This window comes from Aplidium turbinatum, chromosome 17 (assembly GCF_918807975.1).
Source record: "Aplidium turbinatum chromosome 17, kaAplTurb1.1, whole genome shotgun sequence".
In the NCBI taxonomy this organism is placed as follows: Eukaryota; Metazoa; Chordata; class Ascidiacea; order Aplousobranchia; family Polyclinidae; genus Aplidium; species Aplidium turbinatum.
The window spans coordinates 10261220-10405398 of record NC_137488.1 but is presented as its reverse complement, the minus strand read 5'-3'; the positions used below and the strand labels follow the sequence as shown (position 1 = coordinate 10405398).

General features: G+C 38.1%; 9 protein-coding genes and 2 pseudogenes across 11 annotated transcripts in view; 8 read left to right on the top strand and 3 right to left on the bottom strand.

The window, feature by feature from the left end:
- LOC145786074 (dihydroxyacetone phosphate acyltransferase-like) overlaps positions 1–4717 on the top strand; it is a 5590-nt gene extending 873 nt beyond the window's left edge. The window contains exons 1-3 of the mRNA XM_082597717.1: positions 1–960; positions 2028–2150; positions 2276–4717. The exon at positions 1–960 is cut by the window's left edge and continues 873 nt beyond it. Coding sequence (XP_082453843.1) covers positions 1–960; positions 2028–2150; positions 2276–2416 — 1224 coding nt within the window. The 3' untranslated portion in view covers positions 2417–4717. The remainder of the gene's footprint in view (positions 961–2027; positions 2151–2275) is intronic.
- Positions 4718–4771: 54 nt separating this feature from the next.
- On the top strand, positions 4772–9795 carry LOC145786076 (palmitoyltransferase ZDHHC16-like). The gene is made up of 7 exons (XM_082597720.1): positions 4772–4946; positions 5778–5972; positions 6426–6543; positions 6634–6825; positions 7974–8073; positions 9069–9263; positions 9658–9795. The coding sequence occupies exons 1-7, from the start codon at positions 4773–4775 to the stop codon at positions 9752–9754; spliced, it is 1071 nt and encodes a 356-aa protein (XP_082453846.1). The 5' UTR covers position 4772; the 3' UTR covers positions 9755–9795.
- A 1860-nt stretch (positions 9796–11655) lies between these two features.
- Positions 11656–14350, top strand: LOC145786075 (N-sulfoglucosamine sulfohydrolase-like). Its single transcript, XM_082597718.1, has 2 exons — positions 11656–12091; positions 12646–14350. The coding sequence occupies exons 1-2, from the start codon at positions 11656–11658 to the stop codon at positions 13893–13895; spliced, it is 1686 nt and encodes a 561-aa protein (XP_082453844.1). The 3' UTR covers positions 13896–14350.
- A 6402-nt stretch (positions 14351–20752) lies between these two features.
- On the top strand, positions 20753–24208 carry LOC145786167 (N-sulfoglucosamine sulfohydrolase pseudogene; annotated as a pseudogene). The gene is made up of 2 exons (XR_014291279.1): positions 20753–21023; positions 21566–24208. The product of XR_014291279.1 is annotated as an N-sulfoglucosamine sulfohydrolase pseudogene (transcript).
- Positions 24163–26224, top strand: LOC145786166 (N-sulfoglucosamine sulfohydrolase-like; annotated as a pseudogene).
- A 385-nt stretch (positions 26225–26609) lies between these two features.
- On the bottom strand, positions 26610–46042 carry LOC145786563 (RNA-binding protein spenito-like). Its single transcript, XM_082598241.1, has 3 exons — positions 45911–46042; positions 33367–33515; positions 26610–32191 (listed from the first exon to the last, which is right to left on the bottom strand). Exons 2-3 carry the CDS (start codon positions 33456–33458, stop codon positions 29866–29868), a joined length of 2418 nt encoding a protein of 805 aa, XP_082454367.1. The 5' UTR covers positions 33459–33515; positions 45911–46042; the 3' UTR covers positions 26610–29865.
- Positions 46043–64052: 18010 nt separating this feature from the next.
- LOC145786801 (uncharacterized) lies at positions 64053–68681 on the top strand. The gene is made up of 7 exons (XM_082598543.1): positions 64053–64925; positions 65532–65684; positions 66026–66219; positions 66522–66698; positions 67170–67337; positions 67658–67963; positions 68188–68681. Exons 1-7 carry the CDS (start codon positions 64204–64206, stop codon positions 68442–68444), a joined length of 1977 nt encoding a protein of 658 aa, XP_082454669.1. The 5' UTR covers positions 64053–64203; the 3' UTR covers positions 68445–68681.
- A 1216-nt stretch (positions 68682–69897) lies between these two features.
- LOC145786554 (glutamate--cysteine ligase catalytic subunit-like) lies at positions 69898–88432 on the bottom strand. Its single transcript, XM_082598229.1, has 16 exons — positions 88280–88432; positions 86842–86954; positions 86486–86602; positions 86177–86242; positions 85742–85858; positions 84948–85006; positions 84379–84584; positions 83296–83426; positions 82920–83038; positions 76064–76176; positions 74257–74454; positions 73675–73810; positions 72676–72743; positions 72146–72266; positions 71533–71738; positions 69898–70362 (listed from the first exon to the last, which is right to left on the bottom strand). Exons 1-15 carry the CDS (start codon positions 88430–88432, stop codon positions 71557–71559), a joined length of 1899 nt encoding a protein of 632 aa, XP_082454355.1. The 3' UTR covers positions 69898–70362; positions 71533–71556.
- A 6503-nt stretch (positions 88433–94935) lies between these two features.
- Positions 94936–95985, top strand: LOC145786165 (uncharacterized). Its single transcript, XM_082597814.1, has 2 exons — positions 94936–94961; positions 95250–95985. Exons 1-2 carry the CDS (start codon positions 94936–94938, stop codon positions 95983–95985), a joined length of 762 nt encoding a protein of 253 aa, XP_082453940.1.
- Positions 95986–115135: 19150 nt separating this feature from the next.
- LOC145786823 (docking protein 1-like) lies at positions 115136–129798 on the top strand. Of its 2 annotated transcripts, XM_082598565.1 has the most exons (11): positions 115136–115306; positions 119228–119332; positions 119591–119707; positions 119976–120075; positions 120416–120566; positions 123407–123468; positions 123892–123981; positions 124394–124621; positions 124738–125011; positions 126443–126540; positions 129776–129798. In XM_082598565.1, the coding sequence occupies exons 1-10, from the start codon at positions 115223–115225 to the stop codon at positions 126495–126497; spliced, it is 1266 nt and encodes a 421-aa protein (XP_082454691.1). In that variant the 5' UTR covers positions 115136–115222; the 3' UTR covers positions 126498–126540; positions 129776–129798. The 2 variants fall into 2 exon arrangements, with proteins under 2 accessions (XP_082454691.1, XP_082454689.1); XM_082598563.1 differs by lacking the exon at positions 129776–129798 and having other exon boundaries at positions 126443–128951.
- On the bottom strand, positions 128836–140864 carry LOC145786824 (nuclear receptor-binding factor 2-like). Its single transcript, XM_082598566.1, has 7 exons — positions 140596–140864; positions 140001–140126; positions 135845–135914; positions 134315–134514; positions 130071–130231; positions 129844–129914; positions 128836–129356 (listed from the first exon to the last, which is right to left on the bottom strand). The coding sequence occupies exons 1-7, from the start codon at positions 140626–140628 to the stop codon at positions 129061–129063; spliced, it is 957 nt and encodes a 318-aa protein (XP_082454692.1). The 5' UTR covers positions 140629–140864; the 3' UTR covers positions 128836–129060.
- Positions 140865–144179: the final 3315 nt, after the last annotated feature.

Sequence of the window (144179 nt, the reverse complement as noted above, 5' to 3'; positions counted from 1 at the left end):
AGCACTTCTGGAGTCTTTAGAGCTGCTTCCATTCTAAAAGATGATTATGGAAGTGTTCATGTGCATTTTGGTGAAGCTATGTCAATGAGACAATATTTTGGTTCACATCTTGATCGATCGGTACATGCATGTTACCCCCGTTACATGCTGAACTTATCAGAAGATGAGCAGAAGTCAATGAAAACTTTGGCTTATAAAGTGTTGCTAAAACAGCAAGAGAATATGGTGTGCTCTCCTTTCTGCCTCATTGCTGCAATTTTATGTATGAATCCCAATGGCATGAGCTTACCTGAATTGACTGAGCAGCTGGTTTGGCTGAAAGCTGTGCTTAACCATTGTAGAGTGCGATTGCTGTGGCCTGCTGGAAGCACGAAGGATATTGTAGCAAATTATTTGTATCGTTACCGTCACATTGTTAATGTAACAAATGCAAATGGTCAGTCTAATCTTTCCAGCGATCAATGGGTTTCAATTCCAGAAAGCAAAACCAGGTTAACCAGCCAGAAAAACATTAGTGCAATTGATGAAAAAGTACGAGATGATGCTGCTAATCATATCATGTTGGCAAACTATCGAAATCAGTTGCTTTGCTATCTTGTGCGGCCTGCAATGGTTACTTTTTGTCTTCAAAAATTAAGCTTACAACAGAAAGATGAAAACTTGTTTTCATCAGAAACTTGTTTGAAAGATTTTGTGTTTCTTCGCCAGTTGCTCCAAAAAGAATTCATTTTTGAACCTGATAGAGTGCAAGAAGATCTAATGCAAGGAATCAGTACTCTAATCAAGTGTGGAGTTGTTACTATGAAAGGAGTTGATTGTTATCAAGTTGAAAATCATGCTGGTCGCTTATTTACCTTTCTTCGATCAACTTTCTCTCGGTTTCTTGTCTCGTATTGGCTTACCTGTCAGTATCTGCTGAGTTCTGGTGGGACATTTAATCATGACAAAATCAATGGTCAGGTAATGATGCTACAGTGTTTTTTTGCTGTTTATGCATGTTTGTTTTTAGCTCTGCTCGGTGTCTCTGAATTTATATTCAAACGTAGATCAATCATCAATCATTTTATTTTTCGTCATTAACGCGTCCGGGACGAAAAAGATACTAACTACAAAAATCAATATAAACCTACCAGCACGTTAACGAACGGGAAAAGGTGGCAAAACCTTGTAAGGTGTTTAGCAGCCAATCATTATGGATGCAACCTAGTTCGTACCATGAACAGTTCGGACCGTCAGTTCGTACCTTGAAAAGATCGAGAAAAAAAAATTAACAAAAGCCGAAGTCGCTGATCGCAGTTTCCGCAATCATTTTAAAATTTTCCCCCTGAAAAGATCGAGAGAAAAAATAGCTCAAAACCGAAGTCCGCTGATTGCAGTTTCCGTAAACATTTTTCCGCAGTTTCCGCTAACTCTAACCATAGAGTAATCTATGCTCTAACCCTCGCTGATCGCAGTTTCCGCAAAATTTTTTCCGCAGTTTTCGTTAACCTTTACCCTAATTCTAACTATAGAGTAATCTATGCTCAAACCCTAACCCTTGCTGATCGCAGTTTCCGCAAACATTTTTCCGCAGTTTCCGCTAACCTTTACCCTAACCATAGAGTAATCTATGCTCTAACCCTCGCTGATCGCAGTTTCCGCAAACATTTTTCAGCAGTTTCCGCTAACCGCAATGTCTGCTTACCCTAACTCTAACCATGTAATCTATGCTCTAACCCTCGCTGATCGCAGTTTCCGCAAACATTTTTTCCGCAGTTTCCGCTAACCCTAACCCTCGAGTTTGTTTCGAATTGTTTGGGGAAACTCCGATCAGCTACTTCGGCTTTGTGCTATTAAACTGCGATCAGCAATTTCGGCTTTTTTTAATTTTTTTTCTCGATCTTTTCAGGGTACGAACTGACTGTACAAATGGTTCAAGGTACGAACTAGGTTGCACCCAATCATCATCAGCAGGAGCAAATCAAAATTGCAGCAAACCAGCCGGAGATTTTTATCCCTCAAATCATTACTTTTGTCTTGCATTTCAGATACAACAATGGATTGTTGGCTATTTGAACGACAATAGTGTTCAGCATGAAATGCTGTCCTTAAACCTTGTCTCAAATTCTGTTCATTCGTTGATTAACATGGGAGCAATTTTCACCCACAAGGTTTGACTTGTTAAGTAATTGATATCACTATTTGTGTAACTCTAAGGTTACGTTTTTGCTGTACCACAGTTGTGAAAATATACATTGTATTTATAATACAATATTGCAATGTTTTTCTGTTGCAGACGAAAGGCCAAAAACTTTTAAATCCACTGCACAGCAAGTTGCTTTACATTTCACTGCAGATAGCACCATTTATCAAGCTTCCAGCAATCAATGGAAGTTCTTCTTTGTCAGCATTACATTTAAGTGGATCAAAGCTATAGAGCATTGTTTCATTAGTTCTTCAAACAACTTTTATAAAATTTTATGTTTGCAATATTAACAACTACCTTGCATGTGGAAATTTCTGTATACACTATGCAGATGACACTCCATTATTAGTTTCCGATTCATAAGGTTCTGTTTAAATATCATATGATAGTTTTATATGTACTGTAATTTATTAACATGTTTAAAATAATTAGCAGTTTTATATACAAAAAGGTTGTCAGATGCCTACAACAAGCATTTTGAAATGGTATCTGAAAATTTGTCATAATAGCAATTCGATGATCAGGTCATGGGTTATGTAACTCAGAAAGTGATACAAAGCTATAACTTTTGGAAACTTGCAATAGGGAGTTCTGCCGTCGGTCTTTTCAAAGACCATCTTTTCCTCTCGTGTTTATTCAAAAAAGGTGTGCCAGTTCTTTTATGAAAGTTACATGTTGTGATTTCAAATTATTTCTGATGCTCATCGCTTTTTCATGGTTTTTTCTTATGTTTATCTACAAACTTATTCTGAAGCTCAATTAATTCTCATTGCCAAAAGCAGTGGTATTGCTTTTGTCCTAACTCGTTTTTTAATTTTTGGTTGTGTTGAGTAATTGCAACTTGTTGGTCATGTTTTTGTTTTGTGAAGCAACTTGGAACTTGCGCACTTTTGAATCGCCCATATTTCATTGTGCCATATCACATTTCAAACTCATCTTCAAGAAATTAATGTAACATTATTTGCTGTAATACTTAGGGATGAGTTTTTCGCGATCTTTTATCAAACGTAACCCTGACGTAGTTGTGTTTAACCGTAGTTTTGCTGCATCACTTGTAAACAGCAATGGTCTCAAACTCAAATTGCTCTAAGGGCCAAATGAACACTTGTGAACTAATCCGAGGGCCGCAATACACAATAAGAAGTCAGTAAAAAAAATTTAAGAACATAGGCCAAGAACATTAGATCGCAAAAAAAAGTAGTAAGAACAAAAAGATGGAAAAACGAACAAAGGACCGACCTGGAGAGTAAAAATCTTGCAATCAACTTTCAAAAAGAGCGGAAAAAACTAAACCCTTGAAGAACTGACTTTAGCAAATACCAAGGTTATTATTGCGATAGTGACACAATAAGTGAATAGGCAATGTGATTGTGATGTAACAATACGAGTTTCTCGCACGCAATAAAATGACGCGACAGCAGTGCAAAAAGTCGTGTGAAGTTTGATGGGCGTTTTCAGATTGTTTGAGCAATTTAGAGTGCGTTTTATCTTTCTAAATCTATAAAAGAAACATAATATTTGTTATAGAGTGCGTTTTATCTTTCTAAATCTATAAAAGAAACATAATATTTGTTAATCATTTTAAAGTTTAAAAATGCATTGTGGGCCGCACCAAAAGCTTTCGCTGGCCGCATGTTTAACACCCTTGACTTACATTATTTTTTATTTTGGCTTAGTACAGAGCTTTTTGAATAAGTTGTTCCAAGTTCCGTAAAACATGTTCTTCTGGAGAAGGATTGCTAGAATCTATTTTTGCATTTTATGTGGCATCGGCCGTCTACTACTGTATCAGAAACCTTTTTTCTTAGTAAATCAAGCATAGTGGCTGCTGGAATGGTTTGCTAAACACATTATTTGCAAATTTAATCTTTTGTTGTAGTTATTTTTGTTAAGCATGTAATAATGATAAGGTCCATATACCCATGTGACGCTACGAATACTCATCACAAATCTTTGCATTATGATTGTCAAAACGTGAGCAGAAACGTACAGGGGTGATTTTCCTGGCAATCTTTGGTCTGTGGGTTGGACTCTCCCCATCCGGTTTTTGGTCAATTTATTTTCTTCAGCTTTCAAGCTTCTTCTGCCTACAAACCACTAACCAAGAACGGAATGTATTTCACAACTGGCAATTTTTTCATGCGCAATCACGTTCACTTGTACGTTTGTTAATTTTTGTTTATGCAGTTGACTGTACCTACACATCATATTTTGTCATAACCAGACTTTTAAGACGTCATATTTCGGGCCTTTGCAATAATTTGTTTGGAAGGTTTTAGTCCTTGACAATGAAGTGTTCAGTGTGTCTATCATCAAGCTTGGGCTTTTTAAACGGCGATTTTGTGTTACATGCTTGACCGTTGTCACATTTATAAAAGAAATTTATTTTACCTCTAATTTCAGTCAAATCTTTTGATTCACCACACATTTATGCATTGTTTAAACCGCTTCTTTGCAAAGTAGAATTAGACCCACTGGGTGAATTGGCTACATTTCATGAGCCGTGTTTTAAATTACTGAAATGTGTTCATAGCATTAGAATAGAATTAACTGATGTATAAAAATTATTATAACCGATAGGGACAAAATGGGAATTTATACTCTGCGATGCCCTATAAGTTGTTTCTGGTTGAAGCAAAGATTTCGATACATGATATTATGCTGCAAATCGTTAACATACAACACCCATGACTCCCTGGCAGAAACTTTGTTTGAACCAATCATTTTCATTGTAAATTTTGGTATACGATGGCTGGGAAAGGTGAGTGCAATTTTTGATAGGCCTAAGTCTGCTTTTGTGCTGTGTTATGAATTAGGGGAAAAAATTATTGTCTACGATTAAAACATACTTTTGGGAGCCTTAATCCTGGAATTTTATAAGTGCTTTGCAACATTGACCTGCTCACTTTGGTTGGTAGTTTGAAATTTCTTCTGATAGTGTTGTTGTCTGGTGTAAACTGGTATATCTACGATGTGTTCGTGAATGACATGTGTTTTAAAAGTTCCCTTTTCGACTTGTCCGGAGTCGCACCAGCGTTGCTGTCGTGTAATTTATTGACAAAGCTGAGTGATTTGCGATTGAACTCCGAGACAAATATTGTAACATGTAACCATTAAGGTGGTGGTGTCCAATCCAACGTTAGACTTACTTGCACAAAAGCAACCCAAGATTTTCTGAACATTCTTTTGAAAGTAAATGAAGACCGCAAAATGTTTGAAGCAGCATGTCTGCTATTCAGAATTTCTTGCATAAATGTTGTGAGGATTTGTAGATTGCTCAGTATTTAGTTTAGAACTTGCGTGTTTCAGCACGATGCGCTGCATTGTTGCGTGTCTGATGTTCGATCGCCTGGACAACTATCGCGCAGGTTGCACGAGCGCGACAGTTGTCCAGCCTTATGTTTTGTAATTTGTTAATTTACGTTTCATTTGATCTATTTAAGTGTTTGATAAGTTAGGTTAATATTGTGCACTCATTCACATGGAATGATTTAAATCGCAACCTTTGGACTGTAATCTTTGGCTTGTTTGAATAAGGTTTAAGTTTCGTGGGGTAGGTGGAAAATTGACATATAGCCAAACATTGTTACAGGTATTCGTCGTTGCTGTCGTCTGTTTGGTTACTTCGGTGGTTCTGATTTTTTACTTATACATCCTTCCGATTGTGCTGGAAGTGAATTCTTCATTGTATGCTTATCTTCATCTTTCATATGGTCATTACTTGCTCATAATGATTTCCTTCCATTACTATAAAGCTGTCACAATATGTCCGGGAAAACCACCCTCGGTAAGCCAGAGTGAAGTATTTGAATGATTCTGCATGTAATTTACCGCTAATATCATAAGTTAATCTTAACAATATTGCAAGCTTTGTTGTGCGTATATCCTAAAATTATGTAATTATCTGTATTTCCAACACATATAATAGGCAGCTGTTAGAAATGGCGTGTAACAACATGCGGCCCGGCAGACACATGGGCTCTCAAACTCTTTGTGTGATTTTTTGAAGAAAATGATCTATGAAACGATTTGGTACAAACAATTGTTACTGTTTAATGTTCTATTCAATTTGTTACTATTTGTCACTTTCCGGACTCTCTCCAGGGAAGATTTCTTTTACCACAAACATTGCCGTAAAACTTTCCAATTTTCCTGAAAACCAACAAATTTTTTTAGTTGACTAGAATCATGTTTTTACAACACTTTAGCTTGTAAATTATGCTTGAAAATTTCTCTATAGGCAATCCATGGCTCTCCAGTTACTTCTGTATGCAAAAAGTGTCTTCTTCCAAAACCACCTCGAACTCACCATTGCAATGTTTGCAATCTTTGTCGATTAAAAATGGATCACCACTGCCGTGAGTAAAGAGTTAGTCAGTCGCGATACCTCTGTGACAATGCCAATGCTATTCGATTCAGTGACATGCTTCAAAACTTGTCTTTTTCAGCTTGGGTAAACAACTGCATCGGACATTTCAATCAACGATACTTCATTTCGTTTTGTGTATTTATGTGTCTTGGAACAATTTATGTATCATGCAGTTCGTACAGCGTTTTTAAAGACTGTTTTCTTTTGATCGAGAAGCTTGAATTTGCCAAGGAAAGTGTACTGAACTTTCTTGGACAAGGCACTGTGTCGGGTAAGCTGAGAAAAAAAGTTGTTATTTTTACCGTTGTTTTATGTTTACATAAATCAAACAAAAACTAAGCGAACATTAATAATTAATTTGTCTTTTTATTCAACCTAACTTACTTCTTGAGTCAGGGTTGTTGGTATTTTACCCGACCCAAAAAAACCCGGGTGGGTTTTTTTAATAAAACCCACTTAAAAAAACCCAAAAAAAACCATAAAAAAACCCAGAGCATCATATTTGTCCAGTTTTTATTGGAAAATTAATAAAAATTACAAAAACACTACAAGGCACTTACAACAAACTTTAAATTAGGACTTAAGGATGTGATTGTGAAGTAATTTCCAAGAATAAACTGAAAACGCAGTGGATATTGCACAGTACACAAAAATCAAGTAATGTCACTTTGTGTATACTACACTAAAACTCATTTATGCGAGAAGGCCTTATAGTTAAATTGGTGAAAGTACTACTCTACTGTAGTCTGTATATATGATGTGAAATGCAATTTAGGAGGCTATTTACCAATTACAGATTCTGGATTCTAACGCATGGCTGTTTCAGAGCATTTGCCTAATTGGCCACGCAATCGCTCAATTGCTCATCCATTACTATATATAATATATATATAAATGATAAAAAATATTTAAACATGATGGCATAAATGCTCCTTGCCTTCAAATCTAAACAAATGATGCAATAATGTGATTTCTACCACAGTAGCATCAACTTGGTATAAAAATCAGTGTATGATGCAACATCCAACTTGATCTTGAAACTAATGGATGATGCAACATTCAAGCAGCAACAGCCCTAGTGCATTATTTTATTGAGTTATACAAGCATGTACTGTGAGTGAAAGGCACTTCACTCGTAAAAAGTAGTTTTGAGGTGAAATAAGCATGAATCTACCTTTTTTTGCATCTTTTTTAAAAAAACCCAATAAAACCCCGGCGGGTTGGGCTTTTTTAAAAAAACCCGGGTTTTTCTCAACCCTGTCTTGAGTAGCTACTTGTCATGTTGCATTGGAAAGTCTTATACGGAATATGATTTTTGTTAAACTGGTATATACATCTGATTTACTTGTTTGAAGCAATTTGTCAAGATAATTTGAAAATAACGGTTTGAAAATTCACTGTAATTCTCACAATTTTCAGAGAAAATTATTAAAACTGCGCGTTTCTTCCCCAATGATCTATGTTTTGGAAAAAGCCGATCTTTCAGCAACAGTGTGGTCTACTTATGGATATTGTGCAGGTTTGTTATGTCATAGAAATCGTAGCAACCTGTATTTGGTAAAAACAGTCACAAACTTTAAGTAAGTACACTAACCACTCTCACACCCACTGTCGAGTCCCCGATTCCTGTTCAGACAATCGTTTTCATGTATAAATAATACTCTGGTATGATAAACGAAAACCTGTTATAGTAACGTGTACTTAATGCTGTGATATCATAAGTAGATTACTCCACGAAAACATTCACCCTCAAATCTACCTTGTTGCCCACCTTCACCTTATTTTCACCTCTAACAGTTGTTTACTTGCATTTTAGAGGAAAACCAATCACTACCCCGCGTATTACATCCAACATCGTGGAGGTGATCGCATTACCCCAGTTTTACTGTGTTGTTTTCTGCTGCTGTAACTGATGCCTGACCTTTTTCCTTATTGACACCATCAGTCCATCACCTACCAATTCTCGCACACTCTCCCAGAATGGCTGAAACGTAATGGTCATGTACAATTTAGAATGTTGACTACAAGGCCGTTAAACAAGCTTAACTTCTTGCGTCGTGTATTACCTCACCCTAATGATTCTGTGTCCACGCATCCGTTGGGAACAGGCATCGCACCCCATAGTTGTGCCTCACCCCTGTGTTAGATGGTCTAATATTTGAATCAATTATAGAATGGAAGTTTCTGAGACAATTCGGGTTTGTGAAAGCCAAAAGTGGTTGCGAAATAGTTGAGGTAAAGTAGCGAAAATGTAGCTGGCAATTGAAATAAAGATGCAAAGTATGGTATTGTTAGAACGAACGCTAAAAACAATGCGATAATTATGAATGAGTACTTGAGTAGTATCGTTCAATGTCCCAGTTTTTGTCAAGCCAATTAAAAAAAATCAAGGTTCTACCTTTTCATTATTCTTGAAGATTCGTTATCTTTTCATCATCACCCATTTTGCTTCAAAGATGACGAATCTCCAAGAATAATTTCATTTGTCAAAAACTAACCACCCATTGTTTACAGCTCGGTCACTTTTGCGTTGGGTTATTTGACAATCTGGCATATCCTTCTAATCTCAAGAGGAGAAACAAGCATAGAAAGATTGATATATGAAAAGGAAAGGAGAAGAATGAGAAAGTTGAAGAAAAGGTTTTCCAACCCACACAACTTTGGTGTTCTTGAAAACTGGAAATTGTTGCTGGGATGTTATACTGCTAGGTAGGTTGGAATATATTTTGTTTGCTCTGATAGCTCATTCGGTTAAGCTACCGAAGAATCAATAAGATGACGGTCCAGCTCTCTGTGTGTGCATTTGAGCAACGCGATTCAAGAACAGCCTTCCATCTCCAGCGGCATTTAGTGGATGGAACAGTTTAGAAAAGAACACTTCAACAAGCAGAAACTCCACTCTGTCAACCTTGACAACTGGGCCTGCGTCAGTGGTTCAAAGCTTCTACGATTATGCGAAACTCGGGATTACGTTTGCAAAGAACCTTTTTCATTCTGAAGATAAAGATTCCAACCAACGTAGTATAAGTTATGCAGCTATACTAGCAATTGTTTGGAAATTTGATTTATTGACATTTCTTATCAGTGTTTCGATGCATTTCAGGTCCATATTCTTCAAATTGATTTTACCATCCTCGCATCTACCAGCAGGCGATGGAGTAACGTGGAACACTTACGACAGAAATGGCTTTGTTGCCTGATTTGTTTTGATTGAGACATTCGATCTTTTACACATAAAATCATCTCGTTTGTGTCACTGTGGATCTGGCTTTGAACGTCGTTTGGTGTTTGGAAGTCATGTTCTATATAGGAATTGATATTTTTTTGATACGTTCCATCTATAACAGGGTGACATGGTTTTCTTAGGCATCTCGCCGCATGCTTGTCATGCCAATTTTAAAACTCCCATGCAGAGATTTGGTTAGGAAATAAATCTAAATGGCAGTGGTTAAATTGGATATATCTTCGTGTCATGGAATCAGTCGATTCAATTTGTTGGCTGAGTGGTCGTGCCTTGGCAAGATGCTCAATGGCGTGCTTGAAGGAGGCACGAGAACTGACTTCCTTGCCTTATCATTCACTTAATCCAAAATTCTCAACCGTCATGCTTCAACCTAGATATGACGGATGATTAATATTATTATACAGTACTACAAGCTGTAGCCGCAGTAAATATTCTCGTTTTGTTTGTCCGAACCTTGTGCAAAGTAGTACCGCTCCGTGCCTCCAGTGAGATGTCTACGGTCACTCAGTCGCCACTCCATTCTATTCACTTTCTGTTTATAGCCAAGTATTCCAAGATGCCACGCCATGCATACACAATCGCCATGGCACTTTATAAAATTCCCTGTCTTTCGTTTCATTTGCCAATATTTTCAAACTTTGTCGCGTCGAAAGGCGGGCTACTGAGTGATGGTACTTGTACGTTATCGCACCTACCTAGCATACTCAAACTCATTGCAGTGAGTTTGCTTTATCGTATGAATGCTTTTCTGTTCTGATCATGCCCAGTGATATATTGCAATTTACTTATTAGAGATTTAACTCTCATCTATTAGTAGTTCTTTCAAAGTTTTTCCCAATAAAATTCCTTAAAGGTTTGACTTTTGATTTATTCTGTTTTAGTTTACATGTTAGAATTTCATAGGATCTAAACTATATTCTTTGTTGAACCATGAAGCCGATTGACTTGCACCATTTTATTTTGTGTTATTTGTTTGATTTGTCATAACGCAAATTTACCATCTAAAAGATATGTAGACTAAATACTGTACTGTATTGCCAAAACCTGTGTGTAGAATCTTTGTTGTTTTCAGAATTGCATATTGAAATGAACTTCAGTGGCAAGTTTCATATGACCAGTTTGGGTATCGAACTCACGTTTGACTATCTTGTTTAAAGGCATGCTGCTACTTTTTCTCTTCACAACTTATTTTTGAATGTTTTATCATCAAATACGTACAGTTCTAGCACATGTTCGTGCCATTTACACAGTCACATGTCATTTCACGTTAGTAGGCCTACACTCTTTTGCAAAATGTGCTGATTTTTCTAATAGCAAGCGGAAATTTCACGACCTAGAGGATTTTTGCTAGCGAGATTCCATACTTAATTTGCTATCTTGAGAAAATATTCGCCAATACAGCGCTGTGAAAGCTTAGAAACTTCACGACCTAGAGGATTTTTGCTTACGAGATTCCATGCTTAATTTGCTATCTTGAGAAAATATTCGCCAATACAGCGCTGTGAAAGCTATCGTCAATGCCTTCTCTGATTCTTTCGGGTAAATGTTTTTATTAAGGGTGATCATTTTTTGTTTTGTTAATTATTCTAAAGTTGTTACGACGTCTATAAAGCCTAATATTTTTGTTGCATACCTCTTGCAGAGCTAAGGTTGTGAATTAGTAATTGGTTGCTAGTGATATGTTTAAACGATTGACTAGTATGGAAATGTAAATCGTGTTTATTTTTATGGAAAGGTTTTTAAATTATGCCCAAAACTGGTGGGAGTTTCTGTTGAATTGCTCTGAACCAATTGCTCTGAACCAATTGCTCGAAGAAACTGCCGGGACCACTCTAGTGTTGTGGTTTGTTTTTTTAGATGCACTGTGCACAAAAAAATAATAGGCACAGGTTTATAGAATTTTTAACATTAAAAGTTTGTCAGATAATGCGCATGGATTGGTGGATTGCGTGTGATACTGCCAATCTGACATTTTTTTTTTCACTGATGACAGGAGTTATTTGCAAGCGACTTGTTAAGAAAATGATCTTCCTTTGGTTAGCAATTCTACTGTGTGGAAAAATAAATGTACAAGTTGCATATGGCCTGAAATCAACGAACCGAAATGTTCTCGTCCTTGTTGCTGACGATCTTGGATTGGAGTTGAATGCTTACAATAATCATGTGATCAAAACACCACATATTTCTTCTTTGGCAGCACGCGGTTTGACGTACACAAACGCTCATACTTCTGTCAGCAGCTGTTCTCCTAGCCGGTCAGCCATTCTTACCGGCTTACCCCAACATCAAAATGGTAGCGTATGTTTAAAATTTAGATATGATTTCGGGCTGTTTAAATATCATGACGCTTATAGATGTGGAGAATAATTTATGTTGGGTTATACAATTTAACGACAGAGCTCATCATGTTGAAGCCATAACCTATAGGATGGTGAATAGAGAGGCAAGAATTTTCTGTCATGTAATATTTCATTTTCAACAACCTTTTTGTTGTGACTAATTTCTAAATGTGATGGACTATGAAGTACCGTATGGTACCGGTTCTACAAAGTATAGCTTTTAAATTGTTTTGAAATAGAACAAAAAAGAAGCCTCAGCTCGTATCAGAAACAGATAGCACGTTTTTTTTTGCTTGAAGATGCATATTTAGCTGTTACTCTCTAAAATTAACTGTTATGTGCTTCACAGAGCAGTGAAAATACGGCACTCAGGAAATTCAATACATAGCACCATTTTGGTGACCGAAACTGGAATCATTTGTTGTAGACTACTCTAGCTTCAATATAATGCTTCGCAAGGTAGTTTTTCAGTGATATCCTCTGCAGCTAAATAAATATTTGTGTTTAGGAATGTATGGATTGCATAACGGATATCATCACTTCAATTCCTTTGATGAAGTTCGAAGTCTACCGCTTATATTAAAAGGTGCTGGAATACGCACAGGCATTATCGGAAAAAAGCATGTTGCTCCAGAAAGCGTGTACCCATTTGACTTTGCTGAAACAGAAGAAAATAACTCAATCTTGCAGGTTGGCCGCAATATCACTCGAATGAAAGAATTAGCCAAAAGCTTTTTTAAAACGCAGCCAAATGATCAACCTTTCTTACTGTACATTGGATTTCACGACCCTCATAGGTGCGGTCACACTCACCCCCAGTATGGAATGTTTTGCGAAAAATTCGGCAACGGTCAGCCAGGGATGGGAATTATACCGGATTGGGTTCCAAACTACTATAATTCTAGTAGCGTTATTGTACCTGCATTTGTGCAAGACACAGCTGCCGCAAGAGAAGACATATCCGCTCAATACACCACTATATCTCGCTTAGATCAAGGGGTGGGGATTATGTTGAATGAGCTTAAGAATGCTGGGTATCTGGATAATACGTTGATTTTGTTCACATCCGACAATGGAATCCCTTTTCCCAACGGACGCACTAATCTATATCATTCTGGAACGATCGAACCATTTATCATGTCTTCTCCATTTGACAAAGACGTTTGGGGTCAGAGATCAGATATGTTCGTTTCTCTTCTTGATATTACACCGACAGTGCTAGACTGGTTTAGTTTGGATTATCCGCAGTATAAAATTTTCCATCGACTCGTTACTCTGTCTGGGAAATCTCTTCTGAAAGCCACAAGCTGTGACGTTGTGTTTGCAAGCCACAGTCTGCACGAAGTTACAATGTATTACCCCATGAGGTCTGTGACAAAAGGAAATATGACGTTGATTGAGAATTTGAATTATCAAACGCCTTTTCCAATTGATCAAGACTTTTACTTGGCTCCTACTTTTCAAGACATTCTCAATAGAACGCGGCTTGGTTTGCCGACCCACTGGTTTAAAACCCTGAAACAATACTATTACCGGCCTCGGCTGGAATTGTATAATTCAACCAGTGATTCTCTGCAAAACCATAACTTGGCTTATGACAAGCAATATTCGGGAATGTTGCAGTCTTTGCAAAACATGTTGAAGTCCTGGCAGGATTTAACGTGGGATCCATGGCGATGTTACCCTGGTGCCGTTTTAGAAGATGCAGGAGCTTACAAAGAAAAGCCAGTTTGTATGGCTTTGAACAACGGCTTGTAAAGTCGGTATACGACTCGAGAGTTGCAGCCAAGTGTCTAGGTACCGCTTATTTTCCTTTCTCACTATGTCTTCTCGTGCTGCATAGAACTATTTTGTCAACAACGTATGCAACTATGCATTGAATAACTGAAATACCGTAATGCAACTTAATAGCCTATAGAAATGCAAATTTTGCTGAAGTAGCGCCCCACGATTTTAAACAAGGCCGACATGTAAGCTGTCAACGGTGAGAAACTGACTCAGATTCGTACACTACGACTACTTCGCCAAGCTTCAATAGACCAGTCAGATCAATAGCAACAGAACTTATTTTGCCTTGTCAACAGATGGCTTGACACAAAAATCAGTCAGCTCACGATTTGGTTGAGGAATGAAAACATTTTACACGAAAACACAAGACTAGAACGGAAATGGTAGTGTATGAGCAATTGAGCATTGAGCAGCATCACGTTGGTTCGTTTTTGCTATCATTGTGCGGCGCAATTCCAAAAGTGGTAAATATACTTTGAAGCTAATTGTAGCCTACTTACAGTTTCAGCTCGTAAAACTAGACAAAACTAAGTTTTCCTACTAACTTCAAGATATGCACAAAACTAGAGCAGTTATAGTTGAGAAATATAAAACAGCCACGGTGTTGCAAGTTGCAACACGCCAAGTATAAATAGGCCTACTACAAACTACATGGCAATAAAATGCATCTCTTTGTAAGCACTAACTTATTTGATTAAAACGTTTGGTTGCAATTAATAGAGAAATTGCAGCCCCACAAAATTCTTAAAAGCAATAAGCTTACACAGAGATAGGCACGGTACAATTTAAAAGTACCGCGGTACCGGAACTTTTCAAAAAGTACCGCGGTACGGTACTTTTTTAAATACAAGTTACAAGACTTAGAATGACTATTTTTTAGCTATTGGAAGTAAAGGCCATTCAACATCAGAGGTGTAAAGTAAGGAAAGTAGTGTTACTTAAGTAGCAACAAAACAAAATAACTGGTATCCGTCTAAAATGGCTGGCTTGCAATTAGCATAAACGTAAAAGCAACTTGCAAAAAATAAAAGACAGTGACACTATAATTCCTTTTTACTTTTATGTTAAGTAGCAATGTTCAGTAACTAGTACTTTTTGAGTAGTTTTATTATTCATTAATTTCACTTGTTTAGTTTTATGCCAAAGTAACGTTACTCGAGTAATTTTATATTTTATCAAGTAGAAAGTTGTAACTTTGATAAAAATCTGTTAAAAAGGTATCATTTCTAAGATAAAAAAATATTTTAAAGAGAAATTGTTAAAAATAAAAAGTTTTGTTAAAACGAAAAGTTTATCTTCCTAAGACCTAAATGATTCATTAAAAATTAAACTATTTATCTATTATTTATTTATTTGGCTTTTGTTTCAGACATTTGGATTTTGTTTTCATTAAGTGAGATATTTTATGACTAAAAATATTGGGATTTTGAAATATTTTTTCAAAACTTGATAAAATTTGTCAAAAATGTTTGTTTTTTGACTGCAAAATTTACTAATTCTACTGGAGTAATTTTAAAGATCAGTATTTTTTTACTTCTACTTGAGTGATAATGTGCTCTGGTACTTTCTACTTGTAATTGTAACGAATTAGAATTGACCTTCAGTGACTGTAGCCTACTTTTACTTGACTATTGAAATGGATTACTTTTTACACCTCTGTTCAACTAAACAGGGGCTCATAACATTTGAAAAGCAGTAATTATGCCACATACGGAGCAAACCGCAAAACAACGAATCCTCATTGGACTCCTATTTTAACACACACAATTCAAAGCAAAGAGAGTACTAAAAATTTTTAGGAATTGCAGTACAGTCCCCGACCAGGCGCGGATCTATGGGGGGGGCCCAAGGGGCCCGGGCCCCCCCCGAAATTTTGTGAGAAATTGTTGAATGGTTTGATATGCTTCTAAACAGCTGATATTAGTCCCACAGCGGACTTACAACCCCCCCCCTTTGGAGCGCGTGTGACGTCACGATATTGAGAATGATGCTTTCAGTCTCCATGTCTCTAAAACAAAGTTTGCCTAATTTTAAGCGAAACTGCATTAAAAGAGCGAGTTTTGCCAATACCAAACATTCAAACATCTCAGCCAGGAATTAGCAACACGAAAACATAGAGACTTAGCTTTATTACCGAAAAAATGCCCAAGAAAACATGATCTTATCCTTTTGCTATGCCACCGGACAGCACCATTTTACAGGAATATTTATACCCATATTTTTGTTGAAAATGCTCTCAGAATGCACCAAATTCAAAGTAATTTTTCTGGGGGAGGCCCCCCAGACCCTCCGCCGCTGGGTGTCGCCTTTGGCGAACACGCCGTCAAAATCCCCCAAATTCCTGGCTACGCCACTGATTGTTCATATCTGTTTTATCTTTTTCTTACTTTTCAATTCATTTTCTGGCCCCCCCCAAAAAAAAACTCCTAGATCCGCGCCTGTCCCCGACACTTTACAAAAAAGAATTTGATAAGACCCTAAAGTTATAAGCCTATTACTTTATAACTAATTGGGTATTTAGTAAAAGTTTGGGGCAAGCTTGTTCTAGGCATTCGCTTTCAAAAACATTAGCATCTCAAAATGAGTGTCACTTAATTCAGCTCGTTTCGGCCTCAAAATGTCTTTAGCTGTGGAAAAAACTCTTTCAATAGCAGCACTTGAAGGGATTGCAGTGTTTGTTTTAATAAACAGTCTTTCGATCGTCGGATGCTTAAAGCATGCATCTCTGAGGACTCATCTTGAGAAATTCATCAACCAGTTTAGATGCACTTTGTCGTCGGCTTCTCGGTTGCTCAAACAAAAACTGAAAACTCGTCTTGCTGAGCAACTTCTTCTAAGTCGTCGCTGCTGCTTTCAGCTTCATTCTGACCTTCTTGCTCAAGCAAAGATTCAAGCTTGCTGATCAACTGAGTCTTGATGCTTTTCGCTATGCTTTCCGAAAGAAATGAATATCGTTCATCCATGTTCATCCATCCTGCGCATCCCAAGAATCTGGAGAAGAGCCCTAGTGGTTGCAGTCCCAAAGCCGAAGAAGCCCCCAGAGGATCCGAAGAGCTACCGCCCCATCTCTCTGCTCTGTATCCCCTTCAAGATACTCGAAAGACTTATCTACGCCCGTGTCGAACCGATAATAGACCCTCAGCTCCCGCGGGAACAAGCCGGCTTTCGCCACGGAAGATCAACTGTAGACCAGGTCACTCTGATGACCCAAGACATCGAGGACAGCTTCTCGGCAAAAAAGAAGGCTGGCGCCGTGTTTGTCGATCTCACGGCTGCCTACGACACTGTATGGCACAGCGGCCTTACCTGCAAACTACTCCGTCTCCTTCCTGACAGGCACATGGTCCATATGATTGTGGAACTTGTGCAAAACCGCAGCTTTACCCTTTCCACCGGTAGCGGCCGACGAAGTAGACTACGTCGACTCAGGAACGGCGTCCCACAGGGCTCTGTCCTGGCTCCCCTCCTCTTTAACACTTACATCTATGACCTGCCTGACACCACCTCCAGGAAGTATGCTTACGCAGACGATCTGGCTCTCCTGCATCCAGCCGGAGATTGGCAGTCAATGGAGAGGAACCTAAGCCAGGACATGTCAACTATATCAACATATCTCCAGAAATGGAAGCTACAGCTCAGCAAGGCAAAGACAGTGTCGGCGGCCTTCCACCTAAACAACAAGGGAGCAAAACGTGAGATCGACATTACCACCGATGACGAACACCTCCCCTACTGCGCCGAACCCACCTACCTCGGCGTAACCCTGGACAGGTCACTCACGTACCAACGACACCTGGAGTCACTGCGCAAAAAACTATCTGCGCGCGTTGCACTTTTGAGGCGGCTGGCGGGTTCCGGCTGAGGAGCTGATGCGAAAACCCTTCGCACAGCTACCTTGGCCCTTGTCCATTCTACCGCTGAGTACTGCGCACCAGTGTGGTGCCGCAGCTCTCACACCCGCCACATTGACACCGCCATCAATGACGCACTACGCACTGTGACTGGATGCCTGCGTCCCACTCCAACGGACTGTCTTCCCACCTTTGCAGGCATCCAACCTGCTGAGATTCGCCGTAAAGGAGCCATGATTTCCCTTGCTCGTCGCGCACTGGACCCCGACCACCTCCTCCACAGTACATCCCAGCGCCTACCTGGAGGACAGCAGCGACTGAAATCAAGACGCCCATTTGTGCCCGCCGCACGACAGCTTCTGAACAACGTTGAAGATCTTGGAATAAGTGCGGCACACTGGACGAACTACACATGGAACATGGAGTGGCAAAACAACACCTCCCGACTCCGTGATTTCCTACCCGACGTCGATCCCCACCCTCCGGGAATGTCCCTCGCAAGACTTGCGTGGGTCCGGCTTAACCGCCTACGAACCGGCGTCGGTCGCTTTCGTTCAGACATGTGCAAATGGGGCCTGGCTCCCTCACCGGGATGCGAGTGTGGCGCCACAGACCAGACAGTAGATCATGTCGTCCATGACTGCCCAATCCATCAACCACCACATGGAGCGCTTGGACTGAAGGCCCTGGATGACGAGACTGTCGAGTGGCTGATGACATCATGCCCAAACATATAGTCCAGAAGAACAGCTCATACGACGAAGACGAAAAAGATCCATGTTTGATTGTGGGATCAACGAGAGCCGAAAATATGGATGCAACGCCATGGCGAGCTGATGATCAGAGCTGTGGATTGGCCTACGTGAAGAAATCTCGTACTACGTTAATGAAATCTCGATTTTTCTTCGCGCCACTTTCGTTCATGATGATTTCTCTTCGCGCCATTTTCGTTCATGGATTAGGCTAAATCGTTACGGAGTTAAGATTGTTGAAAAAAAAGTACCGATAAAAGTACCGGGTATTTTGACCAAAAAAGTACTGGGTATTTAGGCAACCGCTACAAATTTCAAAAAGTACCGCGGTACCGGTACACAAAAAGTACCGCGGTACAATTGTACTCGGTACTGCTCACCTCTGAGCTTACATAAGTCTTGCATTGAAATCGGCGTTGCGTAAATTCAATTTTGCTGTTAAACTTATACCAAGAGAATGCTCTTTCAGCATTTTCATAGAAAAGCAAGAAGATAATCTGAAAGTGGAAGAAAAAAGCATAAAACAAACATTTCGTTTGCCGGTGCAATCATTAAATCTGGCAATTTTTTCATGCGAAATCACATTCGCTTGTACGTTTGTTAATTTTTGTTCATGCAGTTGACTGTACAAATCATATTTTGTCGTAAACAGACTTTTAAGACGTCATATTTCGGCCCAGGGGCGCCGGAACGATTTTTGACTGGGGGGGCAAGATTGCGATAAAATGGCACTTTTGTTTACTAAAAGGCCAATTTTTTTTCAAGTTTTAAGATAAGATAAAGCGACAATGCTAATCTATCAGCTCACTATGCATTGAGTAATGATAGCCTACAAGTGTCCTGTATACAAAGAAGGGCATCATGCTATGTTATAATGATGTAATCTATTGTCAAGCCTTAAAGCAGCCTGAGGCCATGGGCGCTAAGTAGTGCTTGAATGACCGCCGGTGCTACCTCCTTTCGTCCAAGTTTGGCCGCCGGTCTCTTCTAGCCAATTATTTAATTTCGCAATAGAATGATCGTGGATTAACTGTCGAAAATATGTAGTATCAAAGTGTGACGCAAAATTAGGTCAGCGCGTCATAATCGCCACTGTTGCATTGTGGGAGAACATTTGTTATTGATGGAATATATCCAACTGCGATCACCAGCGCTGTAAGTCTTTAGGCTAATGCCCTTCACATCATTGAAATACTTATTTTATTACCTTGCCGTCATCGTCAACACATGTCGTACGTTGTTTTTCGTTGCTAAAAAGGATTCTAGGGGAGTGGCGAACTTCTTTACAATCAGCCACCATGGAGACACTCGTGCGAGTGTCGTTAGATGGTCCCGCAGTAGCCTACTGGATTACAATCCCGATAAAGCAGTTATTGCGTGGTGCAACGATTCTATTGTAGGACGTCGCCCAGGCCCAGACTTCAACAACGCTAAGTGATCATTTCAGCATTGTTGCAAGTTTAATTCTATTTAGGCCTACATGTGCTATCGTTATTTGTATTTTGGCCTCCAAGCACGCAGATTTGGCCGCCGAGAAGGAGTTCCCGGTAGGCCACGATGGCTGCCGAAAAAAACACGAGTTTTAAGGCCTAATTTTGTGCCGTAAATATTATTTTGAAGCAAAAATGAAAGATTATAATTAGGCTTAAAACGAATAGCAGAAATTGTTATATTGCAAAATGTGCAGTAGCTTACATGACTTTAAAAGGGCACCATTGCCCCCCGCCCCTCCATCTGTAGAAAAAAACCCGCTTCCGGCGCCCCTGTTTCGGGCCTTTGCAATAATTTATTTTGATGGTTCCAGTCCTTGACAATGAAGTCTTCAGTGCGCCTATCATCAAGCTTGGGCTTCTTAAGCGGCGATTTTGTGTTCCATGCTTTACCGTTGTCACTTTCATAAAATAAATTTGTTTTTCCGCTGATCTTTTGATTCACCACACATTTATGCATTTTTTCAAACCACTTCTTTGCAAAGTAGAATTAGACCCACTGGCACTGGGTGAATTGGCATGAGCCGTTTCTGTTGAATTGCTCCAAGAAACTGCCAGGACCACTCTAGTATTCTGGTTTGATGTTTTTCACAGATGCACTGTGCACAAAAAATTATAGTTATAGAAGTTTTAACATCAAAAGTTTGTCAGATAATGCGCATTGATTGCATGTGATCACTGACATTGTTTTTCTCACTGATGACAGGAGTTATTTGCAAGCGACTTGTTAAGAAATGATCTTCTTTTGGTTAGCAATTCTATTGTGTGGAACAATAAATGTACAAGCTGCATATGGCCTGAAATCAACGAACCGAAATGTTCTCGTCCTTGTTGCTGACGATCTTGGATTGGAGTTGAATGCTTACAATAATCATGTGATCAAAACACCACATATTTCTTCTTTGGCAGCACGCGGTTTGACGTACACAAACGCTCATACTTCTGTCAGCAGCTGTTCTCCTAGCCGGTCAGCCATTCTTACCGGCTTACCCCAGCATCAAAATGGTAGCGTATGTTTAAAATTTAGATATGATTTCAGGCTGCTTATATATCATGACGCTTATGGGGAGAATAATTTAGGTTGGGTTATACAATTTAACGATAGAGATCATCATGTTGAAGCCATGTAGGATGGTGAATATAGAGAGGCAAGAACTTCTGTCATGTAATATTTCAACAGCCTTTTTTTGTTGTGACTAATTTATACAGTAAATATACATGCCTATGAAATATGGTACCCGTACTACAAAGTTTAGCTTTTAAATTGTTTTGAAATACTGTAGAAAAGAAGCCTCAGCTCGTATTAGAAACAGGTACCGGTAGCATTATTATTTTTTTGCTTGAAGATGCATATTTAGCTGTTACTCGCAAAAAGAAACTTTTATGTGCTTTGCAGAGCAGTGAAAATACGCACTTAGCAAATTCTGTACATCGCACCATTTTGGTGATCGAAACTGGGATTTATTGTAGACTACTCTACCTTAATATAATTCTTTGCAAGGTAGTTTTTGCATATCCTCTGCAGCTAAATAAATACATTTGTTTAGGAATGTATGGATTGAGTAAGGGATATCATCACTTCAATTCCTTTGATGAAGTTCGAAGTCTACCGCTTATATTAAAAGGTGCTGGAATACGCACAGGCATTATCGGAAAAAAGCATGTTGCTCCAGAAAGCGTGTACCCATTTGACTTTGCTGAAACAGAAGAAAATAACTCAATCTTGCAGGTTGGCCGCAATATCACTCGAATGAAAGAATTAGCCAAAATCTTTTTTAAAACGCAGCCAAATGATCAACCTTTCTTATTGTACATTGGATTTCACGACCCTCATAGGTGCGGTCGCTCTCGCCCCCAGTATGGAATGTTTTGCGAAAAATTCGGCAACGGTCAGCCAGGGATGGGAATTATGCCGGATTGGGTTCCAAGCTACTATAATTCTAGTAGCGTTGTTGTACCTGCATTTGTACAAGACACAGCTGCCGCAAGAGAAGACATATCCGCTCAATACACCACTATATCTCGCTTAGATCAAGGGGTGGGGATTATGATTAATGAGCTTAAGAATGCCGGGTATCTGGATAATACGTTGATTTTGTTTACATCCGACAATGGAATCCCTTTTCCCAACGGACGCACTAATCTATATCATTCTGGAACGATTGAACCATTTATCATGTCTTCTCCATTTGACAAAGACGTTTGGGGTCAGAGATCAGATATGTTCGTTTCTCTTCTTGATATTACACCGACAGTGCTAGACTGGTTTAGTTTGGATTATCCGCAGTATAAAATTTTCCATCGACTCGTTACTCTGTCTGGGAAATCTCTTCTGAAAGCCACAAGCTGTGACGTTGTGTTTGCTAGCCACAGTCTGCACGAAGTTACAATGTATTACCCCATGAGGTCTGTGACAAAAGGAAATATGACGTTGATTGAGAATTTGAATTATCAAACGCCTTTTCCAATTGATCAAGACTTTTACTTGGCTCCTACTTTTCAAGATATTCTCAATAGAACGCGGCTTGGTTTGCCGACCCACTGGTTTAAAACCCTGAAGAAATACTATTACCGGTCTCGGCTGGAATTGTATAATTCAACCAGTGATTCTCTGCAAAACCATAACTTGGCTTATGACAAGCAATATTCGGGAATTTTGGAGTCTTTGCAAAACATGTTAAAGACCTGGCAGGATTTAACCTGGGATCCATGGCGATGTTACCCTGGTGCCGTTTTGGAAGATGCAGGAGCATACAAAGAAAAGCCAGTATGTATGGCTTTGAACAACGGCTTGTAAAGTCGGTATACGTCTCGAGAGTTGCAGACAAGTGATACTTCTTGGCTGCAACTAGCATATTCGATAGTACTTATTTTCTTTTTCAATCCTGTGTTGCGCTTTATGATTACGTCTAGGTACCACTTGATTTATTTTCTCGCTATGTCTTCTCGTGCTGCATAGAACTATTTTATCAACAAAGTATGCATTGAATAACTGAAATACGGTAATGCAACTTAATATAGAAATGCAAATTTTGCTGAAGTAACGCCCCACCATTTTAAACAAGGCCGACAAGTAGGCTAAGCTGTCAACGGTGAGAAACTGACTCAGGTTCGTACACTACGACTACTTCGCCACGCTTCAATAGACCAGTCAGATCAATACTTCAAGTTTTCCTACTAACTTCAAGATATGCATAAAACTAGAGCAGTTATGGTTGAGAAATATAAAACAACCACGGTGTTGCAAGTTGCAACACGCCAAGTATAAATACTAGGCTACATGGCAATAAAATACATCTCTTTGTAAGCACTAACTTATTTGATTATAGAGAAATTGCAGCCCCACAAAATTCTTAAAAGTAATAAGCTTACATAAGTCTTGCTTTGAAATCGGCGTTGCGTAAATTCAATTTTGCTGTTAAACTTATACCAAGAGAATGCTCTGACAGCATTTTCATAGAAAAACAAGAACATAATCTGAAAGTGGAACAAAAAAGCCTAAAACTAACATTTCGTTTGCCGGTGTAATCATTAAAAATGGCAATTTTTTCATGCGAAACCACGTTCGCTTGTACGTTTGTTAATTTTTGTTTATGCAGTTGACTGTACAAAACATATTTTATCATAAACAGACTTTTAAGACGTCATATTTCGGGCCTTTGCAGTAATTTATTTTGATGGTTCCAGTCCTTGACAATGAAGTCAGAAGTCTTCAGTGCGCCTATCATCAAGCTTGGGCTTATTAAGCGGCGATTTTGTGTTCCATGCTTTACCGTTGTCACGTTCATATAATAAATTTGTATTTCCGCTAATTTCAGTCAAATCTTTTGATTCACCACACATTTATGCATTGTTTTTCAAACCACTTCTTTGCAAAGTAGAATTAGACCCACCGGCACTGGGTGAATTGGCATGAGCCGTTTTGAATTACTGAAATGTGTTCATAGCATCAATGGGAGTTTCTGTTGAATTGCTCCAAGAAACTGCCGGGAACTCTCTACCTCTAGTGTTCTGGTTAAAAGTTTGTCAGATAATGCGCATTGATTGCATGTGATACTGCCAATCTGACATTTAATTTTTCTCACTGATGACAGGAGTTATTTGCAAGCGACTTGTTAAGAAAATGATCTTCCTTTGGTTAGCAATGCTATTGTGTGGAGAAATAAATGTACAAGCTGCATATGGCCTGAAATCAACGAACCGAAATGTTCTCGTCCTTGTTGCTGACGATCTTGGATTGGAGTTGAATGCTTACAATAATCATGTGATCAAAACACCACATATTTCTTCTTTGGCAGCACGCGGTTTAACGTACACAAACGCTCATACTTCTGTCAGCAGCTGTTCTCCTAGCCGGTCAGCCATTCTTACCGGCTTACCCCAGCATCAAAATGGTAGCGTATGTTTAAAATTTAGATATGATTTCACGCTATTTAAATATCATGACGCTTATAGGTAGGGAGAATAATTTATGTTGCGTTAAACAATTTAACGACAGAGCTCATCATGTTGAAGCCATAACCTATAGGATGGTGAATAGAGAGGCAAGAAGTTGCTGTCATGTAATATTTCAACAGCCTTTTTTGTTGTAATTAATTTGTAAATATGCATGCCTATGAAGTGTGGTACCGGTTCTACAAAGTTTAGCTTTTAAATGTTTTGGAATAGAACAAAAAAGAAGCCTCGGCTCGCATCAGAAACAGATAGCACTAGTTTTTTTGCTTGAAGATGCATATTTAGCTGTTACTCCCTAAAATTAACTTTCATGTGCTTCACAGAGCAGTGAAAATACGGCACTTAACAAATTCAGTACAAAGCACCATTTTGGTGACCGAAACTAGAATCTTTTATTGTAGACTACTCTACCTTCAATATGATGCTTCGCAAGGTAGTTTTTCAGTGATATCCTTTCTGCAGCTAAATAAATATTTGTGTTCAGGAATGTATAGATTGCATAACGGATATCATCACTTCAATTCCTTTGATGAAGTTCGAAGTCTACCGCTTATATTAAAAGGTGCTGGGATACGCACAGGTAGCCTATTATCGGAAAAAAGCATGTTGCTCCAGAAAGCGTGTACCCATTTGACTTTGCTGAAACAGAAGAAAATAACTCAATCTTGCAGGTTGGCCGCAATATCACTCGAATGAAAGAATTAGCCAAAAGCTTTTTTGAAACGCAGCCGAATGATCAACCTTTCTTATTGTACATTGGATTTCACGACCCTCATAGGTGTGGTTACACTCACCCCCAGTACGGAGTGTTTTGCGAAAAATTCGGCAACGGTCAGCCAGGGATGGGAATTATACCGGATTGGGTTCCAAGCTACTATAATTCTAGTAGCGTTATTGTACCTGCATTTGCACAAGACACAGCTGCCGCAAGAGAAGACATATCCGCTCAATACACCACTATATCTCGCTTAGATCAAGGGGTGGGGATTATGTTGAATGAGCTTAAGAATGCTGGGTATCTGGATAATACGTTGATTTTGTTCACATCCGACAATGGAATCCCTTTTCCCAACGGACGCACTAATCTATATCATTCTGGAACGATCGAACCATTTATCATGTCTTCTCCATTTGACAAAGACGTTTGGGGTCAGAGATCAGATATGTTCGTTTCTCTTCTTGATATTACACCGACAGTGCTAGACTGGTTTAGTTTGGATTATCCGCAGTATAAAATTTTCCATCGACTCGTTACTCTGTCTGGGAAATCTCTTCTGAAAGCCACAAGCTGTGACGTTGTGTTTGCAAGCCACAGTCTGCACGAAGTTACAATGTATTACCCCATGAGGTCTGTGACAAAAGGAAATATGACGTTAATTGAAAATTTGAATTATCAAACGCCTTTTCCAATTAATCAAGACTTTTACTTGGCTCCTACTTTTCAAGATATTCTCAATAGAACGCGGCTTGGTTTGCCGACCCACTGGTTTAAAACCCTGAAGAAATACTATTACCGGCCTCGGCTGGAAATGTATAATTCAACAAGTGATTCTCTGCAAAACCATAACTTGGCTTATGACAAGCAATATTCGGGAATGTTGGAGTCTTTGCAAAACATGTTGAAGTCCTGGCAGGATTTAACGTGGGATCCATGGCGATGTTACCCTGGTGCCGTTTTGGAAGATGCAGGAGCTTACTAAGAAAAGCCAGTTTGTATGGCTTTGAACAACGGCTTGTAAAGTCGGTGTACGTCTCGAGAGTTGCAGCCAAGTGATACTTCTTGGCTGCAACTAGCATATTCGATGGTACTTTTTTTTTTTCAATCCTGTGTTGCGCTTTATGATTACGTTTTCGGTACCGCATATTTTCTTTTCTCGCTATATTTTCTATTTTGTCAACAAAGTATGCATTGAATAACTGAAATACGATAATACAACTTAATATAGAAATGCAACCTATGCTGAAGTTACGCCCACCATTTTAAACAAGGCCAACAAGTAAGCTGTCAACTGTGAGAAACTGAGTCAGATTCATACACTAGACTACTACTAAGATTACACTAAGATTCATATACACTAAAGATTCATACACTAATACACTACGACTACTTCGCCAAGCTTCAGTAGACCAGTCAGATGAATAGAAACAGAACTTTATTTGCCTTGTCAACACTTAAACCAAAAAATGGTTAAGATGGCTTGGCACAAAAATCAGTCGGCTCACGATTTGGTTGAGGAATGAAAACATTTCAAACAAAAACAAGACCAGAGCGAAAATGGTGGTATATGAGCAGCATCATGTTGGTTTGTTATTGCTATCATTGTGCAGCGCAATTCCAAAAGTGGTAAATGTACTTCGAAGCTAATTGTACGTACAGTTCTAGCTTATAAAACTGGACAAAACTAAGTTTTCCACTTCTAGCTTCAAGATATGCACAAAAACTAAAGCAGTTGTGGTTGAGAATAATAAAACATCCACGGACACGTCAAGTGTAAATACTACATGGCACAAAATCAAGACGGACTATATAGAGGCCATGACAACGTACAATGGGATTGTAAAAACTGGGGGCAGATAGTGACGTCATAGTGCCATTGTCTTCAATTGAATTTCTCTACAGATGCTTCCATTTTGCAGTGCGTTTAGTTCAGGGTAGTCAGGAATTATTTTACTTTAATGAGTACCGGTACAGTAGCCTACTTAAGCTACAACTCTAAACTTGGTAGGAATGTGATTTATCAGTGTCCTATCAGCATAAGGATGAAATAGATCGATATTTGAATTAGAAATAGCCTACTTTGATTTGTTTTGGTTTTTCAAAATATGTTTTTTAATCGTTTCAAAATCCAAGCATAGCCTAATTGAATTGCTGGTCGTTATTTGAGCTATTAGGGCGGAGGGTCTACCCTTGAGCAACCTGGTTACCTTACTAGTAATGAGTCAGGATGCACCGTAAGTACCCGTATTTCGAAATATGTTTGTTTCGAACAGCCTTGATGGATAGGCTATTTAACGTCCTAATAAGTCTATATTTGATTCAATCTAATATTTGATTTGTTTTACGTTGTGAAGCATTGTTTGTGATATATTAGTAGCCTACTCTTGTAAATGTGGTTAAGAAGTGCTGTGTCTTTAAGTGCAATGGAAATTATAGTGAAGTAAATAAAGTTGCAGTGTTTAAACTGCCTAAATGCCAACCGATGGAACGTGATAGATGGCTTGCCACTATTCCAAGGGATAATATTCCTGATTCAAAGGACACCTTCGTTTGTGAACGCCATTGGCCAGAAAACTATCCTACCACTAGGCTATCAAGTATGGGAAAGTAAGACCTTTGTATCCACCATCTGTGTTTCCCTGTGAGTTTAGTTTCTTCCTCACCATTTCTTCCTAGAAGTACTCAAAGGGCGTTAAGTGGAACTCACAATCAGCCTGTTGATGAATTACCAAGTTTTGACAAAAGTGACATTATTGTGAGCTTTGAAAATGTCCTGGCTAATGCTTTTAGTGTCCAATTTCCTTTTTTAGCAGGTGATGATGTTGTATTTCGGGCTCATCAGACGCTTGTTTTTCAATGCAAGGAATTTATGCAAGATTCCGATATACCCAAGTTTGTGTTAAGAATTGATGACAATCTGAGCTTTGAAGCATTTCATTCTGGAGTAAAATGCTCTATAACGTCTCTATCAGCAAGTAAATGTTCGGTGCACGGTCGACAGGACAATTGGTCGACAAGACAGTTGGTCGACAGGTTAGGGTTAAGTGCGTAGGGTTAGGGTTAGAGTTAGGTTAGAGTTAAGGTTAGTTAACTAACCCTAACCCTAAAATGAATCGTTCTGTCGACCTAACGTCCTGTCGACCAACTGTCTTGTCGACCAATTGTCCTGTCGACCAACTGACCGGGTACCAAATGTTCCAGATGGTCACAAATTCAAGAAGCTGTGAGATTCTTGCATTATCTCATCAACAAAGTATTCTTTTGCAACAGATGAAATCTATGAATTTTATGCAGGCTGTGAAAAAGAAATACACCGTGGAAACAATCGTTAGGTCCTTCGAATATTTTTCTTTGTCCAGAAGCTCATACAACCGACTGAGACGGGATTTCAAGTTGCCCAGTACTAGAACACTTACAATTCTCAAGCTTGGGAATTAATTATCATAGACTAGTTAACGTTAGTTTATGAGCTTTTCTGGATATTTATCAATTTTTTTTCTTGAGTGTTCTCATTAATACTACAATAAGTCGGGTTAGCATATTAGTCAAATTGTATACTAAAGATGATGCGTATCAGCCTTGTTCCGATATCGACTTGTTTATAAGGCTTAGTGAATGATACCTTACTTTTTACACGTTAACAATTAATCTTTTAACTAAGCGAGTCTTGGCTACGAGTAGCTGGTGCATTGTTTTTTTTAGATAGTTTTTGCTAGTGAAGTTACCACTTTTTTAAATATCTCAGTGTTATCATGGTTGATCCATCGCAATTTTCAATGTTGGTGTGGTACAATATCAAACGAACGATTTAATTGTATTTTTCCTTTAACAAGTTTGTAGTGGGCCCGTTTGATTCGAGATTAAAAAATATATAAATTGTTTACAAGACGAGTAGCGTACTTGGTGATTTGTATTTCAACTTTCCTTTAACAAGTTTGTAGTGGGCCCGTTTGATTCGAGATTAAAAAATATATAAATTGTTTACAAGACGAGTAGCGTACTTGGTGATTTGTGTTTCAACTTTCAGTAGGCTACCGTTCTGTAACAACATATTAATTTTTTAAAGCTGCCACACAGTGCCACAGCTTTAGTTTCAATGTTATAAATATTAGCCTAACGTACGGTTCAATTGAAGACAATGGCACTATGACGTCACTATCTGCCCCCAGTTTTAACAATCCCATTGTACGTTGTCATGGCCTCTATATAGTCCGTCTTGCACAAAATGCATCTCTTTGTAAGCATTAACTCATTTGATTAAAACGTTGGGTTGCAATTAATAGAGAAATTGCAGCCCCACAAAATTCTTAAAAGCAATAAGCTTACATCAGTCTTACATTGAAATCGGCGTTGCGTAAATTCAATTTTTGCTGTTAACTTATACCAAGAGAATGCTCTGACAGCATTTACATAGAAAAACATAATCTGAAAGTGAAACAAAAAAGCCTAAAACCAACATTTCGTTTGCCGGTGTAATCATTAAAACTTATGATCGCAGTGGTGGTAGATAATGCAGCAAGTCACTAGAAGAACATTTTGAATCGTTGGTGGTGTATACCCACCATCTTCGAGATCGCAAGAAAACACTTCTCGAATATAAAGCAAATTGCCAAACATGTTATAAAAATTGTCACTTTGTTTGGCGTGTATCATCCATAGTAGAGAAGGCATTTTTTACAACAAAGCTGACGTTGAACCTTTGACCAATACAGCGACCAGAAATTCTTCCGCAAAAAATGACGGTTGCAGCGATGGACCAATTTTCAACAGCTGTTCAGTGGCAAAAGAGCCAGGCGGAAAAGCATGGATGTAACCAGAAACTTCTTTTTCTTTGGGCTTTTCGTTAGCACCGTCTCCATCTTTCGGTTTGGGAGCAATGAGAGGAACAGATATAATCGCAGCAGCGTTTTTTTCTTTGAAGTATTTCACTAAACCACGGAGTGGCTTGTGTTGCGTGGGCAATGGGCCACTCATCGTACCACTCATGTTCAGATTTTCCGGTACCCCTGGCACTGCAACAATCAGGCAGCTCTTACGCTCGCAGTATTTCATTCTGCGACTAACTTCCTTCACTTTATCGTCGGTCAAACGCATTCTCTTTGTGACGTGAAACATGGTCTGACGGCCAGTCGGGCTGTTTGGATCCGCGGTTGTCGTGTTAAATATGCCCATGTCCCCTTCGAGCATAAAGAAAAGCACAGGGAAGGCAATTTTCTTTAATACAAATCCACCTTGCCAACATGGCGGATCGAACACCTGACACAAGTCATGCAAGCTGTAGCAAGACTTTGCGTGAAATCGCTTAAGCTGCAGTTCTGTCATTGCGGTTTCATGGATACTTGACTTCTTTGGCTTGTCTTTTTCGTATCTGCCACCAGGGCTCCTGGAATTTCGATTGCGTCTATCCCCTTTTCGATCATCTGAGAAGACGTTTCGTCCTCGATATCGAGTGCTGTTGTTTTTGTATTTGTTTGCAGAATAACGATCTCCCGACGAGCCGTAGTTTTGGCCGTGATTGTCGTAACCTTTGCTGTCATGTCTACTCCAGTGTGAATAACCTTCCTTACCTGACATTCCAGGTTCTGAAGATATGAAGTCTATCCGCAGACGGGTTTCTGCATTCGGCATCAAAAAGCCACGCATCTGATTGCATGCTGCTTGAGCAGCATCAATAGTTTCATACGAAATCGTAGCACTGTCATCCCCTCGCCGAAAGTCTATACGACGAATGGCACCAAACCTGTCGAATTCTCTTTCCAGGTCAGAGAGCGTTGTCCAATCGCCCAAGCCACCTACCCAGATCTTTGAAGAGACTATGACTTTACCATAACCTATCCGAACGTTAGTTCCAGTCAAAATTGTTTTTCCGTTTAGATTAACTTTTGCTTTGTAAGCTTGGTTTAAGTTGGTGTATCTAACGAACGCGTATGCCCCTTGGCCACCTGCCGCTCGTTTCACATCAATATCGGTAATGTCTCCATATTCTTCAAAAATACGAGCCAGATCATAACTTGAAACATCTGCTTCTAAATTGCCGACAAAAAGTGTTCTGGTTGCAAAGGGGTCGTCTTCAGGCGGTATAGACTTTTCCACAAATCCAGGTGTTGGAAAAGAGTTTGAATCAAATCCTCCAGACACATTAGGGGTGGATGAAGTATCTTTATCCTTGACACTTATGTCCGCTTTCTTATCCACTGAAGAATCGCTGCTTTTTGATCGTCCCCGATCACGTGACTGACTGCCATTGTAATCAGGTGATCGCTCTCGAGAAAAACTTCTGCTGCGCAATCGTGGCGTTTCTGTTGAAGAGCCTCTCTCCCTTGAAGAATAACGGCTGTTGCGGGGTGACTGGTCATCAGAACCCCTCTTATCTCTTCCAGATACTCTAGGCCGAGGAGAAAATCTGTCATTGTAAGGTCTGTCTCTTGATTGGTATTTTTCTTTAGGTGGTGTTCGACCTCTCGTGTATATCTGCTTAGGAGACCGACGTCGTGGAGGTGTTCGGTCTACGACGGGTGACCGTCTTCTTGGAGAATAATCTAGATCGCGATTATAAGGAGATCTGTATTTTGGCGAAAGACGCTCTTCTTGCTGGTCTTCATTTACTACCGAAATTGCCAAACGTCTATCATGCATCACCAAATGACCTTTAGCGTTTTTGCACTTCTTTGCATCCTCAGGATCACGAAAAGTCGCATAAGCTACGCGCTCTCCTTTGTAATCTCGAGTAACATTCACAGTTACTTTGCCAAATCTTTGAAATTCGTACTCCAAGCTTTCTTGTATGTCTTCTTTTAACAATTGAGAGCTGAAGTTGCGAACTAGCAACGTGTAATAAACATCTTCAGCGTCACGGTAGTTGCGTCTTGAGCGGGCTGGTTCGATGGGAGGAGGTGAATATCTTGGAGAGCGAACTGGAGATCGGTGCGAGGGATATCGATTTGGTGCGACATTTCTCCTCGCATCTCGTTGGTTGTAACGAGACTCTCGTACATTGGGGCTGAAAATAATAAACTTGTTAAAAACAAAAAAATCGTATTGCAAGCAAAAGTGAATGGCTTTGTTGAAAGAGCACGAAGTATGTTAGTAAATGTCATGTGGTGCATTAATTCCCACAAATGAACTTAAAAGAAGGTTGTGCATGTGTTATAAAAAGGTAATAAGGAGCGGGTCAAAAATAGATGCAGAGAAAGACCACGGTTCAGTTGAAGAAATGCTGTGAAGGAAAAATGTAGTAATTGGAGTGAAAAAAAGCGCTTTTAAGACGAGAAAATAAAAATTGAGAACCGTTTCATTGGGAGTTGACAAATATATTTTGTTAAGGGAACGTTCAAATATTACGTAACTCCTTCGAGGGGGAGGGGGGGTTTATGCAAAGCGTTACGTTAGCGTCACATCGGGGGGAGGGAGTTCAAGCAAAACGTTACGTAATGCTTTCGAGTACGGAATGGTAGTTTTTTGTGCTGAATTCGTAGTGAAAAAGCGTTACATGTGGGAGAGGGGTTTGAAAAAAACGTTACGTTGGCGTTACATGGGGGAGGGGGGGTCAAAAATTCAAAAAAAAAGCGTTACATAATATTTGAACGTTCCCTAACTGTAAATCTAATTGGATAGAAAAACTCAAAAGATGTAAGATTTACCGGAGAGTGGTTCAAATACAAGTGGGACAAAACTATCATGGGGGTAGTTGGCCCAGAGACTGAAGCCATGTACATTGCTTTGCTAGGAGCATTAGGAAAATACACACTGTTATTTAGCAATTGACTACTGACTAGCTTTGAAAAGTCTTTGTTTGGTTCATCTACTTACAGGGGACTGCGTGTTATGCTGAATAGACCTTAACAAAAAATTAAAAAACAGGATATACAATCTGTAAATAGCTCGTTGTTTTTAGTCTTTTTTGTACGAGGGAGGGGGCTAGTTTATTCGTCAGTGTGGTAGACTTTTATGCTGTGTAGTGTGTACCTAGCGTCTTTAACTGTACTAATTTAATATGGACACGTATCACCACTCCACAATTTCTCTTGCTGCTTTAGACTGAATGTACAGGGTTTCAGGCTCATTCTCTCTTCATTATTAGTGTGATTTGTCAACAATAACAACCACAATTATTTGCCATGACATTTGTAGCATGCTAAAAGCCTTAAGCTTATTTCTAAATTGCCTTTCACCAACCTATGATCTCGATAAGAACGGTGGTTGAATGGACTGCGAGCACGATACTTTTTGACGCGCGATGGACTTTCTCTGTCACTTTGGCGCTTCATGTTGCTTGTTGAAGATTATCCTTGAATTGATAATGCGGATGAAAGTCTTTAGTCGACCTACAATAATTTATACTGTTAGACAGACCGGAATAAGTTTACATAAATGCTGGGCAATAGAGAATGTCATAAAATTTAATCAAATCACGAAATATTTTTTACAAGTTGTTCAAATATTATGTGATGTCATTTTGCTGCTCTTCTTTATATGGTGAACAGAAAGTCTTTGGACCAACTTATTAACGATTTATCAATAGAAAATAAATAAAATTTCTTTTCTTAAAATTAATTTCATCAAAAAGGTATCACAATGAGAGCTTACAATACTAGGAATATATTTATTTATTTTCAATGTGGCCTCCCTTCACTTGGATAACTCTCTCAATTCTTTGTCAGAAGTTTTCGGCACGTTGATCATTCTGAGGTATTTTGGACCATTCCCGCAGGAGTGATTGCTTCAGAGCATCAACACTTGGGTAAGCAACGGAACAGGCCTTTGCCTCCAATAACAACCACACACAAAAGTCCACAGGATTCAAATCAGGTGATGAGAGAGGCCACATTTCCTTGTTCCAGAATCTTGAAAGTTGACGAGCACCAGCCCTGAGTCTCTTGAGGTGTGGGTAGGGATGGGCAAAATAGAAGAATAAGCTATTCTAGAATTATTCTAGAATAATTTTTCGAATTTCGAATACCTATTCTAGAATAATTTTTTTTAATGTCAGAAAATGTCAAAAAGCTTTGTTTTTATTCTGGTTTTATTGAAGACACATAATAGAAAAGTGGCAACAAAACGAAAAACAACAGTGACTGCCTAGGAGAGCATGTCTTTGTGGCAGTGAAGAATGTTTAACGCTTTAAATTGCTCACCAGTCGGCCACAATCGCAGTTTTGATGTTGTTAATCCAGCAATCGAGAAGGATCTTTCTGAGGATGCAGAAGTGGCTAAATACTTCCTTGCAAGATCAAACAACAGCGGCAACTTTTTTTTATTTTTGTTCTACCATTCAATTGCATCGCTGTTTGGCACTTTTGTGGTACGATCGGTTTTCTTCGACAGCTGAAAGCTGTTCGTTGTCGTTACTTGATGCTGAAGTATTTGTCGCTTCAACACCGGAGCTCAATAGATCATCCATTTCATTGGATTGCTGCATTGTTGCGGAACTTATGACACTAGGTGTAGCGGTAGCCTCACCCAGAGTTGCATTGTGTTCCATGTTTCGTACGATGAAAACCCACAGCACAACGGTCTTCCGACATCTACAAACCGCACTGGTAGAGAGCTGGCTAGCCGTTCCGAATAGCTATCGCTGAGCCGAATGTAATTGATCGGCAAAAAATCGATAAAAAATGTTGGTAGTTGCAAAAGCAGATATTTTTATTTCGGTTTGGAAAATTCGATTCGAAATGTCATTCCAATTCGAATAATTAGATATTCGGATTGCAACTATTCGAAATTCTATATTGCCCATCCCTAGGTGTGGGGTGGCACACCATCTTGTTGGAAGGTGAAGGCCTGATCAAAGATCAGTGTTCGTTCATCTCTTCACGGGCTGGAACCAAAATATCATTGATGTAGCAATCTGAATTCATTTTAACCCCTTGTTCCACGGAAATCAAAACATACTTCCAAGCTTTGGAGATGGCGGTCCACACCACAACAGAAGACGTTTTAATGGAATAAACTGTTCTCACAGAATCTTCAATATCTGCTGATGACTTTGCATAAATTCTATCATTCTGATTATTGTACTGAGCTTCAATTGTAAAGAGTTTTTCGTCTGAAAAAATGATCTCTTGCCTTGCCATGCCTGCCTTCAGTTCTCTGAGAAGAATCTGTGCTCTATCAAGTCTCCTAATTGCTTTTGGAGAGGTGTAAGGAACTGCTGTTTTCTCATCTTCAGATGCACCAAGTTCCTTAAATCTATTCACAACATGGTAAACGGTGGATTTGTCAACTGTATAGAGCTTAATAATCTCGGAGTTGGTTTTCCTCACGCGATGGAGCTGAATGATGGCTTCTCCTTAGCTTATTTTAGACCTTACAATGAGACTTAAATTTTAGAGTTTAGCAAGATATTTAGCATTTAAAAGGCATCTAAGTGACATTCAATAATATGTATTATGTTTAAACATAAAATGAAAAATAGTCCAAGGACTTTCTGTTCACCCTGTAATCCCATTTCAAGTGACATCAAATGGGCGATGATGCATGTCATTAACCCATCAACATCATGCGATGGTTATGATAACTCCAAGAGCATCATATAATATTTCAATACTAGCAGTAAACCATTCATGTACGGTATCGGGGGTCAGTATTTGGGGTCTGCTACTATTCGGCGAGTCCGATTCGGCGAGTCCGATTCGACTAGTCCGATTCGGCGAGTTCCCTATTCGGCGAGAGCCTTTTTCGGCGAGTGCCCTATTCGGCGAGTTTTTGAAATTTTTGAAAGGAAATTATCGGGTACCGTAGCCTAATTATAATTGCCGTTTTTACATAGTTGCTAAACGTTGAAATCGTGCAGAAAGGAATAAAAATAAAATGTTTGAACTATTAAATTAAAATTCGTCATGTCAGTTCAGTTGTTTTTATTTTTGACCATCATATGAAAAACAATACACGTCAACATAGCAAAGGTAGAAGCGACAAAACGCGAACGTTAAAACGTGCTTGTGACCGAAGTAAGTTATTGAGTTGAAAGAAACATACGCGCCGACTTCAGGGGGGGCCGGCGCCCCCCGTAAATTTATGGTTGAGGGGCAACAAAAATGGTGATGACAAGTGGTGTTTCAAATATAAAACACTTCGCGAAGGAGATTTAGATAATTTAAACGGACTTAAAGAATGCCGAAAGCAAGAAAAGCCTACGTTGCTCTTGCCCGCAAAACAGCAGCTGATCGCATGGCTATCTCATACGGTATGGAAATTTCAAAGTAGATGGTAGAGTACTGCTGGAATAGTCACGTAACTATTCACTGCAATATTAAGTAAACCAGCTAAATTAGACGCGCTATTTTCAACGAGGTCTTCCCGCTGTGAGATCAATTGTGATTCAACAGAACGCATTGTTTTTGCAATGTGTGAGAATTAAATTGAAAACCGAAAAAAGAAAAGGTGTTTAATGGTCTTGGTCGCAGATATTGCCTGCATTAACGACGTCTCTTACCGCTATTTATCACCTAGCCAACCTGACATCATTGTTTTATGCGACCGCTAAGGTTTGACATCGACTTTAACGATCATGGAATGTTACGTAATAATAAGAACGATTATATCCTACACGCAAAAATAAAAAAATGATCTCCTCTTTCTGTTTTGTCTCGTGAGCTTTGCATATTGCTCAACAAGTGCATAAAGTTTAGAATTGACAAGAAATCATTGAATTTGAAAATTAAGTTTGAATCACTGCAAATAAACGTATTCAAAACTTTCACTTAAGCCGACGCGATTTCACAATCCGTAATCTACGTCGACAATAATTTTTAGTGCGTTCATTTTGAAAATTGCTGAGCTGGAGACAACAGCTTGTCCCGTGTTAGTTGAACTTGTCTTTTTGAGGTGAAAATCACTTGCGAACATCTCGACCTTTACTCGAGTATAGCCTACTGTATTCAATAAAAGACTATAAAGACTTTCGATAAAAAACAGAAGAGAAAACACTTCGCCGTTGTCAACGCTTTGAAAGTAAGTAATTAGCGAAACGAGGTTAATAAAACTGATACCGGGTTTTCACTCTGCTTGAGATCATGATTTTTTGCGTTTTATTTCGATAACTTCACTGTCTTGATCGTTGTTGTTCACTCGCACGAAAAGAAAATGAATCGGCTTGTTTTCCAACAGTTCCAATTATGAGCTAACAATATCAAAATTTTTAGGACTAGGCGTACTGCATGCGTAAAACTAATCCTTTCAAGCAGCGCTTCTAATAAATTCGGTTTGCGACCTATTTGTTAATATAAACACGACACTAAGCTTAATCAAAGACTATTTTAATTGAGTAAATAACGCTATGGTTATGACGTTATCACCTTTCTCGCCCCCCAAGGTTTTTTGAAAAGTCGGCGCCTATGGAAAGAAATTTGGCACGGTCGCAACACCTTCAGAAAAATTTAAGATATGAAGGGAAAATAAAACAAAGAAAATGTTACAAAAAAAAATAAAATAAATCATGTTTATGTCTGTAAGTTAGCACTTTTGAATAGTTAAAATGATTAGTTTGGATCAACAAATGTGTGGCCTACAGCTTGGATTTAAAAAAAATTATCGGGTACCGTAGCCCAGTTATCCCAACCAGCAAAAATTTCCGTTTTAACATCGTTTTAACGTCGCTAAATGTTGAAATCGTGTAGAAAAGAGAACTTTGCTGACTAGGATACGTTGAAGCTGAGAAACATTCACAGAAGCCCTTCGAATTGTTCCAAGAACCCATTTAGCATAACATTTCATTTGTACATTGATTCAACGTCTGAATACATTATCTTAAAAATGCAACGTATCGTAGGGCTTCTGTGAATGTTTTTCAGTTTCAACGTATCCTAGTCAGCAAAGTTCTCTTTTCTACAGGATTTCAACGTTTAGCGACGTTAAAACGATAGGCCACACATTTGGTTAGCCTTTTCATTCTGTTACTACAATGGGTTCTCATTTGTTGATCCAAACTAATCATTTTAACTATTCAAAAGTACTAACTTATACACATAAGCATGATTTTTTTTGTAACATTTTCTTTGTTTTATTTTCCCTTCATATCTTAAATTTTTCTGAAGGTGTTGCGACCGTACCAAATTTCTTTCAACTCAATAACTTACTTCGGTCACAAGCACGTTTTAACGTTCGCGTTTTGTCGCTTCTACCTTTTTCTACACCTTTGCTATGTCGACGTGTATTGTTTTTGATATGATGGTCAAAAATAAAAACAACTGAACTGACATGACGAATTTTAATTTAATAGTTCAAACATTTTATTTTTATTCCTTTCTGCACGATTTCAACGTTTAGCGATGTTAAAACTATGTAAAAACGGCAATTGTAATTAGGCTACGGTACCCGATAATTTCCTTTTAAAAATTTCAAAAACTCGCCGAATAGGGCACTCGCCGAAAAAGGCTCTCGCCGAATAGGGAACTCGCCGAATCGGACTAGTCGAATCGGACTCGTCGAATCGGACTCGCCGAAACGGGCCATTCCGCAGTATTTGTCAGCACATTTCAAAAATCAAATTTAATTTTATCCACAAGCATTCCATACATATACAGTAAAAACAAGGAACAATTCTGCGCTACCTACAGTTTCATGTTAGGCAACTGTCAGACACAAATTGAAAAATGCATATATAAAAATCAAACGGGTAAAGTAGAATATTGACCATTTGTTGCTGGCAAACAATTATGGACTTTTTGACATTTCACGTTTTCAACCAATTGCTTTCCATTAGCTGGTATCAATTCTACTTTTTTCCAGTTTGCACCCAACAATTGTCTGACATGAAAGTTTAGGTAGCACAAAACGTTTTCTTCTTGTTATTTGCTGGAAATGTTTTGGCTCTGCTTACTGCATAAACCACTGTAGTTGTAATAGCTGGATATTTTTATATAGTAACAGCAAAACCAGACAAGAAAAAGTTATGTATCACATTAAGTTTCATGTAAAACAATCATAAGGCCAAACTTTTTAGCTTGATTGTTTTACAAGAAACCTGAGCAAGCGGCTACATAAAACTTTTTCTTCAGTTTTTGCTGTTGATGTTTGGCTCTGCTTGCTACATCAAGCAGTCAGTATTTAACTGCTACATCTTAAGTGAAACGATACGCCACTGGATATAGTTATACATATAGCCTATATATAGTGGCAATTTTCCTCTTTCTTTTGAACAGTCATCAGCACTAATTCATGCACCATAGTCTACTATTACAACCTGAAAGTAAGCTCAGGCAAGCAATTCTGTTTTCCATTGTCCAAGTAAGCATGGTTCCAAAAAAAAAGTTTTTCCACTACTTAGCATTAAACCTTTAAAACCGAATAGATTTCCACACAAGTATGAAAAGTATTGTATGACCATTGACCAGATACTAAGCCTATAGAAGAATAGTTCCTGGTACACTGTATCACGGAAGAATAGTTAAATAATTGCAAAGTATGACTAAAAAATCCAAGTTTTGTAATTTATCCATACAACAGCCAATGTATGAATAAAACGTTTTGAATGAGCAAAACTGTTTTGAACAAAATAAAAAGAAAGAATAGCAGCTTAGAATAAAACTCTTCATCAATACAACAAACACAATTTGAAACTTTAGACAAAAGAGTTAAAAAGGTCGCTGTTTCAAACAGCCCCAATAAGTGCATTAGGGCTGCATATTGTAAGCACAAGCTCTTGCCAAAAATCTCAACTCAACATGGTGTATAAAATTTTGCTTTGCTATTCCACATTAGGCCTATGATAGTTACATTGTTATGTTATGGTAGGGATTCATAGTACTACTGTACTTTTGCTACTGTAGTGTATATAGCATGGCACAATCTTTTATAAAGTAAAAAAAACTTTTAGTGGTTTTAACTAAACAAACATATCACTGCAGTTTCACTTCAATTTTGATTCATTAGTTTTTAACCATGATTAGGCATAATCAAGAAATATCATTACCACAGAAATGCTGGTGTTTGCATGCTATTGGTCTGTTTATCTTATTTAAATTCTTTTCCAGCACAATGACAGCAACTTTCCCTTACAACAAATGAAGATCCTTCCATATGTCTTTGTAAGCAAGAAAGGCTTATCTGTAACTTTTCAATTCTCCATACTTTTGACATGTAAAAGTGTCAGATTCAAAAATCTTACGTTTTTCTCAGTTTCAACAATATTTGTAGTTCTGTACATTGTGTGTGCTTGCATAAATCCCAAAAAACAGCTGTTTTCAAAAGGATTTTGTGTAGATACCAACATGTTAGCAATTAAACTGATTTCTCAAATGAATTCATGGTAATCCATTCTGAAATTGTTATCTCACATTTTTTTTCCGTTTTCAACAATACATTGAATTTACTTGCATCAATTCAAAAACCGCTAAGATACCATACAAATAAGTTTGCAAGTCACCAGAAAATTACTTGCAGTACTCATTGCACTGCTTCCATATCTCAATGAAGCTTTTCACATGATTACTAATCACAGTGCTCTTGAAATTGCAACAAATCAAAAACTTGTATCCAATACAAAATTCAGCTGATTGAAAGCACAAAAACAGATCTCAGTTTCATGTTAAGATCATGTATCTTGAAGACTTAAGTCACATTTGAATTTCATTCCTAAAAAAATTTATAAACCAATTACAGCCACTATTACACTACTTGTAAGGGTAAGCAAACTGAAAGCTCATTTGACAAAGCTGTCACAATTCTCCATCTTGATAGAACTTCAGCAGATACAATGCGTTTTTATAACAAAAATGAAATCTTCCTGCATTGTCCAACAGTTTCAGTGTATATGGAAGTCAAGTCATGTATCTGCACACAATTCCTATTCAACCTCAAATATCACAAATTGCAAAACTGGTTTGAAGAGTCTAAAAAGTACAAATAATTATACAACATCTTAATTATATGTACCTGTTTTTTTGTTGAATTTTTTTATGAAGTAATCACTACAAAATCCAACAGCCCCTTTATATATCTGCACTAGTGTTAACAGTTTTTAACCACTTTAACAGTATTATATATATTATTTTGTAATATTGTTTTGTCTTAACAATAGCATTAATATACAACTTCAAAGCAAATAACTTATTCAAAAGATTGCTTTTCATTATATCATGAGGTTGAACTCATTTGAAAGAGTGATATTTCTGAAATTTAATTGTATCCTAATCAACAACACTACATTCCCAGCACATTTATATTATAGCTATTTTACATTATACTAAAACCAATGATGTATTGCAGAGAATAATATATATAGCATTGTAAAGCTGTTGCAAAAAATATTTCAAATTTTTATATAACAACACAATGTTTTGCAATTGAAATTAAGTCACATCACAAAGTTTAAGGTTTCTTTGTCTAACCATGTGATCACCGACCAATAGGAGACAAAGCACTTTGATTGATCCATATAAGATCAAAATTATGAAATGGCATCCACTTAGGCTCTTGCTTTCAGCAAGTTTTTTTTCACACGGCATTAATAGTACAGTGATCACACAACCACAATATACCATGGAAGGATATATTGCAGAAATATCAGTGGCACATGATTAAAATATCTAAGTCAAATTTATAAAACAAAACATGGTGCCAGTGTTTCAATATTTGCTGCACAAACATACACTATAAACAAAGGTTTTGTGATGCCTTTGCTACTGCTAATAACCAGGGCTGCAATTGTTGCCTTTTTTGACGGCAATGTCGCTCTACGCGCCGTCACTATTCAACAAACGCCGTGCTTTACGAAAAAAAAAACTGAGAGAGGATGTCAAGTCAGGTCGAGGAACAATCGGGGGGGACATCATGTGATGCAATCATAAGAGTGCTGACTTACGTTAATTTTCTTGCGCCAGGTACTTCAAGGCAAGGCCTAAAAGCGACGCTTCACTCGAGAAATTCCCAAGGCGTCCCTGTCGCCATTCTGAACACTGCGGGAAAATACTTTTCAAGATCGAAGTTCTAATGCCTGGCATCAAACATATCGCCATGCACGTTTTGCGCTATTCGACACAACGAGTTTCTTTTATAGATGAAATAACCTCTGAGGCTACTTTTAGTTATCAACAGTCAACATCTATGCCAGTTTGTATTTGCCGTATGAGCCAATTAACAATATTGCTCTGTTAAAATGACTCTGTTGGATACGTGTTAGGAAAGTTTTTTGCATCTAGAAAACAGCCTAGTTTCTGACCAGATGTTCTGAAATACAGATAAAAAAGCTGCTATTTTTATGGAAAGGAGTTCTCTTTCAGAAGAACATTTTGAACACTGCAGGAAAATGCTTAGATTGAAGTTCTAACGCCTGGCATCAAACATTTCGCCGTACACGTTCCATGCTACTTGACACAACGGGTATCTCTTGTAGATAAAATAACCGAAGTAGGCCACTTTTAGTTGTCAACGTCGTCTATGCCAGTTTGTATGAGCCAATTAACAATTTGACTCTGTGGGATAATTATTATGCAAGTTTTTTACATCTAGAAAATACCCTATTTCCCAAATGGTTGGCATTTCTATCTTCAAAAAAAAGTATTGGAAATCTCTGGTCTAAAGTCATACAGAGGCAGCAAAATCAAGATCTAGCAGCAAGCATGCCCTGGAATTAATGTTTATCTTGTTACTAATGTTTGTTCCTTTCACTGTTATTAATTAATTCGTTCTTGTGTTACTTTACATGATTTCATCTACTTGGTGCGATGTTGTATGAAGAGGCTTGTTTGCCATCTTGGCACACCTAAAACACTGTAGCATAACGCCGTTGTTTTGTATTATTGTAGTATTGTTCCGTTTTCTTTTATCTGTGCCAGTTCATTTTCACTTTATCTTAGAACTGTGTTTCTTGGTAACTTGCATATTTTGCTCCTAACTGTATTTGCGTGAGGGTATGTGCATAACCATTTATGTACCATACTAAGCGAGACTAAAGAAATGCAAAAGGAAAAAATCTCTATCACGCAGTAGGTTACGCTAGCTGTTTGGCCTAAGGGCTTTTTCGTTTGTGATCTTCAGTTTCACGTTTACAACAGTTCTCTTCCTGGAGCAAAACAAATAATATACATGTCTGGTAGGTACCGTACACAACTTAGCGCTTGATACTCTTTTGCAATCACTCAACCACCATGCTATTGAAAACTTAAGTAATTGACTCTGACGTACATCGACACAACTTATGCGGTAATTCGTGGCCAAACGCTTATCTGACTCAAGCTTGTGACAATGTGACATCATATTACTATTTGACAATAGGGATGCACAATACAGAATACCTGGCTATTCTAGAATACCGGTACTTAATTTCGAATCCAGAATTTCGAATCTATTCTTAAATTACACTGCAATTTTTTCCAAATAATATCGAACAAAAAGCAAAAATATTTGTACATTATTTTGAATTGTATTAGTATCACATATCAAACAGAGTATAACATATGATAAATCAAGCATCATCAAGCATCATTATACGGTCACACGAAAATGCACTGCATGTCTGCACTCTGCAGTTCTGATAACTGCGCAAACCCTATGAAGGAAGAAAAAAGTCGCTTGGAACAAACAGTCCATGAAGAAAAAAGTCGGCGCGCAACACGGAAAATATCAACTTTACATTTGTTTAACGTCGCACACTGTTCATTTAACAGATTTATTTTGGAATCCTGATATCCGAAAAGAAACTGCAAATGCGATTCGAATACATTGAGATTTGAATCTTTAAGATTCGATATTCTGTATTGTGCATCCCTATTCCACAAACGCAGAATACTTGATTGTTCGACAAGAAAAATTTGCAGCCCAGTTCATAACACATGCAATTACTTGAGCACAAGTAAGATTATACTTCACTAAATAGACGAAGTACTGTACAGATAGCCTCAAATGTGAAGCAAGTTTTTCTAAAAAAAAAGTGAGTTAAAGCTGTGTAGAATCAAGGACCAAGGTCCTATGAAACTTCACACACATTACTGACAAGCCACTTAACGCGACAAAGAGGGGTGCAACCTAATTTGTACCATGGACAATTTGCACCCTCAGTTTGTACCTTGAAAAGATCGAGAGAAAATATTTAAAAAAGCCGAAGTCACTGATCGCAGATTTCGCAAACATTTTAAAAGGGTTAGGGTATCGCATTCGAAGAATTGCTTAGGTATTCTTTTCCTTTTGGTGTCCGTTTTCTTTTGTTGGTTTTATTCCCGTAAACTGTTGGTAACTTTATCATTGCTGTTGTTTTCCGACAAAGAAAAATAAATTGAATTGTATCGGTATCCGCAAACAAACAAACTGAAAAGAATGAGAGAAAAAAAAAAGAACATTGCTGATCGCAGTTATCGTTTCTCCACAGTTTCCGTTTTTCCGCAAACATTTTATAATTTCCATTAATGATCCTAAGAGTTTGTCGATGTCGCTGATTGCAGTTTCCGTAAACATTTTAAAAGGAGGGTTGGGGTTGATCGGAGTTTCCGCAAACATTTTAAAAGGGTTAGGGTGTTTCCGCAAACAAACAAACTGAAAAGATCGAGAAAAAAAATAGAACAAAGCCGAAGTCGCTGATCGCAGTTTCTGTTTTTCAGCAGTTTCCGCAACATTTTAAAATTTCCGGTCAAGATCCTAAGAGTTTGCTGAAGTCGCTGATTGCAGTTTCCGCAAACATTTTAAAAGGGTTAAGGTTAATCGGAGTTTCCGCAAACATTTTAAAAGGGTTAGGGTTGATCGGAGTTTCCGCAAACATTTTAAAAATTCTGGTAATGATTCTAAGAGTTTTTGTTTGTTTGCAGAAAATTTTAAAATGTTTGCAGAAACTGCAATCAACAAAAATTGAGATAAAAAAAGGCAGTGGCTATTTGACCGGCTCCGGTCTTTTAATCTGAAACACTATTTGACCGGTCATGACGTATCCTTTTTTCTCTTTCAAAGCAAAAGATGAGAAAAGAAAAAAGTGCCTAAAATAGCCACGGCCATAAAAAATGAAGCAGTGCCAAAGTCAGTGATCAAAACTTCTGCAAATATTTTTCAATCTTGTCAGAGAGAGTTGGGCTAAGACTTCTAGGTTTTAAGCATAATAATTGTCCAGGAGTTACTGCAGTTGGTAAGTTACCGCAAATTCTCCTCTCTTTCTAACAGCTCTGGAGGTTCTTTAAATCGGGACAAAAATTCTTATTCTAGCCACACTGCCCAAGAATAACTATTTTTTAATGTTAATATTGACGTCAAAGTAGAACACAGTGGTTATTGTTGCAATTATTTGCATGACTGCACATATGTGCAATAAAAGCGGAATAAATATAAAGTTAGAAGTGACTACCGTAAACTTACAGTACTGTGCCATACATAAATAAAGCCACTTTCAATAACAAAATTTGTATAAAACAGCAATAGCCTACATATCTATAGTGTCGTAGATATAACCACCTTCAAACAGAAAATCCATGATATTTTTGGATATGAGCATTGTTATGAGGTCTAAAATATACTGTACTGTTGCAACAACCAAACGCACAATATAATACGGTAAGTTACCGGTACACTTCACTCGGAATGGCACTTAAATCTATTGGTGCCACAGTTTAGGTGCCTAAATGTCATATTCTAAAACACCCTTTTCTGCAAAAAAACCCAATTACATGTACTGTATCTAATAGGTGAGGATAGCAATACTATCACTAAAAATTCAAACCAGAAACTTTTAAAATGGGAATATCCTGCTAAGTACAAAAACAGAAATAAAATTATTCCTTTCTCTGTGTCAAATATACTATACCTGATTAAATCCTTGCAATATCCCAGTGAGCAACTTCGATAGAAATACTTCAAAATATATACTAGCCTTAAACTATTTGCAAAATTCAAACAAATTTGTAAAATTCCTCTGATGCAGGTAAAACACTTGCTACACGAACACCACCCAGCAATCCAGCATTCACACGAGTTATCAAAAAATGAAATTGATAAATCACGTGATGAAATAGCAAATACCATGGAGCAAAGGAAGTTTTTAAGGAAAAAGTAAGGGCAAGATAAAAGTGTCAAGTTAGTTTATTTGTTTGGATGGCGCCATGCCGTATAATCAGAGCCACTAGTGGCTCTGGTATAATTCAATACTTTTTTTTCTGTTGGCGCAAACATACCAATATGATTACGTGTTGCTTGCAATGATTACGTGACGTGACTCTCGGGGTGTGCGCTTGAGCAACGCACGTTGAGGACTGCTCTCCATTCAGCGGCATCTAATGGATGGAATAGTTCCCCGGCAACAAGACTTCAACAATCGGAAACTTCACTCTGTCAATCTCGGTGACCGGGCCTGCGTCAGTGATTTAAAGCCTTTACAAGTATGCGAAACTGCCAGGATTAAGCTCTGCAAGAAGCTTTCCCAGTCCGAGGATAAAGATTCAATCAATCAATCAATGATTCATTCAGAAGATTGCACAATTTGCCTTGTTATGTCAGTGCCCGTGAATATCAAGTAATGAATGATTTAACAACGTTTGATGCTGTGAAGAAAGAGGCGTTCTTTTCGGCTATCAGCACAAGGCTGAGCACTCACTAGAACAGCGAGCAGTTGCGATTCGCTAACCATAACGGTGTAGCTTTCACGCTAGCCATTCAGACCGTCCAATCAACAATATGTTTCTCGGCAGCCGATTTGTAGCAAGAATTGACAGCGATAGACACCATGGGCAAAACACGGTGTCTATTGCTGTCAATTCTTGCTACAAATCGGCTGCCTAGAAACATATTGTTGATTGGATGGTCTGAATGGCTAGCGTGGAAGCTACACCGTTATGGTTAGCGCAGGGCCGGATTCATCTGATGGGGGGCCGGGGCACTTTTAGATCGGGGGGCCCCCGTGCAAAAAAATTTTTCAAGCCTACGGGGCGAAAAACCATCCCTACGTCTACAGTAGCATTAATCCAGCACTGCACTGCACAGCTTTTTGCACAAACTTCAAAGGCTGAAAAAAAAAATTATAACACAAAACCACATTTTTTCCACGTCGGGGGACCCGGGCACCTGCACCTTTTGCCCCCTTAAATCCGGGCCTGGGTTAGCGAATTGCAACTGCTCGCTGTATTAGTGAGTGCTCAGCCTTGTGCTGATAGCCGGGAAGAACGACCCTTTCTTCACAATGTCCTCTGCCCTGGAGCCTGCTGGTTTTGTTAGCTCTTTTCTTTCCACCAAAATTTCCATCCCAATTTTATACTTTTTCCTGGTAATGTAGCCTATCAGTGCCTCTAGTTTCGATCGCTAGCCTCCTCGACCCAGCTGGGCAAACCTGCCGGCGAGCTCTGACGGCCTTGGGCGTTCCTGCTCGTGGGGTAGCAGAGGTGGCTAGAAAAGTGGCTTCCCTCTCAATCGAAGGATCCTTCCGCGTCTGGAAAGCTTGGAACGCCGGGCTCACTTGTGGAGGGGCTACGTCATAGAAAAGACGACTTCAGTGATCAGAAACTTATTCCCCAATAACAGAAACGTTGCAGTAAGTAGCCTATCCTAGCGCGCAAGACAGCAAACGGTTTAGACGTCATAACCTTATATCAATTGTCTTAAAATTCATCATCTTATATCATCAACTTATGTCTATAAACCAGTTTCTCGGCAGCCGATTTGTAGCAAGAATTGACAGCGATAGACACCGTGTTTCGCCCATGAGGCTGGGCTCGTCAGTATCGCACCACTAGTGTTGAACTGTTTTATTCGCATCAGTAGCTCACGGTACAAAAGATTGACACGGTGAGAGAGCACAAACAAACATAGCCAGGTCGAAGACTTCAGGAAACCGGCCTGCCACACCCCGCGGCGGCGGGGAGCGGCGTGATTTATGGGGTGACAATGCACCCGGAGGGGTAAGTCCACCAGCTTAGGTCGCGAGGGCCAGGCTGGGGAGTCTAGGTACCTGTGGAGGGAGAGTGTGGATCGAAAACGTTACATGACCCGTCCGCAAATTTAGAATGGCGGAACGGGACAGGGAGACAGGCTCTTTCTGCATTGCCCAGAAAGAAGCCCTGCGACGGACCGGGCGACCCGTCGCGTGTGGACGCTGGAACCGGCAGTAATTGACCGCCGGGCAGCGCCCACGTCTCCTTCACGCGTCCTCGCGCAGGTACTTTGACTCTTATACCCGGTCTGCCAGTAGGCAGAGCGGATAAAATTGGGGTCTCCCACGAGGAAGAGAGTCGAACCATTTAAGGATAATTTGGCTCTCGTGGCAGACGAATATTCAATAAAAATGTGGAGCAGAGGCTCGATGAATCAATAAGTTATACTGTAATACAAAAAAAAATATATATATATATATGTATATAGGTGGGAGTGTAATTAATACTCACTGGAGAAGAGTAAGCTTTCATTCGGCGAGAACGGATGTGCACTAGCCAGACGTTGAGGCAGGTTCGCCCAGCTGGGTCGGGGAGGCTAGCGATCGAAACCAGAGGCACTGATAGGCCACATTACCGGTAAAAATAGCAAATTGGGGTAGAAGTTTCGAGGCTGCATCGAGTTGATCAGGGGATCGTGTTGATCAATGCATAAACATTGGATTTTGTTGGAAAATAACATTGGAACATTGGATTTCATTGGAAAAATAACATAAACATATTCAATGCATACCTTCCGCAGAGCAGCGGAGAGAGAAAGTCATGTTTTGAACTGCTCTCCGAGGCTATGCTGGAATATGAACATCAACATGTGGTCTTACTTGGTGATTTTAACGTGATCCTTGATCCGTTGGACACTGCTAAGCCGCAATTTTTCTTCACTACACCGGATAAAACAGCACTTAGAACATTAATACATCATAACCAATTGACAGACATATTCAGACAAGAATATCCTTACAAAAGACTGTTCACGCGCCAAAACCACAACAGTAAGACCAGGATAGATAGAATATACATAAATGAACATGCACTTGAAAATTATCATAACATCAAACATGAATACTTCACATCATCAGACCACTGCACATTACCAATAATTCATCTCCAATATCAACAACACACCAAATGGGGTGAATATTCATACAAAATCAATAACAGCATATTAGAATATGCTCACGTCATAACAGAGCTCGAAACGGCTTGGGAAAATTGGACCATAAACGTACCACAAATAGAACCACCAGACGTGCTTATAAGATGGGATCATGGCAAGAAAATGTTGAAAAATCGACTGATTGAACTCTCGAATAAAAAAAAAAAAAGGAAAAAAAAAAAAAAAAAAAAAAAAAAAAAAAACGCAAAATGTCGCACTCAAGCGTAGAAAAGTTACACCGATCAAGCGAAAAATATGCTCCACACTCTGGACGCTCATCCAGACCACGTCCTGGAAGATCGTCGCCCGGAATTCTTGAACAACTTCTACGATTATAAAGCAGTCGGATCGCAAATCAGATCCAGAACTATCCCAACTAGCGATGAAGAGCCATCTAAAAGCTTCTTCAAAGCAGAGGAACAAAATTGTAAAAGTAGCTCTATCACTGAGATACACGACGCAAACAACACAACACTCACCAAGAAAGAAGACATTCTCAAAGAAGTACACAGCTTCTACCACTCCCTATGGGGTGTAAAAGACAACATAAGTTCTCAAGAACAAAACAACTACTTAAACATTCTTGGAGAGGCCAAAATTGAGGAAGACGCAGCTGAACAAGCGGAACAGCTGATCAGTCTCAAAGAAGTAAAAACCGCCATCGATTCTCTTAACAAGGATTCTGCACCTGGATCAGATGGTCTCGGCTCATTATTCTACCAAAAATGCAGGCATTTCCTGAAACACGACATTCTAGAGATGCTTACAAATTGCTACTTGAGAAAAACAATAACTCCCTCAATGAGAGAAGCAAAAGTAAAGTTAATCTTTAAAAAAGGTGAAAAAGAAAAGCTCAAAAATTGGAGACCGATCTCTCTGCTCAACACAGACTACAAGATCTTGAGCAAAATCCTCTCCAACAGACTCACACCCATGATCACAAACCTGATTTGTCCGAATCAGAAATGTGGACTGCCAAACCGCAGAATAGAGCATGTTACAATGAATATACAAGCTGCCCTGGAAGCTTCTCAAACTCAACACAGGGACTTGTACGTCATGATAACTGACTTTGAAAAAGCTTTCGATAGAGTTAGTCACTCCTTCCTCTATGGAATCTTGAAGAAACTCGGAGTAAAAACCAATAATGATGAATTACCTGTCATTAGTTTACCACAAAACAAAAAGCAAGATAGAAATCAATGGAGCTTTAACAAAACGAATAAACGTTAAAAGGGGCATACGACAGGGTTGTCCCCTCAGCATGCTCTATTTCATAATCTGTGCTGACGTTCTCACCCGACGCATAGAGAAAAACCATCTGATCAACGGTTTTCGCTTTTCCAAGCTGACAATCAAAATCCAGCAATATGCGGACGACACCACATTCATCACAAGAGACATTCCATCTCTCAAGGAAATCAACAAAGAACTAGCCATCTACCAGACGATGTCCGGCCAGAAAGTGAACCAGGGAAAGACCCAGATCCTGGCGTCCTAACCTGACCTGGCCCAAAGAGCTCAGCAACTCTTTCCAGAAGCTGCGATCTTGAACAACGTCAAGATCCTGGGCACCTGGCTAGGCACAAACAAAACACAACTTGACAAGATGAACTGGCAGACCGCCATCAAGAAAACAAACAATCGCCAACATCCACAAACCACGAAGACTCTCCCTCTATGGAAAGATCTCCATCATCAACACTCTCTTGGTACCCGTCACTCTGCATCTGAGTAGAGTCCTGATGCCAACACAACAACACATCAAAGAACTCAACAAAATCCTTTTCAACTTCTTCTGGTATCCTTCACCATTCGAACAGCTCCAGAGAAGCAAGACGTTTCCTCCTGTCAAAGATGGAGGCATCAACATGGTGGACATCCAATCAAAATTTCAAACAAGCCGCATCGACAGAATTCGCCACCTCTTCTCACTAGAAGACGCCACCGAAATCTGGCACGAATGGGCCATGTTCAATTTGAGCTACAGAATGAGACACATCAATCCTCATCTGTTCTCCAACAGCATTCCGCATGCCCCAAATCCAAACGAAATGTATGCGGACATCTTCAAGTCCTTTTGCAAACTCAAAGGCTTGAAACACGACTGGGAAAATACTTCCAACAAAAACATCTATCTCAATCTGAAAACGCAATATGAAAAGAAAATTGACAAGATTGATCAAGACGGAAAGAAGATTCCTTGGAATGAGATCCTCTTGAAAAACAAGGGAATCAAACTCCTCCTTCCACCTTACCTATCCTCCATGTCCTTTCGGATTGCACATGGAGGATACAAATGGGGAGACTTTAATAGATCAATACATTCCGACAGAATAACAAATTGCAAATTCTGCAGAAAACCAGAAGACAATGTTGCTCACGTCCTCACCAAATGCTCTTTTGCGCTAGGAATATGGGAGCGCCTGAAATAACAATATCTTGGCCTAACCAACAAAGACATGGAAATAACAAAGGACTTGATCCTCTACAACCAAATCCCTGACGGACAGAAGAACAACCCGATTCTTTTGACCATGATGAATGTCGCCAAACACACCATCATCCAAAAGAAGAAATCTCTGGACATAGGCGACACATATATACAGGACACAAAACGGTCCACCATTCAAGCCCTGTGGGTCATCATAGAGAATTTTTTTTTTTTTTTTTTTTTTTCTTTCGCGCAACGCTCAGAGTTCAAGATGGATACCACTACATCTTGCAGGTTTACAAATTGTCCAAAGAAAGAGCCAACAAAACCAGCAGGCGCCAGGGCAGAGGACATGTGAAGAGAGGGGCGTTCTTCCCGGCTATCAGCACAAGGCTGTTGGCTCTTTCTTTGTTTCCACAAAGATAAGAGTTAAACTGACTGGTAAAGCGGTGGTCGAGTGGTCAAATAGTTATTGAGTAATTGCGCGAAAAAGAAAAAAAAAAAAAAAAAAAAATCGTTGAGTGTCATTGAGTGTCAATCGAATAGTCGATTGAGTGGTAGTGATGCAAGCCGCGCCGTGCCGCGCCGCGTGCGCGGCCGCTTATGACTTTTTCGCCGCGTGCCGCGCCGCGTGGAAAGTTGAAATGAAAAGCCGTGCCGCGCCGCTTGCCGCGTAAACTTTCAAGAAATTAAACTTTCGTGAACTTTCAACTTTTTAAGAAAATCAGTTATGAAACTTCAAATTTAAACTGGAAACACGGATCAGTTTTTTTTTCGGAAACCTTAAGCTGGAAAGCTCAAAGCTATGCAAATGGCTTGCAGTTGACAGGGTTTTTGGGTCTGGCTTGTGAGGAAGCTGTACGAGTGTTTTTGGTTAATAGCCTAGCTGATAAGCTCAGTTATCAGGCTATAGGCCTAGCGCAACTACCGCATTAGTTACTGTAACAGTTAGCCTAGTGAGTTCAGGCTATAAGTTTTACTCTTGACATCTTGTCTGTCTGTGTAGTATGTAGTTCATACAGCCACTGACATTAAAATTGCATTATTGCTTACAAAAACTGTTCAAAAGTCCTGATACTGGATCCAGGAACATTCTATTTGAAAAAGCATGATGTCTTAGAACTTAGATGCATTGCTGGTAAGAGAATATGATCTGGTTAGCCTAGTCATTATAGTGCACAACTGTACCGGTAGGTTACCGGTACCAGTTATATGCCCTGGGTGCTTTTTGCCACTATTGACTTTCTAAAAAATAACGCGTAAAACATTTTTTGAAAATTTTGTAATTTGCGGTGTGCGGTGCGGTGCAGTGTTAAAGTTCCAGATAAATTGCGGTGTGCGGTGCGGTGTGCGGATAGGTGATTCAGTTGCGGTGCGGTGTGCGGATAAAAATTTTGGGTTCGCTGCATCTCTATTGAGTGGTCGAATATCATTGTGGCAGAATTAGTGGTGCGATACTGACGAGCCCAGCCTCATGGGCGAAACACGGTGTCTATCGCTGTCAATTCTTGCTACAAATCGGCTGCCGAGAAACATATCGTTGATTGGAAAGTCTGAATGGCTTGCGTGGAAGCTACACCATTATGGTTAGCGAATCGCAGCTGCTCGCTGTACTAGCGAGTGCTCAGCCTTGTGCTGATAGCCGGGAAGAACGCCCCTCTCTTCATATAAACCAGTGTCATCTTTTTTATAATGCTCCAGTCTCATCAAACCCAAGCATTCAAAAATGAACAAAGGAAAGGAATAAAATTTCTAATGTACATTGTGAATCGAGACTGGTTTAACAGCAATTAAGTAACTTCAATCATCACTATATCTCTATGTATTAATCAATCAATTGTTTCGAATTATCTTACGCTGCCTTCGCCTTGTAACACTGTTCTTGCCCGCTCGGATCAACCTCGCTCTGCTTTCAACGCATTGATCAACACGATCCCCTGATCAACTCGATGCAGCCTCGAAATTTTCACCCCAATTTTCTACTTTTTCCTGATAATGTAGCCTATCAGTGCCTCTGGTTTCGATCGCTAGCCTCCCCGACCCAGCTGGGCGAACCTGCCTCAACGTCTGGCCAGTGCACATCCGTTCTCGCCGAATCAAAGCTTACTCTTCTCCAGTGAGTATGTATTACATTCCCACCTATATTTTTTGTTTCTATTGATTAATCGAGCCTCTGCTCCACGTTTCTATTTGAATTTCGTCTGCCACGAGAGCCAAATTATCCTTAAATAGTTGACTCTCTTCCTCGTGGGAGACCCCAATTTTATCCGCTCTGCCTACAGACCGGGTATAAGAGTCAAGTACCTGCGCCGAGGTCGCGTGAAGGAGACGTGGGCACCGCCCGGTGGTCAATTACTGCCGGTTCCAGCGTCCACACGCGACGGGTCGCCCGGCCAGTCGCAGGAAATCTTTCTGGGCAATGCAGAAAGAGCCTGTCTCCCTGGCCCGCTCCGCCATTCTAAATTTGCGGACGGGTCATGTAACGTTTTCGATTCACACTCTCTCTCCACAGGTACCTCGACTCCCTAGCCTGGCCCCCGCGACCTAAGCTGGTGGACTTACCCCTCCGGGTGCATCGTCACCCCTAAATCACGCCGCTCGCCACCGCCGCGGGGTGTGGCAGGCCGGTTTCTGAAAGTCTTCGACCTGGCTATGTTTGTTTGTGCTCTCTCACCGTGTCAATTCTTTGTACCCGTGCGCTGTTGATGCAAATAAAACAGTTTAACACACATCCGTGCTCGCCGAATCAAAGCTTACTCTTCTCCAGTGAGTATGTATTACATTCCCACCTATATTTTTTGTTTCTATTGATTAATCGAGCCTCAGCTCCACATTTTTATTTGAATTTCGTCTGCCACGAGAGCCAAATTATCCTTAAATAGTTGACTCTCTTCCTAGTGGTAGATCCCAATTTTATCCGCTCTGCCTACTGGCAGACCGGGTATAAGAGTCAAGTACCTGCGCCGAGGTCGCGTGAAGGAGACGTGGGCGCTGCCCGGCGGTCAATTACTGCCGGTTCCAGCGTCCACACGCGACGGGTCGCCCGGCCCGTCGCAGGCCATCTTTCTGGGCAATGCAGAAAGAGCCTGTCTCCCTGGCCCGCTCCGCCATTCTAAATTTGCGGACGGGTTATGTAACGTTTTCGATCCACACTCTCCCTCCACAGGTACCTCGACTCCCCAGCCTGGCCCTCGCGACCTAAGCTGGTGGAATTACCCCTCCGGGTGCATCGTCATCCCTAAATCACGCCGCTCGCCACCGCCGCGGGGTGTGGCAGGCCGGTTTCTAAAAGTCTTCGACCTGGCTATGTTTGTTTGTGCTCTCTCGCTGTGTCAATTCTTTGACCCGTGCGCTGTTGATGCGAATAAAACAGTTTAACACTTGTGGCAGAGGCAGAGGCCGGCAGAGCCCGGAACCTTTCTCCCTAGCTGGGGAGGAAATCCGAGTCATCCCCAAAGGCGAAACGTACAAATATCTTAGCTCTCGAACCGGTTACGCCTCGGATGCGTCCCTTACCCAACCTTTCATCTCCACCCTGGAGAAACACATTTCCTCTTTAATGAAATCTTTTCTCACTCCAAGCCAGAAACTTCTGGCACTTACTTCTATCATTCTTCCGTCCGCGTCATACCATCTGCGAGTGCGGCGCTTCAGACAGTATGAGCTTCTGAAGCTCGATCGACTGGTATTGCAGTGTTTGAAGGTGGCGTGGCGTCTTCCCAGGTGGGCGTGCAGCGCTTTCTTTTACTGTAAGCCTGCATTGGGGGGCTTTGGTGTGTTGAATCTGTGTCGCGAAAGCGACACGCTTTCGATAGCCCAGGCGTTCAAGATACTGATGTCTCCTGACGATCGTGTCTCTGCCATCGCTTTCGGACAGCTTAGGCGTTGTGCCAGTCTGAGGTTCGGCACTCCAGATCCTACCCCGTGCCAGCTAGCCAGTTACTTGAATAAGGACCCCCCCTGAAGGTGCCCGTTCTCCACCGTGCCCAACAGGCGAAAGCTTGTGGGGCCGCGTCCCGGCGGCTACCCGTCGTCTAAATGTACGTTGGTCCGTACGCCCGGATGGCGGTCTCGAGTTGACCGCGGGAGCTCCAAAATCACCCTTCCTCTAATTGTGGGAGAGCGTGAAGCATGTACCTGCCGAATGGCAACCCTTGCTTACCATAGATAGTACGGTTCCACAACACGTGGAAGCGGGCGGTGCTGATCTGCGCCCTCACATTGTCCTGCAACGCCCTGACGGTGTCACGGTTGTATGTGACGTCACTTGCCCGTTCGACTACGGCGCGGATTCCCTTCGAAAAGCCGTCGACAGGAAACACGACAAGTACGGCGAGTTATGTGTAAACATATTGGAAGGCAGGAAGCGCCCTTGCAGGGACGTCCTGTCACTTCCGTTCGTCGTTGGCTCCCTCGGGAGCTATGCTCCATTGAGCTCTCGGGTTTTGGCGGCCTTGGGTGTTCCTGCTCGTGGGGTAGCAGAGGTGGCTAGAAAAGTGGCCTCCTTCTCAATCGAAGGTTCCCTCCGTGTCTGGAAAGCTTGGAACGCCGGGCTCACTTGTGGAGGGGCTACGTCATAGAAAAGACGATTCTAGCGATCAGAAGCTCAATTCCCCAACAGCAGAAGCTCTGCAGTAAGCATCCGAACGCGCAAGACAGCAAACCTCAAAACCCGCCAGTAATTGTGTGACGTCATAGTATGTTAAATCCATTGTTTCATTATCAATTTATCTGTAAACAATTGCCGTTTCATCAGCATGCTGCAGCTTAATGAAGAATACAATCATCATCAATAAAATATAATAGCAATATATGAATTAAGTATATATTGCATATCGTGAATGGACTCATATCATCTATCAATGACGTAATATCATTAACAACACTGGATCTGCATTTTCATATTTCAATATTTTAGAATATCACACACTACCTTCTCCCGATATGCTGCTCTTTCCCGCTCGGATCAACCTCGCGTTGCTTTTAACACATCGATACACATGATTTCCCGATCAACTCGATGCAACCTCCAAAGTTTCATCCCACTATTCTATATTTTTCCTGGTAACGTAGCCTAGTCATATCTACGCTTCGATCGCTAGTCCCCCCGACCCATCTAGGCGAACCTGCCTCAACGTCTGGCCAGTGCACATCCGTGCTCGTTGGTTCAACGTCAACACTTTTCCAGTAAGTAAAGCATGCAATATATTTTCACATACCTTCTTTTTTTACACCAATTAATTGAGCCTTTGCTCCAGATTTTATATAATTTTCGTCTCCCACGAGTATTCAAATCGTCCTTGTAACTAAGCTTCTCGTCCTCGTGGGAGACCCCAAAGTTTATCCGCTCTGCCTACGGGCAAACCGGGTATAGGAGTCAAACGTACCTGTGTTACGGTCACGTGATGGAGACGTGGGCCCTGCCTGGCTTTATAAAACTTCTGTCGCCCGGCCTGTCGTGAGCTGACCTTTTTGCGTTTGCAGAAAGCTGGGCCCGTCTCCCTGGCCCGTTCCGCCATTCTAACTTTTGCGGACGAGTCGCACAAAATTCTCGATCCACACTTTCCTTCCACAGGTACCTAGACTCTCCAGCCTGGCCCCTGCGACCTAAGCTGGTGGACTTCCCTTCCGGGTGCATCGCCACCCAATAATCACGCCGCTCCCCGCCTCCACGGGGCGTGGCAGGCCGGTTCTTTAAAGTCTCTGACCTAGCTATGTTTATTGTGTTCTTCTCGCCGTGTCAATTATTCTGTACTCTTGCGTCGTTGATCGAAATAAAACAGTTCATCACCAAAGTTTATCCGCTCTGCCTACGGGCAGACCGGGTATAGGAGTCAAACGTACCTGTGTTACGGTCACCGGTCACGTGATGAAGACGTGGGCGCTGCCTGGCTTTATAAAACTTCTGTCGCCCGGCCTGTCGTAAGCTGACCTTTTTGCGTTTGCAGAAAGCTAAGCCCGTCTCCCTGGCCCGTTCCGCCATTCTAACTTTTGCAGACGAGTCGCACAAAATTCTCGATCCACACTTTCCTTCCACAGGTACCTAGACTCCCCAGCCTGGCCCCCGCGACCTAAGCTGGTGGACTTCCCTTCCGGGTGCATCGCCACCCCATAATCACGCCGCTCCCCGCCTCCACGGGACGCGGCAGGCCGGTTTTTTAAAGTCTCTGACCTGGCTATGTTTATTGTGTTCTTCTCGCCGTGTCAATTATTTTGTACTCGTGCGTCGTTGATCAAAATAAAACAGTTCATCATCTTCGACCTGGCTTCAAAAATAGAAAATCGACCTGGCTATGTTTGTTTGTGCTCTCTCGCCGTGTCAATCCTTTGTACCCGTGCGCTGTTGATGCGAATAAAACAGTTGAACACTAGTGGTGACTAGCCCAGTCTCATGGGCGAAACACGGTGTCGATGGCTGTCAATTCTTGCTACAAATCGGCTGCCGAGAAACATAACGTTTGATGCTTTATTGGAAAAACATGTTTTCGTTTATCAACCGTTGCACTTGCATTTATTCCTCAAATCGCTCTAAATCAGATCGGATGTCATCTGATTGTTTTTATCGTTTTGAATACCTTCAATTCTTCCAACGCTCATTGTATGTAAATTTGTAACAGTAGATATTTAGTGAGCTCTTAAACTGAAGACATCCAAAGTGGCTCTCTGTGACCTTTTTGCAGTTTGTGTATTATTTCGTTGCTATGTTTTGCATATGGACCGTTTTGTCTGACGCAAATAAATAGGCTAATAATAATAACGTAGGCTACCAACAAAAGGGAAAGATGGCAAAACCGAAAGGTTTAAAATATACACCGATAAAACAGTGTTTACCACTATCTTAAAATTGCACACCCACCAAACCTAGAAGAGAGATAGAAAAAATAAAACTTATTTTTTTTGTGAAAATACTCCAACTAACACTTGCAAGTGCAAAGACGATTTAAACTTTATTACACAAAAAAAATTTAAGACATTAGGCTACTACTTTCCTTTTACTTCACTATTTTCCAACCCCAACCTTCAGGGTTAGGTGAGGGTATCGGTTGGGGTTAAAACTATAAAGCAAAGGAAAAGTGGTCAAGACACAAAACAGCTACCGGTACTTCACCCTATATTCACTTCACCCTTCACCCAATAACAAATAAATAGAGGGAATAAAGTGAAATAGCAATTTTGTAATTTCGTGTTTTTTGCTTTTTTTTTGTTAAAAGCAAAAACTCACTTGATTTTGAAAGAACATATAATAATATTTATTTGCATCAGACAAAGCTGTCCATATCCAAAACAAAACAACGAAATAATACACAAACTGCAAATGCACAAACAACGAACAACAACAACGAAATAATACACAAACTGCAAATGCACAAAATCTCACTAATAGGCTATCAACTGTTACAAGTTTACAGACAATGGTACGGTAGTGTTACAAGTTAGAAGAACTGAAAGTATTCAGAACGATAAAAACAATCAGATGACATGGCAGCCATCAAAACTAGATAATAGCATACATAAAATTATTATAATGAAGACGGTAATTTGATATAAGATGGCAATCGGACCTCATCAAGGAGGCAACAATAGAGTTAGATGATACTTCGCATCTTCCAACAAAAGAAAAAACCTATTTCCGAAGTAATGCATCAAATGTTATAATGTTGCACAAGACTTGATGTTCACGTACGCTATAGTGTTTAGGCAAATTGTGTATAATTCTAAATGTATTATTGAAGGCAACACGCAGGCGATTAATGTCACGTTGATGATAATTTTCCCACATATGACATGCATAGCCTACATTGGAGTACAATAATATGAACGGAATAGAACATTTTTAATATCACTGGAGCACTTGTAAAATTTTGATTTTAATTTGTTGGCAGAACAGTAAATTGATCGCATTTGTCGATGTATAGGCTATCCTTGTCGTCACACATTGCGTGTCAAGAAAAACACCCAAATATTTGACACTGTCTACGAATTTGATCTCACTTCCATTGAGCCGTACAATTGGATTCAAATGTAACTTTAAGTGATTGGTTTGGAAGTAGGCTACATAGCAAATGACTTTTTGCAGTTAAAAATGACATCGTTAGAAAGCGCATAATCTTCACACGTGCTAAAGCGTTAAACAGAGAAATTATTGATTAAATAGGTAGCCTACAAGAGTTTTGTTTATCGTTAGGCTATCAGCAGACAGAAGGTTTATTCTTTATAACACGCAGGGAGAGCAATAGCCTACATCTTGGCTAAATATGTCATACGCTACCTGACCAAGAGACAATAACGAGAAGACCATATGGTCCTGACTCTGGTCGTCAGTTGCCATCCTGTAGTGTAGAATAGCAGGCTTGCTCGTAGTAATTAATTCTTACACTCTATTTAGTTGAAACTACCGCTGGTTTATGGTACAAAAATAGAGCGAATTCCAAAAGCAAGTGATTATTACCTTGCTGTTTCATATCACAAGTTCACTAAGTTACAGCTTTGGGCTAATTAGTTAGGCCCACAATGAAACAAAGTAGGCCTACAGCAGAGATGTACGTATACGCCGCAGACTTGCAGCGTAGACTTTTTGTTTACGCTAACGCTTGCCGCCACATTTTTTTGGATAGTTGTCGCTTGAGGCTACGCCGTAAAGTTTTCGTGGATTTTTAGCGCATAGCGTCAACGCAGACTTTTTAATGTATTTTTTTCGCTACAACACGCCAATATACCTTCCAGCGCTGCAGTTGAAAGAATGTTTTCAATGGGCAAAGACATATTGGAACCAAAACACAGCAAAATGTCAGATGAACACTTTTAGATGCTTGTGTTTCTTCGTGGAAATTCAAAATAAAACTTGTTTGTTTCGAGTGGTTTATACCGTGTGAATGTTTGGCACCTGGCAAACAAAATTAGTTTACGCTAGTGTATGCGCTGACGCTGACGCCGCCAACTTTTTTTACAAATTACGTTGACGCATACGGCGTATGATTTTTCGAACGTTTGCGTTTACGCTGACGGCGTCAATATTTTTTGTATGCGCGTACATCACTGGCCTACCGTAACAATAAACGTACACAGTAAAGTCAACAAGTTATAAAATTGCGCAGAAAAAATACACTGAAACTAGAGAGTCCCATATCTCTGGAGTGCCCCATCGATTAGCCTATTGCACTTTGTCCACCTTGCCAAGTAATTCCTGGAACCACATTGAATATTATACTTGCATGCACGTAGTAGCGTTGACAAGGGGGTCCAAGGGACACTTTTGGACCCCGCCCGGAATAATTTGAAAGGTCCGGAACATTTCCAAGGAGTCCGGAAATTTGAAGACACTACGGAATATTCTTCGGACATAGTGCGTTTTTCTTAGAAGTTCCTTGATTTGAGGCCTAACCTATACAGCAACACCCGTCATGTTTACATTGATTCCACGTTTGCAGACGTGGATTCAACGTAAACGTGATGGGTTTTGCTGTCTGGGGAGAATCTCATTGATATCAGGCCCAAATATCTTCTCAACGGCCGTTTTATAATTTCCATTCCCCAGCGGCTAGTGAAATATTCACGTTCTACTCCTTACATTACTGCGCAGAAAATGCAAATTCGCCTAAACCAGGGTTACTCAGCTAATGTTAATAAAGGTCCAGTGTGACAAATTGAATGCTTTTAGCGGTCCGCTAAATAAATTATTTCATACGCAACCACAAAAGTTAAAATATCAATGATAGTAACGAACCATTTTTTTAAGGTAAAATGTAACTTCTCTAGGATTTTTGACAAAGTGTTGGGGGCCCGGCCCCCAGCTGCTAGGATAATCACAGAAGAAAATGCTTTTTCCAAGTAGAAATCTGTTGGAGGACAAGAAACGTGGCAATGATGTTATTCTTCTGAAAGCCCGAGGTCCACTATCAACATTCAGAAGGTCCGGATTCGGACCGCGGTCCGGCAGTTGAGTAGTCCTGGCTAAAACGTTCAATAGTTGCTCAAAAGTGGAAAATTAAGGAAAGTCAAAATATAAATATTGGTAGCCCATTAGCTACACAGGTAAAATATATGTTTGCAAACAGTCCATTTCAAAAAATACCTTGTCCAAAGTATACGATTCTTGCAGAAAAACATCTTGAAAGTTAATGTCGCAATCGATTACAGTAGTCAGTAGGCTAGTCTATATCAGTGTCAGCCTACTGTAAATGCTTGACTGAACTATGCAAGCAGCTGTCAATCTGAATCTTGTTTTATTTGCTATCAGCTGTTCTCATATCCAGATTTCGAAAGAACCACTTTCAATACTGCAGCTTATTGCTCGTCTCACTTGGGAATAAGTTAAGGTTAAGACATTTGGAAGTTATAATTGGTCGTATGCTTGACAAGACGCCAGAAAAAACTTTCATAAGTTTCTTAGCCATAAAGAAGAAAGACAGTTGATGTGTATAATTTACATCACAATGCGTAAGCCTAATATTGGGTGTTTTGGCAATCAAAGTTGCCAATTGCCATAGACCTATATAGCTTGCTTATAAAATGGCTAAAAACAAAAAAACTTGTATAGCAATTTAGCTAGCGTACCTACTAAAATAAAACAAACAAAAAGCACTTTGTTACCATAGAATGTGCAACAAGCAATTCCGTCTAAACTTTGCTGGGTTTAAAACATATAAAAACGTTCATTGATTAAAAGAATTATGTTTGTGCATGATAAATGAAGGGACTGAATGAATTAAGTAAGAAAAAAAGGGACAGATTTCAGTTTGCCATGGATATGCAATGACAAGAATAGTTTGACAATAATTTATTGACATTGCAATTGCTATCTTTGAATCTGTAAAAGAGTACACGCAAACTTGATACGCGACAAAGAGCGAAATGTCTGCGAAATGTCACTGCCGAATGTCACTTGCGATGAACCTTTAGTACGAGCTTACGAAGAGTGTTGACCAGTTCAATACGTTATAAAGATAATATTCAACCATGTTGAAAATAGCTTATCAAGGTTTTAATCCATAACCTTATCATTCGGTTCTCGAAGAAATAAAGGTCGTTTGAAAAGAAAAAGACAAAGATATTGCCGTTGTATGTTAGCCTCTCAGTAGTTAGTGAATTCTTTCTAAAGGTAGGCCTACTACTAATCAGTTCAAAGCTTATAGCAGCAATCTGAAACGAAGCAACGATTTTATAGTAGTCCTAGTTTAAAGTTAAAATGTTAAGTTAAATATAGGCGATAATTTTAAAACAGCTAGATGTAGGCTAGTTAAGATCATGATTTTAAGTAGGCTACATTGGTTTAACAACAGCTAAAATTTGGCATTATCCGATCTTGATCTTTGTCACCTTGCATTTTACAAAGAGTTGAAAATTTTTTTTATTTTCTTTTAATTAGCAACATTTTTGTTGTTGTTTTTGTCGGTTGGTTTGTTAACCTTTAGCTCTTGATTTATAGTTTATTTATTTTTATTAACAGCTACCTCTGTTGGTTTTGTGATGTTTTTCTTCTATTCGAATGCAGTACGAATAGACTCGTAACATTTTTATTTTCAGATCAAACTTTTGCAAACTTTTAACACAGCAACTTAATAATATTGCCTGTAGCACTAGTTACAACTCGTGCTAGCAGCGATAATTATCCTGATGAACACTCAAACTTTTCAGTACCCAACGTAAAATATTCAATGGGGTTTTAAATAAAGTCTTTCGGTTTAAAAGTTTGCAAAAATATTGCACTATAAATACAAACAAAAGTGCGTGATGATATCGGAAATGTATTTATTGTGTATTTTTGTTATAACTTTGACGTCACAATTTTGTTAAACATCAAAAATACATTATTACGTAAGCTAATGTTGCGCAATTATATTAAGAGTGTATTGGAAAGGCTGCCGATAAAATATTAATACTAGATAGTATAACTTGCCTTTTGTACAATATTTTGAGTTTCCAACTATCTTCAAATCATGACAAGCTTCAAACCATGCAACAAAATTGTTTGGTTAAAATAAAGCCCAATTTTAACAAAATTAAATTATAAATTACCATAACATAACCAATAGATATAAGGTCGTTGAAAAAGTAATTTGAGCGGGTTCCAATAAAACGTCTAAATGGGATTTCAAAAACACACAGTGTATTGTCCAGTTTCTGGGCCTTTAAGAAAGATTCCGAACCCCCAATATCATCTCCCTGGGCCCAAGTCCAAAGTACTTTTTGGATCAATTGTCAAAGCTACCGAATAGACATATTACTTTTTTATTTGAACATTTCGCCTTAGTTGTATGCTATAGCTCTGCAGACAAAATAAAATTAATCTGATGCTGTGATCATCCAATGCTGTGACAAAACCTATGTAGGTTAAATATAATGTGATATAATATAATATGATACAATATAATATGATATAATTTAATAGGTTAAATATAATAAAATTTTCAGACAATTTGTAAGCTTTAAGTAGCTAGGTTACAAGTTGTTTTATGTAAAATATACTAAGTTGACATTGACCTAAAAAGCTCGGGAATTAGCTTACTGTCCGGAAAACCAATAGAAATATTTATCGCAGCAACTTTTTGTCAATCAGTGTAGACCTATTGTTTGATATTACCCGTGAAAACATGGACGCCAACGTCAAGGTGCTCGATGCAGCACCACCAAAGTCCAAGGCAGAAAGTTGCAGTTATTCAGTCGCTTATCAAGCCAAGCAAACCACGTCCACTCAAACTTTTACAACACCACCAAAAACAAGTAGGTCTGTTGAAGCAAAAAAGCTATCTTTGAATTTGAAAATCCCGAAAAATGAAAGCGCTTTTGAGAATAAAGCCTGGGAAGAAAAAAATGAAGAGGCAATGGTGCTTTTACAAACTCCTCAGCAAGAACAAACATTAAGTCAGCACGTTATAGTTCCAGACAACTCCGATAACTTGCAGGGAAACAAAGCTGAAATATCAACCTTGCCACAGCCAGCAGTTTCTTATACAGTGTCATCTTACGATAACAATACCGAATACAGCGAAGTAGATCCAAAAACTTTGACTAGACATTACGGCGATGTTACACCTTACGGAACAATCACCAAAGGCGACACCGAGCAAGAATATCAACGATATAACAGTGTTTCTCCTGATGAATTGAGGTCCGATTCAGGACTAAAATCTCCTGGGTCAAACTCATCTGATTTTCGGGATAGTTTTTCAGCGTCAATGTATTCTTCTCTGCTGCGGTCATCCCACACAGGAACTCATAAAGTGAATCTTGATGATCGCGGGTTGTCTTATATTGATTTTCTTCCTCGCAAGTCCAAGGAAGGTTTTCATAAAAAGGAATATTTAACTTTCAGGTATTGGTTTCAACGATTTGATATAGGCTATGCTTTACGTTTTAAAATGTCGAACATAATTCTGACTCGTTTTCGTAACCCGATTTTGTACTGACCACAAGCTTAGCTTAGTGCAGTGAAACTTTTTAATACAGTAGACTAGCCTATTGTGAAGTCGAAAAATGACAAATGGTTGATAGTTTTCGTTACATCAAAAAAACTAGGCAGTTTGATTTTTCAATTGAAAATTATGATTTATGCGCTTTACCTACAGTACACTCTTTGATTACTTCATACAACAGTTTAGGCTGCTCAACCGCACAATTCACCAGTTAACATTAATTTTGACATTTAGGCTTTCTAAGTAAAAAAATCATCGCTTTGTTCGGTAAGTAGATCACTTCATTGTGTGGAAACGCTGTCTGCGTATGTCTGACACTTACCAATGGGTTAAAACAAAAAAAATCAGCAACCTCTCAAGCACATGTAGCCCACACGAAGTGTGATTTTCAAAACGCATGATTTTCAAAACTTTTTTTATGATGTCGAAGAAATTTTCAAATAAAAACTTACCAATAAGTTGGTTTCTTCAGAGTGGTTCACCAGTGTTTTTGACTTTTCCGGCAGGGATTGTATGCAACAGGCGAACGAATGGCTATCAGCTAGCAAAACTGCATCCGTGATGAGGTGTGAAAGCGTTCGCCATCGGTTGGACAATGCTCACAATTTGAATCCAGAATCAACCACCAGCCATGATCGTTCTTACGTTATAGGTCTGCGGTAAGTCTTTAAGTTTTTTTTATTTCGACCAATTATTAGAATTGCATTCATGTCAAATTTAAATTCCTTTGTTTTTATTTCTGGTATAAATGCAGCTTATAGAGAGTGTAGCCTATCCTACCCACATAGCAAAATCCGTCATTTTTATTATAAAATGACTGAGTTTGCTGTCTGGGTAGAGACGGTACAAGAATAGCAACTTAAATGCAAAAAGACGGTGAAACTGAAATACTGCAAATTATAAATTTGCTTTTTTAGCACTTATCCGTTCTGGCGTTATGGCTTGGTAGGCTACGCTAAGATTGATACTTCCAAAAGTTTCACACATGGAATATATTCAGATTGTGGTATAAGATCACAAGAGAAGGCAACCACGAAAGTAAAGTGCAAACGCTGGTGCATCGAAATGTTACTCCGCAATTTCTGAATCCTGAAAAACACAAATCTACGAAACCGAGCGATCGTCCTTACTTTGAAGACTTACCCAAGACATTAGAACGATTAAATGAACAGCTGAAGAATGAGCCACTTCATGGTATTTAAAATTTAGCTTTTTTGTTTGAATGGAATTTTATTTTCAATGAAGTAGGCTATAGCCTACTTTTGTCAAATTGCACTTATTGAGCCTGAAAGCAGGCTTACATTATATTTTATAGTACAGTAGTTAGGTTACTTTAGCCACTATCGTTTTGAATGGCCTAGGTTAGGCTATTTAAAACATAAACCACTTTTTTATGTATTTAAAACATAGTAGGCCAATACATTAATTGAAATATAATATGACTAAATTTTACATTTAGCCTACTGTGCGTTATTGGTAAATGTTATATTTTTCAGGTCGCTTGGTTGATATTGAGACTGTGCCTCTGAATTACGCAGTAGTTCACAGAGCGAATGGTTTGTTCGAAACTGATGCCACTTATTGCCGATTAGACTTTCAAGGACCCTGGGAGTTTTTCATTATCCGCATGTTTTATTTTGCACATGACGAGGCAAATGAATTCCCAAGCATCGGTGAGAGAATTATTATTGTACTTGATAATCTACTGCGTTGTTAGTACCATATCGTGCAAATTAAAAATTCTAATCGGGTTGTATAGCAAAGCTTTAAATCTAAAAATCACGACGTCACTGTGAGAGTCTGCTAAACTAATTTAAGATAAACGACGTTGCTGTTAATTAGTTAATTCTTTCAATCTTTTAATGCTCTAAACACCCAACCAGCTTAACATTAAGACGTTGGACCATCTCGCAGTACGAAAAACAGAATGTTGCCAATTGCCACTAATGGTTGGGTTAAATCATATCAACATTGTAGCTTAACTCGTAAGCTCCAACAGTTGAGATATTTTGTAATCATCTTTTACAACTTGATCATGTATCGCATCTCGCACAGACATAAAAAGAGTGAGTTGAAGTTTATATAGCCTAATACCATATGGCTTCAGCAACATTTAACTTCAAGCGATGATTTTTCTTTTCCAGAATGTCACGGTTTTGCACCTTCTCCTATTACTTTGCCGCCATCGCGACCTCAGTTTCAAACTATCAGCTCTTTACTGTGCGATGCAAACGAGTGGATGAAGAATCACCCGGATAAACAAATTCTTGCGATAAACACTGTAGAGTTCCCATTCAAAATGAAGATGTTAGGTTAGTAGAGTTAGTTATTGTGCTTTTTGTGAAGGATATTTTCTTGTAACATCAATCAATCGTAATTTTTGAAAAATGCTGTTAAAACATTGTTACCTCAGGATGGTTCTGTCAAGTAACAAAGCAATAAAGATTGAGCTCTTCTTCCCATGCCCCTGGTGACATCAACATACAGAATTAAGTACGAACCAAAACAACATACCATAAGCATAACTTGCAACGCTACTTTACGGTAGCAAGTAAACGATTTAGAGTCCTGTACAATACCTTTGTTAGAAAGCGTTACTTTAATAATATATTAAACTCAAAGCATTTTATAGTCGCTTCAAAGGGACACCTCAACACTCATGTCATGAGTTATGAACCGACGAGAGATAGCGTGCGTCAACACACCTTACGAATACTGAGATTGTGGATTTGTGACAAACAATTAGTCGTTGAAGATGAGCGGAGACCAGCGTCTCCCCTGAGAACACCAAGCCCGCTTCAACGAGACGATGAGTTTGACGTTTTGACATTTGTACCACGTCAGCTAACCACAAAGGGCTGTTGTGGAGCACAAAAGGCGATGTTTGCTACATCACGCGACACAGTGGAGAGAATCAACGAATGGCTGCGACGAACGGGTAGATTTTGTAAATTAAACAAATTTTCATAAACAAAAAAACGTGTTTCCTTTTTACAAGAATTTTGTCAATTTCCGACTGTTCATGGGAGTTTTAAAAGTTGCCGCTTTTCCAAACAAAATGTTTTAAAATTGTGCAGCCTAAGTTATTACAACTTCTTTTAGGCATTAATTTTAAAATTGCAATTTTTACTGAAATAAATTTGTGCCAATATTACTTTGAAGGGGCCGAAGTCATTGACATTCAGACAGACAACGTAGAAAGATGGTCAGGAAGTTCGTTTAATCTGCACACTATTTTACCTGAACGAACTTACAATAAAGAAGACTACAGAGAAAAACTAAGCAGAAGCGCACTGGAATATCGGCTCACTATATTCCGAGTATATTACCGGCCCAAATCCCTCGGACATCACAACATAATGTCGCCAGACAAACCTGTAAAACCTTGTTGTTGTTTTGTTGGTTGCAACTTAATGTAACAACATTTTCGTCAGCTGTGTTTGCTGGTTTTCAAACAATTACTTTTTTGTTTGTATTTACGTCGTAATACTCGTACTCTTCGCATAACGTACACCCCTGCTAAAGTACTAGGTAGAACTATGTTTAGTTCACAAAAATGTAGCCTATCAAAAGTTATTTTAAACTTTGTAATGTAACTACTTGTGATATTTGTAACATAACTATGTTAGCATATTTCTATAAATACAAAAGTTTGTACAGTTTTTGTCTGTAATTTTATCGTAGTTTTAAGTTTTACCACAGTGCTTTGTCAGTTTCCTGGATTGAACAAAATCTTACATTTTTGTAAATTGCACCGGATATGGCCCTACGAATGAGTATTATCGAAAGACCTAAGTTTAGGCCCTGCTAACATTCTGCTGTTGACTATGGCACAATTGGAGTTGAGGGCAAACGTGGGTGACAAGTCACATCAGAGATTACATTTCGAAGCAAAATGCTTATATCTGAAACATAATAAGTGGGGTCCGGCTGCTAGCATTTATCCACCCTCCCGTCAGGAACTCTCTAAGTCTAAATTGTTGACCTGCTGGCTGACGTTCATCCTTAATCCTCAGTTTTTGACGTAATGGAGCTGGAGCTAATTTATGATAAAAGAGAGCGCTGGAGCTGGAGCCATTTAGCATTCACGCCTTCTCCAAAGCCCTAGTTGAAATTCATAAACCAGGTTGTTCAACTTCATTTCCTCAAGCTTTTATTAAAAAGAGATTTGATTGTAAAGTGTAGTTTAATCTTGGTTTTCCAGGCTATTTCTACTTCGTGGGGTCGCGGGTTCGGATCACGCTGGTCCACTGTTTTCTTGCTAAAGCATCCCCATTTTTTGACCCAAAAAGATAGTTGTATAAAACGCATAAAAAACGACTGCTGACTGAAACGTATTCATTACGTCAAAGATGCAAGATGAAAAAGACGCACTTATGTTTTGTTGTTTCCTTTATACGCTAAGTCTGTTTCCACAAATAAAACCATAAAAAAGACAATTATGGTGCATTAATTGTCGCTGAAAAATCGACAAGCGCAGCAGTCCATCAAAAGCATAGTTTTAAAACCTAGGCTACTTACAAGAGTCACTCGATTAGTTACTGAACTCAGGTTCGCCGAGAGACTATTTTGGGCCCAGTACAAATGACAATCGTGGGCCCCAAAAACAAAACACTAAAAAAATAATGATAACAAAAATGTATGCAACGTTTTTTTCAAATTTACAGATCCCCTAAAAAGAGGTTTTGGCCCCCTAAAATCATTCTGGGCCCAAGTCTAAAAGTACCCTCTGGACCTCATTATTAACACTATACTGACTAAACTATTAAACATGAAATTACGTAGGCTAACCTTTCCGGGGAATGTTATAGCAGTTGTTTACCCAATAACAACACAGTGTTCAAACTTCAATCAAAGATTCTTAGATTTTTATTTACAACAAAGAACACGATCCATTCCATCATACATAAAATATTCAAAGCTTTGCATTTCCTGATCAACAAAAACAATTTTCACCAATGGATTTGATCGGATTGAATGTTTGCTCTGACGAACCAATTAATTTCATTGTGGTTGTCTCAATTTCAGCATCTAAGTTTGTTTGTGTTATTGCAACAAAAAAGGACGAGCAGACTTAACATCATTTTTTTATCATAAAATATACCTCTATTATACTGTATGTGTGTTTAATTGCTTGCTTTAGTTTAATCAGCCTCAATAAACTAGCCACCCAAATACTGAATAAATATTTTATTCATATGGATATCAAATAAAGAACGATTAAAGCAAATTGTTCTGAAGACCAAACATTCAACAAATTCCTTCTCCATCATCTAAACATGATCTACGTCATCAGTGATTCACCCTTTTCTCATTTTTTTCACGTAGAATCAAGGTCTAGAATGCAAAGTAAAATATAAATTAACATAACAAGTAAGAGAAAATTACAGTTTGTCAACCGATTACAGAAATGTCACTCACGTAAAAGCGTGAGATGTTGTAAAAGTAGCTTACAGTATATTCATGTCATCGCAATCGCAACTGGAATTAAAAAAGTTTGAAGGCATGCACATTTTCTTTGCATTACCCAAGTTTTCATTGTGCAAGGTGGGTCCAGCTAATAAAGTTAGAAGGAGGCGACTTCAGTAACTCAGAACTATTTCAACATTCAAAACTTTCTTTTTTAACCCGCAAAACACTGAAGTATAAAAGGATGTCTTTCCTTTGAGAGAAAAAGTGTCTCTACAGTACATCACAATTCTGCGGTGATAGAACATTGAGCGACTAATTGACTGAAGTCGTCTCTGGAATGACTGCCAATTGCCTCAAGGGATCCACCAATACCTTAGTGCGGCGTTGACATCTTAGATGTATATAATTAAATATATAAACAATAAATAATATTAATAACACAAAAAGTGCTCAATGCCAAGCAGCGCAAATTAAATCAAATATGGTTATTACTTTCTAACACCTCTATTGCCTGTTTCACCTTAAAAGAGGGATCATCAGAAGGTCCTTACTCAAATATTATTAATATATTCTATTTGAATAAGGACTTTTTGATGATTCCCTTTTAGGGTGAAACAGGCTGTAGAGGTTTTAGAAAGGAATAAGTGTATTTGATTTAATTAAATATATTTATGCCTGCTGCTGCTAGCAAAAACGTTCACATGACGCACTTGCAGCTGAGGTGCATGGTGCCAGCCGAAAGTTGGTTCGGTTTAAACCAAATAAGTGCGGTAACCAGCTTGACCCAACTGCTTTGTCAATGCAGCAGTATTTCCCTTATTTGTTTTTCATAGCGTATGGACCAAGATGCAAGACATGTGTGGTCAACTGGTTTAACAAATATAACCAAAATCATATGATGACAATTGACAATATGTAGGTTAGTGAGAGATTAGACTAAAAACAACTGAAAGAATTGGTTAAAAATTGACTTCATAATCTTTTGCACACAACCTTAACCTTTCCTTGTTAACAACACTTTTTTTAAGAAAAGAAAATATATCCTGATAATATACAAACGATGTGACACCAATTATAGGTAAATTCAGTGCTTACTGTTATTGTAGAGAAAAGAGTAAGCTATTTGCTCTTGTGCTTTGGAAGATCAAACAGCTCATGACGATCAAGTTCTCCTTTTTCTATCTGATTGCATTTAACCAGTAAATCGTAAGCAATGGATTCTGTGACAACAGAGTCATGATTGTACTCTGGGTGGTCTCGTACAAAGTGGCGCATCCATTGTGCAGTGGTCATGTATTCGCCTGTGGAACATCAGTGCAATCACTCTGTACGCAGATGGCTATATAAATGACTTAAACTTACATAAAACCAAGCGACTAGGTTATAACTTACGCCGCTATGCACCAAACCAAGTCTAACACAGAAAGGTAGGTTATAAAATTTTATTATTATAACATATTAACTGAATATCAAGAAAAACAAGTTGCAACATTTATATCTAAACTCTGCTCCAAAAAAGTTCCAATCCACATTAAGTTATGCCTGGCGTTGGCCTAGCCCACCAATTTTAACTATAAAAAAAAACTGTTACCTTTCACATTTTTGGTCATTGATTGTGGATAAACCATACCTGAAGTTTAGATATTACATAATAAATGAAAAAAACACATATTAAAATAATAACCTACTCAGCTGAAAAATTGCTTACCAGAAGCTCGTTTGCTGATGAGATTTAGGTATTCATCAATTGTTGATTTAGTCCGTGCATTCAGCTCCATCCCATCAACCCAGTGGCGAATCAAGGGAATGAGTCCAGGAAAAACTTTTTCCTTACATGAAGAGTAAATTAATGCACCTGTATCTTCACAATATATCGCTAAAGCCTTTACAGACTTTTCAAGACGCTTTTGAGACTGTGAACTGTAATCAATCACTGTGGTGATAAAATTATGCGTAGCCTATGGCTCAACATGATTTTTAGAAAACACAACTAGTTTAAATGCAATGTCTTGTTCAACAAGGTGGTTTTAGCAGAAGATACTTATGTTGTAGGCGTATTGGTACAGCATTGAGTAGCCTACTAACTGTTACTAAGCTATTCTAGTCGACTTATAAGTTTTTCTATTTCTGAAACCATTAGGCTTACCAACAGAAAATGCTGGTAAAAAACAACTATTTTAAAAGGGGTAACTTTTACAATTTGAAATGCCACAAAATGTTTCTTTTCACAGTTTTTACCTTTCCGTTGATGATTGTATGGATAGACATTTCCGTGCACGTAGCTTTGCTGGAAGCTTGATCATTTTCTAAAAAGACAATATAGCCTAAGTAATAAAATTTGCAAAGTTACCTGGAATTTATTTTCACATCGTATACCCAGTACTGTGGCCTAATTGGTGTTACTTCACTTTCTGATGGTATCTGTACATTGTAGGCTACTTGTTTGTTTTTTTATTCACTGTTTCAATCGTTTTTGTTTACCAGTGACGGGCTATATAACTGTATATTACAGGGGCTCCCAACCTTTTTTAAACCGAGGCCCCCATTGAAAATTTTAGAAAATCAATGGCCCCCCCTTTTTTTTCAACCTTCAGAAAAAATTAAGAAGCGTCATTTTAATTAAAAAAAAAATGGTTATAATATACAATAACCGGTAGTTAGAATGATAAAATGATATAAATACAACACACAATAAACATGATAGTACGTTAATTAGCTATTACATATATATGCAGTTAATTTATAGTATTTTTATTAAATTTTAATTTAATTCTTTTGTTATATAGTGGACTTAGAGATGATAAATTAAAAAAATTATTATTTTTTAAATTTTTTTAAGGCCCCCTTGAAAAAGACTCATGGCCCACTAGGGAGCCATGGCCCCCAGGTTGGAAACCCCTGGTATATACAATGATTCTCAGTTGATAGTTTAGGAGTCCCAAGAGATATGTGAAGTATTTTAGGAGCTTGATAGAACCAGTTCAACTGAAGTATAATTTCACTTACGCATGTTTTTTGATACACCGTATTTTATCATAACTTACATGGATAAATTGGATATACAGTATAATAACAATAGACATTTTGTAAATTGCCTACTGACTAAATTAGTCCATGTTTTTGATGTCTATGATTCGCAATTGTTACAAAAGGTATCTTTCCTGTCAAAATTTTTGAGAACCACTTCAAGGTTTGTAACTTAGTAAACTGAACAAGTCACGTGATTTCTGTGTTTACCTAATTTTCTGGTGGCATTCAAGAATTTATCATATTTATATGAAGCCGTTCCGTTGTTCATGATATTTTGTCGGAAATAAAATGTATGGGAACGGACTGAATCGTTCTTCTGAGCTCTCTTTGCGTTTTCATCAACCTAGTCAACACTAGAAGGTTAGACACTCGGGAAGAAAACCTTTTCAATAAAAGTGTTTGCGTTTTTCCTACACGACTGCAAGCAACAAAACTGTTAGTGTGGTCGCAAACTATAGGATAATTGGTTTTCAATAGAAAACATGTAAACTTTTTTTTTGTATTTTTAACAAATTAAACCTTGCCAAATCCGAGAGGCGCTGTTGGTGGACATAATAATGTGTTTGGATTGAAATAAAATCTTTAAACTGATAAAAGCTACTTTCAAAAAGCTACCGTTAAATTAGTTTGATCTTGACAACTTGCTCTTACTTGCTTCAACTAAATACACATGTATATTTGATATTTATGTCACGATCTACATTTCTATCTAGGCATAGTTGGTTTTCCGTTAAAGGGGTTTTAACAAATTACAAAAAAAGTTGAAACATATCACTGGAACACACTTACGTAAGATATAGGTAGACGGAAGTCTAGTTTGTGAGAAAGAATAGCTCTTGTAAGCAAAATAACAAACACGCTAAAAGCAGAGTTTTCAAAATCCGTCAGTTGAACTTCCAACACTCGAAACTCGACTCTCCAACCAAGTGACGAGGCAGGCACTGGTGGTTTGAATTTCAATGACTGCCACACTGAAGAATTGATATTCTGAGAAATCATTAAAAAAAATATATCCGTATCATAGAATTGGAATAAACTTGATTGGAGATGATTGAGATTTTTTTAAACAAAATGTAGCCTACTGTGGTTAAACCAACTTGAAAAATAGATTGATATGTGTAGGTCATTAAACTTCTGTACAGGCAGAGATGAGCGTGATCTTGATCTTGAAGATCACAAGTGATCTTGATCTTCAAGATCACTTTTGTTTTGATGATCTTGATCTTGAACTAAGATCACTTTTTTGTGTGATCTTGATCTTGAAGAACAATAAGATCAAGATCACTTTAAAATTAAAGTTTACTTACTAGATAGAGACATTTTTTTAGAACTCGTACTGTACAAAGTAGTTAGTGGCAACTATACTAGCATTAAGCACTGTTAATATGATATGTGTCCAACAAAAAACGATTTAAAGTCTCCATTTAATCTAGTCAGTGTTGCCATTTCAAAATTGAAAAAGTTTTCTGTGTTGGTCATAATAAAGAAGTCAACTTCCGTGTATTTTATATTGACGTATAATAAAAATGATTTAACTTTGTTCACAATTTCGATGTGTGAATTTTAAAGAAATGTTTGCTTTCTTTGACCCAATTTTAGATGTTTCAAAAGTCTATCTAGAATGGCGGTGTTAAAAAATCTGGACTCTAGCCGACTTTGGTCATGTAAAGTGGTTTATTGCAGCAAATCAACCAGACCAAGACTTGTTTAGGGTCTGAGTATGGAGCGGTTTGTCTGACCGCAAACCTCTGAACTTTTTTGATAGCAGACAACAGTATCAAAGTTGCCAGATGGATAAATGGTGCAATAAATATTGACATAATACAGTGAAAGTTAAAACTAGTTAGTAACACGTATAAAGCTCCCATATGAGCCAGACAAAAATTTGGTAAAAAATGATGCAGTTCAACGTTTATTTTTATTTATTTATTATAAATAAAAAGTATAAAACTAATTCAAATTTTGCGACTTTTTCAGTACTACTGTAATTAACCTCTGCCTTGGGTGTGACGGTGCGATTCTACGCAAACTACGTTAACAATTGATAGGCATAATAGCAACAGTCACTAACTTATTACAATTTTTAGGCCAGCGATCGAGTAGTTAAAAGTAAAAGTTAGCAATATCAACTATATACCTTTACCCAGGTTGCTTATAGTAATTAGTTTTTGCAACATCATTGATCAAAAACTTCATTTTTTTTTCAAGTACCGTGCACAAAAAGTGATCTTGAAAGTGATCTTGATCTTGATCTTCAAGATCACATGGCTTGGTGATCTTGATCTTCAAGATCACCTATTCTTGGTGATCTTGATCTTCAAGATCACCAATACTGGTGTACAGGTAGGGAAGACCTATACGTTCAGCACACCTACAGTACTAAACATTGTTATAACTCAACACAGAGCATGCATGAAACGTGATGGTCTACTCTCTACACTGAAGAAGTTGTGAATGCAAGATTTAGAATTTACAATAAATAGTGTTTTTGATGATGTTGAGATAATTGTTTTGCTAATTTTTTTCGGTAATCTTTTCCGGAATACTTACTGAACATACTTTTACGAAAGGTTTATATCATATGACTAATATACACCTCAAAATGTTTAGTGGTAATTTCACTCTTCGCGTCTACTTCTTCCAAGGAAAGAAAAAGAGGATCACGTATCCACAAATGAGCAACATGCTGAGCAAGCATTTCGTCTATGCCTAAACGTAATCAAACAAATGATGTTATACTGTAGCAACTCCTCGTTCCATTGTACCATTAATACGATACCAGCGTATATTAAAAAAGTGTTTAATCTTGAATAGCAGAAACTAAAATTTGAGCAACTTATTTTTAGGATTTTTTTATTCAGCGCCACCCTGTGGATTACAGTGCATCATTTCTCCTTCATTTTGGAAACTTAACTTGTGCCATTGAGAAATAGTGACCATTCCAGGTCAGATTCAACTAAAAAAAACAAACATGGGCGTCACTGGACGCCCCTACCACCACCTCCTCACCCAGTGCCGGTCTTTGGGGTGTGCAAACCGTGCGGTCGCACAGGGCCCGCAAATTAGGGGGCCCACAATTTACTCATAAAATGCAGTAATTTTTGTCATTTCCAATGAAAAAATTCAACAAGTGAATTCAACGAAGGAATTAGCAACAAGAAAACACAGAAAAACAACCTATTTCGTCTCCTGAACATTTCGTACCCTGAAAAGATCGAGAAAAAAACAAACTTTTAGCCGAAGTCCCTGATCGGAATTGCCGCAAATATTTCAAAATTTTTCCCGATGTTTTCAGGGGACGAAATAGGTCGAAATGCGATTTTGTTGACAGCGGACAAACGTGTCCAGTCTGAGCAGCTATCTCGGCGGACAAATTAAGTCTCACGGCGGACACACGAGATTTAACTTCGATCGTCATGCTTAATCACTTTATGTTGATAATTCTTCACTCTGAAAGGCCTTCATCAGACCAGACCATTGAAGAGTCAAAGCGCCCTGTAGCTGCCCAATACACAATAATGTTATGGTTTTATTTATTGTCGCTCTACAACAGCTAAGGTCTTTTAGCGACAGGGCTCATTTTTAATTTGTATCAGGTTTACGATGTTATCACATTATTACCCGATTCATTCTCACTGCGCTATGCAGGATAGAACAAAATCGGTACCGTTTTTAAAGTCTTCAGTTTGACCCGACCTGGAATCGATCTCAGATCTACCAGTACCAGAGCCGAAGGCGAAACCACTCGGCCACTGAGCTGGTGCCCAATACACAAAATAACTGATTAACTTCCACCGAATGAGGTCGTGTGGCTTCTTACGTCACAATGCTCTGGGCAGGAGTCGGAAAACTGCTGCACTAAGGTTACTGTTTTCTGCTGTGCAAAGTTGCACTAGGCTTTTATCAGTGTTGTACGCGTCATTGAAATATATTGACGGCGTCAGCGTCAGCGCGAATTGCCTAAAAACTTGACGGCGTAAAGTACTGCGTAAGCTCTTAAAGAAATTGACGGCGTCAGCGTCAGCGCTAATTTCTAGCGCTATTTTTTGCCAGCGTCTTATAAAACGGAAATAGCTCAACCATGTTTAGGCTAACAATAGCTATGAATAAAGAGCAGGTAGGCCTATTATGTTTTGAGAATGTATTGTAATTAGCTGCTTAGCTTATTAGTAGGGCCATTTTAATTTGACTTGGCCTAAAAAAAAAATTGTTGACTTTATTTTTATCAAATTTTGACTTTATTTTGACCAAACGAAATTGCTTATTTACAGAGAGTACAGTTCTTTCTTGAATTGATACCACTTACCAAAACATAATATTTTGTCGATTTCAGACCCAAACGCAATACTTTGTCGAAAAGTCAAGGTGTTTTATGGATTATAAAAAGTTCGTTGTGTTTTATAGCGATAGGAAAATCTCCACTAATCTAACTTTTGCTGAAGACAGAAGACGATTTAGCTTGCTTAGGCATTTTTGTATTACAAAATGTCAGTAGGCTATTCCTAAAATCAAAACTGTTGATCTTCGAAAAGACCATATTTGTGAAGAGGGAGTGTTTTATAAAAATTATATAACGACGTAACAATGAATAAACAAAGGACAATTTGCGATAAAAGTTACTGCTGATCCGTGGTCATTGTGACATATTTCCTGCTTTTATGGGTTAATATGGTTTAATTGTGTCGCAGTTCCTGATTTGCAATGCTTCCACGAGGATTTTGACAAAAATTACTCTCTAGAAACACAGAATTAAGTTTGTTAAAAGCCATAATTTGACAAATTTCGACTTTATTATTAATTTTGACTTTATTTTGACCTATAAACTTCTTAGAAACAGTCCCTTAGGTGCTGAAAACAACTTTATTCTTTGATTTGTGGATAAACGAGGTCATTAAAAAATTTTGACTTTATTGACTTTTGCGGGCCCTGCTTATTAGTTATTTCCTTGCAGAAAAACAAGCATTTCAAAACGTTTGTCTGACAATCTGCTGCGTTTGGGACGCATATTGTCCTTTCCAAGTGAAAACATGCGTTCCATAGCAGCGCTGGTTGGTATTGGTGTGTTGTATTTCAAAAACAAGTTGAAAACGTTTAGGCTACTCGGAAAGGTATCACTGTTCCAAGCGTGCTGTGATAGTTTAGCATGTATAAATATTTTAACGAGGTCCACTGCACCAATATCGCTCTTTTCAGGGGCATAGAGCTCTTGAAATAAAGTATCTTCCACCTCCGCGATGCCATTCATGGATTTTTTGCTTTCTGTCTCTGATCCCTCGTTCTCAATACATGGGTGATCACCATTTGGCGAACTTCTTCCGCGTGTATTCCAGGGAGCCATTCCAACCAACGCAAAAGCCAGTAATTCGGTTGAGTCGCGTTGGCCAGAATAGCCTACATTGTGAAACTCTTATTGTGTAACAAGATTTTCCATGAAAAAAAATGACGCATAGCGCTTGACGCTTAAAATCGGCAAAATAGTTGACGGCGCTATCACTTCCGTCAACTGAAAAATAAATTGACGGCGCTAGCCTCAGCGTCAACAAAAAGTTGACGCCGTCAAATGACGACGTCAAATTGACGGCGTCAACGTACAACACTGGCTTTTATCCTTAGGTTTATTTTTGTGTGTCATGTGAGCGAAAGTGGTGGAGAGCAAGTACTGTAGGTTCATCGTATTCATTCTCACTAATAGAATTTTTTCTGGGCCTTTTCTTTCTTACTGTAATACCAAAACTTAGCCTACTCGTATAATTTAATTTTGTAACCAACCTTGCCTTATCACTATTACTCGGAGATCAAAGCCAGACATTGTGATGTAACACTTGAACTAAATTGCGTTGATTAGTGTAGAAGTAAGTACTCCCATCCATTCTTAGCGAAGAATTCACCGTTATTATGCTGATTCAATGTCATCAAACGTTGAAGCAACCTAAAAATCCAAAGTTTTTCTGCTTAAATGGCAGCTAAGGGATACAGTAGGCTATTAACATTTGGCCAGCTGTGGCCGAGTGGTTATAGCGCGTTGGGCTCGCAGTCGAGAGCCTGCATGTTCAATTCCAGCCACCCGAACTTGCTGTTGTTTCTCTGGGCAAGAAACTTTACAATAATTGCCTCTACCCAGTGATCGATTTCGAGTAATGGGCAGTGTTGTACGTTGACGGCGTCAACTTTTTGTTGAGGCTGAGGCTAGCGCCGTCAAATTATTTTTCAGTTGACGGAAGTGATAGCGCCGTCAACTATTTTGCCGATTTTAAGCGTCAAGCGCTATGCGTCATTTTTTGTTTTTATGGAAAATCTCGTTTCACAATAAGAGTTTTACAATGTATTCTGGCCAGCGCGACTCATCCGAATTACCGGCTTTTGCGTTGGTTGGAATGGCTCCCTGGAATACATGCGGAAGAACTTCGCCAAATGGTGATCATCCATGTATTGAGAACGAGGGATCAGAGACAGAAAGCAAAAAATCCATGAATGGCATCGCGGACGTTGAATATAGCCTACTTTATTTCAAGAGCTCTATGCCCCTGAAAAGAGCGATGTTGGTGCAGTGGACCTCGTTAAAAGATTTATACATGCTAAACTATCACAGCACGCTTGGAACAGTGATACCTTTCCAACTAAACGTTTTCAACTTGTTTTTGAAATACAACACATCAATACCAACCAGCGCTGCTGTGGAACGCATGTTTTCACTTGGAAAGGACAATATGCGCAGGGGCGCCGGAAGCGAGGGGGAGCAGGGGGAGCGAATGCCCCCCTGCCCTCAAATTTCTGTGGATGGGGAGGGAAGAGGGGGCAATGGTGCCCTTTTCAGGTCATGTAAGCTACTGCACACTTTGCATTATAACAATTTATGCTATTCGCTATTAGCCTAATTATAATGTTCTATTTTTGCCTCAAAATAATATTCACGACACAAAATTCTCCATCACAGTAAGTTATATTAAATCATTATAAAATAGCATTATGCCCTTCCATGCCATTGTTCTTTGTATAGCGGACACTTGTATCATTACTCGACAATGAGCTGATAGATGAGCATTATCGCTATATCTTATCTTAAAACTTACAAAACAAATTGGCCTTTCAGCAACAAAAGTGCCCTTTTTTCATAATCCTGCCCACTGCCCAAACGCAGCAGATTGTCAGACAAACGTTTTAAAATGCTTGTTTTTCTGCAAGGAAATAACTAATAGGCTGAGCAGCTAATTACAATACAGTCTCAAAACATAATACCCGCTCTTTATTTATAGCTATTGTTAGGCTGAACTTGGTTGAAATATTTCCGTTTTATGAGACGCTGGCAAAAAATAGCGCTAGAAATTAGCGCTGACGCTGACGCCGTCAATTTCTTTAAGAGCTTACGCAGTCCTTTACACCGTAAAGTTTTTAGGCAATTCGCGCTGACGCTGACGCCGTCAAATTATTTCAATGACGCGTACAACACTGGTAATGGGTAGTACCAAATTTAAGTCATAAGTAGAGTAGACAACCGGAAACAGACATTGTCGTCGGCTGCAGCGTGGGTCAGGTGTACGTCGGAAGGCGTACACCGATGCATAGCGCTCAAGTCCGCTTTCCGGCAATGCAGGATAAAGATAATAAAACAAACAAAACAAACATTTTCTACATGAGCCTTAGAATGTGCTGGAAATTATATTCTCTCAACAATTGTTCGTGCTATGCAATCACGTCAGGGTTAGAAATGTTTAAGGATTCAACCTATTTGGGACCAGGGTTAGGGTACGAAATCGGGGTGCGAATTGTTCAGGAGACGAAATAGGTTGCATCCAGACTCAACATAGAGACATAGCTTTATTTCCGAAAAATGCCAAAGAAAACATGATCTTATTCTTTTTCTATGCCACCGGACAGCACCATTTTACAGTAATATTCATACCCAATTTTTTGTTAAACATGCTCTCAGAATGCCCCAAATTCAAAGTAATTTTTCAAAATTTTCTGGGGGAGGCCCCCCAGACCCTCCGCTGCTAGGTGTCGCCTTCGGCAAACACACCGCCAGGCTTTGTCCGTCGACTGTCAAAGCACCCCCTTTCCCCTTTCAAAATATCTAGCTACGCTACTGAATTGGATCATTGTCATTGGGGCCCGCAAAGCATATTCCGCACAGGGCCCGAAATACCCTAAGACCGGCACTGCCTCACCCCTCTAAGTTTGGTTCAGTAAAATCGCTATAACTTAAAAACTTAACAAGATAACCACATAGTGTTTGGTACGAAATCGGGAATACACGAAATTTACTGCAACTACTAAATTTAGTTCAAATATGCAAAGACAATAATGTTTCAAATAATTTCTACATACTTTATAGACAAAACGTGTAAGAAAAACTATCAAAAGCAAAAATAAATAATGAAATTGAAAGTTTGCCAAACCAAAATAGTGAGCGAAGACCACCGCAAACTGTATTAACAACTAAGTACGTGAAAAAAATTTTGACTTAATTTATTGGGCATGTCACATTCGCTTTTTTGATCACCCGAAGAGTATTCTTACGTTTTTCTTTGTATAGTTTGATGATGATGGTGGTTTGTAGCCAAGTTTATTCCTCGCTAAGAACATGTACGGACGCAAGTGACAACAATTGTACATATCAAGACCGAAAAACATAGTAAAAATATATTATCTATCCACAAGGCCAGGGGCGCTGGAACGGTTTTTGACTGTGGGGGGGGGCAGGATTATGAAAAAAGGGCACTTTTGTTGCTGAAAAGCCAATTTTTTTAAAGTTTTAAAATAAGATATAGCAATAATGCTCATCCATAAGCTCATCATCGAGTAATGATGCAAGTGTCCGGTATACAAAGAACAATGGCACGGGAGGGCATCATGCTATGTTATGACGATGTAGGCTAATTACCTACTGTGATACAGAATTTTGTGTCATGAATATTATTTTGAGGCAGAAATGAAAGATTATAATTAGGCTAAAAGCTAATAGCTGAAATTGTTATATCGTATTGCAAAATGTGCAGTAGCTTACATGAAAGACTATCAAAAGCAAGGACAAATAATGAAATTGAAAGTTTGCCAAACCAAAATAGTGAGCGAAGACCACCGCAAACTGTATTAACAACTAAGTACGTGAAAAAAATTTTCAGCGCCCTTTTAATCCGGCATCTGCCCCCCTTACATCCGGCGCTCCTGCACAGGGCCGTTGAGAGGATAATTTAGGCCTGGTTCCAATGAGATCTTTGTACCTCAAACCAAACGTTAGAAAAACGTACTATTGTATATCCAAAAATACGCAGTGGTTTCTTCAATTTTTGGGCCGTAAAATCATGTCAGGCCCAGGTTCAAAAGTACTCTCTATCAACGCTACTTATCTATACAACCAACAAGTCGGGAAGACTGTGCTTCAAGATTGAGGCCATTATGAAAAAGAAGAATGTAGCCTACACAAAATAACATCAAAGCTATTGGAACTACACCTGCTTCAAGTAATTTTAATTTGGCATCTTTGTTAATTTCCAAATCAACATCGTTAAAGACACTTGAATCCTTTCCCAAGTAGCTGCGCACAAATCCGCAACGAGATTTTTGAATTGATCTTTATAAAATGAGTCAATAATTTAATATTCACTATATAATAGTAAAGGAAAACATGATGGTAGGCTATTGTAATTAAGACACAGTGATAGCCTACATTATTTCAAAGTCTTTCTTGTTCGCAACTAGCCTACTACATTTAATACTTTTTAAGTGAATTTTCCTAGGAGCTTACATCAGATACAATGTCAGTTATAAAAAGGTTATATGATGTTGTAAAATTAGCCTACAAAAGAAACAGCCTACAACTGGCTTTACTTGCTACGATTCAAGCTACAACTGTCTTCGTCTGCAGTGCGGTCGTCTGCGCCTTCCACAAAAGCTTGCCATCTTGTATCGTTATCAGAGAGGTAGCCTCTGAACATTGGACTCGCAGCGCTAAGAGCAAGCTGAAATATATGGAGTAGCCTAACTGTCAAGCAATAGGCCTACTACATGCAGCATAAGTTTGAATTAGACGTAAAAGCATTAGTTTTAGGTAGAATAAAATGCATTTTTTGTTTCAGTCAAGTTCGAGTTTGCGGCTGGTTATCAGGAAATGGGATGGGAGATGGGATCATGGGGATCTATACTAGATCGCCGTGGATGAGATATAATGGACTGGAAGATGTTCAAGATGGAATGGAAGACATGTTTGGCGATGGAAGATAAAAAATTTGAAAGATGGGATGAGAGATTTGGATGATGGGATGGAAGACAATCTTTCATCATTCCATGATTGACTTTCTAACACATTTTTTGAAACAATAAATCAATCAAGTTTATTTCAAGTATTTACAGTATAGCTTCACATAGGGGTATGGTAGCTACATGAGTTGGATAAGATTGCATATGAGTTGGATGAATACAACAGGAAGACAAGGAACTCAATTTTACTATGTAGGTCTAGCTACGTCCCGGTGTGTCATCAAGACCCAACCGCGCAGTATAGATCGGGGTCCAACCAACATCCTCTGTATAGGGTTGAAAAAAGGCGTTATCACCATTCAACTACCCTCATTCATCACTAATAAGTTTTACGTCAAAACAATATTTGGTTATTCGGTATAATGTTGTTGCGAAAAAATTTTTTTTTTGTAAAAAACGCACTTTGCTACCATATCTAACGTACTTGAAATAAAACAATAAACCATTTTTTATCAAATACTCTATAACTTACTCAATTCCATGCATATCTGCCATTTTAAATCACCACTCAATAAAAAGAGAGAAAAAACGCTTTCAGAAACACTGGATGCTGTTTATAAATACCAACAAAAACTTGCATGAAATGTTTCTTAAAATTATTTACAAGTCTACGTCTAACTAAATAGATAACATCTGGTAGAGAAATTGATTTACCATGATTGGACAAATTGGCACTAACTGATCATAAAGGCATTTCGCTTCCTTGATATCACAGGCTTGCAGTGTGATTTGCAAACAACAGTTTCCCAAAGCAAAAGACATGCTGTCCATATAAATGTGGTCTGGCTTGGCTGCAACATTGGATGCAGGATCACAAAATTCTTCAACAAAGGGGTCCGGAGTATTTTTGTCTTTAAAAACTGACAATAAAGATAAAGTTAGCCTAAGTGTAGCGTTTTTATAGTATAGCCATCAATGTCACAAGCTGGCTTTTAACAAACAAGATTACATTCTGCAACACACCAACCAGCTAACGAGTCCAACTTTACGACAAGGTAGCGAATACTTTCATTTTGGTAAATTTTTTCGGCTGGAGCTTACAGAACTAATTTCTTTATTTTAAATTTCAGATTTTCACATACATCCTTATACACAATAAAACTGATCGTTTTATGCTACTACTAAATATACGAACGTGTGCTGGGTCAGATTCAGGTTAGAAAAACAATATCAATGCAATATACAAAACCAGCCATTGAGCTACGGAAATTTTTAAAACTAACTTGGAATATTTACAACCGGTTTCTCTCCTTTTCGTTGTTTAACATTCTTTGTCAAAGATCTGAAAAAAAAAAATGTATTGAAGTACTTTTTAATTTTTTAATTTGAAACATATTTTTATTTTAATAACTTATTAAGACCAGATGATTTCGATCAGTGATTGTGATTCGGTGATTTGCAATTGTTCAAAATCAATTAAAGATTGTAGTCTAATTGTAGTAGTCTAATAGTCTAATTATAAATCAGCAAAACGAAACAGTGTATGGAAGACCGAGACCTGTAATGAAAACCCAGTCAACAGTCCGAACTTCATTGGACTGTTAAAGTTTCCAAGATTAAAAACAACTTTTTATTTTGTAGGTAAAGTAGCGAAATGTCAATGAGGTCTTTGTAAATATCATGTAAATCAGCACAAAGGTATAGACTGATAGGAGATTTTCTTCTTCGTTGATGTTAAAGCAGTGACAACGCGCAAAGCGTTACGCTGGCCTTTTTGTGTTTTTATTGTTTTGATAAAAATGGGATATTAGTCTATTTGTGTATTCAACAAAATACTGTACAATAGTTTCAATAGCTACCGGAACCAAAGAATACAGCATTACATTCGACCTGATTCGGCATGCTACATTATGATATGCTCAAGCTACATTAGCAAATAGATGCGTTACGTGAAACAGGACCCTAATCAGTCTGGCCGTTGCATTTTTGTTAAGTCTGTGATTAATCAACTACAAACTAAAACAAAACAGCAACATGTAGGCTACAGTAGTTGGCTAGTTGGCAACCAATTACTTACTGAAATCTTGGATGGTTGCTAATAGCTTGATCTGGAAAAAATAGTGAACTTGACATTGGGTTGCCTTTAGGACTTTCTATGTTATAGGAGGGATGAGTAAACTTTGCACATCCCAATCTGGTAGAAACAACTTGTTATGATATGATGCGTAGCACATAATCGTTAAAATATAGAAATGCAAAAGCAACGGTCGCAACGTTTTGTCTTCTTTGAGACCGGTGTTGAAAATTTGAAATTAAAATAGTTTTGCCAAAATAATTTTATGCTACCTGTGCACCAGATATCTCGACTCAGAGTAGAATTTTTGAAATGTAGCTTTATCCTGATCACAACTATCAACACTAACAAATAGCAATAGGAATGACTTCAGCATAGAAAATAACTTGAAGATGTCGACACATGCTTAAGTTAATCCCATCACGGACAGGGTGTAACCTTGGAAAGACAGATAAGGTCATGAGTTGCTCGTTTGGGCGAAGAAGCTCCTGGACTTCCTTTCGTCTGAAATAAAAAAATACATCAATAGTTCAAAATAACGTTTGTGGTGCCTATTTCAGTAAACTAGTTAAGCAACTGCTGGTAGCGTAATTTACCCCAAAATTAAAAGCAATATAGACCAATGTAATTATAATTTTTAAATGCAATCATTAAACGTTAATATATTCATTTGTACAACTATTAATAAATTATTATTATTTTCATTAATCTAACTAACTAGAAATAGTGGAATCATCAACTAATCACCTCATTTTCATGTTGGCTTCAACTATGTTATATTGCGACATGGCACCCAAATATGGAACTCCAGGACAACTTTCCAGCATATAACGGCCGTATTCATCTCTCCATAATGCTGTTAAACTGGAAAAAGAAACAAGAAGTTAATTTTAAAATTGCCATCTGATACGTTAGACTTGATTTCTGGCATTTTGTTCTTCATTAATAGTACAATTTCTGTCTGTGGCTCATTAATAGTAGGCTACGAAAGTTTGTATATCAATTGTTTGTAAGAAGCCTCTTTTGTTTATTCAGTAAGCCTAGTCTACTGTGAATGGTTTACACATAATAGCCTACCCGCGATTAAATTGATTCTGACATACTTTTCATCGCCGTTTTTTTCTTTTTTCTGCAAGTTGTGGCATATTTCTTCGCCTCGCAAGGAAAGACGAACTTCTTTGTTTTTGTGATCGAAATGAACAATCATGTATTCGATCTGTGGGAAGCAATTTAAGAAAATGTTTATGTTGTAAAAAAAGTCGCACATTTTTGTCACACGCAACCAGGCCAAGATTAATATTTAATGAATGGAGGTAAGGAAGCCAAACTTGTTGTTTTTTTTTTACGAATGCCATAAGCTCGCACCACTTGGCCAGTAAGGATTTTAGATCAAAGGGATGGGTAACTAGGCATCCGTTTTTGGCTAATAGTCATCACTCATCACACTAGAAAGGTAGGGACAGTACATTACGGGAAGCTCAACTCCGTTGTTCCGCCAACATTAGAAGGGTCAATTGCCGATTTTTTTAGCTTTTCTGCTGGCTTCTTTTCCACTAAAAACCTAAAATTACTATAAAACCAACTTTAATCTTCTTATATAACCCATAAAAAGTGCATTATTTTGTAAATCAGAAAAAACGTAACCCTTCTAATGTTGCGGATAAGCTAATAGCGGGTGTAGTTTCGCATCCCTATAGAAGGGTTACGTGCTTTGCTGATTTACAAAGCATGTAGCCTACTTTTATAGGTTATATAGAAGTAGGTTACTGAAGGTGGTTTTAAAATATTTAAGTTATTTTTATTGAAAGCAAGGTTGTAGCGAAGCTTAAAAAATGTCGAATCGAAAGTTGACCTTTCTTATGTGGTCGGAAAAGCCGAGCTTCGCGTCCCATAATGCACCTCCCCTATTGGTCATGCAGGTATAATCGATTTATGGTCAAAAGCCCAACAAAGTGCCAAAATTTATGCTCGATTGGGACTATTTTATCGACTTTAAATAAACGACTGTTCAGAAAGCTCTTAAATTGTAGTTGGCAATCATCGTGTCACGATAACTTATATGGTAGCCTGCACATATGGACATTATATACCTCCATGGCCATTTCAGTGTAAACACTGCACTGAGGAGACCGGAAGGTCGAAACGGTGTGCACTGTCTGCAGTTATGGACATTAGAATATGTGTTTTGTTAGTTGTCAAACTCATTCGTCTCCGCATCGGAACATATCCAGCTGGTTTGGGCGGTATAGAAGTGACTGATCGTTTATCTAATTGTCTTTACTTATAATGTTAGGTAGGTTTAATACAATAGCAGTAATCTACTAAATGCACATCCCTTTACTCATTGCTTTTTGGACCATGCACATTGCACGTCTGAAACTAGTGTGGTTTTTCCACCTTTTTCTTTGGTTTCTATATCATTGCTATGGTAACGTTTGTTAATAAAAAATAGATTAAATTAAATTACAGTTTAAAATACAACGTTTAGGCTCCATTTTCTAAGATTTTTTTTATTAAAACTCTACATGAACACCATCTTACCTCGTCACCCCATTTTAAAACGTCATAGGGTCTTTCTAGCTCACGCTTGTAGTGATCAATAAACTGAGTTAAACCACTTTGTTTCACTTTGTCAACAAATGGAATGATTTCATTCCATTCTAAGGGATTGCCTCGTAAACTCAACAAGCCCATTGCCAAGAATAAGCTTTTTAGCTGTAAGCCCAGTTGTTAGTCTATATTGAGTGGTCACAATTTTTTTAAGACTTTAAAAGCAACTGTTGTTTTATAATGAAACAATGTGAAAGTATAATCTAGTCAGTAGGCTACCAGGCTTGTAGCTGTAATTGCCTTGATGCGTTTACCTACTAGTAGCCTACCTGGCTGGGTAAACGTGTTATTCTGTATGCAGCCTACAACTCGAAAGCGAAGTTTAAAACGGTGATAGTGCATGTCTGAGATGTCCCACAGCCAATCAAGGGTCTTCCTTTTCTCTAGCTAGCCCTTCGATTTAAAAGATATATCTGATCTTTGCGGTAATCATAAAAAGATTGTCATGCTAGTATATCTTTGTTGCATAATTTCGTAGATTTTTCATTATAATAGCTATGTAATTGTAATATAACTTTATAGACTACAGGAAATAATAGATTTTTGTCGATGAGATAGGATGCATACGCTTCCTAGGCAGTTAACGGTGGAGTTTTACTGTGCAAATGGGAAGTAGCTTATTATTCTCATCGTTCACGGAGTTGGTTCGTTTTTGATTTAATGTGATAAATTTTAAAGAAATTAAAAAGATACAAATTTTTTCGCTGCCTATAGGCATCATATATGATCACCTTTTCCAGCGCTTTTCTGCTATGTCAAAAACATAGGCCTATAATAGAGTCGCAAAGTTAAACCAAGTGTATTTATTATCTTGCGTTTGTTCATAATTATATCTTATGTCGTTAAATAAAACACAGGCCCTTTTTTGTTAAATAGGCTACCTAGCCTTTGTATCATGCATACAATATCATAATAATACTTCTCTTGGTCAAGGGCGACATAAAATATTTAACCTATATAGTAAATACTTTATTTAAGGTGGAGTCAATCAAACCAATGAAATATGGTAACTTGATTTATATATTTCATAATAGGCCAATTTCAAGACATTTCAAGACTATGCTCAAAAAGTTGACCAAAAATATACAGTTGCAGAATTATACACACTACAGCGCAAAGGGCAATCACAAATTATCAGTTTAATGGTCTGCGGGAATTCAGTAACGTTTGTCAAAACTATGCCACTATTTACGTCATTACTCGGTTGGTTGGTTTTGAATCTTTATCCTCGGACTGACAAAGCCTTGATAGGTTATTCCTGGTAGTTTCGCATACTTGTAGAGGCTCTTGACGCAGGACCGGTCACCGAAATTGGCAGAGTGAAGTTTTCCGATTGTTGAAGCGTTGTTGCCAGGAAATTATTCCATTCACTAGGTGCTGCTGAATGGAGAGCAGTCCCGTGCATTGCTCAAGCGCACACCCCAAGCCGAACTTGCGCCACGTGTTCTTGATTTGAGCGCGTAACCACTGAGCTAGCGGGGCGGATATCTCATAATGTTTTATCACAATAAATTGTAAAATCATAACTGGCACCCTCCCTCTAACACCAACTACTGATCTCTATAGACTAGCCACCATAGCTCCACCTTATATCCGAAGAGAAGTCGCTATAAAAAAAATAATAATAAAACAAATATCAGACAAACGTCACCCTTTCTATGAATACAAACCTACTAAAGCTAGGTTCAAGTCACGCAAGAGCTTCGTCAAAGTTACCCCATTGGAACACACAAGCGCGGCAACTACACTAGTAGAATAATGGTCATCCGAATTTGATGACACACAACATCCTTTTATCCCAAGTCCTTCCGAAAGCCTCCGACAAGTCCATTTTATTGACAGAGTGGTGTTGCTTGAAGAGAGCCCGCTGCGGAGTCCGGAAAAATAAAGCTGAGTTTTAAGTTTTTGAAATTTGAGCTCTTAAAAATTGACTTTAATCCGGTCGTATACTCGAATGACAAGCGTATCTGTTTTAAAACGTCTGTGAGATATTTAGGAGTAATAAATTAATGACGTTTTAAATGATGATGAAGACATGAAACGACAATTACAGTTGTTGCATTGCTCAGGTATTGTGCTAAATGCAAGGTTAAGCTATATCCAAATGTTCCATTGCTGTTAAAATGTAGCCTATTGCTCCGTTGTCACTGTATGCCAATATGGACACCGACTGCATAATAAGGTGGTCTAAAAAAAATAAATTTTAATTTTTAAACTTCTTCTTTTTTAGACCTCTGCATTGTGGTCCAAAATGACACCTTGCCAAGTTTTGTTGAGATTGGTCTACATTTGACGCCCTAGCAGTGGGCCGGTACCACCCGCCGGGTCATAATCGGCCAATCTGGCTAAATCTCAGCAACCGGTAGGCCTAGAACGCTCAAACTTGGCTTTAAAGAAGTAGAATCCATGGTTTCCTATCTATAACTTCCAGAGGGTTTTGGGGTCTAAAACATTTAGCTTATGAAAAAATTGCAAAAACACCTTTTTGGCCAAATGTGGCCCCATAAACGTGTAATGTTCAACTTTTAGTGTAATATACAACACTAATAACACAAAATTTAAAATACAAGCAACTTTTATTGCTTTTGCACTTTGGTTTACCTCTTAACTCTCAAGCACTGACAACTCTAATTACCCATTAATACGATTATAGACAGTTTTTTTTCGTTTTTCATATTAGGCTAGTTTACCACCTAATATTTCTTTTAAATGATTTTGTGGTTGTGTCCAGTTTTTTAGTGGACAATGGCTTCTGGGCAGTGTTGGGCGCGATAACTCATTTTTCAGTTAAGCGATAACGATAATCGATAAACGAAAAATGCCTAAAGCGATAACGATAAACGATAAATCAAAAAAAAGTTAAGCGATAACGATAAGCGATAAATTATCGCCGATAATGTCCGATAACGATAATTTTTTTTCTTGATTAGCGCTGCCCCATTTCATGCAGCACAAACTGTTTTCATCAACATGACGAAAAATCGAACATAATATGCTGTAAAGGGACAAAACTTTTTGTAAGTTATGCATGAATACAATCACAACAGCGGCAGTAGGTATCGAATCTTCAACTTCTTGATCCAGAATCAAACCACTGAGGTAACCGCCGTGCTTATAATTATACCTACAGATACCAGTTGGATGCTTTTATCAATTGAGTTACACTGCCGCTTCACGTGCAGTAGGAAAAATAATTAAATCAAATGAAAATACCATAAAAAATTCCAAACTTTGTATTTTGCTTTCTGCTTAAAGGGCTGTTTAGTGTTTACAGCAAAGTCAGCAATAATTGAAAAAATTCCAAAAAACGCAAATTGCTTGAAAATTTATCAGTAATCTTAAGCGTTGTTAGTAGTAAAAATGTGCATACTGTGAAATCCATCAAGCTTGTCAAATTAGTCGTGTTTGTTTAAGAACGATAACATAATTATCATAATATACTGATAATTTCAGATAATTTTTTTTGTTTTCTTTGTGAACACCATCATTAAAGCAATGGCAGAACGCTGAGTTGTTGAGATAAGAATTACAATATATGCACTGTATTAGTGGGAATAAAAATATTTGATTGAGGTAGGCTAGGTCGCATAGGTAAATGAGAAAGGTTATACTGTATTTAGCATAATTCTACCACGCAACTCGATGCGCCTATTGTCATTGGTCACAGCGGTAAACCATAATCTCTTCGTGGGAAAATTGTAACATAAAGTTCCCGGATCCGTTTGTCTGCATGTAGTGACCGAAAACGAAACACTCCTTGAAACGTCTATTCAATAAGTGTATTCCTGTAAAATTAGCCCGCGGCTATCGAAATCGAGATGCAACGCCTTACACCTCTAAAAACTGTCACTACGATACAGATTACTTGGATAAAAGACGGAGAATTTGTCCAGCTAGCAAGCACCAAATAAACCAGTTAAATGTGCGACCGACTTCCAACAAACAACTTCGAGAATGAATCAGAAAAATTTGTGATAACTCAAAGGCACGCCAGCAGTTAGCGCGACGCAACATTTCATGTTTAAACAGGTTTCAACTGAAACAGGTTTAAACAGGTTTAAACAGGTTTGACACAGGTCTTACGAACGATGGTGCAATTTTGGCACATGTTTTAGGAATTTCCATGACGTAATATTCAGTAGACTTGAACGGTTTTTATATGACGTTTGATTAGGTGAACAATTGTCTGGAACAGTCATACAGAAACTACTACAAGATGCAAAAAATGTGATGTCGGTCTGCATGTCAAATGCTTCAAGCAATATCATATTCTACAATGACTTGTTTCAGTGATATTGTGTTACTTTGCTAATTTTCATCTTCATATTGTTTAAACTTTTATTTTAATAAAATGCTCGATGACAATAATGACATGACAAGACATGAACAAGACATTTCCCATTTATCACTTTGAGCGATAAGTAAAATGTAGCCTAATAACGCTTTAGCATTACGCACAAGAAACTTGTGAAATTTGATAACGGATTTGCCTAGCGTCTTATATATAGGACGGTTTTTTTCTCAAAAAGTACAAACACAATTAGGAAAAAAATAATTATGATTTTTTCTTTAGGTCATAATTATGCAATATTTAAATTTTCCGAAAATTTTTTTTTAAGTACTTTTACTTTCGGCACAAATGGGTTAACTTTTTAAGCTAAATGACACTTACGAATTTGGTTATTAGTTTTGGATTAAAGTTATACCGCCAAGCTAGAAAAAAATCGATCTTATAGTCTATAACCGATCTTGTGTTGAAATTGTGTGTGAATTTTGTCTTTTAAACTGAGTTTGTGACGTAACCGCACGTCTCAAGGCAAGTTCTTGCAATTTTAGTTAATCTACTCATCTAAAGATTTAATGCGCTTAAAACAGTAAGTTTCAGGTTTTGATGAGAGGGATTTTATTTTTTTACCACAATTACTAAAAACTAACACTTCCAACGAAAAAAGAAAACACAAGAATAAAATAGTTGATCGTGAGGTGGCGCGAAAGACCATGTTTCCGATGGAAAAGCGGCCTCGTATTGCGACACTTTCACAAACCACTTGCCAATTTCTTTCGCTTCGCTTCAAAGGAATCTGTACTGTCTGTGCGCTTACATTTTAATTGTAAAATTCACTCGCGATTGCCGATTGCAGCAAAACAACAAGAGACTTGTTGCATGCATTTCATTGCATTGCAATTTGCAACTCTAAAAATTATTGTGTTGTCAGGGCTGTCGCTGCAGGGGGGCGTGCCCCCTCCCTTGACAACGACCTGTGCACATACACTTTAGGCACTGAAGAAGAACTGGTTTTAATTTTAGTTTCATTAACTAGGTGGCTAGTAAAAATATTACTTTTCATGGTCTTTCCACGTGTGTTGATCCGAAATAAAATTTATCGGCGATTAATTATCGGCGATAATCAAATATTGCCTTTGGCGATAGCGATAACTGAAAAAATAATTGAGCGATAACGATAAGCGATAAAAATTTATCGCCGATAATTATTGCCGATAATGCCCATCACTGCTTCTGGGCCATATCTAGAAATTTAAAACAGTAATCATGAGTCACTTTAATTGCTTTGTCCAACTCTTTCTCACTTCTTGGAGCAGAAACCCTTTCCTCAACAGCAGTGACCATGCCCAAAACTCTCTCCACAACATCATTTGTAGCTGGCATGTTCTGTAGCAGAGCTTTGAATGACGAAAACTCCTCCATGTAGTGCCAAGATCTGGGACTTTTATGAGTCAAACATTCAAACTTGGGCAAAACTCTAAAGAGTTCAAAAGAATCTGGTCCGATCAATTAAGTCCGGCATGCGAGTGGAGTTTTGAAAAGAAGGCATTTGAACTAAGCCCTTTCCAATAACGGCTCTCTCGGAACTTAATCGAAATGTTTTCATCTTTTTCTACATTCGGACCTTGGTGGATATGCTCAGTGCCGGATTAAGGGGGGGGGGGCGGACTGGGCTGAAGCCCAGGGCCCCCACCTCAAAGAAAAAAATCTATTAATTTTTTTAGTTGCACAGCTGGAGATTGCTGCTTTAATTCGTATCTCAAACAAGCAAGGGCGGCTCGCCCATATGTGCTGCGGTGCTGCAGCACCCCTTCCTCGCCCCATCAGTTATTCATTTTTTTTTTTAACAAAAAACATATTTATTTGCTACTTTCATATCCGGAAATGGTAGGGATTTTTTTTGAAAAGAAAATTCAATATTGGAAACACGGCTTGCGCTGTTTTTTCTGGGTAGGCAGCTGGGTAGGCTTTATCAGATGGTCAGCTAGATATGATGCAGTCAGTGCATTAAAGAAAGGATACAGGGAGACCATTTTAGCGCTTGAAGAATTGGCCTCTGAGGATGCTCAATCTCGAGAGAGCAATGTCGAAGGATTTGTAAAAAAAATTGAAACAACTGGATGTAGAATTTTGACGCGAATTCTACGTTAAAGAATATCTTTCTCACTGGCGCCAAACAGTGGATCGGATTAGTCTATGCGTCGCTTAGTTAATACGGTTTTGAGACCTACAACAGACAGAGAAACAAGCCAAGTAGGCCTAGATTGAATCTGAACACGGTCTTGAGTTCTGTTAGTTTATTATGGCAGAAAGGTTGCAAGATCACAGGTCAGAAGATCACAAGGTCACAAGATCACAAGTTGCAGGTCGCAAGTTTACAAGTCACAGGATCACAAGTTGCAGGTCGCAAGTTCACAGGGTTGCAGGTCGCAAGTTCACAAGTCACAGGATCACAAGTTGCAGGTCGCAAGTTCGTTTAACAAGCTTAGTGCGCAGATAAAGGCTACTTCAATCCTAATAAAGCCGGTGGGACAGTTCAGTCGACTCACCAAGACAGCAGCAGGGCTTGAAGGATAAATCCGTACAAATAATAATCCAACTGATTGAATAATGCAGTCTCATAAGCTTTGTGAAAAGCGAAAGATCCAACTTTGAAACGTATGAAGAAAAAGGTAAGAAGAAATGTGGATCCAACACCTACGCAGGTTCTTTAAAACGAATTCAAACCCAACGTTATGGGCATTTTGATGAGCCCTTTACAGAGCCAACGATTTTTTCCCCAAGAGATAAATTTAGAGTTGAAGTGTATCTTGCCATAATTGACAAACAATCTGCAGAACTGGATAAGCGTTTGAAAGCATACCGTGACGTCGAAAGTAAGTTTGGATTCATTTTAAAACTGACGGATCTTAGCCCTAACGAGGTTCATCCAGCTACTGTTGCATTGATGAAGGAATATCCCATGGGTTTCGAAGCCAATTTTCCAACTGAAACAGTTCATTTTGCAGAATTTTTCAAAGTGAAAACTGCTGATGGTGGAAAAGAAGCCTCAGAAAACCCTGATAAACACAAAGTGGAAAACAGTGTTAAGCTCAACATGTTCTTACTTCTACGGGAAAACAGGTACGTTGAAACCTTTCCCACTGTCTTTGTTGCTCTGCGAATGTATTTGTGTATGATGGTCTCCAACTGCAGTGGAAAAAGATCTTTTTCAAAATTAAAGAGAATCAAAAACGAAGTTCGAAATTCTTTGCGGCAAAAGCGAGTTTCGAATCTTTCGCTTCTAAGCATTGAACACGATATTTGGGATTCATTGAATTTTGAAGAATTGATCAGCGATTTTGCCACGTGAAAAGCAAGAAAGCGTCCATTTTGAGTTGATATGAACAATTTTCTAGGGCAGCAAACAAAATGACTACCGGTACCGCTTACCAGTTTGCAGTTTCATTTTTGATTAATGGCCTATACTCCTATGAATATGATTCTGTTTTTATCGTGTGAAGCTGACAAACAATTCACAGTTCATACATAAAGTTGCGGCCAAAAACAAACGTTTATTTTTTTGTGAAACGATTAAGCTTACTTTGATCGCTCTGTATCTCAACAGTTTTGTGTTCAAGTATTCAATACCATTCACACCACGCAATAAAAGTTTATTGTCATTGCTAAATTTGCTTTTCAACCAGAAAACAAATCTTTTCCGAAAAATAGCCTACTAATGAAAATTAACCAGGTTTTTCCTCACAATTCTCTTGGGGCAAAATTGTTTGTTTTGAACTACACAAAATGAACATGTTATCGTACAGTACATCAATAATCGCCTATAAGCAATTTGTATTGAAAGTGTTGCCACTAAAAATTGTATAGAAAGGATCGAGTTCACTTTGAACAGTGATAGCCTATCTCACAAACCGATACGTTTGTTGATCTGCTCTAAAATGACTGGTTTTGCTTTCAAAAAGACAACTAAAGAACAGTGGCGTACCTAGAGAATATTGGCGAGAGTTTGCGCCCCTCTAATAAAGTCAGCATTAAATAAATTATGTCATTTTGTTGTTCTAAAAATAATGTTCCTGTTTAATCGCTTTTTTCGATCCCAATCGCAGCAAAAGCACAGTACCAACTACACAATACACACAACTGGGAGTTTGGAGGCGGAGCCCCCAGCTGCTGAGAAATGCTTTTAGCGTCATTGATCGATAACCTTTTTAGCGAAAAATGTCACTTGATAAGGTCACTTTCAGCTCAGCCCAGGGCCCCATAAACCCTTAATCCAGCCCTGGATATGCTCACACAATCACTTGCAAAATCAAACACAATTTCACATTTTTCCACATTCCACATTTGGTCAAAAATGTGTTTTTTGCATTTTTTTCATAAGTTTTAGACCCCAAAACCCTCTGGACTGGAAGTTAGATAAGAAATCATGGATTCTGCTTCTTTAAAGCCAAGTTTGAGCGTTCTAGGCCTACCGGTTGCTGAGATTTAGCCAGATTGGCCGATTATGACCCGGTGGGCGGGACGGCCCACGGCTAGGGCGTCAATTGTGGACCAATCTCAACAAAACTTGGCAAGGTGTCATTTTGGACCACAATGCAGAGGTCTAAACAAAAAGAAGTTTAAAAATTAAAATTTAGTTTTTTTTTAGACCACCCTACTGCATAACCTATTGGTGAGAGCTTTGGCTTGACGTTCGATAGGGCGCTGATTCGACACCGCTCAAGAGTGTGTGGCTGTGTCTTTAGCAAGACTTGCCGTCGATTGTAGGGTTGCACTCCTTCGACTATAGCCCACACTTTCTCTTATGATTATGAACGGTAGCCTACTACGCTGCTCCAGAGAGAAATGCCTGCGGATTTTCTTTGGGCTTGGCTATGGCCTGCTGAACTGTATGCCATTAGGCAATATGCTTGTCTGCAATGGTATAACTAGCACTCCAACTAACCCAGATCGTTTACATGTTGGATGCAACAATTGCTACAGAATGTTTTTTCATTTAAAGTGACGGTTTAGCACCACCTCTGCTTTTTGTTCATTGTAACAGTAACATCATTACTTTAAGCTCTTATTTCTAAAAATTTGTATCAGTTTGTAAGACGTTGTCAGGGGATGATCTATAAAAAAAATTACGAGAGCACTAGAATTTGACGACGCAAAAATTCCATACGAGCTCAACAATTCAAATATTAAGATTCTAAAAATAGGAACAGGTCGAGACATTGTATTATTTTCTTAGTTTTTGAGAGGCATAACAATTTACATTTCTGATATTCTGCTGCTAAAAGCACGCGATTCTTATACAGCTGACTAGGTCAATAAAATGTAATATCAGCGAGATTACACTTTTTCTTTTTTTTTGTTTTGGAGAGACACTTGACCAAGTGCTCCTCGAGCAAATTTTAACTTGAGAAAATTTGTGCATATAAAAGGTGATTGACCTGAAGCTCTTTTTTCGATAAGATTTAAACAGTTTTGACAAAAAATTGGGCTACAAATTTTAGCAGTAGCCTATGTTTAAACGTTTGCAAAAGTTTCAACAGCAACATTCGTAGCCTACTTCCAACCAAATAGGCTACTAATAGGGGAAGGCGGGGCAAGTTGAGAAGGTTCTTTTTTAAATCTATTTTTTTTTTATTTCACTAACTTTTTCGAAGACTTAAGTAGGTTATTGCATTTCAAACACATGCTAATAAGCCAAGTTTTAAGACAAAAACTGGTTGGTTTTATTTTTTATTTTACACTGTATTCGAGTTTAAGTAACGATTACACAACATGCCCCAGATTATTTTTTCCTGGGCAAGTTGTGCAGCACCAAGGGGTGAGTTGAGCAACACTAGAGGAAAATTAAGCAACATATTACGGCCAGCAAAAACACAGACAATTGTAACAAATCAGCTATTTTTACATTGATTAAACTTTTCCAGACTTTGAAACTATGTAGAAATGGCTAATAGGCTATTAGCAAAGGCGGTTTTCATGAACTTTCAGCAAAATCAAAAATAAATTTGAGGCATTCAAAAATTCACAAAAGTTCAATTCTCTGTAAAAAAAATAGGTAAAAGTAAATGCGTTGTTGTTGAAGCCGGGGCCTAGGATCACTTTCTAAATGAGGAGAGGGTGATTTTCAGTCAAGCGATGTGCCAAAAGCCAAATAAGTGGGGAGGGTAATTTTGTATTAATCACCCTCCGTTCGAATGTGTGTGTGTGTGAGGGGGGCAGTGAACACCCCATCACCCTACATCCTAGTCCTCGGTTGAAGCTTCCAGGAAGTTAAAAATTAGATCTAGGCCGAATCTGATCTGAAACCATTCGTCAACTTGAGTTCCATAAAAACAAATAATGTTGTGCTGCTTGTGCAGTTGCACAACTTGCCCCGTCATCAATTGCACAACTTGCCCCATTCACACTTTTTTCAAAGAACAAAAAATTTTAAGAAAACTAGCAAGTATACGAAAAAATTTTAACTGCGAAAATACAACTACATCCTATGTCTACTGACCCCTACTGCTAAACTTTGACTAATTCTACTATGCATTCAACAAATCAAAATTTCGTTTGTATCCGAATTTAGATCCTAAGACCTAAACACCTTATATATTGTTAATCAAGCCTAGTCTGCCCAAAAAAACTGATACCGGTAACTGCGATTTACGTGGGTAGGCACTTTAACAAGCAGATTTCTAATAAACCAAAAACCAATCAGAAGCTACGTTTTCTGTCCAATTGTGACCATTCCAGCATTCAGCCATGAATTAATTATTACTGTACTTTGAACTTTGTTTGGTAATTACTGAAGAAAAAAGAGCTATAGCAGAGGTGGGAATCAACCCCACGTCAATCGACTACCACCGTCAATCGACTACCATCGACTACCACCGCCCTAACCAGAGATGGAAGAACCATTTTAAAAGTAGGTGGGCCCAGAGGCGCAGCAGTTAAAGTCAATCCAACTTCTGGGGGGCAAAGCCTCCCATACCCCCTTAGCATTGCTACATTCCAAATACTTTATATCATATACAGTACATTCAGTTTTCATGATTGCCTTTCGTACCAACAAGCAAAAAGTTTCCATTTTTGGGCCCAGTTTGGCCGAAACATTTACAATTTTTTTAAATTGCTTTATAGTGATAAAGCTTTTGGTAGAGAATTTGCTTTGTTGAACCATAGAGAAATAAAACATAGTAACTTTAGCGGGTTCAACATACTTTATTACACACAAAAAATATAACATAATTAAAATAAACTCAAACGTTTTCGACACGTACATGTGTCCTCATCAGAAAACAACACATAGCCTACATTGGTATGTCAACCAGACATTTGTTGACAAGGGCCGGGGAGCACTTAAACCCAAACCTAACAACTAAAAAGTGCAATTAAAGAGCACATCGCCTCTTGTAAAACGTGCACTGACAATGTCTCGATCGGCCAATTTAAAATCATCTCTCGAGGCAGACTGATTTTCAGACTAAGATGATGGAAGCCTTAACCCTATTTCCTGTGGGGGGGGGGTCGGTTGGGACTTGGTACTTTTCAAAGCAATATCATTAAAGAACTACGCGATCCACAGCTTTGAAATTTCTTGACTTTTCCTAAAAATTATTCAAGTATTTATTCCGCTTTAAATGACGTTGCTATTGTCTATAGTTTTAGAGATATGGCATGATTTTCATAACATACTCTGATATTTTAGCTAGCCCTTTTGTTTTCAAATTATACGGATTAATAGGATTACTGAGCGCCGCCGTGCGTGGAACTGCGACGCAGATATCTCATGATTTGGTTTTGTTGTAAAGCATTCAACCGTAATGATTCCGCCTTTTGTTTGCAAACTCGAGTTTTGAGTTGCTTTGATTAATCTTTTAATTACATCTGAGTTGCTTTGAAATTATCAGAGAGCATCCGATAAGCTATGCTGAAAAAAATGTAATTTTACGTTGTTTTCTATGGCGAATACATTTTGTTTCTAACTTATAACAAAAAGCAGTAGGAAAGTTCTTGACAAAACTCTGTTTATCTCATAAAACAAACATACTGATGTGGTAAGTTTCTTGATTTCTTGTCGGAAAGCAAGGAGTGCGTTCTTGACCCGCCAATAAACTTTTGCATGTACCTGTACACTTATATTCACATGAATATTTATGGATGTTGTGAAAATGTTTTATGAAAACGAGAGATTGAAGGATACTGAAAAGAACTTGACACAGACTATCTAAACTGCTTGGCTTTTGTGGAAAAACACACGCAGTTAAATTATTGTGCTTTGACAAGCATTGTGCATACTGTATCATCACTGAATCTTTACCTAAATGGTAATTTTGCAGTTGCTTGAGAGATTACAAAATTATTTTTTATACGAGGATTGAAAAGTTTTGATATATCTCAGCAGAAACACTATTAGGACCAACTCAATAATTTCAAACTTTTCATTCAAATGTTGGTCTACAAAAACTTATTTTCACAAAACGGTGTAGGCCTATATCTTTTTCTCCATAAATTTGGACGTTTGTGTCATTTGGAGCAAAGTTGTTTGTTGGGTTGAAAGAATCTGAAATTAATGCCTCGTTTTTGTAACGTATCGTAACGTAATCTATCAGTCAGCGCTTTTGTGCCTTTTTGTTTTCGAATACATTTCCCTGATAAAAGATTGGCTTTTGTAATAACGCCATCAACCATAGAGTTGAATTCTCTGACTGCATCGCAAACGCAATACCATACTCAGCAATTTTTCTAAAGCCTTGTTACACAAAATGCATATCTGACAAAATAAGGAAATATGTTGAATTGAATTATATTTTATACGGATCGTTTTCCTTACCCTTGAAAAAAAGAAAGAACGATTTTTATCGTTTGGCATAAAAATATGTGTATTGAGGTTCACCTTGGTTTGCATAATGAAAATCACCTCAAAGAATTGCTTGAAGTGATTTTCGCAGCTATTTGCTCCTTCGCGATGATATCAATTATAGTTTCTATCAGATGAAACCTGTTCAAACTATTTTTTTTAAAAACTATGGTTCATTCAAGAATATAACACTTTGTAAATATAGCTTACTTCATTTTTGTGTTTTTACTTCGATTTTTTCACAAGCAAGACCTTACACAAAACAAGTTATTTGCAACGTGAGTCGATCGACCAGAGTAGCCTAAATGGACCAGAAAGCTGTAGCCAAAACTTGATTACTTTTTATCAAAATGTTTGCACATTGGAAACAGCAATCACTTTGTTTCAAATCAGCAAATCACTTTTTGTCATTGGTTCAACGTCTGCAGACGTCTAAACCACTGTCTAAACTAATATACGACGAAATTGGTTTTCTGGGTCTTCGGTTCGGAAAAACATCATTATGATGTATTGTGACGTGGTCTATCAGCCAGCAGTAGTTTATGCGTCTTTTGTTTTTGGATGTGTGTCAATTACAAAAGATGGCTTTTGCAGTAACGCCATCAACCGCAAACTGCATCTAAAATGCTATTTCAAAATTTGAAGAGAAAGAAATCTTCTCATGCGTAATAAATAACTTGACACAAAATGCATGTCCAACAAATTAGAAAAAAAATGTAGAAAACGTTATTTTGCAAATCTAGTTAACAACATGAAAAAAAAACACTTCAATCATTTTGACACAAACGTGCATTTTTAAAATATCAAGAACCTTCAATTTTGCCCAAGGAAAAAGTCAACACTTTAGTGATTTTTTGTTTTTTTACGACAATAGCACTCGGCCTGAAAAAGATTTTTTTTCAATTTTTTGTATCGTTATGTCACGACTTTGAGTTTGTTACGCAGAACGGGAGTTCCATTTGACAAACGACCTCTTCTATAACCTACCAACACGATTTGACTAAACGATTATTATCACTACATTTTGTCACAGCTGTTTGCAAAATTGTTTCATTCAAAGTGATCATTGTTGGTAAGTATTGAAACATATCACTTTGGAATGCATCGTGACATAGTTTATCAGTCAGGAGTTTTAGACGCTCTTTGTTTTTGGAGTGCATGATGGCCTACAATGGAACAAGCTCCTATCGAAGGAAGTCACTACCTTTGGATAGGTTGTTGTTCAAATACCACGTGACACCATTAGGCTACCTTACTTTTCTGTATTCAATTGCTACCCAGACAACAAATCAGACACTTTTTACATCGATTCAACCTCTTTAGACGTTGAAATAATGTTAAAAACGAATAAATAGCTTCCTGAGATGTGCTGTGAAATGCAAAGTGTTTCTTGATCATACATAACCAAATTCGACAGTGTGAATGTGAAAAAAAATTTGCTTGATTTAGTTCCAATATCAAGTAATGACAGTACGTTTGAAAAAGTGTAGACTATAAACATGTGGCTCAAAAAGAATTGAAATAGTTTTTTGCGGTGATTATGTCTCATTCTCTGCAAATGTTGAAACAAAGCAAATTTTTTTTGCAATGCCTCCGGCAAAACAACAAGCAAACGCGAGTCGGACGCCAATTACGATTTCATTGAAGCGTGGACGACGTCTCCGCGTAAGAGATTAAAATCTACACAATGGAATTAACCCGTCACACTCAATTATAAGTTAATTAAGAAGCAATTTCTCAAGTCAAATAAAAAAATATGACCAACCATCAAATTATTTGATTTTTCAAGTTGCGCTGTTGAACAAATTGCAAAAGAGTTTCGATGTTATGTTGTCAGATAAATTATCTACACCATGTGAAAATTTGATTGATCTATCTTGCGTAGTTTTTGAGTTACACGAGCTCAAAGTGATAGTGTCGAACCGACTCCCCCGTCCGCAAGTCAACTGGCCAAAATACGTCACAGGATAAAGGGTTAAGAATGAAACGTAACAATCCATCTCTCAACCGGCAGTTATTCGCCTGTGGCTCATCGTTTCTTTTGTGTGTGTTCTAATTGTTTTTTCCAATGCCTGTAGTCTACACCTCATGTGATCTGTTTCCCACCGCATAATTTACTCGTAATCATTCTCGTATCATTTGTTCAGTTTGTGCTTTTCAGTCCAGAGTGTCGTTACAGTTACAGTGCAAAATCAAATTTATCTTCCGATTTTTCATTTTAAGTATATTGCAGATTTAATTCCTGATGAGAACACATGTAGGCTACGTGTCGAAAACGTTTGAGTTTATTTTAATGATGTTATACTTTTGTGTGTGAAATAAAGTATGTTAAACCCGCTAAGGTTACTATGTTTTATTTCTCTATGCTTTATAGTGCTGTACAAAATATGGCGATGAACACACAAATAAAAAAGAAACAATACACACACAGTTATAATACCAACTGGGATAAATAATCTGCAGCATTATAGGCCTACAGTAGGCTGTGCGCATATGTAACAGCCGCAGCACCAATATGCAAATATGATAGCCTACTGGCATCAACAATGCACAGCTAATTACCACAAAGTTTCAATCTCAGGAGTAGCCTACCGGTACTGGTATAAGTAGGCTATACACAGAGATGAGCGTGATCTTGATCTTGAAGATCACAAGTGATCTTGAAGATCAAGATCGTGATCTTGATCTTGATCTTGAAGATCACTTTTTTTTTGGTGATCTTGATCTTGATCTAAGATCACTTTTTTTTGTGTGATCTTGATCTTGAAGAACAATAAGATCAAGATCACTTTAAAATTAAAGTTTACTTCCTAGATAGAGGCATTTTTTTAAAACTTGTACTGTACAAAGTAGGCCTAGTTAGTGGCGACTACTAACATTAAGCCACTGCTAATATGATATGTGTCGAACAAAAGACGATTTAAAATCTCCATCTAATCTGGTCAGTGTTGCCATTTCAAAATTGAAAAAGTTTTCTGTGTTGGTCATAATAAATAAGTCAACTTTCGTGTACTTTATGTTGACGTATAATAAAAAATGATTTAACTTTGTTCACAATTTCCATGTGTGAATTTTAAAGAAATGTTTGCTTTCTTTGACCCAATTTTACATGTTTCAAAAGTGTAGAATGGCGGTGTTAAAAAATCTGGACTCTAGCCGACTTTGGTCATGTAAAGTGGTTTATTGCAGCAAATCAACCAGACCAAGACTTGTTTAGGGTCTGAGTATGGAGCGGTTTGTTTGACCTCAAACCTCTGGAACTTTTTTGATGGCAGACAACAGTATCAAGGTTGCCAGATGGGTAAATGGTGCAATAAACATTGACATAATTCAATTTTCAATTCAATTTCAATTCAATTTATTTTTCTTTGTCTGAACGCAAAAGAAATGATATTGTAAAAAAGAAATACAGTAACAAAACCAACAAAAGGAAAAGGTGGCAAAACCTTAATGGTTTAAGACGTGCATAAAAAGATCTAATATTGCGGTATTTGCATCGATAAGTATAGTTAAGCACGGCCACCAAACCTGATACTGTAAAACAAGTAGCCTAGATGAATTAGTTAAGAATCAGTCGCCTCCTCGTTGCTGAAACAATTGAAGCGCCAATTCTTAAAGCAATGAGAACACGACTGAACCTAACAACATCACAAAAACAAACTAACACACACATATTGTAATTAGGTAATGGACTATCAAAACATGGATTATTTACAGATTTTATACAGAAATAAAGTGTTCGCAGCAACGATATTAAGTAGCCTATAGATTGCAGAACAAATACACAATATGGCAGCTCATTATCAAGATAAAATAGTTAAAAAAGCTTTGTTTTTTAAATTAATTTCTTGCACATGTAAAAGCATAAGAAGCATGATGGTATATATAGCAGCGTGTTTTTGGTGTACACACAGTGAAACACACAGGTAACACAGTGAAAGGTAAAACAACTTAGTAACACGAATAAAAACTCCAACATAAACCAGACAAAAATTTGGTAAAAAATGATGCAGTTCAAACTTTATTATTATTTATTTATTATAAATAAAAAGCATAAAACTAATTGCTTTTTCAGTAGGCTACTACAGTGATTAACCTCGGCCTTGGGGTGACGTTGCGATTCTACGCAAACTATGTCAACAATTGATAGGCCTAATAGCAACAGTCACTAACTCATTACAATTCTTAGGCCAGCGATCGAGTAGTTAAAAGTAAAAGTTAGCAATACCAACTACATACCTTTACCCGGGTTGCTTATACAGTATAGTAACTATTTTTTGCAACATCATTGATCAAAAACTTCATTTTTTTTCAAGTACACAAAAGTGATCTTGAAAGTGATCTTGATCTTCAAGATCACGATCTTGATCTTGATCTTGATCTTCAAGATCACTTAGTTTGGTGATCTTGATCTTGATCTTCAAGATCACCTATTCTTGGTGATCTTGATCTTGATCTTCAAGATCACCAATAGGCTACTGGTGATCTTGCCCATCTCTGGCTATACAGTATACACATATTTAACAGTTAGCAAAGTTATCCGGGAGTAACAGCCTGCAGTATTATGTGCATACACAACAGCTGCACCACAAATATAGCCTACAAATATAATAGGCCTACTGGTATCAAACAACAACAAGGTTCCTTCAACTGTCACTATATAGGTGACTGCTACTATATTACACTTGAAATTTTTTCCTGAAGAAGTTAATAATACGATCATTGAAAGCAATAAATTCTTGGCAAATTGAGGTGAGATCAACCTGATCGATCAAGTTTTTGTGAATGTGTTCAACTGTTCATTCTATGGTTTAAGTGCTCTTGGGTTAATCTGTTTTTTAAGTAATTTTTCACCAGTCTGTGGCACGAAAAATACCTTTTTGCAGTAGCGTTAAACATAGGGATTTCCAGGTAAAACTGTATCAGTTTTGATAGATTTATGTAGGCTAAATGTTTTATCTATTTTAATAGCTTGAGTTCGTTTTTCGAGAGAATTAACATCAATGTACCCATCTAGCCTGGTTCAAGTGCCTTCTTTTAGAGACAAAGTTGCTGCATCCTCTACACTTGCTAGCCTACAGCTAAAATTACTTTCTCAATATCACAAAAAAACTGCAGGTTATCTTGGTCAAATCTTTCGCCACCTTTTCAAAAATCTATTTGGCTTTCAAAAGTGGGTGAGACAGGCCTACCCAGAAAATAAAGTAGGTGGGCCCAGGCCCACGAGGCCCACGTGTTTCCTCCATCCCTGGCCCTAACCCAATGCGCCAAGTCAACCGATGGCAAAGCGATGATTGGCAGCCGTGTCGGCAGCCGTGGCCGAGTGGTTAGCGCGTTGGGCTTGCAGTCGAGAGCCTGCATGTTCGACTCCAGCCACCCGCACTTGCTGTTGTTTCTCTGGGCAAGAAACTTAATGATAATTGCCTCTACCTAGTGATCGATTTCGAGTAATGGGTAGTACCAAATTTAAGTCATAAGTAAAGTAGACAACCGGAAAACAGACATTGCCGTCGGCTGCAGCGTGGGTCAGGTGTACGTCGGAAGGCGTACATCGATGCATAGCGCTCAAGTCCGCTTTCCCGCAATGCAGGATAAAGATAAACAAACAAAAAAAAACAAATTTAATTTAGCTAGAATTTGCGTTTTTCCTTTATTCTTTCTAAACGCAACCTTGATGATGTCATGAACAGCGTAGCTTCTGATTGGTTCGTGGTTTATTAGAAATTTGCCTGTTAAAGTGGCTACCATTCACGTGGGTAGGCACTTTAACATGCAGATATCCAATCCAGTACGAACCAATCAGAAGCTACGCTTTTCATGACGTCATCAAGATTGCGTTTGGAAAGAATAAAGGAAAAACGCAAATTCTAGCTAAATTAAATCATCGCTATGCCATCGGTTGGCTTGGCGCATTGGGTTAGGGCGGTAGTAGTCATTACAATGACGTGGGTTTGATTCCCATCTCTGCTATAGCTCTTTTTTCTTCTGTAATTACCAAACAAAGTTCAAAGTAATTATTAATTCTCTGGCTGAATGCTGGAATGGTCACAATAGCAGATAACGTGGATAACGTACAGATAACGTAGCATCTCATTGGTTCGTGGTTGGATTGGATACGCGAGTAGATTATTAGAAATCTGCTTGTTAAAGTGCCTACCATTCACGTGCTTTAAAGGCATTATGGGTACAATATAATAATGGCGTTTAAGATTCAATACGCTTTTTAATTCCTTTCAAACGGGGACTTGCACAACTTACCCCGTTGCACAACTTGTCCCGCCTTCCCCTATAGACCGAATGAAATTTATGATCACTTCCCTGGCTTTCTCAATGCTTTTTACTGGGGCTTTGTTAAGGATTTTGTTGACTTATCGCCATCTAAAATACAGTAAGCTTACTATTAAAATATGCATTAAGCGCAGCTTACATTAAAAGTTGTAGCCTAGTTTTGAGATTAAAAGGCCTATAGGCTAAATCTATTGTGTTGAAACTTTGAAACTCTTGCCTTTCCATTCATGATGGTGTTTAGGTGTTTATCGACATCAGGATCGACATTTCTTCATATTGGTTGATGATCATTGTTATGAGGGTTGGATACAACGCGCCATTGTTCTCGACCATGAGCTGTTGGTAGCCTACTGCATTTTCATAACTTAATTTTGTCTAATTAGTGATGTTTGTTTTCCAAATCATTCTTGGTCTGCCTTTACTTCTTTTACCGTTTATCTTCCCTTCTATTAATGATCTTTGCAACGAGTTTTGCCTTAGGTCTATTGTGTGTCCGAAATTCGTGATCTTTTGTTTTCCTAAAATTTTTAGCATTTGTGTTGCCCTCTAGTTAGAGGTAGGCCCCCAATAGGGGGTTTGGAAAGCAGCAAATACGGTCTTGCATGATTTAGTTAGCTGATTTAATTAGCCAGTACTCCAGCACGTAGGCAATTGAAATCAAAAAAATGTTTCCTTGCTTCAGTTGATCCACTGGGTCAAGATGAGATCGTCGCCAATTTGCGAGTCCAACTCTAGAAAGAGGAGCTAGTAGCAGTGATGTATTCGAGGGTATACGGCGGTATACGCAGTATACTTTCTGCTTTTTTGAGCAACTATGAGTATAGGCCTACCCTCTGGTTTTCCAAAGAGAGTGCGTAGGTTATGCTATCCTTAATTCTTGACAACTACTAACTAACTACTTAACCCTTTGAGGACCATTAATAATGTGAGCTGTTTGACGTTTATTAATTGCAATGAACTACCTGTGGCTATCAATTTACCGCTAAAAAAGATGTAAGATCCTGGCTGCTAAACCACTGATCAGCTAACGATATATAGCCGAGCTGACTGCATAGCCGACTGCATTGCCGAGTGGTGAGAGCCCTGGAACGACACTCGAAAGGCGCCGGTTCGATCCCGCTTACGAGCATGCGGCTGCGTCTTTGGCAGGACATTTTAAGGCATGCTTGAAGGTGGACACGAAGATTGGCTTTCTTGTCTTCCCGTCCACTTAATTTAAATCTTCAACCACCAGGTCTAAGCCTGGATGCGACAACAACAAGCTAAGAATACTAGATCCCAAATTTGTAAAGAGGTTAAAGATATATAGCCTACTGTTTGGAATGTATTTATAAAAAAATAAGCAATTTTGTACCTCTCGTCCAATTTTGATGTTGATAATTCATGTTAAGGTAGAAATAGAATAAAGATTAGTATTTTACAAGTTGTGTATTATTTACCATTTTGGTAAATCTGACAGTATACCCTGTGCTTTTTTTACGAATACAGCACTGGCTAGTAGCCGGGCTGACACCGGTCAGTATGGAGCTTTCTCTCACAAAAAGCTTTTCTCCCGGAAACTGTAAACTTTGGAAGTATTGGCAATGCCTCAACCGCTTAATTAGGAATTAGTATTGGAAGATGTAAGACGTTGAATGGACACTGGAGATGTTCTTTGGAAAGCACAAATTGTAGCCTAAATGTATACAGGAGCAAACGATACAACATCTCTTCGAATGCCCTGTCTTTAAAGCAAGATGCTCTGCATAGGATTTAGCCAAGTTCAACGATAGAGCAAGAGCTTGCGTGATGCTCTGGGCTACGGTCGTGTGCCAAACGATGAAGAATAATTAGCTATTGAATATATCAAGCTTGTGTAGTAAACTATATTTTTATTTTTCAAAGAGCCAAAAAACATTAGACAGACTAAAATTATTGAAACACTAATCAGCCACCCAGGGCGGTTAACATGGCCCTGGTATAAACTTTGCTGGGCGGGTACCGCATAGACAAAAATTTGAAAATAAAACGAAACTGCAATTATTTTTTATTTTATTTACATTTCTTCATATTGGTTGAAAAAACAATATTTACAGTACATTTGGTGATCTGGCAACACTATTGTTTTTATCATTTTTATGTGTGGTATATGGCAACACCAAATTTTTTTTAACCAAGGTGACAACTGACAACTGACAACTTTAACAATTGGATTTTGAAAAGTGCTGAGTAGGCTACCGTAACTGAGTAGCCTATGACGAGTACGATATATGTTCAATACAATACCTGTTTCACATTATTTCATTTAAAGGCAATCGAAGCTTTCATTAATTAAAGTTTTTGGGGTATGGTAGGTTAGTGGCAAAAATAAACAGGTCACTTGTAAATAAGAAGGATTTTGGTTTGGTAATTTTTTTGATCAAAGCAATTTAAGTGTGGTTGGTTTGGTTTAGAATCTTTATCCTCGGACTGACAAGGCCCTGATAGGTTATACCTGGTAGTTTCGCATGCTTTTGACACAGGGCCGGTTACAGAGATTGACAGAATGAAGTTTTCGATTGTTAAAGTGTTGTTGCCGAGGAATTATTCCATTCACTAGGTGCCGCTGAATGGAGAGTAGTCCTGAAATGTATTTCTCAAGTGCACACTATGTGAGCCGAATCAGTGCCATGTGATCTTGAGTTGTGCGCGTAATTACTGATGTGATAATGTAAAATGTGGTGGTTTATGAGGTGTTCAATGATAGAAAGGATTTCATGCACATATATGCAGAAAAAAGGAGATACAGAAAAACATTTCTATCGAAAGCACCCATCAAAGATTTATAATGTAACGTATCTGATAGATTGATGGTTTCTGGGGTGTTCAAATATAGAAAGAATTTCATGTGCTGTGCATAGGATGCAACCTAGTTCGTACCCTGAACAGTTTGTACCTTCAGTTCGTACCCTGAAAAGATCGAGAGAAAAAATTTAAAAAAAAGCGAAAGTCGCTGATCGCAGTTTTCGCAAACATTTCAAAATTTTCTCCCTGAAAAGATCGAGAGAAAGATAGCACAAAGGCAAAGTCACTGATTGCAGTTTCCGCTAACCGTAACCCTTACCCTAACGCTAACCCTCGCTCATCGCAGTTTCCGCAAACATTTTTCCGCAGTTTCCGCTAACCCTAACCATAGACTAATCTATGCTCTAACCCTAACCTTCGCTGATTGCAGTTTCCGCAAACAGTTTTCCGTAGTTTCCGCTAACCCTAACTCTAAGTCTCTAACCATAGAGTAACCTATGCTCTAACCCTCGCTGATCGCAGTTTCCGCAAACATTTTTCCGCTAACCGCAGTTTCCGCTTACCCTAACTCGGCCCTAACTCTAACAATCGAGTAATCTATGCTCTCTAACCCTCGCTGATTGCAGTTTCTGCAAACATTTTCCCGCAGTTTCCGCTAACCTTTACCGTAACCATAGAGTAATCTATGCTCTAACCCTCGCTGATCGCAGTTTCCTTAAATATTTTTCCGCAGTTTCCGCTAACCTTAACCCTCGAGTTTGTTTGCGAAACTCCGATCAGCGAGTTCGGCTTTGTGCTATTAAACTGCGATCAGCGACTTCGGCTTTTTTTAATTTTTTCTCTTGATCTTTTCAGAGTACGAACTGAGGGTACAAACTGTTCAGGGTACGAACTAGGTTGCACCCCTGTGCATATATGCAGAAAAAAGGAGAATCAGAAAACATTTTTATTGAAAGCACACAACATTCAATAAGAGGCAACTTAGATGAGCAATCAAAGATAGATGGATGCTGATGGTTCAGTTCAGCAGGCCATAGCCTTAAGAATGGCCGTAGACATTTCTCAGTAGAGAAGCTTGCTGCTTATAATGATGAGAGAAATCAAGGGCTATAGTCGAAGGGGTGCCACGCTGCAGTTGACAATATACCTTTAAGTGTTTTACCAAAAACACAGCCACATGCTGTTAAGCGGATGCAACCTAATTCGTACCATGAACAATTCGTACCGTCAGTTCGTACCCTGAAAAGAACAAGAGAAAAAATTAAAAAAGCCAAAGTCGCTGATCGCAATTTCTGCAAACATTTTAAAAATTTTCGCAAACAAACAAAAACTCTTAGGATCATTACCAGAAGTTTTAAATTGTTTGCGGAAACTCCTATCAACCCTAACCCCTAAACCTTTTAAAATGTTTGCGAGAACTCCGATCAACCCTAACCCTTTTAAAATGTTTGCGGAAACTGCGATCAACGACTTCGGTAAACTCTTAGGATCATTACCGGAGATTTTAAAATGTTTGCGGAAACTGCGGAAAAACGAAAAACTGCGATAATCAGCAACTTCGGCGTTGTTCTATTTTTTCTTTCGATCTTTTTCAGTTTGTTTGTTTGCGGAAACACCCTAGCCCTTTTAAAATGTTTGCGGAAACTCCGATCAGCCCTAACCCTATTAAAATGTTTGCAGAAACTGCCATCAGCGACTTCGGCAAACTCTTAGAATCATTACCGGAAATTTAAAAATGTTTGCGAAAAACTGCGATAATTAGCAACTTTGGCTTTGTTCTATTTTTTTTCTCTTGATCATTTCAGTTTGTTTGTTTGCAGATAGGCTACCGCTAACCGATACCCTAATCCTTTTAAAATGTTTGCGGAAACTGCGATCCTAACCCTCGAGTTTGTTTGCGAAACTCCGATCAGCGAGTTCGGCTTTGTGCTATTAAACTGCGATCAGCGACTTCGGCTTTTTTTAATTTTTTTTCTCAATCTTTCCAGGGTACGAACTGAGGGTACGAATTATTCATGGTACGAATTAGGTTGCACCCCTGTTAAGCGGTGTCAAACTGATAACTATTCGAACGTCGTACCATGGCTCTCACCACTTGGCTATGCAAACGACACTGATGGATAATTTAATAGACACTCTTATATTTGTAGAGCACTTGTGCAAGTACACTGCGACGCTTTCAAGTTTGACACTTTCCAATTTTTTGCAGTAGTGTATGTGTGGGCAGACGTTTGCAGTGTGGGCAGCAAACAGATTTTTCTTACCCATGACATCACTACTCCAGTATCTGGGGTGGTAAAAGGATAGACCCTCAGCCCCAGATGCTCACACGACGACGACGATTACTCCAGTACTCCACAGCCTTTGTTTTTTTCTCGTTTGTTGTTGTTGAAGAAAAAATGACCAGCCTACACTAATACAATTTGAAATTGGAACTTGGAATCGATAGCCTACATTGTATGCATGTCAACCTATATGCACAAGTCATACCAATGTACAAGCTTCAAATTTAACTGGAGGTTGATCTGCTACACTTGATAGTAGTCAGAATCGCGAGAATAAGTTGATAATCTGATTATTGCCATAGTTCAGTTTATTCATTGTTTCTTCTGGCAAATAAACAAAAATATATACAACACAATAAACAGTAATAATTCGCACAGCAAGGCAGCAAGGCATAGAGTAAGGGGTGCAGGGGTGCGGCGCACCCCCCCAGCTCTTATAGGTATTTTAATTTTTTTCATGTTAATTTTTATTTTCATTTTTTCATTTAATTGTATTACTCAAAATATATGTTTCAAAATCACACTCATTTAGTTTATTTCCTACGCAGCATGCTACAACAACGCCTGAGGTTAGGACCATTAATAACCGTACAGTACTGTAATTGGAAGAACGCAACAATGTCGTTAAACGCAACAATAGCTGTTACGGTACATCAAGAATTGCTGACTTGTTCATTTCCCCACTGTTTGAAGCTCACGCTTATTGATTGACTTCCATTCGCTATGATGTAACAATGCAGATGCATGTTTAATGTAAATATAATCTGGTGTAGCAGTCTTGTGGTTAACCACGTTCTTGAGCGTTATTGCGTTGAAAGGAGTTATATAGCGCCGAAAAACAACAATCTTAATAATAAGGTGGGTAGCACAACTTTACAGTTTATGTCCAGGTGCAGCTATAGACTTGCTTAAAGTAGTAAAGTAGACTAGTTAATTTGCCTTGTTGAAGTGTCTCGAAAAGTTTAGACCTGGATTCTCTGTGATTACTTGTCTATCACACGAAAACCATGAAGAGGACTTGTATAGGACAACAAGTCTGTGGATGCCACTGAAGCGGCACTCCACAAATTTCCTCCAAGTTTCCCGATATTGATACTTCACAATATTTGAGACAGGTTGGGAATCTCGGAGCTTTTTAGAAATTAAAAAATGTATCAGAAGCAACTTCTCAACAAATGTGCAGTTTATTTCGTGAAGACGACACCTTACCAATCATGTTTCTGAAGTGGCAATCCTTATACGATTGTACTTGCCTTTACCATGCATGTCTTGCTAGGCCGAATGTTTGTTTGGCACACTCAGATGGATCAAGACATCTTTAAGATCAACAATGACCCAAACCAGGCTAAACCACATGTGTGTCCTTAACGTACATAAAGAAAAAGTTGACCGTCTCAACAGAGAAAACTGATCGCAGAATTTATTACGAAAACATCAGTTTGAATAGATACGTTTTGTGGTTGAATTGTTGTATGTTAGTTTGTTTCGCTGTTTTCAGTTCTTTTGTTGGTTGTCATTTGATGTTTATGCGTATGATATTCTGATATAACTGCACCCCCGGTAATTTCTAAAACTTTACGCCTATGGGTTTGGGGCTTACAATTTTGTGCTATTGCTACAATACAAATCACTGATTTATTTTTTTTCTCACAATATCACGACAATACACTGGTGTATTACAAAGTGAAATGAGTGTGAAAGGAAGCAAAAGACCTTACAAGGTCACAGATAAACTTATTTTTGGCAATTGTGCTGGAAATCCAAAGAGAGTCTGACAATAAAAGTTTATTATTTTAATGTAAAACTAAGAGCTTTGCACTGATTTGAGATTCAGTTATCACACTTTTGCAATTTGGCTTCTTAAAAGAATGAGTTATGTAGTACATTTATCTAAGTGTTCAAAATCAAAATTACGTCAGCTCAAGTCTTGGTTATATATAATATAGTTTCACACGTTGGTAAGACCTGTGTATATATATAAGTTGCTATGGTTGTATGTTAGGTGCTTTGAAAGTTTTGCCCCAAAATAACTTTTGCAATCTGGCTTCTTAAAACAATGAGTTATGTTGTACATTTATCCAAGCGTTCAAAATCAAAATTACATCAGCTCAAGCTTGGTTATATATTCGGTGAGTTCCTAACCTCTAACCCCTAACCCCTCACCATAAAACGGCAATGATAATTAGGCTACGGTACCCGATAATTTTAAAAAAAAAATTGAAAAAATCCCCCGTTAAGGGATCGGACTCACCGAAACGGGCCATTCCGGTCAATATTAGCCTACTTTAATGAGATATTCATTCATGATTTGACAGGTTGTAAGTGTGGCCAAGAAACATCTGGCATTTATTTAGATTGTAGACGCAACATTTTGTTATTACTGAATTACATTTTTTTTGTACTCCTATATGCCTGAGTTACTACTGCGTGTTATGGAAGATGAAATTATTTCTGGTACATTGACTTACTTAAAGCCATCAACACTTGGAAAGGTAATGTACATATAGACTGGTTTTCCTTCTTAGGCAGCATTGTTTTACAACAGCAGTTGTTGATTGATTTAGTTTGTTTTAAAGGGGCTGAAAAGTTAAAAGTGTATGATGGCAGTCAAAGGCACAAGCCAGGTGCTAAAAAATTGATACACGCATCTAAATAATATAAAAAATACCTTCACTAAATAACAGTTCACCCTGATAGTATTGTGAAGAAACAGCTAATTATTCAAACAAAAAAATAAGGCCTAGCCATTAACTTATGTGATACGTGTGATTGTGTATTTGAGTAACCTTCAAGAACAAGAAGATAATAATATGCCTTTCTTCAGGTAGTTGATATAATCATTTGCAGACTACAACACTCAGCAAATGGAAACTTCAGTACCTCTTAATGTCAGTCATTGTCCTGTGGTAGGGTGTAATGTCCTCACAACTATGTAGAGCAGTGGTTCTTAACCGGGGGGGCGCGCCCCCCCAGGGGGGCGTGAAGCATCTCTCAAGGGGGGCGCAAGTTCTACAACAATTTCATTTTTTTAAATTACTTTAATGTCCTAGGACCTATTCTGTTCGTCATATTTTGTAGTTTATCTTATTTTATATTGTATTCAGTAATTCTTGCTTTATTAGGTAGACCAGAACTTTACAAAACTATTTTGCGCTGAATTCCTTCAGATTTATCAAATTTTCTCGACGCTGCTTCATTTTTACTTTTTTGTTCAAATTGCTTTTTTACCGTTTTATTTACTTAATGCTCGATCACCTTACTTAATATTACCGGTACTAATAATTGCGACGTTTTGGGCCAATTACCTTCCTGTTTACCCTGTTATCGCAACTCGGGCTCCTCGAATTCTAACAATGTTTGGATCCACGTATCTTTTGTGAAGCTGCATTTTCTGCTCTCGTTGCCATCAAAATCAAATACAGAAACAGGCTGAGAGTTGAAGGAGACTTACGTTGTTCAATCTCTGGCGTTAAACCTCGCATTAAAAATCTAGTCGCTAAGAAGCAGTGTCAAGTATCTCACTGATGTGTACAAAAGTACAAAAATGCAATTTTTTTGGTATGATACTTATTTAAAATCTAGGGGGGCGCGAGGCACATGACCATTATTGAAGGGGGGCTTGATGGAAAAAAGGTTAAGAACCACTGATGTAGAGCTTCTAGGATTAAATGTTGAAAGAGGCTGAATGCAAAGATAAAGCTTCTTTTAATGAAATTCCCTTAAAACAGCTATTTTCCATGCAAGATTAAAATACATTGAGTTTAAAATCATTGTGTTGTAAGACATTTATTTTCTTTCTGTATTGTCATCCTAGTGTTGCAGTGTGGAGTAAGCGTACATCAATACATCTGCTCAATGGGATGAACTTCAAAGGCGCCAAGTCACAAGGGCGATTGTGGCATTGCAATAGAAAGTCATGATAGTATCAAAGATCAAAAATATCATTGAGGCTATGTCATTCTGGACAGTTAGTTAAATTTATGCAGCACTGAAAAAGAGTGGGATGAGTATTGGGCAAATCCTACTCAACTTTCTGGATACAGTACCAAGTCATGATCCTCTAATGTACATAAGTAGCTTTACTATAACTAGGCCTACTCTAACAAAAAAATTTGTTTTGTACAACTGTAGCTGTAGCGGAATGGCCCGTTTTGGTGAGTCCGATTCAGTGAGTCCGATTCGGTGAGTCCGATCCCTTAACGGGGGATTTTTTCAATTTTTTTTTTAATTATCGGGTACCGTAGCCTAATTATCATTGCCGTTTTAGGGTTAGGGGGGAAGGGTTAGAGGTTAGGAACTCACCGAATCGGACTCACCGAATAGTAGCAGACCCAGCTGTAGGACATTAGGACAATGACATGTAGCAGCTTAAAATTCCTAACTTAAATACTGTTTAGAAATATTGCAGTTGAAATTTTCACTACAATATTGAGAAAATCACTTCATGCAAGCCTATATCAATGCAAACAAATATTGTTATTTTTTTATTACCACCTGCAGTTGTTATCAACTACTTTGTTTGTTTTTTTCGAGCAGTATGTATAAATTGTATAATTGTATATAATATTATAGTTATTGTCTCATGTTGACAACTAGTTTCATTTTAAAAATCGACTGAAAACACATGTTAATATTTGGGCAAACAAGCTCTCACTGTTTACACTGCTGCTTGTGTTGGGGCATTGGTGTCATTGTCCATTAGGTTAAGGTCATTGATGATTTCTGACAGTCTTTAACACTACACAAAAACTATTGACTGTTATTTTATGACTTGTGAAGTTATAATTTACTAATTATTATGACATTTTTCAATCTTGATACAGTAGTTTTATTGAAACAATAATGTTATTTTGTTTTATCTTCCTCTTCTCTCGTGTTGTCGCTATATGTCAGGGCATTCATTGGTTAGCCACTGCCTGGTGTCGTCATCGATGGAAACTAGGCCTTCCATACCATGAGGTGGTCTGTACAGCCGGCAATCCTTGATAATGTGGGCTGCCGTCTGCATTTCACCACACTCATAAGCAGCACTCTCTGCCAAGCCCTAGTGCAACATGTCTGCACCATAGTCCATAGCGTCCAACACCAGTGAGCAAACGGTTACGCCTTGATGAGGCAAGTCAAGATAGGCCATGGCCCAGCTGGTTCTCGGGTGGGAATCTGAATACTTGGCGAAGTGGGGATGTGCTGCTTGACCATTGTCCACACCATGCCGCGTGGCACCACTGTTTGCTAGGGCTTCCACCAGAGGCTGCCAGAAGGTCTTGTGCAGCGCGTACAAATGGTTTTCTTGATTTTAACCGCTGCTTTGGTGGATATCTCAGCGTGGTTGCATGTAGCAGATGGCCGGGGTTTAGGGCTTTACGGCTCAGGGAAAGAACAGCACGTTGGTGCCGTAGTGCAGCTGGTTCAATGTTTGTGAGGACAGGCAAGCAGTCAGTTGGAGTTGGACGGAGGCAACCTGTGACAGTTTGCAAGGAGTTGTTGATTGGCACATTGACAAGGTTAGTATGGGCGCTTCTGCACCAAGTAGCAGCACAGTATTCAGCAGGGGCGTAGACTAAGGCTAAACCACTTGTTCTTAGCACTGAAGGGCTAGCACCCCACCTTGTACCAGCAAGACGTTTCAAGAGAGCAGAGCGAGCTGTCACTTTTCCGCGTAAGTGTTCTAGGTGTTTGCGGTATGTAAGAGGCCGATCAAGTCGAACCCCAAGGTATATGGGTATTTTCTTTAACGAAAGCAAGTACCTCCACGTGGTCGTCCCCGCAAGTACCGACTCTGGGAAACTAAACTTGCTACAACTGTCGCTATAAAGTCCTTTTGTTTTATAATAAACTGAAATGTAAAAATTACAAAAGTAACAAACAATTTAGAATAAAGAAACCAAAACAGAATTTGTAGTTTTTAAATTTGAACCCGAATAAAAAGTACAAGTTTATTGTCTTGTACAGTGTAAGTATCAGGCAGTGTAATTAATGTGTTTCTATCTCACAAATTCTAGGATTATGCCTCTTCTGCTAAAGTTGTAATATTTTGTAAAGGTGTCTCAGAATTATCTACCGCACTGACATTGACATGCATTAGCAAAGCTAAGGAGCTTTTTTGTCATTTTACGCTTTATAAGTCCGTGGTGAGAACAAGTACAAGCATGTCAGTTCAATATCCATGAAAAGTATGGAGCTGTGTCTTAGCAAGACACGAAATAACAGGCTTCAACGAGGACTTACAGATTGACTTTCTGCTGTAGTTCATTTGAATCTTCAATCACTTTGCATCAGCCCAAACGTGACAAAAAATCACACATGCAATTATTAGTATTTTTGCTATATATTTTTTATAATGCAGTATTTATATATGTTTCTATGATATCACAGTTTTGCCACCTTTAATGTCTCATTAAATTTTGTTTTAGAAATGGAATAAAAAATGGGCGGCATTGTACAAACGTTCTGCTCATGGAACGCAACGTTTGGAACTTTATGACACAAAAGAAAGCTTTGAAAAAAAGGCAAAAAAGGTTGGCATTAGATTCTAGTGCACTATTAGGAAACTGTGTTATAGCTATGGAAGTTTTTTGTGTTTATTGTGTTACAAAAACTTTTTATCAGAAAATTATTCCGTTGTTTCTTGTGTAGAAATCCAAACGTTTTTTGGTTTTTTAGATTAAAACTACAAACAGTTGTAAGGAATTTTTAAGCAAAGTCCAATATGTGCTAGTTTTTAGTGAATTCCTGTTTATGCTGATACCCCATTACCCCCCTGCTTTGCATTTCAGCATGTTGTTGTCATCAGTTTGGAAAAATGTACCAACGTTGTTGATGATGTGATTCATGAAGGGAAAAGGAATGAAAATGTGATACGATTAAACTTTGCATCTGAAGACAAACAGCAGGTAAGTGCTATTTTATGAAAAACCAGGTTCTGATCTACAAAATTTCATTGTTCATGATTTCAGATGAATGAGACTGAAAGGAATGTTGAGAAAATAATGACATTCACCACAAAGCTGGCTGCTGCAGTACCGGTAAAATAACCTGTGATGAAATCATAGTTGTAGTCATGTAGTGGGTAGATGCCAGGTATTCGTGGGCCTTTAAAAAAGTATATAGTTTAGTTACAACATTTACTAGAACCGATAGTTATTGATATCAATTCTCCAGGTCTTTGCTTGGGACACATCCGATGAAATGGCAAAATGGTTCAAGGCAATCAGTTCCGTAGTGTTCACAAGCGATTATTCTATGGACGGCCATCAACAAAGTTAGTCATTTTTGAACCAAAATATAGACCTGGACAATGCGAATTTTGTTGAATATTCACGACTCAGTTTAATGCCATTGATGAGAAACCGAAATACCTCACAACAGCTTCAAAAACGCATGTCTTGTAGGCTTCACCAACGTTCGAAATGTTGTGCATTATATTAATTTTGTCAATGCGTTGCATCAGTAATTGAATACTGAAAAGTTTGGGTGTTCATCAGGACAATTATCGTTTCTAGCATCAGAAACGCATAGAAGCGCATCAGTAGTTAGTAGATATTACTGTATTAAGTTAACAGTTTAAAACATGCTGTTGCTTTTATATTTATTTTTAACAGTGTACGAAGTTAAGGTGAAGCAAAACGAAATCACAGTCAGATTGGATCTGGATGGTGTGTACCTTTTGTCTGTGACGCCTGAAGAAATCGATCTTATTGACCCTGTTTCAAGGAAGTCTGTCATAAAATGGCCACTGCGATTTCTACGCAAGTACGTTTTTGCAATGTCGAATGTTCAAAATGAAATTAACGAAATTGGTTACAATTTTCCTGCCCAATGTAAGTTGCGCGTTTGGTGGAATCAAGCGTTGAGAAATGTACTTGCAGTTGTGACTTGTTTACCTTTTAAATTCAAGAATCTGTTATCCGCTTTTTATATTTAATCTTTTTTGGTTTTCACAGCAACACATCCTCTGGTTTGGCATCGTTTTGATATTTATTTTTGAGGATGTCCTTCTATTTATCACAATATCTACGTCAGAAAATTGGTATATATGAAAATCTGAAATGAATGTCATTTTATGAACATGAATTCAATTCCTATAAAATCAGTTAGTAAAGCAACACCAGTACACAGCTAACTGAAAATTTCCTAAAAGTGCTTGCTAATTGTAATTTTACTCCACTACAATCAATTTGTTGAACGTTATGCGAAGTTCGTGATTGGAAATGCTGAGATTACTTCCTCTTCCAAATTGTTTTTTTTTTTACATTGATTTAACGTCTGCGTACGACTACTCGACTAGGCTACTAAAGATTAAATTCTAGATCATTGTGCAAAAACAAGATTGATTTTCTTCTTTGACAGTGCTGAAACGATAAAATAATAGAAACTTTTGATTGAATGAAACTGTAGCCTGCGAAATGAAAATATAAAATAAACACCAGCAACATTGCGAAAAATTTTTTGATCAAAGTCTCCATTGCATTTAGTGCATGGAATGCTGTGAACCTTGCTTATGAGAAAGTATTGAAACAAACCTTTTTTGGAACAAACATTCTTGACGTATCGCTAAAACGATGCAGGCTACGAATAGCTACTTTTATTTGATGGGAAATGACTATGACACAGATCCGCTAAAACTTTTCTTCACGATTAAACTTTGATAAAACTTTGTCATGCGCTGAATATTAGCATCGTCTTTATTAGGGCATGCTATTTGCAGCGCTGTCAAAATTAAATATGGATCTTCTACCATTCTATCAGGAACTGTCTGATTATGGTCATTGGTCATTTGATATCGACCAGTTTTCCCAGTCAGCAAGGTTGCTTTTTTCATTGTTGGGTGGCGTTGAAGCGCTGTAATAAAAGGCAGCTTTTGCTGGCCGTGACATTTACTTTTGCTTGAAATATGATCAAGTTTCTTCACAATTCTGCCAACTGATTTCGTTCGTTCAGCCATACATAAACCAACGTTGATGAGAATTCTAATTTTAGTCCTGCAGCTTAAAGCCTGGTTGCCATATTAGGATCGTGAACAAATCATAATAACCCTTGCACTAACCCCATAAGTTTCTTATGCCAGATTTATATGGGCTGAGGCAGATGATCGATAAGTTTTGTCACAGAGAATCTGTTGTGATTGAAGTTGTTTCCCAGACAGCAAAACCCGTCATTTTTAGATTGATTCAACGTGATTTCAATTTAAAAATGACTGGTTTTCCTGGTTCACCATAGCTGCATCACGATGAATGTACTTTGTATATATGCTTTAATGAGTGTGGCACGAAAAGTTAGCTACTTACAAGCCTGCTGAAAACGTTTAAGTTTTGGGCAACTTACTGTTTTACAATTTTGGTAGAGAGGTTGCTTTATTGAACCGCAAACAAAATCAAAAACCGTTATAGAGTTTATGATGACGTACATTAACTTGATGTAAAACACTCTGATTGGTTTTTCTGGCAATCCAGGAAATCCTCTGCAATTTTCGGAACGCCCACATTTCAAACCCGTTTGTTCTTTTAGTTATTTTTTTGTTGATTGTCCAGGATGCTGAACTATATTTAAAAATTGAATAAATGCAACACTTTTCTCTGTATCGAGTTGAAAAAGATATGTACTTGTTGCACAATGCACAATATTGATTTCATTTGCTGAAAAGCAGCTTTTGCTTCAACAATACGTATATTAAACTCCTTATCATCTTTTTGTGTCCCAGTTTATTGTTGTTCCAAAATATCGAAAACTTTTTCTTGCATTATAATTATTCCATTCATTTTAATTTGACAAATTGGAATGCCACTTTCTTTTTTCTTTGTGATTTATTTCCTTCTCATTTATTTACATTCCGAATTCTTTACTTCTTTCATTTACTTTGTTTTAACAAATTTTGCAGCTGTGCTTTCGAATCAGCTATTTTCATTGCTACTGATTGAAACAATTCACTAATTCAGTTTGATTTGTACTCTTAGTCTTAGGTATAGCTTATTTGCTTGAGATTGTCATCTTTGTGTAAAAACTAGGATGGTAGAAGTAGGTATTCCACTGTTCCTAGTAAAAACCTTTCAACACCATTTTAAACGCTTAACTCTTATAAAAATCGGAATGGCCCGTTTCGGCGAGTCCGATTCGGCGAGTGCCCTATTCGGCGAGTTCCCTATTCGGCAATTTTTTGAATTTTTTTTTTAAATTATTAGGTACCGTAGCCTAATTATCATTGCCGTTTTAGGGTTGGGGTTAGAGGTTAGGGTTGGAGTTAGGGGGTTAAGGATTAGGGGGTTAACGATTAAGAGGTTAAGGATTAGGGGGTTAAGGGTTAGGGGGTTAAGGGTTAGGGGGTTAAGGGGTAGAGGTTAAGGATTAGGGGGTTAGGGGTTTAAGGGTTAGGGAGTTATTTGAACGTTTAGCGACGTTAAAACGATGTAAAAGCGGCAATGATAATTAGGCTATGGTACCTGATAATTTTTTAAAAAAATTTCGAAAAATCGCCGAATAGGGCACTCGCCGAATCGGACTAGCCGAATTGGACTCGCCGAATCGGACTCGCCGAATCAGACTCGCCGAATAGTAGCAGACCCTATAAAAATAGAGTTCTTAATTTTGCTTTCCAGATACGGTCGAGATAGACAAGAGTTCTCTCTTGAAGCAGGGAGAAGATGTCCATCAGGACCAGGTAACATTCTTTAATTTTCTTTAAAATGATTGCCAATTTTTGGCTTAATTTCAAGACAGTGCATTTTGCATTTTACAACACAATTTAAATTTCCTTTGTCGCATGTTTAAGCTTTGGTAGACGTAGCAATCTGGGATAGGGAGTCTAGTGGGTTATTCAGGGAAATTAGAGACTCTTGATGGAAAGGTTTTTAGTGTAATATTGACTTACCAGTTTTTTTTTTGTAGTATTTTTCGTAGACCGAACGTCTCAAGCATCTTCCCAAAGCTTAGACGTCTTCTTTTCAAGCTTTGTTGCTTTGCGCAAAGCCAATGTAATGTGTAATGTGAAAGTTGTTGTAATGTGAATTGATAGCATTTTATGATGGACAAGTGCTTCACGTTACATGAACCCTTAAACAAACTTTTCGTCTTGTATTTTTAGGAATGTTCTATTTCATAACCGATCAGTACAACGCGATATTCCAAGAAGTAGAGAGCAATGTGAAAAGACTGGCCTCTCAGCCCCACCCAAGTACGTTAGCAATAAACTGGTATTAATAGTAGTCCCCGCTTATTAAGCCCATCTCGGGACCGGACGATTTAGGACCTTAGGCCTTAATGAACGGGAAACATTTTCTATTACAGGAATATATGGCAGTAGTTCAGGACCTATACAATTTGGGCTTAATAAGCGGGGACTTCTGTATATTTCTTCTAACACGTTAAAGAATGCTCTAAACGCAGTGTTCAGATCAGTCGTTTTTTTGTTGATGTAACATCTGCAGATTAATGTCATACGCAACGCATCAAATCGAAGGACAACTTGTTCCAGCTGAGATTGGTCAATTGATGTTGTACAATGTACTGTACATGTACTGTAAAAACCTACAGAGATGTCGTTGCTTTAACAGACGTCCAATCACGTAATCTGTTTTACCATACAGGGACCTCTTTCACGTCCAGTGAAAGTTCAGGAAATTCTTGCAGTAAAAATCTTATGGCAAACGATCGAAAGCCCCCAGGTCGAGTTTCCTTTCCCTCTGGTGGTTATGAGGATCCCTTTGACTTCCAGCGAGATTTCTCAAACAGTGAACCCGACGACTACACATACAATGAGCCTGTGAACGTGCAACCTCATCCAGTCGTCAAGCCAAAGCCCCGTACCCTTGCAGGTGACACTTTCTTGTTGTTTGCAAAAACATTTCCGATTGCTTCATCGCCTGTTTTAGAAAAACTGCTAGGCTGTACAAAAAGAGTTGTAAGGTAAATATTTCAAAATGTCTGACAGGAGGAAGTACTGGACCTAAAAAGCCACCGAGACAAATTCCTGCGAGCTTTGGCCACAGTGATGTAGATACCGTTTATTCGGATACTGTTCCTCCTACTGATGACAACGCGTTCGATGACGATTTAACTTCACAATACAGTCATTTAAATCTCGGCGCAACAGCTGCAGCAAAGCACACGGATTATGATTCAATTTCTTTCGCCCAACAATGGAAACCTGACTCCTGTTCTGCTGAAGATGTTGCGTATGCAACGACCAACACATTTTCCGCCAGGTCAGGTTATGTTAGTGATGTCTTATTTATCAATCATAGACGGAAGATACTTGCATTGCGTGGGTGTTTCGCGTGACCATGGTATTCTAAATGTGTGACAACCAGAGTGCCGCAATACAGTATGCTTAATGGTGTGTAAGATTTTTTTCTTCAGTGTGGTTCAAATGGACGCCCTTGATAGGGAGAAAAAAAAGCAGGGCTGTGGAGTCGGGCGACAAATATACGGTTCCGACTCGTTGGTTTACAACGGGCCGACTCCGGCATCAGTGTTGCCAGATTTTTCTGGAATTTTGTCCTTTTTCATTTTTTAAAAATGATTTTCAATAAATTTGTAATCAAAGTTGAAACGGCGACTTTCACAAAACTGACAAGAACCAACGCTTCTATTTTTAATAAAAGTTTGGAGCGCAATACAGAGAATAAGAAACAATATTTTGAAAAAGTGTATTGCAAAAAAACTGTATTGTTTATCGTTTTTTATCAAACTGGAGTCGAATGTTTTTTTAACGACTCCGACTCCGGACCCGCCGAAATAACACCGACTCCACAGCCCCAAAAAAAGGCAAGAGCAAATGAACAGTGCCTTGTTGAAGTCAAACATTCCACGACCTTGTGCAGCAGCAGCACATCCATTGATTATCCTAATGACACGTATTTAGATTCTTTTTTGTAATGGAGAACGGCATAATTTCAACCTTTGAGCGAAGAAAATAGAAACTTAGTTCATTTACAATAAAACTGAGTCATATTTTGATTAGGTGTGCTGTGCAAACATTAAAAGGAACATTAAAAATATCATTTGTTGGTTTAAATACGATCTTGGTACAAACAAAAATACTTCGGCGCTTTTCTAACCACCCACGTTGTTCCGATGACCTATGTCCTATATGCTTAAAGATAACTTGGTAACATCCAATACCTTGGCTTGAAATCACTCCTTTTTACATTGAATCAAAAGCTGTTGACGTCATACTACAAACTTAATGCTCGTTTTTCTCTGTGATGACTTGCAATAATAATCCAAGTCTGACTACATTGAATCGTGGTTGACTTTTTGTAGTATATAATTACCAGCATAAAACTGAATGTAAGATTTATCCTGGCGGCTTGTATGTTTTCATTGTTTCATACATTGTACAAAATATAACGATACTTCTCTCTTTCGTATGCTGTTCACATTGGTGCGATACTCTAGTTTTTTACGCCAAGGGGTAATAAAATATCGCATGTCAGCATTTTCTACTTTTCTTCACCTCTCCTACATAGCTCTATTTTGTCAACTAATGAAACAACATATTGAAGAACTCCTAACTTAATAACTTCCTTTTTTAATTCAACCTCATGCTTTCCAGGTACGTTATGATTCTTGTAATTATCACGTATCTTCATGCAATTGCTACGTCATAAACAAGAACATTGTTTTCATTTTAGAGGTAACGAAGTTTCCGCGAACAGTGATGCTGTCTACGACCATGTCAAACGCTAACATCTTCCGTCGAACATGCGCGAGTACAGACTGAACTGTTTAGGTGACATTTTTACTCTGTATTTTTTCCGAATTGCAACCTAAGGTTGATTTCACGCGAAGGTTAAAATGTTTTTATAGCAAATTGACAAACAGATTTTGAGAATCCCCCATGTTATCAATATCCTCGCATTGTTCATAGTACGACCACTGCTCTCGCAACTTGGGTCAACAAAAATAGTAGACTACTCGATCGTATACAATACTACTGTAGTTACTTTGCATGTAATGAACACGTTTTAAATTACTGTGCACTTTCTTGCTATCGGCTAGCTTGTTTTTGTTTTTATAAAGCAAACTAAAATCACCGCTTCCCTTCGATACTAAACACTATGCCAAAGCAGGCAAAACGAAAATTATTTCTGCTGTTGCAACACGGCACTTTTTGCATGTAATTTTGTAGCCTCAATTTTTGTTCGAAGGATAAACGCGAGATTACCTTATACGATTTTCTTTTGTGGCATTAATTTGATATCACATGGCGCCATTCTTCATGTTCGCTTTCCCCAAATATGAAATTGTTGCCAACTTCTCCAAGGCGGCGGTTCGGACACCCCCTTAAGGCGCCATATGATATCGAAGAAGCCTTTGAACATGGGGAATGATTTCATCGTGATCATGTGGGCGTTAAGTGTGGTGTACATACAGCGTGCATTGTTATTGCCTAACTTAGTTACTGTCAACCATAGCGATCTATATACACAGGCCTTGACAACGTGTGAACTGAAGGCCGATGTAATTTTGATTTTGAAATCTAAGCTAAATTTACTTTATATCCCTTTGAAATGATGGTTTTGAGAACCCAACTTGCCAAAGTGCGATCACTGAATCTCAAGTCACTGCAAAACTCCTAAATTTACGTTAAAAAATAACAAATCTTTTTCTATTACCAGTGGTGCCAGACACTTTTTGGATTACCAGCACGTGCCAAAACCTAGTCCATTATTTGTACGGTAAAATAGCACAAAAGTAGCTCAAAATCATACAAAGACTATATTTATTAACTAATACTCAAACTATTAACTTAATAAAAACAAAAAACAATAAGCTAACGTTTTCGGCTAATCATACAACCCTTTTCAAGCCTATAAGAAAAATATTTTTAAAAGAAATACTAAAGAATAATACACTATCGCAAACAAAATATGGATAAATCTAAACAGTTGAGAAACTTGCTTAACTAGCTCACACAAACTGTCAACTAAAAATTACGCAGCACAATGGGTCAAGTATTTGAGAGGTGAAATTAATTAATTGTTCAGAAAATTGTTCATATTTTGTTTGCGATAGTGTATTATTCTTTAGTATTTTTTTAAAAACATTTTTCTTAAAGGCTAGAAAAGGGCTGTATGATTAGCCGAAAACGTTAGCTTATTGTTTTTGTTATCTTAAATGTAGTGTTGTTGCTGGGTTACGTTTGTTTATGGTTCAAAAAAGTTACCTCTCTAGTCTCTACCCAAATTGTATTAACTTAAACTAGCGATTTTGGCTACTGACAGATCGGCCTTCAGTCGAATTTGAAGCTGCACGATGTCATGGCTTGTGTATAGCCTAAAGATCGCCATGCGGTCAACATGAATTCTGTGTCTTTATAAGTCAAATATTTTCACCGTGAATCAGTTCGTCTGCTCGTAATTTTCATGTGTAATTTGTTTTAATTCCTCGCTTTACGGATCTGGACAAACTTTTCTGAGCAACTGATTTGAATTTCTATTCGTAGGATATTATCACTACCGGTACACAAATCTCAACAATACTTTTCATATCTTTTCTTGTTATTGTCTGAGAAGATCTTTTGAAAAAAAGTGCAAAACCTTAGTCTTTGTGCTGGTGGGGGCCATCAGCATTGTTTCTGGTTATTAACCTTCTCCTCAAGTTTATAACTTCGAATTCGTTTAGAATTTCTGCTTTGCTGCCACCATGTTACCTTTTTCTATGACAATGATGTAACTGAATTGAATTTTCACCGTTCTTGTCAGCAGCCTTCAATTGGAGCTTAGCCTTGGTTGATTAATTGGGCCAGATTGCTTTGTTGCCTTAATATAACGACACAGCGGACACACAATCGTAAGATAAATTTAATTACTATAATCGAAAAAGTGCAATATATTATAATTGCTCGATGAAATTTGTCGTTCAGTTATTAATCTATCACTCTTGTAATGTGCCATTTTGAAATTATATTGAACTACGTTTACATTCCATGGCAGATCTTTATTGTCGTCCATGACGTATTTTTTGCGTCAATGTCTTTTATATGAAATGAAAATGCCTCAGTTGCAGAATATCTATGAGGAAGTTGCAAGATATGTATTTTATTACAGTACAATACATACTACAACCGCATTACAAAATCTGCAATTCTGGCAAACTGCACTCCTTCAAATTGAAAATAAAAAAATTTACTGCACATCGGTGTTTGCAGAAAAAGTACTTAAAGGTACACTTGGAACACTTGACATGCGCCAATAAATGACTTCAGAAGCAATTGCGCATACTTTTAAATAAATAAACAAACAAGGCATCAAGCGTCATCCACTTCTTGGTAACAAATCGAAGTGATAATTGTGCTGGAGGTCTCCTCACCCTTTGAAGTACAATTTGAAGGGGGGGAGTCGTGGTTTGTGGAAGAGCGATGAGATACCACGCGCTTTGATGACACATTATTACTGGACAGGTGAATTTCTGTTCCATCGGCGTCCTCTTCCATAGCCTTGCTTAGCTGATAAACCGTGAGAGGGTCATCGAAATGAAAGAAACTCTGTGGCTGTGCGAATTCACCGCCGTGGATAAACTCTGGGACTGTAAAACTGCCCAATGCTGCAAAACAAGAGTAACATATTGATTTGGGTTCGAAACAAAAAGATAATATAAAATACCGTTGTTTTGGTTCAATGGATTAAGTTAGTTATGCACTTCAATCTCGGAACGTAAAAAGCGCCTTGAAATTGTACGGCCGTCATCTTATTCAAAGATAAACTATTTTATGAGGCTTCGAAATCGACGTATATTTGCTTCGACTTAGAATCTTTTTGTTTAATTTCGTTTCAAATTTCATGAACACTTTGCTTCAGTCCAAATAAAATTTTATTCCAAACTTTCCTGGCCGTTAAGTTTGAAAACGCCGGTTGCTAATGAAGGTGCAACCAAACAAGCACCATAGACAATAGCCTACTAGATCTTACATGATAATTCAACAAACATTTATCAGCAAATTTACGGCTGTTCACTCGTTGCAGGTATTTGTGGCATGGACGCGCACAATCTAACCTGTTTCATCATTCACTTGCATAGAAATAGTACTTACGTTTGGAAACAGTGTTGCCAGATCTGTTCATCAGTTGACTTTCCAAGTCCTTTACATTAATTTTCAAGGACCTGCAACAACCATAAATTTTAATTTGTCAATAAACATCATACAATCAATAATGCGAGAATCTTAACTTCGGTAACTTGTCAGCACAATTCTACGTTATGTAACGTTGAAATTCAACAAACGACTACAGCAAGAACAAGGGCAACAATCAGTTTTACCTATTTTCGTTTTCAAGTTTTCCTTTTTCCTCCATCAGTGTTGTCACAAGCTCTTGCAGATGTTGATTGCGAACTTTCAGTTCTTCAATCACATCTCGGTCGGCCTTCGGGAACTTGCGGCATTTGCTCTCCTGCTCTTCACGCCGATCATTGTCAAGAAACTAAAATTGAAAAAGGGGTTGCAATCAAAATAAAACACGGAGTGACCAGATATAGTTTGTCAATAGAAGCTGATAGCAAGCTTCATCGGGCCATCATTGGTTTGGCATATTCAAATAGAACAGCAAAGTAAGGAACAGCCGAAGTTATTAGGAAAACCTTCACCCGACTGGGATACACGAAAAAAGGTACAATCAAAAAGCGCTAGTTCTGCTCTGGGGTGTGCGCTTGAGCAACGCATTACATGGACTGCTCTTCATTTAGCAACCCGTCGTCTGTTAAAAAAGTAGAATGCAGAAGCCTACATTATTACCTAAGCAGCAAATCAGTCACTTTTACATTGCATACGACTGCAGACGTTGAATCAATTGATTGATTGAATCTTTATCCGGACTGGGAAAGCTTCTTGCAGAGCTTAATCCTGGCAGTTTCGCATACTTGTAGAGGCTTTGAATCACTGACGCAGGCCCGGTCACCCAGATTGACAGCGTGAAGTTTCCTATTGTTGAAGTCTTGTTGCCGGGGAACTATTCCATCATAGCATCTTTTCACATATAAACTAGGTGGGCAATTGCCCACCTAGTCCCTTTGCTTGCCCACCTAGCCCTTTCTTTGCCCACCTAGTTTGAAACTAGGTGGGCAATTTTTAAGACCTAATTTTTGTTTAAGTTAGATCCAAGTTAAAGAATGAACAGCTAAATGGAAAGCTTCAGCATACATTTAGAACTTATCAACCTACCTTTGACTTTACTTATAATATCCTTAATGTTCCATTCAAGCAGATTGATTATCAGTTTGTGTTGTGAGTACCTCATATTTTGTGTGAGATTCTAAATGTCTGAATTACCGAAGTTTGTTTCCTGATTTTCATTAAAATAAAATACCATCAGCTCTTTAGAATCATCTAATTCTGCAAAGATTCAACTCATTGTACTATCTTAGCAGTTGTGTTTCATATACTGTATTATCATCGTTGTTTCTTTTATGGCTATTATCATAGTTGTTTCTTTTTACTTTAGTACAAGAGACCTCTGCAACTAAATGTCGCTAGATTAAATTTTATTAGATTACACAGGCCAACAAAAAAGATAAAAAATTTTGTGTCTGCAATGTAAGCTGTGATTTGGGGTATATTGAGGCTGCTGATTTCAAAAATCACAGATTTTACCCATCACATCATGTTTTGGAGATTTTTGCATGATATTTTTTCTCATAATTTTGGCTTTTTGGCCGAATTTTCTCTTACTGTTGCCGTTTTGTAAAGACCTTATGAGCCAATAGTGTTTGAAAATTTGTCATAATCATGGAAATGATTTTATTTTGTAACATTTGGAGATGTATGATGACACCATGACCATTGGGGTGACAGACCTATCTTCAGAAGGTACACTAGTCAGAAGACCCCCTAGCTAGATAGTCCACTGGTCAAAAAAGTCACATAGACCGTCTGGCTAGTGGACCATCTGTCTATGGTAGACCATCCAACTTATGTATCTTCTGTGAACTGTCCATAAACCACCCCTTACAGGCAGGGTTACATTCACGTTGTCAGTACCACTCCACTTTTGATATATAACATCGGTTATATCTTTTTTGCTGAACGTGGAGATTTAAGCTTATGTGAAACTTGTCTAATGTCTATAACTCATTCTTTTTTGAATTTTCATGTATTCAGATTTTTTCATATTATCAAGGTGTTAATTCTGTTTGTGGTGTGAATAAGTAGCAGGATGGCATCTTCAAGGAGAAAATGGGAAAATGACCCTGATGTTTTTTGTTACATATGTGGCAGTTATACTGTTCCTAACCAAAGGCAAACCATAACAAATTTTGTGAAACAAGCATATCTTGCATACTTCAAAATTCACCTGGGTGATCAGGACAAATCATAGGCTCCACATACTGCATGTAAAGCTTGTGTGGAAAACCTAAGACGATAGATCAATGGAAATCCTAAATCAACTCACAACATTCACGAAAATCATGCAAGCGAAAGTTTGTCCCAGAGTAACGTTTCCAAAACTGCATGTGAATTTCCTTTTTTTTGTAGAACTGAACCTATTTTTAAGTGTCTATTCTATTCAATTTCTACAATTTTATTTTTCTTTGCTGGCGCAAACATATAGCGAATGACATTACAAACACACAACTGTAGCACCAACAAAAGGACAAGATGGCAAAATCAAAAAGTTTAAAATATGCATTGGAGATTTGCACAGCCACCAAACCTACTTAACACGAAAAAAATAGCCTACTCTTGTAAAAAAAAGAACGTTGAACGTTTAGTGTTAGCAGATAAACTTTGAAGAATTGGGTACAAGTTACCAGACGTCAATAAAATAAAAAAAATAAAACAGGTCTTGAAATACCTCAATGTTTTCATTAATATTATATTTGTATGTCTTGTGTAGACTTTAGACTTTATCGTGATGAATTTAGACTTTATCGCAGACCTTGTTGACGAAAAAGGGTTCAAATTCCATGAAACGCCATAGCAGTGGCGTAGCCAGGAAAAAAATTTGGGGGGGGCCAAATATTTGATGAATTGAAGAGAACGACAAAGTGTTTGATTTATGTGCAGTGGCGTATGCACGTATGTGCACCTGATGTGCAGTGGCGTATCCTGGTGGCTTGAGCAAGGGAAAGCAATGAAAGTGGTGGGGGTTAAAGCGTGCCGAAGGCACGCGTTTTCTAGGGGGGTCCGGGGGCATGCCCCCCCGGAAAATTTTTGCAAAATTACACTTGAATATTGGATTATAGCGCTTTCTGGAAACACTTTTAGGGTAATATTTGTATGAAATTTATTAGCAGATAAACAGCTAATAACTTATTAAAGGTAGCTCTTACACACGAACCGGCAACATCTGCGGCTAAAATTAGAGAACACAAAAAACTCAGCTACAGAAAAACCTAACAGAGTAAGCCATTCTGAAATTGCTTCCACAAATTAGTTAAAAGAAACGTAAATCCAGTAAATTTTACGCGATTTACGATTTGCAAAATTTATTGGTGTCTTTCTGTGTGTCTAAAACAAGTCCTTGGGGTGTTAATAGCCAGATGTCTTGGAAAACGTTATAAATTTCTACAAATTTGATTATATTTTCAACAAAGGGCTCAACTTCGAAATCCAAACTTCGAAAATTGGGGGGGGGCCATGGCCCCTTTCGCCCCCCCCTGGCTACGCCTATGCGCCATAGTCTACCAATACAGATCAGGAGTTGATTTTACCAATTTTTACCAAAAAAGCATACAGATATCATGAAATCCTGATGTGATACAAAAAATCTGATGTGATTTTTGAATTCAGCACCCAAAATATACCCTAGAATGACATTTACTATGCTGACACAAAAAGTGTGTTGGCTTGTGTTATTATTTATAAAATATTGTGGGCAGGGATGAATATAGGAATCAATTATGGGTCTCAAATGTTTAGTCTAGGTATAATATGCCTTTTTACCAACAATTTGCCTGAGAAATCTACATTTTTAAGCTTGCATAATTTACGCTAGGGAAAAAATGCCCTTTTCCCATCATTTAGGTGCGAAAAGTGCCCTTTTTAACATAACTCTCGCGCTAAAAGTGCCCTTTTTTTTAATTTGCCCACCTAGTCCCAATTTGTGAAAAGATGCTATGTATTCCATCCATTAGATGCTGCTGAATGGAGAGCAGTCCTTAGCGTGCCTTGCTCAAGCGCACACAGCGCAATGTAAAAAACGACTGATTTGCTGTCTGGGTAGTGGGTAGTTGCTAGTATTAATGGCAACGAGACGGGTCCGATTGTATTAGCACAATTTAATAGATTTATGTAACTTTTTCGTATTAAAGCCAGTTCATTTTCAATCTATCCAACGTTTTTTTACAGCTTATTGGTTTGTTATCCACATACATTCTTCTGAAGGAGTAAGTCCCTATGGTAGCAACAACAATCATGCTTTTCACACCTTTCAAATGAAGGTACAGTAGTTTCTAAAGCAGATTTTTTTCACTTTAATCTTCTTAAAAACTCTTTTTGTTTCTAGTATCTGCAGGCCATACAAAAGCACTAACAATGACAATGTTGATAAAAATACGTCACAGAATACCTGCAGTAAGGAGTCAGGTTCCCTTTCTAAAGCAGACATTCTCGCATAGATGCTTTTTGATGGAAGCTGGTGTACAACTGCACTTTCTTTTTTAACGGAAGGCCCATCCGAAACATCTTCGGATAAAAGTTGATTCCTCGGTATATCAACGTGTTTTAACCTGTCCATTTCTTCGCTTTCGTAATCACACTTTGGTTGCTCTGGAAGAATGATATGTTACAGCTAACCTATGTATGAACAGCCGAAGCGTCACCACTCCTCCGACTTGTTTCTTCCATTGATGACGATTACAAACAGAAAACTGACGTCATTGTTTGAATAATGTATATGGAGGTTATGTAAATTGGAAGTCTTGTCACGTTAGAAGACCGCTAATAAAATGGAACTAAAGCGTAAACAAACCAAATGTAGAGAGAATTGACAAGTTCACTTAAGGATCAGGACATGCAGCTCTATTGTCCTATTCTAAAATAGTTAGTCAGACGCTCTCATATAAAACATGAAATAAAAGAATACCACTTTAATCACACCAACTCGCTCGGCACAGAAGGTTTAAGTCAATCTTTCTTAGCATTTTGGGGAAAGTTTATAACTTTTGTATGAGAAATTAATTACAGTAGCTATATTGCAAACAATAAAACATTGCTGATATGGACTGGCTGTTGTTATTTTTTTGAGATGTTTCTCCAAGACATTGATAAACAGTACAATCCACGAAGAGATTTGACTTCGGCATAGCATAACTATCGTTTATCAGAAAGTGGCGTAAGGGATTCAACGAGAAAATCTTATCTTGAACGGAAAAGCCTCATTGAAAGTTTAATACTGGTAGTTTTGCATACTTGCTGATAGTTTGAACTTCTGGTGCATGCTCAAACAGTGGAGTTAATAGTGTTAAGTTTCCGCTTGTTGCCTAAAAATTATTTCATACTTAGAATAGTTGAATGAAGATTTGTCTTTTAAAAGTTTAAGTGCGTTGCTCAACTGCACACCTAGAGAGTTGAACCATCATTGCTTGTTCTTCCGATTTCTTTGTTTGCAGATTCGGGTGTTCAACTCTTCATGCACTGAGCTAACTTGCCCAAAACACTCCTTCTGCTACGTATAGTAGTAGATTTTCTACCTTAAAAATATTGTGTGCACATACGCGCTCTTCAAGCAAAGCTACTGCCAAACTATATTTTTATGTGCTCAATGCTTGTTATAATCACTCAGGTCTGCTATAGCATGCAAGATGAATTAAAGAAAGCAAATACGCATTATGCAGTGAGCTATTTTTTTTTTCTGATCACCCACCATCTGAAAACTAAACACAAATAATGCAATGTCAGAAGACTAAGTTTTATAAAAGTTGTGCTTTCAGTTTCAAACTGATATGCAACTTACGAATCAAGATTTCATTTTATCACATACCATGTCATTTTACACAACAATTATAAACATAGGTTTAGGAAAACCGTAAACAACTATACATCATCTTGCAACAATGATCAAATTCTCATAAATATACAACAGTACATCACTTCTTACCAATTGTCTTTTCTTTTAGCAGTGATTGTGTGACATAGAAATCGTATTGCATTTGTAGAACAGGTAAGCACTAAAACAAAGAATGTAAAACTAAAATGATTGAGGTTATCTGGACCATACCCCAATGTTTAAGACATGAGGATTGAGGAATAGAGCTAAATGATAATACCACTGCACTAGGGTGCATAAAATGGATATACTGTAGTATACTATTCAAGTGAAGTATAAATAGGAAACAGCACATCAAAAACCTTAACCCTTTGACCACCAGCGCTCATATTTGAGTGCAAGTCTGAAAATACAATATCTTGCCAACAGTGGGACCGTTGATGTTCGTTTGAACAAAAGTTAATGCTATGGAGAAGAAAACAGTTATCAAAAAAGTATGATTTCTGCTTAGATTGTCTTGAGATTCGGGGCTGGTGTACAAGTCTCCGCCCTGGTCATAAATGTTATGACGTAAATATGCGTCAAAGATTGGAATCGACAAAGACATATAGGGTGAAGTGTATGAACAGCAAAACATAGGTGAAGTAGTTTCACCCTATATTTTTGATCAATTCCAATGTATGACATGGTATTTTTGACCAGGGCGGATACTTGTATACCAGCTCCTGAGATTTTTGCTGCCGAACTTAGACAAAAAACTTTGCTTGGATTTTCCTGCTTCAAACAATTGTTATTCAGCATTGCCGCATATATTTTCAACATTTTATTAAATTTTTGTACCAGGGCGAAAAACTTTGCTTAAATTTGGAGGTAAAGTGGGAAAAGTATAAAAAAAACATAAGTTTGTCAAGGTTAAGAATTAACAATTTTTATAACCATATAAAACATTGTTTTTACATTTCTAAAAAAAGAAAAAACTCCTCTTCAACATATGAGTGGGGATATTGAGATGGGATCCATACATGAGAAATTTTAGGCCAAGAAACTTGTGATCACTCATAGAGTCATAGTAAATTTTTGGATGCAGTTAAAGGGTCATTCCAGCTCAATTCACCCAGTGCTGTTAACACCACCATCACCGATTTACATCAAATTTGGTTTGTGGTTAGGTTTTGGGCAAAAACGCATAAATTTTAAATTTTATCAAAATGCGGCCAGTGGTTTTGGAGATATGGCCCTGTGAAATTTCGTATTTTGGGGGAAAATTGGGGTACCCGGCTTATTTCAAAATGCCATTTCTCAGCAACCACTGGGTGTATTTTAATGAAATTGGTGTCATTTTGCAGGAAATTGGTCAAGGATTTCATTTCTGTGGTTAATTTTCAAAAATAAGCATGTTTAGGGGTAATGACCTTTTGACCTTTGCTTTGACCTTGATTTTGACCCTGTGGATCACGTGATACAAAAAACTTGTCTACATGAAAAATATTCCTTGATACCATCTCTATAACATATGAAAAAATGGGAGAGGTAATATTTTTAGTTTAGCCATAGTTTTCATTCAAAGAGGACAATATCTGTGAAATTTTCATAAAATCCGGTTAGCTTAAACCTTATATTGTTGAATAATTCTTGCTGCTCTTGCAACAACAGTGTACCAGCTTCATTTTTAATATGAGAAATTGATTTCGCCATACTGTTATAGCATGGTCAGTCTGATAAGGTATATCGTTATCCATAGGCGCCGAGTTTTCAAAATAGCTGGGCGGGCGAACACATACTGTCACGTCATTAAGGTTATTTTGTGCGTTTTACAAAAGGGCGATTTTGCTAGGTTGTTGGGCTAGCCTAGTTTTACATTTAAGTCTATGTCTCCTCTAACACGATTTGGAAACAAGTAATAAATATAATTGGTACGCAACAACGTCTGGTCCTGGTAATTCAGTTCCGTATATTTTTTGTGATTGGTATGTGCGGGTTGCGGGACGAAACTTGCGAGTTTAATATCAGTGACGTAACAAACGCAACTGTGATGATTGAGACGACAAATTTAGAGCATTTTGGCAGCAGAGTTAATTGATAACGTTGTTTGGGAGAAAATTACTCCTTTGAAGAACAATGCTACAGTTTTTACACCGATTTAACATCTGGCGATGTTAAAACGATGTAAAAGCAGTGGAAATTGCGGTCAGACTTTTGCCGCAAATGAACTTCCTCACAGGTTTGCGCAATTTACTTGATTTAAAGCACTGGGCTACCAGTAGCAGAGTGGAGACAAACGGCGCGGCTGGACACTTTTGCTCCTTTAACGGCGAATCAATGTTGTTTGACGTTGCATGAATGTAACAATAGCAATAATTGACAAAAACTAATCGCTTAATTAGTAGGTCTAGTAGGGCCCAACATACAAGGAATTCAATTTTTCAATGTCAAGCCTGACCGGATTTTAAAGCTTGCAAAGAAAAATTGAAAAAAAGATTCTCGTTGGCAAAGACAATAAAAGAAACACTAAAATTCCATAGATTTGTTCCGATTTCTGAAACAAAGTTATTCGCGTACAAACTCAGTGCTCAAAAAAATCTGCCTGAAATAGTGTCAGTGAGATGAAGACCTTGCACTTGAAGCATTGAATGAACCTATCAACATCGCAAAACAGACATATGTGTGCTGACTGCTGTATATATGATTATGAACCGTGGATAGGTTTGGTGAAAGACATTTCTGATGAGTTTGGAGACTATCATGTAAACTTTATGCATCCTCATGGTCCAGCCAGAATCTTCTACTGGCCTACCTCTGCTGATAAATGCTGGATCGATATTAATAACATTGTTTGTATCATTGAAACTCCTTCCATGATTGCATCTGGCAGATGTCGTTACACTATTTCCAAAAACGATACAATTAAACTTCACAGGTTGTGTAAAAACTGGTCAGCTCAGTGATTGCTGTCTATGGAAAACTTTCAGAACCTAACATTTTGTCTGTTGTGTCTTGACTAAACTGTGTCATTTAACTCATTTTTATGCAGTATTAATTGGGAGCGTTTATGTATTACATCATCAGAATTTGAGATATTTTACCCCTTCCCCCATTTGCCATCATTTCCCAATGTTATAAGCTTATTTTACAAAAAAAACAAACACCCCTCATCATCATTTTGGACCCATTCTTTCTGATGATGCAATGTGCATATCGTTCCATTTGTACATACCACATATGCTATTTTTGAAGGTGATTTTAAGAAAATTTGTTGAAAAATCATGAGACATGCAAACTTTGAGTGAAAACTATGGCTAAAATAGAAATATTACCTCTCCCATTTTTTCATATGTTATAGAGATAGTGCCAAAGAATATTTTTCATGTAGACAAGTTTTTTGTATCACGTGATCCACAGGGTCAAAATCAAGGTCGAAGCAAAGGTCAAAAGGTCATTACCCCCAAACATGCTTATTTTTGAAAATTAACCACAGAAATGAAATCCTTGACCAATTTCCTGCAAAATGACACCAATTTCATTAAAATACACCCAGTGGTTGCTGAGAAATGGCATTTTGAAATAAGCCGGGTACCCCAATTTTTCCCCAAAATACGAAATTTTACAGGCCCATATCTCCAAAACCACTGGCCGGATTTTGATAAAATTTGAAATTCATGCTTTTTTACCCAGAACTCACACACAAACCAAATTTGAGGAAAATTGGAGATGGTGGTGTTAAAAATTTCATTTTTTTTGGGTGATTTGATGTGGAATGACCCTAAAGGGTTTTAAATTACAAAAAAAAACGAAGGAGATATTTTGTTTTGAAAACTTGAAAAATAAGTTATAAACTTCAGGCTAATTAAAGATGTATATAATTTTTAAGATAAACTTCTTTGCACTGGAAAAATGGTTTATCGTCACTCTTGGAGAAACGGCACACATTTTTTGTTCCATGGCGACCTGCATACACACTACACAGGCCAATGCCAATGTGTATGTATATAAGCTTCAAGATTGACTGGAGGCTGATCTGCTACGTTTGATAGTCATACTCTTAACATAAAACTAGTTTTGTGGTGATTTGAGATTCAGTGATCAAACTTTGGCAATTTGGATTTCAAAACTATCCTTTCAAAGAGGCCTGTGGATATAGGTCGCCATGGTTTGACTATATCAAATCTAATTCATACACTAATTATATTTCTAAAAAATAATGTAGTTTATTCATATATTAAAATTAGAGCAAAAGAAAGTTAAGAAAATGTGCTACAATACTTCTCACATTAATTGAGTAGGAAGCCTCCATAGCCTTTGCAATATGACAACTTGCATCTCTGTAGCACTGAGCAGCTGATTTTCTATCTCCATTGAGAAGAAACTGATCAGCTTGGCGTTCACAAAAATGTGCCTACAAATGACAACTTCACAATGAATCATAGTTAAATACATCTGTAGCAAACAATATGTTTTTACAAAAAAGTTTTCTACATATGCAAAATGAATCAAATACATGACAACAGTAGCACAATTGCAGGCTATATGGGATATAGTTTATAATCTAAATCAAAATAGTTTGTTGTAGCCTATTTTTCATATAACAAGAGACACAGACAGGCAACATGTATGATGTATCATCATATTAGGCCTAAACATTTGTCCAAGTACTTTTTAAATGAAGTGGCTATGCACTGGTCGTCATGGTTTTGTACAAAGCATTTGTTGCCAGGGCATGTATTGTCAGGGTTAGAGTAAAGGTCTTAATCTCTAACGTTTTCTCAAATTAAGGAAAAATTCTCTATCTGGCAACACTAGTGTCATAGACATTGTCATGCCTTAAGATAACATTAAAGTTGTTGACACTCATTGCTTTGCTGTACCATATTAAGAGGTTTTTCTTGAAAAACTTGCATTCTTCCAATGGATGTCACAGTTCACAACAGAAAATACACGTGCCAAAATTTACAAGCTTAATACAGTATGTATATATTACTTTTATCTAAACAAAAGCATTTTAAGTTGTATTGAAAATAATAAGAAATTGACTACATTTATTGCATCTAAAACATATCCAGGTTCATGGAAAGTTCAATTCAGTTTATTTTGTTCTGTTGGTGAATACACTAAAATATACAAACACACAAATAATAATTGGAAGACTGAGTGCATTTATGGAACTCTTTTACATATGCAAATTGCAAATAGACATCTATGTTTACAATTAATAGTTTAACGTCTTGCACTCTTGCTAATGGTTTATAAAATTTATGAGTAATTAATTTATAGAATCCTTATCCTCAGCCAGAAAGATTTTCTTTAGAAGCTTAATCCTGGCAATTTCACATACTTGGGGGATTGAACAAGTGACAAAGGCACAATTAGTAACATCAATAAAGTGAAGTTTTCACTTTTAAAACAATAACATTTTTTTATGATGAATTTGTTTGAACTGTACCCAACAAAAACAAATGTCAACAATTAACATTTTATAGCAAAGGATTTGAAGCCATAACATCTTAATTATATATATAATTATTCTTGTTCACCGAGTGACGGTGAAACAACTAGCACAATGCTCAAAAAGATTCTAAACAGTGATCAACACATGGCTCAGCCTTAGCAAGACACTAGTGGCATCTTAAGGTCACAGACACAGCTGACTTGGAGCTGGTGTACAAGTCTTCGCCCTGGTCATAAATGCTATAATGTGAATATATGTCGAAAATTGAAATCAACTAATATTTATTATATAATATAGGGTAAAGTGTGTAATAGTGATGCAAGCCGCGCCGTGCTGCGTGGAAGGTTGAAATGACAAAGCCGCGCGGCTTGTCGCGTAAACTTTCAAGAAATTAAACTTTCGTAATCATAAACTTTCAACTTTTCAAGAAAATTAGTTATAAAACTTCAAATTTAAATTGGAAACACGGATAGTTTTTTTTCTTTGGAAACCCTAAACTGGAAAGCTATGCAAATGGCTTGCAGGCATAGACTGCAGGTTGCAGTTGACAGGGTTTTGGGGCTGGCTTGTGAGGGAAGCTGTACGGGTGTTTTTGGTTAATAGCCTAGCTGATAAGCTCAGCTCCCAGTTACCAGGGTATAGGCCTAGCGCAACTACCACATTAGTTACTATAACAGTGAGTTCAGGCTATACGGTAAGTTTTACTCGTGTGTGTGTAGTTCATACAGCCAGTGACATTAAAATTTGCATTATTGCTTACAAAAAGTGTTCAAAAGTCCTGATACTGGATCCAGGAACATTCTATTTGAAAAAGCATGATGTCTTAGAACTTAGATGCATTGCTGATAAGAGAATAGGTTAGCCTAGTCAATTAGTGCACAACTGTACTAGTAGGTTACCAGTTATATGCCATGGGTGCTTTTTGACTTTCTAAAAAATAACGCGTTAAAATATTTTTTGAAAATTTTGTAATTTGCGGTGTGCGGTGCAGTGTCAAAGTTCCAGACAAATTGCGGTGTGCGGATAAAAATTTTGGGTTTGCTGCATCTCTAGTGTGTAAACTTTAAACAGCATTCAACCAAGCAAAAGCTGTTTATGGATACATTCCCTTTACTTTACTATTTTTAACCCTAACCTTCAGGGTTAGATGATGATTTCAGTTGGGATTAGAAAATAGTAAAGCAAAGGTAAAGTAGTCGACACAAAACAGCTACTGTACTTTACTCTATATTTTGGTCGATTCCAATCTATGATATCATGGTATTTTTGACCAAAGCAGAGACTTGTATATACACCAGCATTGCTGACTCAATGATTAAATTGCCTTCCATATACTACCTAATACGAATACTGTACTTTGTCACAAAATGAAGTGACTGCTGCTGTGACATTGTTTCCAGTTCTTGACTTAATATCAACTACGGTACTGGTATTCTACAAAATCTTGGATAGCTTCAATGAAAGCATCACTGTACACTGGTACTGAAGAGTATGAGGATACTCCTAAACCTGCACAGTGCACATATTATACAACATAAGATACACCAGCAATCCAGTATTACATTTTAAGTGCATACAAGGTTTCTACAACATGATCACATCATGGATTTTCCTTTTGTTTTTTCTTTCTGTATTCTATTTTCACAACATCGTTTCTTTGACAAAAGAAAAATACAACTGAATTGAGTTAAATCACTATTTTTTTTAAATCAACCAGTGAGCTACGACCCAAGTACAGTAGAATTCGCCTATAGTGACTTTGGCTATAGTGACACCTGTTGCAAAGTCCCGTTTGCATACGCAACAGTTGAGTAGAATTCGGCTATAGTGACACTTCGGTTATGGTGACACTTTTTCCGCGGTCCCTTTAGGTGTCACTACATAGGCGAATTCTACTGTAGGCCTATATGAACTTACACTGATTAATCTTTACCTTGTCTTTTTTCTACTACATTCAACATAGTCAAAGCGTCCTTAGATTATATTTTTTGTTTAATTCTATACCTACATAATGCAAACCAACCAACAATTCTTTGCTTTATAACTCAAATAAAAGTTACACTTCACATTCACTATCTCAAACTTTCATATTTGTCAAATTGCAATCCCATTAAAATTGAGTTGCCAGATGTGGCCAAATAAATTTTCCAACTACAGCTTCAATTTTGCATGTTAGCGACAAGCGCATTCACCCAAGAAATACACGTACGCTTATCTTCCGGCAAATACGTTGCGACACTGTATCATCAAATCATTGTAGCATTTTACTGTTTTGTCTCAAACGAATTTTGTACCTTCATTTCGCATCGTTTATTTATTACGTATAAACAAACTAAATGATTGATTGATTAAATGAGATATTGGTTATAACGTAGAAATAACGAACTGAGATATTGGATAATTGGTTTTACATTATTTGGTTTCACGGAGACTTTCCAGTTGCCATCAAATGATTGGCAAGAAAGCACATCGAAGAGTGATCGTAGGCTATAAGTTGATAGTTTGAGTAGCAGTTAATAAATATAGTCTTTTTGTATATTTTGATATTTTAAGCTACATTTGTGCCATTATGATTGTACAAATAATGATCGTAGGCTACACATAATAATGATCATACAAATTTTCAAGGACTCCTCTCCATTAAGCGGCACCTGGTGGATAGAATAATTCTGCAGAACAGAAATAACGTAGCCTACAGAACAGAAACAATGTAAAAGAGAAAATAAAAGAGCAATGTGTAAGTTGAAATGAGTGGTGTGCGCAGAAAGAACCAGAGTGATTGGTTAGGAGTACAAAGGTAAAGTTGCAAGCTAAAATTAAGCTCCTTTCTGCTTCCATCCATACTTCCGATCGAACACTTGATCAGGCAGTCCTTGAGTCACCTGACCAACGTATTACTTTATACAGAACCAGATTGTCCAGGTATTGTCGCTTCTACCTTTATCTTTGTGATGGCCAGAAATAAAAGCAAACTGAACTGAGATTACAGCTTACGATACCTCT

Excerpts from the sequence above, each read along its gene's own strand:
- LOC145786076 (XM_082597720.1), top strand. The coding sequence starts at position 4,773 with ATGGGAATTTATACTCTGCGATGCCCTATAAGTTGTTTCTGGTTGAAG. Across the intron at positions 6,826-7,973 it reads TGGACAAGGCACTGTGTCGG|AGAAAATTATTAAAACTGCG; the intron begins GTAAGCTGAGAA and ends CACAATTTTCAG. Across the intron at positions 9,264-9,657 it reads CTGGGATGTTATACTGCTAG|GTCCATATTCTTCAAATTGA; the intron begins GTAGGTTGGAAT and ends GATGCATTTCAG.
- LOC145786075 (XM_082597718.1), top strand. The coding sequence starts at position 11,656 with ATGCACTGTGCACAAAAAAATAATAGGCACAGGTTTATAGAATTTTTA. Across the intron at positions 12,092-12,645 it reads CTTACCCCAACATCAAAATG|GAATGTATGGATTGCATAAC; the intron begins GTAGCGTATGTT and ends ATTTGTGTTTAG.
- LOC145786563 (XM_082598241.1), bottom strand. The coding sequence starts at position 33,458 with ATGAAGCGCCAAAGTGACAGAGAAAGTCCATCGCGCGTCAAAAAGTAT. Across the intron at positions 32,192-33,366 it reads CGTTCTTATCGAGATCATAG|CCCCAATGTACGAGAGTCTC; the intron begins GTTGGTGAAAGG and ends TATTATTTTCAG.
- LOC145786801 (XM_082598543.1), top strand. The coding sequence starts at position 64,204 with ATGGACGCCAACGTCAAGGTGCTCGATGCAGCACCACCAAAGTCCAAG. Across the intron at positions 66,220-66,521 it reads GAAGAATGAGCCACTTCATG|GTCGCTTGGTTGATATTGAG; the intron begins GTATTTAAAATT and ends TATATTTTTCAG. Across the intron at positions 67,964-68,187 it reads CGAATGGCTGCGACGAACGG|GGGCCGAAGTCATTGACATT; the intron begins GTAGATTTTGTA and ends ATTACTTTGAAG.
- LOC145786554 (XM_082598229.1), bottom strand. The coding sequence starts at position 88,432 with ATGGGCTTGTTGAGTTTACGAGGCAATCCCTTAGAATGGAATGAAATC. Across the intron at positions 83,427-84,378 it reads TGCCAATTTGTCCAATCATG|CTTGCTCTTAGCGCTGCGAG; the intron begins GTAAATCAATTT and ends CATATATTTCAG. Across the intron at positions 76,177-82,919 it reads ATTAAAATTACTTGAAGCAG|GCATAGACGAAATGCTTGCT; the intron begins GTGTAGTTCCAA and ends GATTACGTTTAG.
- LOC145786165 (XM_082597814.1), top strand. The coding sequence starts at position 94,936 with ATGGCAGAAAGGTTGCAAGATCACAG. Across the intron at positions 94,962-95,249 it reads GAAAGGTTGCAAGATCACAG|TCTCATAAGCTTTGTGAAAA; the intron begins GTCAGAAGATCA and ends TGAATAATGCAG.
- LOC145786823 (XM_082598565.1), top strand. The coding sequence starts at position 115,223 with ATGCCTGAGTTACTACTGCGTGTTATGGAAGATGAAATTATTTCTGGT. Across the intron at positions 119,333-119,590 it reads TTGAAAAAAAGGCAAAAAAG|CATGTTGTTGTCATCAGTTT; the intron begins GTTGGCATTAGA and ends TTTGCATTTCAG. Across the intron at positions 120,076-120,415 it reads TATGGACGGCCATCAACAAA|TGTACGAAGTTAAGGTGAAG; the intron begins GTTAGTCATTTT and ends TATTTTTAACAG.
- LOC145786824 (XM_082598566.1), bottom strand. The coding sequence starts at position 140,628 with ATGCAAGTTTTTCAAGAAAAACCTCTTAATATG. Across the intron at positions 135,915-140,000 it reads AGGCTTCCTACTCAATTAAT|TGCTTACCTGTTCTACAAAT; the intron begins GTGAGAAGTATT and ends TCTTTGTTTTAG. Across the intron at positions 129,915-130,070 it reads AAACTTGAAAACGAAAATAG|GTCCTTGAAAATTAATGTAA; the intron begins GTAAAACTGATT and ends TGGTTGTTGCAG.